Here is a 109,412-nt window from a genome sequence, read left to right as displayed (position 1 = left end):
GTTTTCAATTTTCAGGAGTATTTTTAAGCAAACTAGACTAGAATGGTTAGATATAAAAGTGGGATTTGAAGAACTGACTGAGGTATGAAACTCTAGCATAAATGTTCTATAAACTAACTTGATAACACTCATATTTGTAAGGTTTGTCTTAAATGAGTATAAAATGTGTGTTATATTGCTCGTTATTACTTTTCCTTACAGATTTTTGTATGGTCTATTTAGTTAATCCTTGTGATATTAAAAACATATGTCCTTTTTCATTATTACTCACAGTCTTGATTTGTGTCACTTTATTTTTAATCAGAATAATGTAGAATAAGTATAATTTAAGTCTAGTCTTCTGACTTAGGATAAGATTACAAGCACACATTTTTTTCCTGATTCCACAATGAATCTAGTATCCAGAGGTTTTTTTTTAAAAAATATTTTTTTATTGATTTCAGAGAGGAAGGAAGAGGGAGAGAGAGATAGAAACATCAATGATGAGAGAGAACCATTGATTGGCTGCCTCCTGCATGCCCCCTACTGGGGACCAAGCCCAAAACCCTTGCATATGCACTTGTCCATAGGCCAAAGCTCTATCCACTGAGCTAAACCAGCCAGGGCTAGTATCCAGAGGTTTGGAAAGCATCCCTGATTTTTCACATCCCCCTCAATCTCTGAGAAGACACTAGGGGCCTTCAATTGCATATGTTTACTTCTGTTTCTTTTTTTAAAGGCCCCATTTAAAGCAGCTGCCTCCTTAGCGCAGTAGGCAGCGCGTCAGTCTCATAATCTGAAGGTCCTGAGTTAAAAAGGCCCCATTTAGCAACTTGACACATGATAAATTTTAGTAATTAGAGATCATTATCAAATTTCTTTAAAAGAGAAGAGCTGTAAGATACTTGTGTCTGTTGATGCCACCTTAAGCGTGTTGAGTAGTATCGAAAGAAAAAAATGTATTAGTATCTGGAATAATTAAAAAAAAATTTTCTTTGGAAATTTCGGGGACTTGATATGTATATGGCTTAAAACTGGTTGATTAAGATGGTTGTTCAGAGGTGACATCTTCGATCAGTAGCTTCGATCAGACTAGTTGTGTAAATGGAGGTGCGCATCAGTCGGTACTAAAAACAGCAAGAGGCTTATGAGAGATTCGGAATTAGGTTAATTAGAATCAACATCAGCTTTGGAAGCCAGGGCAGTTTGCTAAAAGGGTTGTATTAGAGACATAGTGGACTATAATTGCAAGCCTACCTTGGAGATATTGCATGTTTGGTTCCAGACTACCACAATAAAGTGAATATCAAGTGCGTCAAAAGAATTTTTGGTTTCCCAGTGCACAGAGAATTTATGATTACACTGTAGTCTATTAAGTGTGTAGTAGCATTATGTCTAAAAAACACTGTCCATGCCTTAATTTAAAAATACTTTAGCCCTGACCAGTTTTTCTCAGTGGTTAGAACGTCTGCCCACTGACTGAAGGGTCGCAGGTGCCATTCTGGTTGCAGGTTCCCCAGCCCCAGTCGGGTGCGTGTGGGAGGCAACCAATCAAGGTTTCTTTCACATCGATGTTTCTCTCTCGGTCTCTATCTCTCCCACCTCTAAAAATCAATGGAAAAAAGATCCTTGGTGAGGATTAACAACAACAAAAACTTTATTGGAGTGCACTTTCCACCAAAGACTGAAGACTGTGTTTCCCCAGCTGGAGCTGAAACACTGAAGATATTTGCCAGAGCAGACTGGCGCAGACTGGCGCAGAGCAAGGCAGCTTAGAATGGACCATGGAGGAGTGGAGCGGCCTAGCTGAAGAGGGCCCTGGCCCCAGGGCAGCCTCACATCGGTGCAGCACAGCAGAACGGTAGCACTATTGAGGTGTTCCCAGCAGTGCCGTCACAGCCGTGCTGTATTACCTTTGAGCTGTTGGCACTAAATAAAGCTTCCTTCTTCACCCAAATTGGGGATTCCTGTTGGTGTTGAATTGGCGCCAATAACCATTGGTTGATACTATTGACATATAAAAACAAACATTTGTTTTAGATAGATGATAGATAGATATTTATTAAGGAATTAGCTCCTGAAATTTTGGAACTGAGACATTTCAAGATCCACAGTTAGGTATAAGTTCTAGTCTGAAAGCCAGCAGGTGGGAGATCCAAAATGAGTTGATGTTTCAGTTGGAATCTAACGGCAGGAGAAGACCAAAAAAGGAAATAAAATATGCAAACCATCATCTGGGCCTATTGGAAAATGGCACCAATAGAATATGAAGTGCTGCCACACTTCAATTTGTAAAAAAACAATGTGAAGTGCAGTAAAGCAAAGCTCAATAAAAAGAGGTCTACTACCCTAACCAGTTTGGCTCAGTGGATAGAGCTTCGGCCTGCGGACTGAAAGGTTCCAGGTTCGACTCCGGTCAAGGGCATGTACCTTGGTTGCGGGCACATCCCCAGTAGGAGGTGTGCAGGAGGCAGCTGATCAATGTTTCTCTCTCATTGATGTTTCTAACTCCTTATCCCTCTTCCTTCCTCTCTGTAAAAAATCAATAAAATAATATTTTTTTTTAAAAAAGAGGTCTACCTATACTTCTTTCACTTGTGCTAACAGATAAAAGCTGCTGCTTCTGGGACATAGAAGTGCTGTGAACTTAGCATAAATATGTTGTGGGAATAAAAAGTATTTTCACTTCAAAGTGTTGTCTTAAAGAGGAGTTAGAACTTTAGTCAGGGTATCAGATGCCTGGGTTCTGGTTCCAGCTTAGATTCCAAAACGATTAGTGATCTAGGATTAAATTTGTTTCCCAAATCTCAGTTGTTTTCCCCACAAGTCTCAGTTTTTTTCACATAAAATCAAGATATGTAATTTAAAAAATCTGTTTAAGTTGTAACTTCTGCATGGCTGCATCCAGTTCCATTGCTTTAAATACCATGTATTATATAATAAAGAGGTAATATGCAAATTGACCATCACACCCTTGTACAAGATGGTCGCTCCCATGTCATCACAAGATGGCTGACAGGGGAGGGCAGTTGTGGGTGATCAGGCCAGCAGGGTAGGGCAGTTAGGGAGCGACCGGGCCTGCAGGAGAGGGAGGGCAGTTGCGGGGGACCAGGCCCAGAGGGAGGGCAGTTGGGGGCAATCGGGCAGCAGGGGAGCAGTTAGGGGCAATCAGGCAGGCAAGCAGGTGAGTGGCTGGGAGCCAGCAGTCCCGGATTGTGAGAGGGATGTCTGACTGCCAGTTTAGGCCCGATCCCACTGGCAGTCAGACATCCCCCACAGGTCCCAGATTGGAGAGGGTGCAGGCTGGGCTGAGGGACAACCCCCCCCCCCCCCCCAGTGCACAAATTTCATGCACCGGGCCTCTAGTACATTCTATAAAATGCTTATGACCCTTATCTCTCCAATGTCTATTTCTCCCTTGAATTCCAGGTTCATATACCCTTTTATGAAGACACTATCTCCTCTGGATATCCAGTAAGCACCGTAAACATTACATCACTGAAACAAAACCACTGATTTTCTCTTTTCCCATCAAATTTGCTGCTCTTGCCCTAACCTGTTGGCTCAGTGGATAGAGCAGCCTGTGGACTGAAGGGTCCCAGGTTTGATTCCAGTCAAGGGCATGTACCTTGGTTGCGGGCACATCCCCAGTAGGGAATGTGCAGGAGGCAGCTGATCGATGTTTCTCTCTCATCGATGTTTCTAACTCTCTCTAACCCTCTCCCTTCCTCTCTGTAAAAATCAATAAAATATATTTTTAAAAAAATTTGCTGCTCTCCCACATTTCTCTCCACAAATTAACCACAATCCACAGTTCTGTTAAAAACCAGGGCATACTGTTATTTCTCCCTTTACCTCACAGTTTACATCTAATATAACAATTAGTGTCTGGAGAGATGCCTCTGGGATATGTCTAGAACTTGACCATTTCTCAGTATCTCCACTATTTATCACTAGTGTTTTCCTATTTCTTTCAGACTGAAACCCACACACCTTACCTTCAGCCCAGAAATAATTTACAGTGTCTCTGATACCTTACCCATCCTTGTGTTCATTCTGTCACATATTAACACAGGCCTTCCTTACCCTTGGCATCGACTACACTGCAGCTACAGATAGGTAGTAAAGCCACAGAGGAAGAGCAAAGCTCATCTAGGAGCCTTACTCGGTTGCATTTTTCTAAAAATCAAATGTATGGAGGTAAACTTTACACACAGTAAAATGCATCAATTTTTGACAAATGTGTACATTCACTCAATGACCGCCACAATCAAAACACACCTTTTCTATCATGTAAGAAAACAAAACAGTAGAGAGGTATGTAAATATGAGAGCCTCTCCCCAACTCCACTACACCTTTCTGCTAGAACAACTCAACGTATCTGTGTGCCTCCCACTTGGCAAGTTTTCTCTCAACCTTGACTGCAATTCAGAATCATCTGGGAAACTTGAAAATTCCCAATGTGCAGGAAGCACTCTAGACCAGCCGTGGGCAAACTACGGCCCGCGGGCCGGATCCGGCCGTTTGAAATGAATAAAACAAACAAACAAAAAAAGACCGTACCCTTTTATGTAATGATGTTTACTTTGAATTTATATTAGTTCACACAAACACTCCATCCATGCTTTTGTTCCGGCCCTCCGGTCCAGTTTAAGAACCCATTGTGGCCCTTGAGTCAAAAAGTTTGCCCACCCCTGCTCTAGACCAATGAAATCAGAACACACACATATGTATTTTTATTTAAGCTTTCAAGCACAGGCAATGTTGAGAACCATTATAATCTTGCAAATGGTGTGTGTGTATGTGTGTGTGTGTGTGTGTGTGTGTGTGTGTGTGTTAAGTGTGTTTGGCTCTCCTTCCTCTTCTCCATCAAGTTAACTTCTTACTCTTCAATCTCCCCTCAAAGATCATTTCCTCAGGGAACTCTTCTTCTGCACCCCTCTCCTATGGTGGGATCTCTTTCTTGTTTTATTACATCTGCTTGTGTTTCTAATGTCTATGTTCCCCACGAGATTTTAAACTCCCTAGGACTTAGCACATGCCCAATATAGAACAACATATACTATAAGCGAATCCTATATAATAAAAGGCTAATATGCAAATTGTCCCCTCTACCGGGGGTTCAACTGGGAGTTCGACCAGGGAGGAGGCTGGCAGGCCAATGGCCCGTGGACCCTCCCCCTGGCCGGCCCCACCCTCTATTGCCCCCCCCACCCGCTCAGGGCCCCACCCATGCACAAATTTGTGCACCAGGCCTCTAGTGAATGTATAAATGAATGAGAGTGAACGGAGATGTTTGTAGCATCACTCAGCACAGGGTAAGGTGGACGTCAGTACAAGGCCTAGGACAACTCCAGGATGCTCTTGGCACCTCGGTGGTCCTTTCAGGAGAGACCTTCTCTGAGTCCGCAAGGGGTCCTCTGTGGCTATGCCGGCAAAACCCAGCCACGGCATCTTCTTTCGGCGCGGCCGGCGCTGTGCGGCCTCCAGCCGACAGGAGGCGCTGTGAAGAGGAAGCCGCTTGCGACGCACCTTTCCCTTCCTGCTGCCGCCGGCGCCAGGACGTCCTGTTTTCGTTGGCGGCGCTCGGATGGTTTCCACCGCTGTGGCTTCTCCTGCCGCTTAGTGCTGCTTCTCGCCGGCGAGCAGGGTGTAGCGCGGCCTCTTCCTTTGTCCGGTTCTCCTGCGCGTCGTCCGCAGGGCGCCGCTTTCCCGCGCCGGCAGCATGGGCCGGGAGTCACGGTGAGGCAGCGCTGCGGGCGGGCAGGCGGGCGGCTTCCTCGGCGGGGGAGGAGGCGGGAGTGGATGTGGCCGCGGGGTCAGGCCTGGCCCTGCGCAGACCCACGTGTGGCCAGCTCTGCCGCGGCCGCCGGAGGGGCTGGGGACCTCGGCTGAGCCAGTGGCTGGACGTGGGCCGGCGACGGGCAGCGGGTTCCCCTGCGCTATTGGCCGAACCCCCTGGACGGGTTCATGATCGTGTGATTGCATGATCTTTTTCATATGTTGTTGAGTTCGGTATGCTAAGCTTTATGTTTAGATTGAGTATAGACTATCATTTTCTTCTCTCGTACCGCCCTCGTATAAAATAGCAAAATCTATTTCCCATTCCCTCCCTTTTTCCTTTACTTTGATCTGTTTTTCTCCGTAGCACTACATAGCATTTTGTATATTTATATTTGTCTGTCATGCCTTCCTTTACAGAAAGCAATCTGCTTGGGGCTTGGTCTGTTTTGTTTGCTCTCTTTTCTTCCTTTTCAAGATAGTTTTCCCACCCCCTGCGTGTGCTATAGCCGAAGGGCTCATTTCCCCCCTAATTAAAAACAACAAAAACCGTATATAAAAAGTCTTTTCAGTGTTTAATTTGTCTGCTGAGATTTTTTTTTTTGGAAAAAATATAATAAATAAGATATAGTAGAAGCTACCTGTGTCTGCTCAACTGAATCTTTAACTTAACCTAGCCACTATCGGAAGCGATCAGCATCCCGGGGACGTTCTGGAAGTCGCTCTAGAAGTCGCTCACCCTCAGACAAAAGAAGTAAACGTGGAGATGACCGACGGTCTAGAAGCAGAGATAGAGACAGAAGGAGAGAGAGGTCTCGCAGCAGGGATAAACGAAGATCTCGGTCAAGGGACCGGAAGCGTCTGAGGTAAGGATGTTACTCTCCAAGGACCGATGATAGGTTGAGTCTTATCTAAATCGGGCTTATTCAAAAATGTGTTTTGGACTAGAATTTAGTGGCCTGTTTGCTGCTAATAAACTAATTATTAAAATTATGTGGCACACCAAAAATATTTTTTGTTGATCTAACAAGAAAAAGGTATAGTTTTGATTGATTAACAAAATAAAAGTGACTTTGTAAAAAATCAGGTGCCTAGCCCTAGTCAGTTTGGCTCAGTGGATAGAGTGTTGGTCTGCGTTGGCCCAGGTTTGATTCTGGTCAAGGGCACATGCCCGGGTTGTGGGTTCTGTTCCCAGTAGGGAATATTGATGTTTCCAGATCATTGATGTTTCCTCTGAAATCAATAAAAATATATATTTTTTAAAAATCGGATGCCTATCCTATATAATAATCTTATATAATAAAAGGCTAACATGCAAATTGACCGAATGGCAAAACGACTGGTCCCTATGATGCCCACTGACCACCAGGGGGCAGACGCTCAATGCAGGAGCTGCTCCCTGGTGGTCAGGGCACTCCTACAGGGGGAGTGCCGCCTGGCTCACAGCTGGCGAGCGCAGAAGTGGTGGTGAGAGCCTCTCTGACCTCTGCCTCAGTGCTCAGGATCAGCAAGCTGAGCGGTAAGGAGCTAGAGGGTGCAGGCCCGAGCTAAAGACACCCCGCCCCCCCCCCCCCCCATGAATTTCGTGCACCAGGCTTCTAGTTCTTATATATAAGGATTTCTGGTACCAAGAATTAAATTAGATACAACCTTATAATGTGACATGACCAATCAGATGCAGCTCTGTGATATGACCTGTATATTTACGGTTCAAGACAGAGCATTCACACTGGATGGCTATTGTTGTGTTGTCCATTGTCATTTTTTAATTTAACAATTTAAGGGGAAAGAGGTCAGTGCCCTTGACTAAATAATCTGTTATTGTTTTATTTATTTAAAAAAATCTTTTTTATTGATATCAGAGTAAGGGAGAGGGAGATAGAGATAGAAACATCAATGATGAGAGAGAATCATCTGTCAGCTGCCTCCTGCACGATCCAGCCCGCAACCCAGGCATGTGCCTTAACCGGAATTGAACTTGGGACCCTTCAGTCCACAGGTGGATGCTCTATCTACTGAGCCAAACTGCTAGGGCAGTTATTGTATGTTTTAAAAATACTTGCGCCCTAGCCGGCTTGGCTCAGTGGATAGAGCGTCAGCCTGCGGACTGAAGGGTCCCAGGTTCGATTCCGGCCAAGGGCACATGCCTGGGTTTTGGGCTCAATCCCCAGTGGGGGGTGTGCAGGAGGCAGCCAATCAATGATTCTCATCATTGATGTTTCTATCTCTCTCTCCTTCTCCCTTTCTCTCTGAAATCAATAAAGAAATATATATATATAAAAAAAAAATACTTCCCCTGGCTGGGTAGCTCAGTTGGTTAGAATTTTGTCTCTACACTCCAAAGTTGTGGGTTTGATCCTCAGTCAGGGCACATACATGAATGCATAAGTAAGTGGAACAACACATCAGTGCTTTTTCTCTTTCTCTCAAAAATTCAATTAAACCCTAGCCAGTTTGGCTCAGTAGATAGAGTGTTGGCCTGCTGACCGAAGAGTCCCGGGTTTGATTCCAGTCAGGGGCACATACCTTGGTTATAGGCCCAGGCTCTGGTCAGGGCGCATGCAGGAGGCAATGTGTGTTTCTCTCACATGGATATTTTTCTCTGTCTTTCTCTCTCTTCCACACTCTCTACAAATCAATGGAAAAATGTTCCTGGGTGAGCATTAAAAAAATAAAATCAATTAAAAATATTAAAAGAAATTCTTGCGGCACTTCAGTTGAAAATTGTTGGCTAGAATAAAGACTCTCAAATAGTATTTTAAGTTTGGAAACTTCTGTTGTATTTTCTGTAATCCAAAGTGATTCCTTAAAGCCCTTCTGAGATAGGTTAGAAAAGAACTAAAGGTAAGGTTATATGCCATCAAAGGTGTTCTGTTCTATTATGTCCCAAGAGAGCTTACCACCATGTTCAGAGAATCCATAAAGCGGACAGACGGAAGCAGGATAGAGCCATCTCCGGGTCCTGCTTACTGTTTGAGACTGTTTTAAAGAACTTATTCAGATTTGAATGAAAGAACATCTAAAATTTTAATTTTGTTTTTCTTGATTACATATTATAGTCAAGCAGCCATTCCTTGCACTTTTCACCCTTTCTGGGGGTGAAAAACAGTTTTAAAATAAAAATAATCTCCCCATACCAAAAAATTTTTTTTTCTAATACAGTTTCTCATTAAAATAGGAAAGAATACAGGTGGTACAGTTTCTGTGAACTGATCACAGAAAGAACTTTGGCTTTATCTTTTTCAAACATTGGAAGGAGAGATTGTAAAGGTAGTGTATAATACCTTTGACAATGTGGATAGTGCTATTTTACTCAATTTTGTATTATGTGGTCCCAGGAAGAGTTTCATACAGTTCAGTCAAGAACTTAAGTGAAAGCGTTCATTTAGGATCTGGTCTTTGACTTTTTGGTGTGAAAGGTAGAATCACAAGATTTTAGAGCAAGAAGGATTTTGAGATTATATTGTGACGTCTCCATATTTTATAGATGAGGAAACTTAGACCCAGAGAGTTGATCTGCTGTTTGCCCTCCACTAGTTAGTAGCAGCACCAGGATAGGTTCTCTGGTCTTCTCATTGTCATATCTGCAATCTTCCCACAGTCCTATTTTGTCCATCCTTAGGTTAAGGCTGTCTTTGAAATTTAGATTTTCTATATTATGGGCTATAGATTTCAGCTTGCTGTTATTACAGATTTGCTGTGTTTTTCAGTAAACTTTATTTTGAAATTAGGATCCTCATTTTTTTCAGTGACCACTTTTAAGAATTGGCATTACCTCTTCCCTATTTTACTGGTTTGATAGTTAATTGAATCTCAATCTCTGCCTTTAATAATGGTGAAAATTAAGAAGCTTTTTTCACTGTGGGATAGAACCATAAACTGAAATAGTTCCACTTGATAATAGAATATATGAAAAGTTCAATATATATGAAAAGTATCTCCTTTTCAGGCGTTCCAGAAGTAGAGAGAGAGACAGAAGTCGAGAGCGAAGAAGATCTCGAAGTCGAGACAGGAGACGCTCAAGGAGTAGAAGCCGGGGCCGCCGATCGCGATCCTCCAGTCCTGGCAATAAAAGCAAGAAAACTGAGAATAGGTAATGTTATCATTGGGCTGTATCTGTCATGCAAGTTGGGAACTGACTGTCTTCCCTATTACTTATATTTAAAAGAAAATCTTTAGGTCCTGGCCAGGTAGCTCAGTTGGTTAGATTGTCATCCTGATATACCACGGTTGTGGGTTCGATCCCCAGTCAGGTAACATCCAGGAGTCAGTGAATGCATAAATAAGGGGAACAACAAGTCAGTGTCTCTCCCTCTCCCTCTTTCCCCCTTCTTCTCTCTAAAAGAAATTAATTAAAGAAAACTTTAAAAATAATTACTGAATTTGACTCCTACCATGAACTCTTGGTAGAATTTTGTTTTAACAGGCTTTAAAGCTTATAATTCAATTGGAAAATACCAGACTATTTTAACACACATAATGCATTGTTTTATTTAATAACTATTAATGGTCAGAAATATATTTTATAAACATCTCGAACTATGTTTTTTCTTTGAAATTATTTTGTTAGCATTTTTTGACATTGACAAACAACGTGAAATGGTATGCATTGCTGAATTGCTGTTCAGATGAGTGAACTTTGTGTAATTTAAATGTATATGTTTCAGTTTGAGATAGTATGTCTGTTAAACATAGTATGTTTAACTCTATATTTATCTTGTTAGTGGTTTATTCTTTGCCTATTATTGTTTCTAATGTAGTTCATAGGATAGTTGATATATGGTCTTGTATCTGTTTTCTGTATAGTCTTTATATTAATCATGACATTTCCCATGTCATTTATTTTACTTAGAAAATTTTATTTTACCGAAGTTCGTGTAATAAAACTGGAAAAAAGTGTATATGGTAGTACACCCATGCCTTTCTTCCCTCTTAGGCATGCATCTCCTAAACTTTAAGGGCCCCATGAGAGTTGTAACCAGGGAGCAGTGGGCAATGACAGCTCGTCCCGGGCTAACTTCCTGAATCTGTCTCCAAGGCCCCTTTTCTCTGACTTTGCAGTGAGCTGAAGCAGCCTGCCTAGGCTTGTTTCTTCCCTGTGGCATTTCTAGAGAGCTAAAGCAGCCTGCCTAGGCTCTCTCCTATTGCTTCTTCTCTCAAACCCTTGTCTCACATCCCTAGCTTTAATAAACTTACTCTCTGGTTAATCATAAAACAAAAACTAAAACAAAAGTGTGTGTGAAGATTTCAACATAGGAACTTGGGGGGATGCAGGCATTCAGACCAAAGCAACCAGTCAGAAAGGATAGTTTTGTTTTCAAAGTATTCACCCACAGAAATGCCAATGATCAGGAAAGTTGTTTTCCTAAAACCCCCAGGATTACATCTGTTCTAGCCGCACGTGGCCTCATGACTACAGAGCTAGAGAAATGGAATCATTGCCCTAAAAAGAAACCTTGTTTATGCTGCATGTAACATGTGTAACACATTGGTGACAAGACAGAGTTACCAGGATGGATAGTGACGGTGGCTGCCTAGCGGTGTGGATGTATTTGACACTACTGAACTGTGTACTTAAAGGTGGTAAACATTATGTGCATTTTCACACACACAAAAATAACGTAAAATGTCAAAAAAAAAGTGTGTGTGTGTGTAAATTCATAAAAGTGAATAAAATCTGAACATGCAGTTTGTTAAATAATTTTAAAGCAACATCCATGTAACCATCGCCAAGGTCAGGAAATAGAACATTGTCAGAAGCCCTCCACATCCCTTCTGTAACTGAGGTCTCTATTTCCTTGGATAAAAACCAGTTCTGACATTTGTGCTAGTAATTTCTTTGTATTTCTTTATAGTTTTACCACCTGAATTTTTATCTGGAAAAAGAGTAGTTTAGACGTATATGTTTTACATGAATGAGTCATGTATTCTTTTGTGTCTTTGCTCAATGTTTTTTGAGACTTATCTTTGTTGCTTATAACAGTAGTACATTTTCATTGCTGAATGCAATCTGTGGTATAAATATACCACAGTTTATTCATTCTACTTAGATCGATGTTTGGGTTGTTTTAACTTTTTGGTTATTATGAACATTTTTGTATATATAATACTGGTATACATTTGCATGAGTTTCCTAGGGCGTATATCTAGGAGTAAAATTACATGATCATAGAATAAGCGTAGCTTTATTTTTACTAGGTAATCCCGAATGCTTTCCAAAGAGTATTATTAATTATACTCCCACCAGAAGTATATGAAAATTATGTTGCTCTATACCCTGACAATGTTTGGTATTGTCAGTCTTTTAAATTAAAAAAATATTTTAAAATAGTTTATTGATTTAAGAGAGAGAGGAAGGGAGAGGGAGAGAGAGAGAAAAACATTCATGTGATAGCTCAACATTGATTAGCTGCCTTCTGCATATCTCCTACTGGGGATTGAGCCTGAAACCTGGGCATGTGCCCTGATGCTGAATCCAACTGGCCACCTCCTGGTTCAAGGGGCGAAGCCCAACTAACTGAGCCACACTGGCCAGGACAGTCCTTTAAATTTTTTGTTAATTGAGTAGGCATGTAGTACCAGTATCATTGTGATTACTAATTTGCATTTCTGTGATTATTAATGAGATTGAACTTTCATATGTTTATTGGTTATTCAGATCTCTTTTCTGAAGTACTTGTTTACATCTTTGCTCATTTTCCTATTGGGTAGTTTCTCTCTTTAAACAGATTTATAGGAGGTTTTTATTTTTGTTTTTAGATATCCTGTATAGTTGTTTGTTGTCAATTATATGAGTGGCAAATATATTTTCTTACTCTGGTTTGTTGTTTCACTCTGTAATAATTTTTTTAAAAATGTGTTTTCACCGATTTTTTAGAGAGAGAGGAAGGGAGAGAGGAAGAGAAACATTGATGCGAGAGCGGAACATTGATGGGTTGCCATCTGCATGTCCCTCACTGGGGTTCAAGCCTGCAGCCCTTTTAGAAGTTTATGCCCTGGCTGGTGTTTCTCAGTGGTTAGAGCATCAACCCTTGCTTTGAAGCGTTGCCGGTTCTCTTCCCGGGCAGTACCTGGGTTGCAGGTTTGATCCCCGGCTCTCTTTGGGACTCCTGCAGGAGGAACCATCAGTGTATCTTTCTCACATCGATTTCTTTCTTTTTTTCTCTCTCTCTCTCCCCCTCCTTATCTTCCACTCTATCTGAAATTCAATGGAAAAAATATCCTTGGGTAAGGATTAACAAAAAAATAAAATAGAAGTTTATGCTAGAGAATATCTTGTTTATCTCTGAATATTTTCATCAAATCTGGAAGCATTTCTAGGTATTTTAAAAAGCGCTGACCATGCCCTAACTGGTTTGGCTCAGTGGATAGAGCGTCGGCCTGTGGACTGAAAGGTCCCAGGTTCGATTCTGGTCAAGGGCATGTACCTTGGTTGCGGGCACATCCCCAGTAGGAGGTGTGCAGGAGGCAGCTGATTGATGTTTCTCTCTCATGGATGTTTCTTACTCTCTATCCCTCTCCCTTCCTCTCTGTAAAAATATCAATAAAATATATTAAAAAAAAAAAGTGCTGACCATAAAGGGGCAAAAAAGACCAACCAATTTGATTACATTAAAATTATTATTACTATTTTTAATCTTAGAGAATGTTAATGTCTTGGTATGTTTCTCCATTTGTTAAGTTTTACTCCTCCAATTTCAGTTTTGTAGTTTTTCTATGATATGTCCTGTTTTTCTTATTTACAATTAGTGTCATAGCATTAATTTTTTATTATATTTCCAAGGTATTTATTAATGGAATATAAAAATGCATGTGACTCTTGGAAGTTTATTTCTTACCTAAAAAGTAAAATACAAATCTATAAGAGTATTTTAAAATGAATGTTTCCAAGCACATGTAGATGATATGTTTTTCTCTCTCTTTTTAGAAGGTCTAGGTCCAAAGAGAAAACAGATAGTGGAGAAAGTTCTAAAGAGAAGAAAAAAGACAAAGATGACAAGGAAGATGAAAAAGAAAAAGATGCTGGCGTATGTTTACTAGCATAAATAACTATATAATATAAACTTGTTTCTACACTGACAAATTCTTATTTTTTTAATGCTCTGTTTTATTTTGAAATAACATATATAAGATAAAATAGTACTTGTTTCCATGAGAAAATTTTTTTCTGAAAAAGTTGCATATCTATACATATCTGTTTTTGCTTACAAACTATTACCATACCATATGCAGCATTTTGTATCTTGCTTTTGTATACTTTAAAATTATAAATTTATCAATATATAAGGTCTCAAGAATAATAAGCAGCCCTACCAGTTCGTCACAGTGCATAGAGTGTGGACTGAAAGGTCCCAGATTCAATTCTGGTCAAGGGCATGTACCTTGGTTGCGGGCGTGATCCCCAGTAGGGGGCATGCAGGAGGCACTTGATTGGTAGTTCTCTCTCTCTCTCATTGATGTTTCTAACTATCCCTCTCTCTTCCTCTCTGTAAAAAGTCAATAAAAATGTATTAAAAAACATAATAAGCCCTAACCGGTTTGGCTCAGTGGATAGAGCGTCAGCCTGCGGACTCAAGGGTCCCAGGTTCGATTCCGGTCAAGGGCATGTACCTTGGTTGCGGGCACATCCCCAGGCGGGAGTGTGCAGGAGGCAGCTGATCGATGTTTCTCTCTCATTGATGTTTCTAACTCTCTATCCCACTCCCTTCCTCTCTGTAAAAAATCAATAAAATATATTAAAAAACAACAACAACATAATAAGCAGCAGTATACCCACCATCTTAGAAATAGAATACCTTGCTGTTTTCATTTGTTATATATTGGAGATCTTGCTGTAGCTGCATACGTAGATAAAGCTTATTATTTTTAGTGCCTTCATAGTATTCTGTTGAAACAATGTAGAAAGATCACCTTTGATGGATATTTAATTTGTTTCCAGTCTGTGATTTTAAACAATGGTGCATTAATTACTGTATCTATGTTCTTTGTGAATATAGCATAAGGTAAATTGGTATCAAATTGCCATAAAATAAGTTGTATAAATTGACTTAAGACATATGAAAATGTCTGTTTCCTTACTTCCTTGCCAACATAAGAATTTGAAAAATTAATTTTTACCAATGTAATTGGAGGTAATTGGTATTATTTTGAGTTGCATGTCTTTAAATATAAGTGAATATTTTCTTTTCTTTAATTTTTTGTTAAGCCTCACCCTTTCCGTTGATTTTTTTAGGGAGAGTGGGAGAGAGGTATTATGACAGAGAAACATCGATGTGAGAGAAACACATTGATTGGTTGCCTCTTGCACGAGCCCCCAACGAGGACCCGAGCCTGGGAGAAGCCGGCAGCAGGGGTACATGCCCTTGATTGGAATCGAACCCAGGGCCCTTTAAGTTTTTTACTATTTGCACTTTCTTTGAATTGCCTACTCATATCTTTTGCCCATTTCAGAATGCATTATAGCGTCATTGTTTTGTTCTCTTTTTGAGTTTGTTCTATTTTTTAGTGGTTGTATTTTAAATAATTTTTTTAAAAGGACCTCCTTGCTGAGCCGGGTAGCTGAGAGAGTGCAACATAAGTGGGAGGTCTGGTTTCTGATCCAGTTTCTTCTATTGAATGACTGGGTGACCTTGAGAAAAGCACGTAAGCTTTCTGGGGCTCATCTTTAGAGAGGATGGAATTATTATAAAGACTATAAATTCAGGGAAAAAAACTTTTTGTTTCTTTAAGAAAGAAATTTATTTTTGAAATACAAGCATTATATAATCATATTATAAGATATTTGGAAAGTTCAGAAATAATTCTCTGTAATCCCAAAACACCATCACATTATAATTATGTAATATTTTCTTTGACTGTTTTCTACATGTGCTGCGTTTCCATACCTACCTATGGTGGCAACATATGTAACATTTTGATATATATAATGTTTAATCTTTAAGTCCCTGATTATGTGGTGATTTGCTGTCTTCTCTTAAGAGTATTATTAATAATCTTAATAATGGCTTTAGAATGGCTGTTTCTAGGAAACATAGACCTAAAGGCTAAAAGACCAAAACTTCTTAATCATGTTGATAGCTTTTTTAAAATATATATATTTATATTTTATTGATTTTTTATAGAGAGGAAGGGAGAGAGATAGAGAGTTAGAAACATTGATGGGAGAGAAACATTGATCAGCTGCCTCCTGCACACTCCCGCCTGGGGATGTGCCCGCAATCACAGTACATGCCCTTGACCAGAATCGAACTTGGGACCCTTCAGTCTGCAGGCCGAAGCTCTATCCACTGAGCCAAACCGGTTAGGGCGATAAATAGCTTTTATTTACTTAATAATTTATAATAGAAAATTGCTTTTCATGGAGGCAATCTTGGAGAAGTTCAGATGATTTAAAGTTGAGAATAACTAATAACTAGGGAACTTTGGTAAGTCATGTAGTTTTTACTTTGAGGAAGAAGTTGAATTCATGTGTGCATATTGCTTATATCTAAAATGAGATTAATTCATGGTGTTTGAAATCTGTCTATTTTATTAGTTGAAAATGCTTAAAAAATTGATAAACCCAGGTATTTATTGATTTTTTTTAGAGAGAGAAGAAGGGAAAGGGATAGAGAGAAAGAAACGTCGACAAGAGAGAAATAATGACCTCCCTCCTGTACACCCCTGCTGGGTACTGAGCCCGCAACCTGAGCATTGCCCTGACCAGGAATACAACTGCGGCCTCCCAGTTCATGGGTTGATGTTCAATTACTGAGCCACACCAGCCAGGCGAAGATGCTTTTTTTACTATTTCATTCTTGGAGATATTTAAAAGATGTGTGACCTTAATCTGGTCTAAATATAGGAGTTTGTATATACATCTGTTTTTTTCCTTTTTATATACTTTGGGAAAATACTTGGAATATCACCTAGAGTAAAATCGTTTATCCTTGCTTTCCTCTATCTCCTGTTTTCCTCCCAAGAACTTTGACCAAAATAAGCTGGAAGAAGAAATGAGAAAGCGGAAAGAAAGAGTAGAAAAATGGCGAGAGGAACAACGCAAAAAGGCCATGGAAAACATAGGGGAACTGAAAAAGGAAATTGAAGAGATGAAACAAGGGAAAAAATGGAGTTTAGAGGATGATGATGGTATATTCATTTGTTACAATAATAACCTATATAACAATTCATGTATAGTATTCTAGAATTATGAATAATGTTGGTATTTTGAAGACTATTTATTATGGAAAAAATATAATGTTTATATATTATAACATAATGTTTATCATTTCAACCATTTTTTAAGTGTACAATTCATGGCATTAAGTACATTCACAGTCTTGTGCAATCAACACCACTGTCCATTCCCAGAACTTTTTCTTCATCCCAAACAGAAACTCTGTTCCCATTAAACAGTAATTCCCCATCTTGTCCCCATCCCTGGTAACTTCTATTCTGCTTTCTGCTGCTATGAATTTGCCTATTCTAGGTACCTCATAAAAGTGGAATCATACAATATTTGTCCTTTTGTAACTGGCTTATTTCACTTAGCATGATATCTTCAAGGTTCATCTATATTGTAGCATGTATCCGAATTTCATTCCTTTTTATGGCTTAATAGTACTCTATGTTATATAAATATATGTGTATATGTCACATTTTGTTTACCTATTTATCTATTAGATATATAGGTTGTTTACAACTTTTGGCTATTGTGAATAAAGCTCCTGTATTTATTAGTACGCAAGTAACTGTTTGAGTCCCTGCTCTCAGTTCTATATACACAGAACTGGAATTGCTGAATTCATATGGAGGTTTTAAATGTCCCTTTTAATATTTATGTTAAATTTAGAATTGTAAAGTAGTGTTTATTAAGGATTACTGATTTTTTTTTTAATATATTTTTTATTGATTTTTTTTTTTTTTTTACAGAGAAGAAGGGAGAGAGATAGAGAGTTAGAAACATCGATGCGAGAGAAACATCAATCAGCTGCCTCCTGCACATCTCCCACTGGGGATGTGCCCGCAACCCAGGTACATGCCCTTGACCGGAATCGAACCTGGGACCCTTGAGTCCGCAGGCCGATGCTCTATCCACTGAGCCAAACCGGTTTTGGCAGGATTACTGATTTTACTTTAGAGTGGAGAGTTGGGTACTTAAGGGCAAGTAAATAGCTTTTTATTTTTATTACAAATAAGAATGTTAGTAATAAGGGTAAATTAAGGACATGGTTTCAGATTTCTCCTTTAACTTTTTAATGACTTAAAACAGAAAGATTTCCTCTCCATATCTGATTTTGACTTTTTAATAAAGAATGAAATTTTATTGGAAATGGAATTTTGTTCCTTTTTTTTTTTTTAAAACATTCCTTTAAAATTCTCATTTTCTCTGGAAGTTCCACAGAGTGGTTTAAAAAGATAAATGGGCCCGGCCAGTTTTGCTCAGTGTTTGAGCATTGACCTATGAACTAAGAGGTCACCATTCAATTCCCGGTCAGGGCACATTCCTGGTTGTGGGCTTGATCCCCAGTGGGGGCTGTGTAGGAGGCAGCTGATCAGTGATTCTCTCTCATCATTGATGTTTTAGTCTCTCTCTCTCTCTTTCTCTTCCTCTCTGAAATCCATAAAAGTATATTTTAAAGAAAGGATAAATGGATTGTATCTTTAAGTGATGTCTTAGTTATGTAAAAAAGATTAGATTTGTCTTGAATTAAGAATGTTATTTTTTCTGTGCTTTAAAGAAAGGTAATTGAAAGGAAAATAAGTAAACTTATTTAGCAGATAAAGTTTTTAGTTTGGCTTTTAGTAGTGTAATTGTAAGACTTATTACTGGAGATTCATTTTTAGGCATAATTTTTTGCCTCTTCGACTTAATTTGTTATAATTTTTTTCTTTTATTATTCAGAACTAATACATGCTCGGTTTAAAGCTGTGAAATATATTTGAACTGCAGTGTGCCTGGTCAACTGGAAGGGAGGGTGTTTGGGTAGTGAGAGAACAGGTCAGAATGGTGGGGTGTGGTCTGATTGTGAAGAATTTCCTTTTGAAGCACATGTACAAAGAGTGTGTATTCTAATATTTTAGATGATGAAGATGACCCTGCAGAAGCTGAGAAGGAAGGAAATGAAATGGAGGGTGAGGAGTTAGATCCATTAGATGCTTACATGGAAGAAGTGAAAGAGGAAGTAAAAAAGTTTAATATGAGAAGTGTAAAAGGTGGTGGGGGAAATGAAAAGGTATGGAATTTTATTTTTAAAGATTTATATTCCTAGTTGGATAACTTGGTTTCATTGTTGATTGCCATACTATTGACTTTATAATGTTTTTGTTTTCTCTCCCATCTGGTACTTTTTCTAAGTACCAGAGATATTAGTGAATTTTTAACTATAAATGTTCTTGTTTCAAAGGTATTGTTACCATCATCTTTGTTCAGTTTCTATGCTTGCTTATTGCCCTTAATAGGTCCTCTCCAGACTTCTCCAGCATTTTCATCTTTCATACTCCCATCCCCTTTACCCAGTCTAATTTTCTTTTTTTAAATAGCATTTATTACCTTTTCTCAGGTTAATATAATTTGATTTTTTATCATGTCTATTATTTGTCCCCCTTGTCTTCTAAAATAAAGCTCCTCAGGAGCACTGACTGTTACCTGTTTTACTGATTTCTCCTAAGCTCCCAGAACAATGTCTTGCTTGTTGAATGAGTGAAAAGTACCATTTAATAGTATTTTAAAAATAAATTATATTGCATAGTAACTATATAAATTTATATATTATACAAGAAACTACATATATATGGGGTGGACAGATATAGGTTTACAGTTGTGAGTATGTGAAACACAGAGTTAATAAAGCTATTGTAATAATCATAACCTGCTTTCCATGTCTTTCCATACGAACAACTGTAATCCCACCCTGTGTTAATGTATTATAAAATACATTGTGATATATTGAATTGTAAGATTTAAATGAGAAAGCAGACCACTTTTTTGTCTTTTCATTAAGTTGCTGCTAATAACTAAGTTAATTTGATTTATAAATTATGGCAGTTACTGTGTTTCAGTTGGCATATAATTTTTATTTTCATATATGTATAGCCCATGGACACAAACAATAGTGTGGTGAAGGCCTGGGGAGGCGAGGACTGGTTGGGGGCGGGGGGTAAATGGGGGGAAAAGGAGGACATCTGTAACACTTTCAACAATAAAGAGATTTTAAAATTTTTCAGCTTTTCAAAATATTTTATATTCCTTTTTTATTTTAGAAGTCTGGACCAACGGTCACAAAAGTTGTCACTGTTGTGACAACCAAAAAAGCAGTAGTGGATTCTGATAAGAAGAAAGGGGAGCTGATGGAGAATGACCAGGATGCCATGGAGGTAATTCTTCATTAATTTTGAATTTTTCATGATGCTACCTTAGGCCCTGGTTGGGGAGCTCAGCTGGTTAGAGCATTGTCATGATATGCCAGTCAGGGCACATTCAGGAATCAACTAATGAATGTATAAATAAGTGGAATAACAAATTGATATTTCTGTCTCTCCCTCTCTTTCAAATCAGTTAAAAAAATAAAGTGCCCAAAGTGATGCTACCCTAGAAGTATTTACTAGGAATCAATGATGAAGATGTACTTTTCAATTATGCAAACTATTATTAAGAAGCCTTGCGATTCCTGCCGAAACCGGTTTGGCTCAGTGGATAGAGCGTCGGCCTGCGGACTGAAGGGTCCCAGGTTCGATTCCGGTCAGGGGCATGTACCTGGGTTGCGGGCACATCCCCAGTGGGAGATGTGCAGGAGGCAGCTGATCGATGTTTCTCTCTCATCGATGTTTCTAACTCTCTATCTCTCTCCCTTCCTCTCTGTAAAAAATCAATAAAATATATTTAAAAAAAAAAAAAAAGAAGCCTTGCGATTCTTAACAATATTATAGCTGAATATCCAGTTGTTAGAACAATCTAACATCTTTGCCCTCTTGCTCTTTGCCCATTTGTTGTTAATCCTCACTTGAGGATATTTTCCCATTGATTTTTTAGATTAAGAAGGGAAGAGAGAGAGAGAGAGGGAGGGAGAGAGAGAGAGAGAGAGAGAGAGAGAGAGAGAGAGAGACATCGATGTGAGAGAGACACATTGATTGGTTGCCTCCTGCACATGCCAGTACCAGGGCCAAGGATTGAGCCCGCAACCAAGGTATGTGCCCTTGACAGGAATTGAACCTGGGACCCTTCAGTCTGCAGGCTGACATTCTATCCACTTAGCCAAACTGGCCAGGGCTGTATGCCCAATTTTGATTGTCTTATATTTCATCAGCTCCTCTCAGACAGGGAGAGAAGAAATGAAGTGACAGAATGAAATTTCTTCCTATTAATATGCATTGTTAAGATTTATATAGGGAACTATAGCAAAACATCATTAAAGCCGTATTAGAATTATTTTATTTATTTTTATTGGTTAATGATTGTAGAGAAAGAGAAAGTGAGGGAGAGAAACATTGATTTGTTGTTCTCCTTATTTATGCACTCATTGGTTGATTCTTGTGTGTCCTGACTGAGGATCAAAACCACAACCTTGGCATATTGGGATGATGCTCGAACTGACCTACTCAGCCAGGGCTAGAATTATTTTATTATTTTAGCTTTATATTGTTAATGCAACTTTCTATAAGGAAAAGAAAAGAAAAACTAAATTGAAAAATTCAGAAATTAAAAAGTAAAAGCCAAAGATTATTTTCTGGGAGAGGATGATTTTATTTTTAATTTAATTTTTCCCCATCATCATTTATCTCCCCTGCCCGCCTGCGCCGCCCCCCCTCACCCCCCCAATAACTCTTCCACCACAAACCTCCTCTCACCCTCCCATCTTACCCCCATGCTAGGAGAAGAGGATTTTAAAAGCTAGGAATATTGATTGCCATAAATAGAAAATAGAAATGGATTTAGCTTTTAACTTTTTTTTTTTAATTATAGTATTCTTCAGAGGAGGAAGAAGTTGATCTTCAGACGGCCCTCACAGGCTATCAGACAAAACAGAGAAAGCTTCTAGAGCCAGTAGATCATGGGAAAATTGAATATGAACCATTCAGAAAAAACTTTTATGTTGAAGTTCCAGAACTAGCAAAAATGTCTCAAGAAGGTAAAATTCTTTTATTTATATGTTGCTTATTGTGGGAACAGAAGAGGATACACTTCTCTTTGTCCAGGAGGAATGTGGGTAGCCCTGTGAGTTAATGTATGAGTAGGGGAATTGCCTGATTTACCTGGGGAAGTGAAAGAGGGAACTAGGAGGTGAGAAGTCATTCTAGAGCAGTGGTCGCCAACCGGTGGTCTGCGGACCACTGGTGGTCCGTAAGGTCCGAAAGGTTGGCGGCTGCTGTTCTAGACAGGGGGTAAGTCATCTGCAGAAATTCAGAGTTGTGAAGAGTCAGTGTGTTTTTGGAAGTATTTAAAAAAAATGAGCATCCAGGTTGTCGTGGCTCAATTGGTTGGACCTCTTCTCATGGACTGAAAAGTTGCTGGTTATATTCCGAGTCAGGGCACATGCCTGAATTTCGGGCTGCATCATCCCCGGTACTGGATGTGCAGGAGGCGGCTGATCAGTGTTTCACTCTCACATTGATGTTTTTCTCTCTCTGCCTCTTCCTTTCTCTCTCTCTAAAAATCAATGAAAAATCTATTTTTTAAAATGAGCAAAAATTAGTTTGGCTTGTGTAGTTGAGAATTTTAGAATTAAAATGCTAACTTCATGTGAAATTAGCAAATAATATATTGTTAGCTCTTGAGAGAGGTGAGTTAGGAACCAATGTGCATCTGTAATATTGGTAGAATAAGAATAATCTGGGCAACTCTTGCTTGGAGAAGACGATTGTATTACTTGTCAGTCATTATTCTTTTAATACTTCGCAATTTAAGATAAAATAAAAGCCAAATTGTAGAAATTGGGATATTTTGTTTCATCCTTTGTTGGTGCAAACAGTAATTGCTTTAACTGTCTCTGTCTCTCTGAGCTATTCAGTGCTTTGTCCAATAGCTTTTCTATGGCGTAATCTGTGTTAACACTAACAAAGGACTTGGAGATTCTTAATCTTACCATAGCTAATTGAAAAATATAAGGCACTAATAGTAGAACAACAATTAAGAGTTTTTAATCTGGATTTTGTTTTGTAGAGGTGAATGTCTTTCGGTTGGAAATGGAGGGCATTATTGTCAAGGGAAAAGGTTGCCCCAAACCAATTAAATCTTGGGTTCAGTGTGGAATTTCCATGAAGATCCTAAATTCTCTCAAAAAGTAAGTGGTTAGTTGTTGTCCACATTTTCAAAGTTTTCTACTCAAAAGTAGCCTTTTCACACAAATATCTCGTTTGGTTGTATTTTTACTCTAATAGAAAAACATATTTTTTCTTAAACAACTTTATTGAGATAATTTGCATAATAACAAAATGACTCTTTAGTATATTATTGGGGTTATGCAGTCATCACCATAAGCTAATTTTAAACATTTTCATCATTCCCAAAAGAGATCTGTATCCGTTAGTCAGTCTTCTTCCTGTTCCTTCACCCTAGGTAACCACTAATCCAGTGATGGCGAACCTTTTGAGCTCGGCGTGTCAGCATTTTGAAAAACCCTAACTTAACTCTGGTGCCGTGTCACATATAGAAATTTTTTGATATTTGCAACCATAGTAAAACAAAGACTTATATTTTTGATATTTATTTTATATATTTAAATGCCATTTAACAAAGAAAAATCAACCAAAAAAAAGTTCGCGTGTCACCTCTGACACGCGTGTCATAGGTTCGCCATCACTGCACTAATCTGTTGTCTCTGTAGATTTGTCTATTCTGGACTTTATATATTAAAGGGAGCATACCAGTATAGTCTTTTGTGACTGGCTCCTTCCACTTAGCCTATTTTCAAAGTTCAACCATGATGTACAGTGTCTCAGGACTCTATTCCTTTTTGCCAAATAATATTTTATTGTAGGAATATACCACATTTTAGAAAACCTTTTCCTCCTGGAATTTTTACAGCCCAAGAGATCTCAACTTTTACCTTGTCTTCATTTGGTTTTCTTTTTAAGGCACGGCTATGAAAAGCCCACACCAATCCAAGCTCAGGCGATTCCTGCTATAATGTCTGGACGGGACTTGATTGGCATTGCCAAGACTGGAAGCGGAAAGACTATTGCTTTTCTGTTGCCCATGTTTAGACACATCATGGATCAGAGGTCATTAGAAGAAGGAGAGGGGCCAATAGGTACAATTATTTTCCATTGAACTATTTATTCAGATAACTAATTTGTTGTCAGTTAATCAGAAAGACCTGATACTTTATATTCTTAATTATAACAATAAAGATATCTTTATGTACATTTTCTTTATAAATTTGGCACTTTGGGGCTGATTTCCCCTTACCAGCAGGTGGAGTGAGAATCTTCAGAGCTCTGGAGTGACATCTCAGAAGTACAAAAACAGCCTCTCCTGGCACAGCTCAATTTTTAAACTCTGACTCGGCAGGTAGACTCCTCATGCATCTATCTGTTTATTTATGTTGAGGTTTGTTCTTAGCCCCGTATCAGTGGATTTATAAACTCAACATAGAGGATTATAAAGAAACATGTTTTCCCTTTTTTGGCCTTACAAGGCTATAGTGCCAGCATTTCATTTAGGATTTGGTCTTCATATTCAGATTTCTTGATTCATTTGGCAGACATCTCTTCTGCAAATTTGAATAGGGTTTTGGAAGGTTGTTACGAGCTCCTCTCGGAAATTTAGGGCGCAGTATATTTTTCTTCTATCTGTGCCCCTCAGACCAAGGTTGTTTCTGGAAACCGGGGAATGGCTCTGCAGCACAGTGAGTCACTTGATCATCTTTGCTCTGTGATTTGCAGTTGAGAATGATTTGCATTCTTTTCAACCCGGTATTTTCTTAGTGGTTGAGTAGGCATTTAACTGATTTATTTTCCTATAGCATGTTCTTAAGTCTACTTAAAGTAATTCTTCATCACAATCTTTACTATTATAAAGCTTCTAAGATAGGGTTTTTGGAGGCGCATAAAACAAAACAAAAATTAGACTAAGAGATCTAAACTTTATTACAGAGGTTAACTATAGCACTTTAAAGCATAGCCTCTTAAAGAGAATTTTGGTGGTTAGGCTTTTGACGTATTTATCTTTTCAGCTGTCATCATGACTCCAACTCGAGAACTGGCTTTACAAATTACTAAAGAATGTAAGAAGTTTTCGAAGACCTTGGGACTTAGAGTGGTCTGTGTTTATGGAGGAACAGGAATCAGTGAGCAGGTAGTTATAAAAGAAACATTCATTTTTTCATTCTTAAATTGAATGATTTAATAACATAAAAGTGTTTTTTTGTTTTTGTGTTTTGTATAGTGATTGCTTCTAAAATCTTAAAGAATGAGGTGTGAAAATAATACAATGAGTTGCTATATTTTGGAATTTTGAAGTCCTTCTTCTACTTTTAGCCTTCCCATTTCTCCCCTTCTTTCTTTGCTCAAGAATGGCAGATATTTTTTCTGTTTCACAGATAAGGAAATGTTTGGAAAGGTTAAATAAGGTGACCAAAGTCTTTAGGTTAACAAGATGTGGTTTGACCAAGAACCTAGGTCTTCTGATTCCTGGACAGTATTTATTTTCTCTGATTTATGTGACATATTTGAAAGGTGGGATGCATTAATATCAGAGTTTTAGCTGAATTCTTAAATGATTTCAGAAGACTTATTTAAAAATACCTTCATTCACTCTCTTTAGTTTGGCATTTCTCCAGGTGTCTTCTAAAGAGTGATAGTCATTGGATATCTCCACTAATAAAAGACAAAGATGCTAATTGACCGTACCTTTGCTGTGCTCACCAGCCAATCAGAAGAGTATGCAAATTAACCCAACAAAGTTGGGCGTTAAATTTGCATACTGCAGGCAGATGCTGCTGAGCTGCCCTGCGCAAGCGGCACGATCCCCAGCCGCTGCCACCCCAGCGCGGGATTCGGGCCTGCCGTGTGCGGCCCGGGGCGGGGAGTTGGGGGCGGGCAGCAACGAGATCCCCAGCTGCCACCCGTCCCAGCGCGGGATCCGGGCCTGCTGTGTGCGACCGGGGGAGATGGGGCAGGCACCGCGGGATTGGGCGTGCCATCTGCCACCAGGGGAGCGCGCCTAAGCCAGCAGGTGGTTATCTCCCAAGGGGTCCCAGACTGTGAGAGGACACAGTTGGGCTGAGAACCCCCCCCACCAGTGCACAAATTTTTGTGCACTGGGCTTCTAGTTTTAAATAAAAGAAGGAAAAAACTGGGTTTGTTCTATGATCAAATAAGTTTTGTAAATGTTGGATTGTACAGAGTTAAAACAGGTTTTTTTCCTGCAAGACTCCTTTGTCTTTAATATGCTAATGTATATTGTGATACTAGAAGAATGGGTTAAATGGCATTTTTTAAACTTATTTAACCACAAAACCCTTTCTGAAGACTCGTGTTCTCAGGTTCTAGAATATACTTTGGGAATATTTGCTTCTCTTATCCCAATGCTATTTTAAACACTTGATTTTAGTTTTCTAAGTTTATCTTTGTGTGTGTTTTTTTACCACAGTGTATAGTAAGATACATTTACAGAATAACCTTGTACATGCACACACAGTATATTTATAAAGAAGTCAAACAAAAGTTTTATAATGTCTAACACATTCTGATATTTTTCATTCTATTTCATTTTTAAAATGCTGTTTGTGTGTATTGATTTCGTGATTCACTAATGAAAATGACTTTCATTTTGAAAACATTGATCTTACATGTAATTGCTTTATTTACTGCTAGCTCATGTTCCTTTTGGTTTTGAGGGACTGTGTCAAATTATAATTGGTAAAAAAATCTCTGATTTTCATTGACTTTGAAGTTATATAATCCCAAATGGAGAAAACATGAATTCTCCTTTTTGGATTGTGTACATATTAGCAGTGCTCCAGCATTTCAGTATACTAAGTAGGAAGCTTTAGATTCTTCTAATCAGACCTGTTTCTTACACTACGGAGCTGTGCCAAGGACCCTGGAAGTAGTCTCAAATCTCTTTAAATAAGTACATAGTTATACATAGACTATAAAAGTTCATTTTTTTTTTAATTAGATTGCTGAACTGAAAAGAGGTGCTGAAATTATTGTTTGTACACCTGGTCGAATGATTGACATGTTAGCAGCTAACAGTGGTAAGTCGGGTATTTTTTTCTCTTTTCTCCTTTTTGGATTATATACATTTTTGTTAAATCACAGCAGAAACAAGAAACCCTCAAAGGGTTTCTACATTTCTTCTTAAAGCTGTAATATCTTAAAATATGTATTGTAACAATCTTATTATTGTAAGTGTTCATAATATTTTTGCAATTTAAATGAAAATTTCTTTTCAAAACTAACTCCATCCGATCTTTTTAGCACTTAACATGGATTCTTAATCCAAGTTTAGCCTAACTTTCCTTTAAAAGGATGAGGGTCTATCTCTTTTTTCATTATAAAATTTAGATATTTTTTTCTCCACAGGTGCTAGTATTTTCTTACAATACTGGATCAATTAAGATATTGCAGCTTCAAGAAACTTTATCTTTTGTAAATATTGCATGTTTTTAGCTCAAATGTTGTGCTTTGTTCAATTATTCCCTGTCAAAACTGTTACTAAACTGTTGACATTATTTAACTTCTGTGGAGAAAGGCCCTTCAAGATTTATAGAACTGGGCTTCCGAGACTTAAACCATCAAAGGTAGGTAATTTAATGCTGTTCCCAACCTTACAAAATTACTTGGGGCTGCAAATGTTGGTATGGAATACTTAAACATTAGAAAGCATTTATTTGGGCTCATTTCTATTTTTTTGAAGAAAATACTTTCAAAGGTTTTTGTTGCAGTAGTTAGTATATAAATAATAGAATATTAAAACCCAAATAGTGCATGTTTCTAATAGCATTCTGCTTGAATTTCTGTATCTATTTAATTCTAATGCTATATGAAGTTGACAAAGTGACATTGAAATTGTATAGCATATGAAAGTTTTTGGTTGGATGTTGAAATAATCCCTTGTTTTTTCTCAATGCTGCATTAAGTCTCCTCCTGAAATTCATCTTGATTAATTTTACCTTTTTCCCTTATCTATCCTTTCAGTTTATATTTAATAACTGTTTGCCAGGTGATTGATTCAACAATTGATAGAAGTGCTTGTGTTAATTGTTTAGAAAGGGTTTCCTGTGTATGTATGTAATTTTTACTACCTAAGAAGCCTGTCACATTTCTTTAAACCCGTGGGAGCATGTAATAAAATTGGATTTTTTATCTATATATTAAAAAATGTATCCATGTAATACGTTTGGTATTTAGCTTTCATGTAATGTGATAGCTACCTAATGATGTTGCATAGCTTCTCATTAGTGTTTTGACATTCCCATTAGAAGTTTCTGACTAGATGGAAGTAGGTTATAAGGTCATATAAAGAGAGGTTTTCTGCATCTGAAATAGTTAGCACTGGCATTTGCTTTCCACACATACGCTGTAATCTCTAATATGTTTTTTCCTAGGTGATGCTGTCAGATAATGGCTGATGTGGCTCGATGCTTCATCTCAGTCTTAGTTTTATGATGTGTTTTGGAGAGGGCTGTTTTCTGAATTTTACAGGTTCTTCAGGCCCTATGATGGTATGCAAGAGAAGAGTTTGACAAATAAAGGGCCTCATATACCCATTGTCAGAAAGTATTTGCCATTAGTTAAGACATTGTAGACCAAAATTTCTTTTCACTGTTTAAAGATAACTAACTTACCCCTCTGGTTAAGTCAGGCATTTTAGTTCCCTTTACAGTTTTGTAATGTTCTTGGTAGCCATAAAATGAATTGTGACTGATTTTTAGTTTTCTTTTTGTCTTTTTTCAACCCCCCCTTATCTTAGGTCGGGTAACAAATCTTCGAAGAGTGACATATGTTGTTTTAGATGAAGCAGACAGAATGTTCGATATGGGTTTTGAACCACAGGTAATCATTAAATTCCGTAGTGTTTTGAACTATAAATCATGTAACAACTATGAGAATGTAATTTTTGTAAGGTTTTAAAATTTTCACATACATTTCTGCTATGTGGGTTGGGGACATATGAAATTGAAATAGGCATTTATGTTTTTAATTCTCTATAAAACTCATTCAGGAGGTATTCATGCAGGCTTTACTTAGCCATCTAAATCCATAATTGGTAAAATTAGAATTGAAATGCTAATAAAAGAAACTTAAGCTTTCATATTTCATATTTTGTAGTTTTAATGTACTTCCAAATACATTGCTTTAATTCATGCTTTTAATTACCTAATGATCTAGATAGCACATATTTAAATTCTCCAGTTGTAAAAACTGATGCCCAAAGCATTTGCCTAGCTTAGACTTTACCTGACACATGCTGTTTGCTCAAATATAAATTTCAGTGCTATAAATTTAGAAAAATACATGTTAAAAGATGCTATAACATTTTCTTAACAAGAAGAGTAATGTTTGCCCTAGCCAGTTTGGCTCAGTGAATAGAGTGTCGGCCTGTGGACTGAAGGGTCACAGATTTGATTACAGTCAAGGGCACATACCTGGTTGGGGTGCATGTAGGAGGCAACCAATTGATGTGTCTCTCTCACATGGATGTTTCTCTCTCTCTCTCTTCCACTCTCTAAAAGTCAGTGGGAAAATATCCTTGGGGAAGAATTAACCAAAAAAAAGGGGGGGGAGGACAAGAAGAGCAACGTGAGTTGCCAAAATTTATTTATGAGAGAGAGAAACATCAATTTATTGTTCCACTTATTTATTAATTCATTGATTGATTCTTGTATGTGCGCCTAGGGCGGATCAAGCCCATAACTTCGGCGTGTATGGAATGCTCTAACCAACTGGGCCGCCTGCCCAGCCAGGGCCAAAAAAGTTTTTTTAATCACAAACTGCAGTAATAGAAACGGGATTTAGGAAGGGATAAGATTAAAATTATATTCAGTCTTTTCAATTATTCATGTATTCTCCAAAAATGTATTGCCTGTTATATGTATGTAGTGTGTTTAGAATTACGGACCACATTCTAAATGAGATATAGAGGTGTGCAAAAGTGAGTAAACAGGATATGGTAACACTTGAGCCATGTGAAAAATAGTTAAAAGGGTGAGGAAATTTAGCTTGGAGTAGAGGACGTTATAGCATTCTTTACAGCGTTTTTTTTGCAAGGGAAGGACAGTAAATGCCTCTGGATAACCAGTAGTCTTTAACTCAGTGGTTCTCAACCTTCTGGCCCTTTAAATACAGTTCCTCATGTTGTGACCCAACCATAAAATTATTTTCGTTGCTACTTCATAACTGTAATGTTGCTACTGTTATGAATCGTAATGTAAATATCTGATATGCAGGATGGTCTTAGGCGACCCCTGTGAAAGGGTCGTTTGACCACCAAAGGGGTTGCGACCCACAGGTTGAGAATCGCTGCTTTGACTTAAAGCACTGCATGTGGGTGCAGAATATTCAGATTGGGCAGGAGTGAAGCCAGGGAGCCCGTTAGGAGACAGTTGAAGTAATCCAGATGAGAGGTGGTTGAGGTTTGGGCCAGGAACTTAGGATTTATGTTGTAAATGCAAGTGCCTAGGACTGTCCCTTTCTCAGATTTTCTTTGATTAGAATGAAAATGTGATCCTAAAATTTTTTATAATCTTGTCATGACCTTCACCCTTCCTAATTTCTAACCACTCACCACTACCTACCTTGAAACTATCATGTGTTTTGTTTTTTTTAATTAAAAAAAAATTGTTTTGTTTGTTTTTTGTTAATCCTCACCCAGTGATATTTTTTCCCATTAATTTTTAGAGAGACTGGAAGGGAAGGGGGGATGGGGAGACACATTGATTGATTGCCTCGTGCACTCTGACTGAGGTCCAGGAATGAACCTGCAACCGAGGTACATGCCCTTGACTGGGAATTGAACCTGAGACCCTTCTGTGTCTGGGCCAGTGCTCTAACCACTGAGAACACCAACCAGGCAAAAAAATGTTTTTAATTCTCATCCAAGGATATATTTATTGATTTTTAGAGAGGAAGGTAGAGGGGGGAGCAAGAGAAACACTGATAGGAGAGAGAAACATCCATTGGTTGCTTCCTGTACATACCCCGACCAGGGATCAAACCTGCAACCTGGTTATGTGTCCTAACTGGGAATTGAACCCGAGACCCTTTGGTGCACAAGATGATGCTCCAACCTAATGAACCACACTGGCCAGGGCTTTTTTTTCTTAAATTATTTTTTAAAAATAAAAAAAAAATACCTTTTTTATTGATTTCAGAGAGAAAGGGGGGGGAGAGATAGAGATGGAAATATCAATGGTGTAAGAGAATCTTTCTTTGATCAGCTGCCTCCTGCACGGCCCCTACTGGGGATTGAGTCTGCAACCCAGATATGTGCCCTTGACTGGAATCGAACCCAGGACCCTTCAGTCCACAGTCCAATGCTCTATCTGCTGAGCCAAACCGGCTAGGGCCATTTCTGTTTTTTCTTTCTTGTTTATACTAGTCATTACCAAAATCCTAGGACTTCTTGATTCCTCCAGTGCTCTGTAGACACTGAGGCAAGTGTGGTTTGGCTCAGTGGATAGAGCGTCGGTCTGCGGACTGAAGGGTCCCAGGTTCGATTCCGGTCAGGGGCATGTACCTGGGTTGCGGGCACATCCCCAGTGGGAGATGTGCAGGAGGCAGCTGATCGATGTTTCTCTCTCATCGATGTTTCTAACTCTCTATCTCTCTCCCTTTCTCTCTGTAAAAAATAAATAAAATATATATATAAAAAAATGTGTTGAATAAATGAAGGTAAATAGTAATATTAAATGGAGAATGGTTACATCCTAGATACAGTTTGAAAATTGAGACTCTTGAATTTGTTGATGGATTGGTTGTGTGATGAGAAAGAAAGAGGGTAGTCGAAGATGGCTCCTAGGTTTTTGGCCTAAACATGTGGATGACTAGAATTGCCATTTCTTGAAAGCGGGAAATTATGAGAGGAACAAATTATGGGGTAAAATCAATTGTAGAATTCTAAGGTAACAAGTTTAGAATCACTGACTAGATGTTCTCAAAAATTCCTTCTAGCTGGTTTTTACATCATGATTTTTAGTGACTACCGTATTGATTTATGTTTTCTCAGGTCATGCGTATTGTGGATAATGTCCGTCCTGACCGACAGACAGTTATGTTTTCAGCTACTTTCCCCAGAGCTATGGAGGCTTTGGCTCGCAGAATCCTGAGTAAACCCATTGAAGTGCAGGTTGGAGGCAGGAGTGTGGTTTGCTCGGATGTGGAGCAGCAAGTGGTGGGTATAATCCTTACGAAACCCCCAGTTCCCTGGATGTTTAGGCAGTGTGTGATCCTTTTGTGATCACTGTTTGTGAAGTAGTTAGATGATTCCTAAAAATAAATAGCATACATCAACTGCAGGCTTTTAATATGTCACCAGCTACACTTGAATATGTGCTTTTCCATGGAACTGTTTTACGATGCTCTTGTAGTTTCTTCCACCAGAAGTGGACCGGTAGGTGGGGATGTCACATAGCTATCTTATTCTTTGGTTAATAGAATGTGAAGTGAAGAGGCAGAGAGAACAGATGATCATTTGTCCACATTTGCAAGCCTCTTATTCTTTGAAAATTAACAATATTTTTGGTCTTACTGGTTTACTAATTCAAATCAAAATTTTTCTAATCCTTCCTAATGATTTAGGTGTTGTCATTTATCCTTTGCCACAAAACAAGTATTTTTGTTTATGAGATGTATTTGTGTTTTTATTCCATTACTTTGGTACAATTTGGTGTTTTCAGATTGTGATTGAAGAAGAAAAGAAATTCTTGAAGTTACTTGAGCTTCTGGGCCATTATCAGGAATCTGGATCTGTCATTATATTTGTGGATAAGCAGGAACATGCCGATGGTCTTCTGAAAGATTTGATGAGAGCATCTTATCCTTGCATGTCTCTTCATGGAGGTAATGTTTAAGGAAATCTGTTAAGTACTTGGCCAAGTACTGTGCTGTGTTCTGAATGAAATTTTTACTTTGTACTCTTAATTTAAAACTAAATTTTATATCATCTATCTCAGTTTAATCACAACAGCACTGTCATTAATATTAATCCATTATCAAGATAAAATAATATGACAGACACGCCAGAAAACTGGGATCTTAAGCCAGCCAAAGGAATGACATTTCAATTTTTCATTATTATTTTTTTATTATCTTTTTTTTTTTGCTTTTTGCTTTCTTTCCTTTTTTTTGTTTGTTGCTCTTTTTTTTGCTTTTTTCTTTGTTCTTTTTTGTTTGTTGCTTTATGTTCTACTTCTTTTCACATTATTTTTTATTCAATTTTATTTCATTTTTACTTGTTATTTTCTATTTTTATACCATTTTTTAAAAATCAATTTTTTTGTTATTATATTATTTTGTTCCCTTTCTGTCTCTTCTTATCCACTCATCCCTTTTCTACCTCCGCTATACTGAAGTGAGGTCCTCCCCATATTTATCCAATTCTTAACCTTATTTCCTGTATATCAGCTCAGCCTCTACAGATTCTGCCCCCACCCTCTTTACTAGGTGTTTGGTGTTTGTATTTGTTTGGTTTATCTATTGGTTCTGTGGTGTTTTATATATATTTTCTCCTTTTTCTTTTCTCTCCTATCTTTTTTCTTTTTCCTTTTTCTCTCTCTCTCTCTTAGATATCATTTGTACTCTCTTTTCTCTCCCCTAATTCTCTTTTCTCAGGTGGTCACTTATATTGGGGTTATCGGTGTCGTGAGTACATTCATGCTTTGTTCCCCTTGAGTCATGTCTTGTTAAGGTGAATTTTATCCTGTCTGGCTAAAGTGCTAGAGAGCAAGCCACATAACCAGACATCTGGAGAGGAGGAGCAGCGACATGTGCAGCTCACTCCCGTCCAAAGAACAGCAGCTGTGCAAACAGTCCACCCCCATCCGAGGAGCAGCAGACTTGCAATCAACCTGTCCAAGTCCAAGGAGCAGTAGCCCCACAAGCAGCCCACCACATCAGAGGAACAACAGCAGTGTGCAACCAGCCCCCATTCAAGGAACAGCAGCCACGTGAGCAGTCCGCCCCAGTTCAAGGAGTAGCAGCTGCATGTGTAGCCCGCCCCCATCCAAGGAACAGCAGCCTCATGATCAGCACATCCTCTGTCTGAGGAACAGCAGCTATGTGAGAAGCCTCCCCCCACCAGCCAGAGGAGCCACCACGGCTGTGAACAGCACCCACCAGAGGAGCTACTGCCAACTGAGGAGCAACTGCTACCACAACCGCCCGAGGAGCCACAGCTACCCAAGGAGCAGCCCCTGAACGACTCAACATCTAGATCTGTTGGTGAGATCAAACATGGGTAGACAAAGAAACCCCCAAAGGAAAGAAGTGGAGGACTCGCCAGAAAAGCAGCTAAGTGAAACAGAGGCATGCAACATGTCAGAAAAAGAATTCAGATTAAGGGTCCTAGAGTGCATAAATGGGATGGAGGAAAAAATCAACAACTTATGTAATAATCAAGAAGAAACAGATGAAAAAATCAACAACTTATGTAAGAATCAAAAAGAAATGGATGAAAAAATTAATAACTTATGTAAGAACCAAGAAGAAATGAAGAGTGATATAACTGCAATAAAAAGCACCATTGAAAGTTTCAACAGTAGACTAGGAGAAGCAGAGGACCGAATTAGCGAATTAAAAGACAGGGAAACAAAACACACCCACACTGAACTGCAATTGGCGAAAAAAATTAAAAGACAGGAGGATAGCCTAAGGGAGCTATGGGATAACATAAAACAAAACAACATACGAATAATAGGGGTGCCAGAACAACAGAAAGAGGAACAAGGATTAGAAAACCTATTGGAAGAAATAATATCAGAAAACTTCCCTGAGGTGGGGAAGAAAAAAGTCACACAAGCACAGAGAGTCCCAAATAGGATGAACCCGAAAAGGCCCATGCCAAGACACATCATAATTACTATGGCAAATGTTCAGGACAAAGAGAGGATCTTACAGGCTGCAAGAGAGAGACGGAAAGTTACATACAAGGGATCTCCCATTAGATTATCAAATGACTTCTCAACAGAAACACATCAGGCCAGAAAAGAATGGATGGAAATTTAGAAAGTGATGCAAAGCAAAGGACTGAATTCAAGAATACTCTATCCAGCAAGGCTATCATTCAAAATTGAAGAAGAAATAAAAAGCTAAGAAAGAAAACAGGCACAAAAAAATAGAAATGGCTACAAACAAGTACCTTTCAATAATAACTTTAAACGTAAATGGACTAAATGTTTCAATCAAAAGACATCGAGTGGCTGAATGGATAAAACAACATGACTCATATATTTGCTGTCTACAAGAGACCCACCTCAGAATAAGGGACTCACACAGACTGAAAGTGAAGGGATGGAAAAATGTCTTTCAGGCAAATGGAAATGAAAAAAAAAGCTGGGGTAGCAATACTTATATCAGACAAAATAGACCTCAAAGTGAAGGCCATAACAAGAGATAAGGAAGGCCACTTTGTAATGCTAAAGGGATCGATACAACAAGAAGATATAACCCTGATAAACATATGCACCCAATGCAGGAGCACCCAAATACATAAAAAAACTCCTGGAACATATCAAGGGAGAGATCAACAACACAATCATAGTAGGGGACTTTAATACACCACTGACATCACTGGATAAATCCTCTAGACAAACAATCAGCAAAGAAACAGCAATCCTAAATGACTCACTAGATCAGATGGACTTAATTGACATCTTCAGAACATTTCACCCCAAAGCCATGGAATATACATTCTTCTCAAGTGCACATGGGTCATTTTCAAAAATAGACCACATATTGGGTCACAAGCAAAGTCTCCCCAAATTCAAGAAGATTGAAACCATACCATGCATCTTCTCAGATTACAATGGCATATTATTAGAAATAAACTACAATAAAAACAACCCAAAATACTCAAACACTTGGAAGCTGAATAGCATGTTATTAAATATTGATTGGGTTACCAATGAGGTCAAAGAAGAAATTAAAAACATCCTGGAAACTAATGACAATGAAAACACAACAATCCAAAACCTATGGGACACAATGAAAGCAGTCCTGAGAGGGAAGTTTATAACCCTACAGGCCTACCTCAAAAAACAAGAAAAAATGGTAGTAAATCATCTAACTCTACATCTCAAAGAATTAGAAAGAGAGCAACAAGAAAAGCCCAGAGTGAGCAGAAGGAAGGAAATAATAAAGATCAGAGCAGAAATAAATGTCATAGAGACCAAAAAAAACAATACATAAGATCAATGAAACCAAGAGCTGGTTCTTTGAAAGGATAAACAAGATTGATGAACCTCTATCCAGGCTCACCAAGAAGCAAAGAGAGACGACCCAAATAAACAAAATCAGAAATGATAGAGGCGAAATCACAACAGACCCCACAGAAATACAAATGATTGTTAACAAATACTATGGACAACTCTACTCCAACAAACTAGACAACCTGGAGGAAATGGACATATTCCTAGAAAAATACAACATTCCAAAACTCAATCATAAGAATGTAAAAATCTCAATAGCTTTCCGATCCGCCATCTGCGGTGGGGTCGCCGCCAAGATGCAGATTTTCGTGAAAACCCTCACGGGGAAGACCATCACTCTCGAGGTTGAACCCTCGGATACGATAGAAAATGTGAAGGCCAAGATCCAGGATAAGGAAGGAATTCCTCCTGATCAGCAAAGACTGATCTTTGCTGGCAAGCAACTGGAAGACGGGCGCACTTTGTCTGACTACAACATTCAAAAGGAGTCCACGCTTCATCTTGTGTTGAGACTTCGTGGTGGTGCCAAGAAAAGGAAGAAGAAGTCGTACACCACTCCCAAGAAGAACAAGCATAAGAGAAAGAAGGTCAAGCTGGCTGTCCTGAAGTACTACAAAGTGGATGAGAATGGCAAAATCAAAATCAGAAATGGTGCTGGAGTTTTTATGGCCAGCCACTTTGACAGACATTATTGTGGCAAATGTTGTCTGACCTATTGCTTCAACAAACCAGAAGACAAGTAATTGTATTCAACATTCCAAAACTCAATCAGGAAGAATGTAAAAATCTCAATAGGCCAATAACTATGGAAGAAATTGAAGCAGTCATCAAAAAGCTTCCAGCAAACAAAAGCCCAGCGCCTGATAGCTTCACAGGGGAGTTTTACCAAACATTCAAGGAAGAACTAAAACCTGTCCTCCTCAGACTACTACAAAAAATTCAAGAGGAAGGAACACTTCCAAGATCATTCTATGAAGCCAGCATCACCCTAATACCAAAACCAGGGAAAGACAACACAATGAAAGAGAATTACAGGCCAATATCCCTCATGAACATAGATGCCAAAATCCTCAACAAAATCTTAGCAAATCGGATTCAGCAGTACATCAGAAAGATCATACACCATGACCAAGTAGGATTTATCCCAGGGATGCAAGGATGGTACAATATCCGCAAATCAATAAACGTGATACATCACATAAACAAATTGAAAGAAAAAAACCACATGGTTATATCAATTGATGCAGAAAAAGCGTTTGACAAATCCAACACCCATTTCTGATAAAAACTCTCAGCAAGGTGGGAATAGAAGGATCATACCTCAACATAATAAAAGCCATATATGACAAACCCACAGCCAACATCATACTCAGTGGACAAAAACTAAAACCATTCTCCCTAAGAACAGGAACAAGACAGGGATGCCCACTCTCACCACTCCTGTTTGACATAGTACTGGAAATATTAGCCATTGCAATTAGGCAAGAAGAAGAAATAAAAGGCATCCAAATTGGAAAAGAAGAAGTAAAACTGTCCTTATTTGCAGATGACGTGATATTATACATAAAAAACCCTAGACTCCATAAAAAAACTATTAGACTTAATAAATGAATTCGGCAATGTAGCAGGATACAAAATGTATGCCAAGAAATCTGTCGCACTTCTATACACCAATAGTGAACTTACAGAAAGAGAGTTAAAAAGCAATCTCATTTACCATCGCACCAAAAAAATTAAGATATCTAGGAATAAACTTAACTAAAGAGGTAAATGTCCTCTACTCAGAAAACTACAGAACGTTGAAAAAAGAGATACAGGAAGACATAAACAGATGGAAGAACATACCATGTTCTTGAATTGGTAGAATCAACATCATTAAAATGTCCATACTACCCAAAGCAATCTATAAATTCAACCCACTTCCCATTAAAATACCAACGGCATATTTCACAGATCTAGAACAAACTCTCCAAATATTCATCTGGAATAAAAAAAGACCCCGAATAGCTGCAGCAATCCAGAGAAAGAAGAACAAAGTAGGTGGGATCTCAATACCAGATATCAAGCTGTATTACAAAGCCACTGTTTTCAAAACTGGTACTGGCACAAGAACAGACATATAGATCAATGGAATAGTATAGAGAACCCAGAAATCTACCTGAACCAATATGCTCAATTAATATTTGACAAAGGAGGCAAGAACATACAATGGAGTCAAGACAGTCTCTTCAATAAATGGTGTTGGGAAAATTGGACAGATACATGCAAGAAAATGAAACTAGACCACCAACTTACACCATACACAAAAATAAACTCAAAATGGATAAAGGACTTAAATGTAAGACGGGAAACCATAAAAATACTAGAGGAATCCAAAGGCAACAAAACATCACACATATGCCGAAGCATTTTCTTCACCGATACAGCTCCTAGGGCATCGGAACCTAAAGAGAAAATAAACAAATGGGACTACATCAAAATCAAAAGCTTCTGCACAGCAAAAGAAACCTTCAACAAAACAACAAGAAAGCCCACTGCATGGGAGAACATATTTGCCAATGTTATCACTGATAAGGGTTTAATCTCCAACATTTATAGGGAACTCATACAACTTAACAAAAGGAAGATAAACAATCCGATCAAAAAATGGGCAAAGGACCTAAATAGACACTTTTCAAATAGGGAACTCATACAACTTAACAAAAGGAAGATAAACAATCCGATCAAAAAATGGGCAAAGGACCTAAATAGACAACAATGAGGTAGCATCTCACACCTCTCAGAATGGCTATCATCAACAAATCCACAAACGACAAGTGCTGGAGAGGATGTGGAGAAAAAGGAACACTCGTGCACTGCACCTCTCAGAATGGCTATCATCAACAAATCCACAAACGACAAGTGCTGGAGAGGATGTGGAGAAAAAGGAACACTCGTGCACTGCTGGTGGGAATGCAGACTGGTGCAGCCACTATGGAAGACAGTATGGAGTTTCCTCAAAAAACTAAAAATGGAACTCCCATTTGACCCCGTGATCCCACTTCTAGGAATATATCCCAAGAAAACAGAAACACCAATCAGAAAGGATATATGCACCCCTATGTTCATAGCAGCACAATTCACCATAGCTAAGATCTGGAAACAGCCTAAGTGCCCATCAGTAGATGAATGGATTAGAAAACTGTGGTACATCTACACGATGGAATACTATGCTGCTGTAAAAAAGAAGGAATTCTTACCATTTGCAACAGCATGGATGGAACTGGAGAGCATTCTGCTAAGTGAAATAAGCCAGTCAATGAAGGAAAAATAGCACATGATCTCACTCACTTATGGATAATAAAGACCATTATAAACTTATGAATAAAAGTAGATACAGAGGTAGAGCAGCCTCGAACAGACTGGGAGGGTTGAGGGGCAGGTGGGGAGGGTAAGAGGTCAACCGAAGGACTTGTATGCATGCATATAAGCATAACCAATGGACATAAGACACTGGTGGGTAGGGGAGGCCAGGGGATTGTCAAGGGCGGGAAAAAAAGGAGACATATGTAATACTCTTTGTAATACTTTAAGCAATAAAACAATTAAATATATATATATATTAAAAAAAAGACACTGGGGGGCATGGGAGGCTAGGGGAGGGTCAAGGGGAGAAGAAAAAAGGAGACATATATAATACTCTTTGTAATACTTTAAGCAATAAAACAATTTTTAAAATAATACATTGGTTTGACCAAATTCTCTAGCCATTAATCATCTAAGGAGGAATTGATATTAAGAATTTCTGATTCATGTTATATTTTTTTCATTGTATCATATTACCTAGAGGTTTTCATGATTCAAATTAGAGCTTTAGTTGAAATTATAAAGTAACATTTTATTTGTACTGTCACCATTGTTAAACATATTGGGACTTACATTGTGGGAATCTTGTTTTTTAAATAGGGTATCAACTTGATTGTTCCATATTTCAAACTCAGTCTTTTTTGTAATGGGCAGCATTTTTATGCATAATTCAGTATAGCGCTCTTTTCTGGTCCTGAGTTTGTCTTAATTTTTTATTCTCTTTCTTGTCATTAAAACTATATTTCTTTGCTTTTTTTAAATCCTCACCGGAGGATATTTTTCCCATTGATTCCTAGAGAGAGTGGAAGGGAGACACATTGATTGGCCTCCCACATGAGCCCCTACCAGGGCTGGGGGACATGCAACTGAGGTGTATGCCCTTGTTCAGGAATCAAACTCGCTAGCAACCTGCCAAGGCAGTAACACTGCTTCCCTACCTGGCTTCCCAGGCTCCTCCTACTCCAAAGTTTAAAATAAATAAAAAAAATAGAATCCTCTATAATCCTCAACCCAGTATCATTATATTCTTCCACATCTCAACTCCTTTCCAGTTTGTGTCTGCTTTTAGTCACTCTGGTGCCTTCAGGTAGTTGTTCTTTATATTTTGCCCGGAATTTATAGTTGTTATCTGCAGTAGAGTTGATCCTAAAAGAGCTTCTATTTTAGTGAAAATGTGTGTGTTCTATATAAATGAGGAAATGTTTCCCATAAATCCCTATATGTACTTTTGTCTCTTGGGTCAAAATTGTATCACATGCTTATGCTGAAATCATTCACGGGCAAGGGGAGTGAATGATTATGGTTCTTAACTATTGTCCTGGGACACTTTCGGAGGTTCATGAAGTCAAGAGTATTTCCATAATAACCCCATCGTATTATTTGCCTTTTTCATTCTCTCATGGGTGTGTAGTGTAGTTTTCTAGTGGCTGCATGGCATATTATATTGAAGCAGATTGAATACAGAAGATACTGGTATAGTAACTTCAGCTATCTTCTATTAAGCCAAACATTACAGAAATTTGCTCCCTGGCCAGTGTGGCTCACTTGGTTGGTCAATGTAATGTGCATCGAAAGATTGCTGGTTCGATTCCCAGTCAGGGCTCCTTCGCTGGTGTAGGGTGTGCAGGAGGCAGCTGATTTACATCGACATTTGTCTCTCTCCCTTTCCCTCTCCCTTCCTTTTTCTCTAAAAAAAAAAAAAAATTGTAAGTAAATATTAATAAAGATGATCTACAATAAACTAAAGCTCTCTGGGTCTGGTCCTTATTAATTAATTAATTACTTTAAAAATCCTCATGTGAGGACATTTTCATTATTTAAAAAAAATACGTACTTTCTATTGATGTTTCCATCTCTCTTTCCCTCTCCTTTCCTCTCTGAAATGAATAAAGATACAGTAAAAAAATAATAAGATAAAATAAATATTTTTATTGATTTCAGAGAGGGAGAGAGAGATAGAAACATCAGTGATGAGAGAGAATTACCGATTGGATGCTTCCTGCACGCCCCACACTGGGGATCGAACTCGCAACCCAGGCCTGTGCCCTGACCGGGAATCAAACCATGACCTCCTCCTGGTCCATAGGTCGATGCTCAACCACTAAGCAATGCTGGCTGGGCTTCATTGATTTTTTTTAAGTTTTTTAAAAGATACATATTTTCTTGATTTTTTTACAGAGAGAAAGGGAGAGGGATAGAGAGTTAGAAACATCGATCAGCTGCCTTCTGCACACCCCCTACTGGGGATGTGCTTGCAATCAAGGTACATGCCCTTGACCAGAATCAAACCCGGGACCTTTCACTCTGCAGGCTGACGCTCTATCCACTGAGCCAAACTGGTTATGGCGGGTTTTTTAAAATTAATTTATTTATTTATTTATAACCGGTTATGGCGGGTTTTTAAAAATTAATTAATTAATTAATTAATATTATTTTTTTTAATTTCAGAGAGGAAAGGAGAAGGAGAGCGAGATTGAAATATCAGTGATGAGAAGAATCATCTATTGGCTGCCTCCCGCACATCTACTGGAGATCGAACCAGCAACCCAGGCATGTGCCCTGACCGGGAATTGAACCTTGACCTTCTGATTCATAGGTCGATGCTCAACTACTGAGCAACACCAGCTGGCCTCACTGATTTTTGAGAGAGAGAGAAACATTGATGTGAGAGGGAAACATTGATTGGTTGTCTCTTGCACGAGCAGGGACTGGAGACCAAACCTGCAACCTAGGTATGTGCCTTGACGTTGCTCTAACCAATTGAATCACACTAGCCAGGGCTGGTTCTTATTAACACAAATGTTTAAGAAGGGTTGGTTTTACACTAATCATAATTCACCTCCTAAGACTGAGAATTTGGTTCATCCCTGGTTTGATATAAATGACTGTATTGGATGGATGGATATGTGAATAAAATTGGGATTATGTTAAAAAAAGAAGGCTTAATGGTTGCTGGGTAGGCATCCCATATACTTTAATTAGCATATTATATTCACTTGCATGAAATTCAGACAGTTAGGTTAGTAGTCAGAATACCTCAGGCTAAAGTAAAGGTTTTGGTATCTTTTACTTATAAAGTTAAATTTATATTGATATTAATTCCATTATTTTTCTGATAAGATTTTTGGGTACAGTATTGGAACCTAGTTTCTTTGACATAAGGTTCAAATACTTTATTTAATTCAGTCTTTGAAGAGTAGATTTTAAATTTTAGCCCTGGCTGGGTTGCTCAGTTGGTTAAAGCATTGTCCCAGTACACCAAGGTTGCAGGTTCAGTCCCTGGTCAGGGTACATACAGGAGTCAACCAGTGAATGCATAGATGGGTGGAACAACAAACTGACATTTCTCTTTCTGTCTCTTTCCCTTCTTCTCTCTCTAAAATAAATCAATAAATTTAAAAAATTATCTCCTGCTGCAAAAATTAATTTCAAGGTTTCAGAATTTTTTCCATTCCCCCCTCTAACTACTAGAGATGCCAGGGATCTGTCATCAAATAAATATGTGGACTGGGCATCTTGTAATAGAACATTTTGACATTTTATGCTCTGCTTTGTCTCAGTCTGAGGCTCTTTGGATAACATTTAATAGATATCCTATTAGGTAGGTTCTACTAGTGTACCTCAAACTTTAATGTGCATGTGTAATCACCCAAATATTTTGTTAAAATGCAAAATCTGATTCAGTAATTTGGGGTAGTGTCTGAGATTCCGAATTTCTAACAAGCTTTCATGTGATGCTGCTTATGGTCCTTGGATAAAACTGAGTAGCAAGACTATAAACCCAACAGGAGAAAGATCTGAATCCTGTCAATCTAGGCTGAATGTGCATGCCTTCTGTTGCTCCCTAATAAAGTTTAGGCTAGTGATTCTGAGATTAGGCTGCTGCAGTTATAAGCCTTCTAGATAAGAAAGGGGGCAGGCAAGGGCAGATTTGGAGGATTCATAAATGAGTTAATAGCAGTAGCCTTTGATCTTGCAATGAAATTTTCTTAGTGTTTTATTTTCTATATTGTAGTTGTTGGAAGTGTGGTCAATATAAGTTGGATTTGTTCTTTACTCTGTGTTTAACTTCTTTCTCTGAGTGTCAGAGGAAGTGGAAAGTTTAATTTGAACATGAGATTTTACAATTCTTATGTGTCATTTACTTGCAGGTATTGATCAATATGACAGAGATAGCATCATAAATGACTTTAAGAATGGGACCTGCAAACTTCTTGTGGCCACTTCTGTTGCTGCCCGAGGTTTAGATGTGAAACATCTGATTCTTGTAGTAAATTACAGCTGCCCCAACCATTATGAAGATTATGTACACAGAGCAGGACGAACTGGAAGAGCAGGCAACAAAGTAAAAAAAAATTTTAAGTTGGTTTTTGTTATATTAAAATCTAAGTGTTTCTTTACTGTTTTAAGGAGTAAGTAATCGGAGTTATGGGAACATTTAAAAATCCTCAATCAGCCTGGCCAGTGTGGCTGGGTTGGGCATGTCTGTTTCCAGTTCAGTTCTGTCAGGGCACATGCCTGGGTTTCGGGCTTGATCCCTGGTGGTCGATATTCCACTCTAACATTGATGTTTCTCCCTCTCTCTCCCTCTCCCTTCCTCTCTGTCTAAAAATCAACTGAAACTTTTTTTAATTAAAAAAAAGGGGGGGAAAATTCTTAATCATCAAAGTGTGAGGAATAGTTGAGGTGTTCATCACATATGCATATGTATGTCTAAGTATTGTTAAAATTACACATGTCTACATATTTTGAAAATTACCAGATACCAAGCTATTCTCTAGTTATAACCATTTGTGTCCCCTTTTAGGATTTTTTACCTGCCTAAAGTTTCTATGTACATCCATGTATATAGTTTAGAATCTTTCATTGGTTTTTAAAAAATATATGGGATCATAAAATATACTCAAACCCATACCTGTTACCCCTGTCGTCCCCTCCACCAATGCACATACATATCACTTGCTTTTTTGACTCAGGTATTCCAGTAAGTATATAGGTCTACTTCATTCTTTTTGCTTGTTAGTTTTTCTTTCATTTTTGTTTGCTTGTTTGTTGTTTAATTCATTCTTTTTGAAGAAGCAGAATATTTTGCTGTTGGAAACATTGATGATGATATGGTTGATATTCCAACCCTAGTCATTTCTGCATACTGAAGCAATAATGACATTAATAGTAATAGGTTTTGTATATGGAGTACTGATTAAGTACCAGGCACAGAAGTGCTTTACATTTGTCATTTTGTCATCACAACTTGCCTTTGAGGTGGATAATACTATCCTGTTTAATAGATGAGAAAAGTTGAGGCACATAGAAATTAAGTTACTTGTCCAAGGTTACACAGCTAATTGATGGCATTTATTCTTTGAACCTGAGTTATTCTGTGGATTTGGGAAACCATTTATATAAAGGGCCAGGTAGTAAATATTGTAGCCTTTTGTGTCTGTTGACATTTTTTTTTTAATATATTTTATTGATTTTTTTTTTACAGAGAGGAAGGGAGAGGGATAGAGAGTTAGAAACATTGATGAGAGAGAAACATCGATCAGCTGCCTCCTGCACACCTCCTACCAGGGATGTGCCCTCAACCAAGGTACATGCCCTTGACTGGAATTGAACCTGGGACCCTTGAGTCCGCAGGCCAACGCTCTATCCACTGAGCCAAACCGGTTAGGGCTCTTTTGACATTCTTGAGGGCAGTATGTGGGGGATGGGGTAATTCAAGGTGCTGGCCATGCGCTCTCCCATGCTTTGTAGTCATGCCCTATAAAATTAAAGAAGGACTTTGTGCTTGCAGCCAGGCAAAAGGATGCCGAGTCTGTCAAGATCAAGAAAAATGAGGATATGCCAAAACCGGTTTGGCTCAGTGGATGGAGCGTCGGCCTGCGGACTGAAAGGTCCCAGGTTCGATTCCGGTCAAGGGCATGTACCTGGGTTGCGGGCACATCCCCAGTGGGAGATGTACAGGAGGCAGCTGATCGATGTTTCTCTCTCATCTATGTTTCTAACTCTCTATCTCTCTCCCTTCCTCTCTGTAAAAAAATCAATAAAATATATTAAAAAAAAAAAGAAAGAAAAATGAGGATAATGTGAAGTTTAAAGTTTGATGCAGCAGATATCTTTATACCTTGGTCATCACAGATAAAGAGAAGTCAGAGAAATTGATGCAGTCCCTGTACCCTAGTTTGGCAGTGAAGGAACTGAAATGAACCAGACATACTTATTTGAATTGTATTAAAATGTTTAAAACTTAAAAAAATAAAATTGTAGCCTAGCTGGTGTGGCTCAGTGGTTGAGCACCGACCTGTGAACTAGGAGTTCATGGTTTGATTCTTGGTCAGGACACATGCCGGGTTGCAGGCTTGATATCCAGTAGGGTACATGTAGGAAGCAGCTGATCAGTGATTATCTCTCATCATTGATGTTTATTATTTTATTTATTTATTTTGTCCTCACCCAAGAATATTTTTCCATTGATTTTTAGAGAGTGGAAGGGCAGGGGAGAAACAGTGAAACATCCATGTAAGAGATACATTGATTGGTTGCCTCCTGTGACTGCAGCCGGGCCAGGGATTGAGCCTGCAGCCGAGGAAGGGGGTACATGCCCTGTGCCCTTCATTGGAATCAAACCTGGGACCCTTCAGTCTGCAGGCCGACACTCTAACCATTGAGCCAAACCGCCTAGGGCTCATCATTGATGTTTCTATCTCCCTCTCTGAAATCTAAAAATATATTTTAAAAAATAAAATAAAATTGTAACCTTTGGGGCCACGTGTGGTCTCTGTCACGTATGTATGTGTATACATTTGTACACAATCTTAAAAACATGTAATACCATTTTTAGCTCCTAGGCAGTATAGAAACAGACCATGGGTCAAATCTGGTGATTAGATGTTCCTGAAATAAAATATTAAACCATGTTTTAAATTTTATAACGTTTCAATGGGAGGGGCAAAGTATTTTGTGAAGATGGCAATCTGGGTTTGCTATTTCTTTATTTTAACTCCAGTCTTTCTCTTGCCTGAACCAAAAAGCTGCTGGGACATATGGTGCCTTAGCCTTTAGAGCAGTGGTTCTCAACCTTCTGGCCCTTTAAATACAGTTCCTCATGTTGTGACCCAACCATAAAATTATTTTCATTGCTACTTCATAACTGTAATGTTGCTACTGTTATGAATCGTAATGTAAATATCTGATATGCAGGATGGTCTTAGGCGACCCCTGTGAAAGGGTCGTTTGACCGCCAAAGGGTTGCGACCCACAGGTTGAGAACCGCTGCTTTAGAGTATCCCAGGGAGGTAATGTAGTTGACTTTATTTTTGCAAGATGGTTACAAAAATATATTTAAAAAACAAGTTGCTTTTGTATATAAAACCATACCATGATTATACACACATATGGTTTTATATCTTTTATTACTCTTAAATATATGGGAAGCTACATTCTAGGAAGTTGATATAGAGTGGTACACTAGTAGAGAAAGGGAACATAAGCCCAAAAGGGAAGGAAAATACTATATTAAATGTGTACGACAATGCATTTGTGCATTTATGTAAAATCACATGTGCTTGGACTGCATGGCTCAGTGGTTGAGTGTGGACGTATGAACCAGGAGGTCGAGGTTCCGTTCCTGGTCAGGGCACATCCCTGGGTTGCAGACTAGATCCCCAGTGTGGGGCGTGCAGGAGGCAGCCAATCAATGATTCTCTCTCATCATTGATGTTTCTATCGCTCTCCCTCTCCCTTCCTCTCTAAAATCAATAAAATATATTTTAAAAATATTTCTAAAATAAAATAAATTCACATGTATTACTACTTATGCATAAGAAATCAGAAATTTTCTGGTTTTGCTCTTCATTTTTGAATATTAAACTTAGATATTTCACTTTCAACCATTAGATAATTTAGTAGTACTTTTTTAATGGTCTTAAAACTTTAGTGATGGAGTCTTAAGTGGATTTATTGGGTGGTTTAGATTTTATCTTGTGATCTAAATAGGATTCGTCTTGTTAGTACCTAATAGTTTTACTTTTCACTATGCATTAGGGTTACGCATATACTTTTATCACAGAAGATCAAGCTCGCTATGCTGGTGACATCATTAAAGCTCTTGAATTGTCTGGGACTGCAGTACCTCCTGATCTAGAGAAACTGTGGAGTGATTTCAAAGATCAACAGAAAGCTGTGAGTTTTTTTAACTCCCATTTTAATGTAAATCATTATTGTGTTCTAAACTTTGAATATTTAATATAGGACTTTTAAATCTTGAAAGGATTATTTTCTTTTGTCTTCATTGTTGAAAGTAAGACAGATATACCCTTTTTCCTCCCATTGACCCACCCTTTCTGAACTGTCCCTCCCCCCACTCTCGGCCTTCACCACACTATTGTCTATGTCCATGGGTTATGCATATATGCATATAAATTCTTTGGTTAACCCCCAGGATTACTTTTATTTATCTCTAGGGAGGGGGGAAAAAGAGTGAAAGTAAAATCCTTTTGATTAAATTTAGTATTTTCAGTCGTTTACCTACAGATCTAATTTTTTTCTCACATGCTAGATGAAGTGTTTTTGTTAAATTGTCATACTACACCTTAAACGATATTAAATTGCTGTAAATTTCTTAACATTAAAATTTTTAACTATGAAATTAACTTTTTTTTTTTCCTTGAAAGGAAGGGAAAATAATTAAAAAGAGTAGTGGGTTCTCTGGTAAGGGATTCAAGTTTGATGAAACAGAACAAGCTTTGGCTAATGAGAGAAAGAAGTTACAAAAAGCAGCTCTTGGTCTCCAAGATTCAGATGATGAGGATGCTGCAGTCGATGTAAGTGTTGTTCTAAGTCTCTTTCTTGCCCATTGAAACAGTTTTTCTTTTCGTACTTGTTGAGATAGCTAATTACTGGAAACCTTGGTTTGTATCCTTCCCAATCTTATCTTATGTATCTACATATATTCACATGTGCTCGCATTTATGTATTTTCATAAAAATGAGATCATACTGCTTTAAGACCTTTTGTTGCAGTAACAGTCTTAATCGAAATCTTCCCATTTTAGTAGTTACATCATTATTTTTTTTTAAATCCTCACCCGAGGATATATTTTTATTGATTTTTTAAAATATGTTTTTATTGATTTCAGAGAGAGGAAGGGAGAGAGAGAGATAAACATCGATGATGAGAGAGAACTATCAATCGGCCACCTCCTGCACACCCTGTATTGGGGATCGAACTCACAACCCAGGCATGTTCCCTGACTGGGAATCAAATCCCCAACCTTTTTGGTGTACGGGTTGATGCTCCAACCAACTGAGCCACCTCTTTTACATTATTCTTGATGGCTACATCGTACTCTATTGTATGGATGTTCTACCGTTCAATGAATCAAACATTTATTTTAAATATATGGGTTGTTTCTATATATTTATTATTTGGAATATACTGTACTTTACTATTATATACTACTAGAGGCCTGGTGCACGAATTCGTGTTCGGGTGGGATCCATCAGGGTGGCCTGCGGAGATTGGGCCCCAGCTTACACCCCTAGGCTCACAGCCCCAGCTTGTGCCCCCAGCCTCGTAGCCTCGCCTGGCACCCTGCCTTGGCCTGGTGCTGCCCCCTCACCTCCTCCACCATCCTGCCTGTGGGCAATCATTTGGGGCCAGGGCCCCGCCTCCCTCTCCCCCCCAGCTCCCTCAGCACCTGGGAGCCAGGTGGCGGCCCCGCCCCCTGCCACCACAGCTGCTGGTCGCCGTCTGCCATGTTCCGCGCTGCCCCTGGTGGTCAGCGCACATCATAGCAAGCGGTTGAACTCCCGGGCTAACGGCTATCCAAGGGGACAATTTGCACATTAGGCTTTTATTATATAGGATACTTCAGTGCTTATCCTTGCACATTTATGAGATTCGGTCTGGAGAATGAGTGTATAAAAGGAATTGCTAGTCTTAAACTATTGTCAGATTGTTATTACAGCAAAGTAAATGTATAGTTTTCACTCACTGTAGTGATTTATCAGAGTTCCTAGTTCCCCATATCTTTAGCAATATTGGTATTAATGTTGATCTTTTAAAATTTGTTATAGAACATCCTTATATAATAAAAGCCTAGTATGCTAAGTGCCCAGTTGTCTGGGCATCCGTTCAACCAAAGTGTAATATGCTAATGAATACTAAGGCCGCTCAACCGCTTGGTATGATGTGCACTGAGCACCAGGGGGCAGACGCTCTGACCGGTAGGTTAGCTTGCTGCTGGGATCTGGCCAATTGGGACTGAGTGAGACGGGCCAGACACACCCTGGAGCCCTCCTGTGGTCCCTCCCCTGCTGGCCAACCTCTTGCATCCCTCCCTGGCCCTGTTCATGCACTGGTGGGGTCCCTTTGCCTGGCCTATGCCCTCTCGCAACCCAGGACCCCTCAGGGGATGTTAGAGAGCCGGTTTCGGCCCGATCCTGCTCAATGCAGAAGCTGCCCCCTGGTGGTCAGTGTGCTCCCACAGGGGAGAGCCGCTCAGCCAGAAGCCGGGCTCACGGCTGGCGAGTACAGTGGTGGTGGCAGGAGCCTCTCCCGCCTCTGCGGCAGCGCTAAGGATATCCAACTGCCGGCTTAGGCCCGCTCCCCAGGGGGAGCGGGCCTAAGCCATCATTCGGACATCCCCCGAGGGCTCCTGGACTATGAGAGGGTGCAGGCTGGGCTGAGGGACCCGCCCCCTCCAGTACACGAATTTCGTGTACTAGGCCTCTAGTTAATAATAACAGTCAACATTTATTGAGTGCTGCTAAGTGCCATGCACTGTGCCAAGTGCTTTACAGGGATTATTTTGTTTACTTCTTTATAGTAATCACATGAAGTAGTACTCAAAAGTATTCTCATTTTATAATTGAGGAGACAGGCTTAAACAAATAATCTTTTCAGATTTATATTGCTATTATGGGAATAAATGAGTTGGGACCTGTATCTATTTCATTCTACTTTAAAGTCCATGTCCTTAATGTATGGAATTATTTGTGATCCAGTGAAGGGGGATCCTGAGGACTTAACAAGATGCAGGTTTCACGGAGTATTTCTTGGAACCCTAACCTCTCAGGAGCTTGAGCTTTAGAACAGTATTTTTTAAAAAAAACTGGTTTTTCAAACTGTTATGTTTCACTCATAAAAGTAATGAAGGGGTATCTGAGAAGATGTTTTCATTATAAAAGAATTTTGGGATATCTGCCTAGTACAGGGGTGGGCAAACTTTTTGACTCGAGGGCCACAATGGGTTCTTAAACTGGACCGGAGGGCCGGAACAAAAGCATGGATGGAGTGTTTGTGTGAACTAATATAAATTCAAAGTAAACATCATTACATAAAAGGGTACGGTCTTTTTTTTTTTTTAGTTTTATTCATTTCAAACGGGCCGGATCCATCCCGCTGGCCGTAGTTTGCCCACGGCTGGCCTAGTATATGCCACTAGTAGTGGCATTAATATATCAAAGGATGTGATAAGTCCTTAATTAAAGAAGCCTTGTTTAACTTTGCTTAACCCAGAAATTCTCCAACATTTCCAATCTCTGATCATATAACATTTTTTCACACACCCTATTAAACCTTAGCTTAGAACACAATTTTGGAAATCAGGAATTCAATCTGTTATTGTCATTTGAGGAATTGTGTCCCAGAAAAGTATTTAGTCCATGACCACAGTGGCTGTTAACCACAGCCAGGACCAGAACCCAGGTTTCCTATTAACCCCAGGCCATTTCTTTCTAGTATACCAGATTGGCTTACAAGGCAATTAAGTCAGTGTTTAGTTATCCGTAATGCTGTAACAAATCAATCCAAGACTTAGTAGGGTAAAAGAATAAACATTTATTATCTCATAGTTCCCGAGGGTCAGGAAATGAGGAGCATTTAGCCAGGTGGTTGTGGCTAGGGATCATATGCGACTGCAGTCAAGTTGTTGTCCCCAGTTGCAGTGACGCAGGGCCATCTTCTTCCAAGATGGCTCACTTACTTTGCTGTTGGCAGAATGCTTCCGTTCTTTACTGCTCTGCCTGCATGCCCTCAGAGCATGGCAGGGCCTTTTCCCAGAGCAAGTGATCCTAGAGAGAGCAAAGAGGAAGACTTAGTGCCTTTTATGACTAGTTTCTGAAGTCACACACTAGCACTTCTACAAAGCAAGTCACAGTCCAGCCCATACTCATGAACAGGTTCTACCTCTTGAAGGGACGAGTATTAAAGAATTTGTGGCCTTGTTTTTATACCTCAGTGTTGTTTTTATTGTCACTTTGAACATTTAAAAAAATTTATTGTTTCTCTAATTGTTGAAATAAAATATACTTTTGGTAAAAAATGGGAACAATACTGAAGTGAATAAAGTCAAAAGTAAAGTTACCCCTACCAGCTAGCACCATACACATTCTCCATTTCTGATTTTATGCATTTGTTTTGGATTTTAATGCTATATGTGCTGTTTAATATAAAACTGTTAAATGAAGGTTTTTCTAAATTAACCTAATTAAATTTAAACCCTCAACAAAATTTCCTCTTCATTTAATATTTGAAAGATAAGACCCTGTTAGCCTAATCTGAATATATGAAGAGGTTTATATCTCTTTAGTTGGCAGTGTTAATCATAATTTTGGGGCAAAAAGCATCTTTAAAAGGAACTGCAAATAGTTTATAAGGTAGATGAGACAAATCTGAGAATTGCACAGTCATCGTAGGAATTGTGTGATTCCTGGAGAGCAAGGGCTTTCGGCATTGCTTTTGCTTTGATGGGGAAACCTACCTTCATTTCTTTTCTTTCTTAGCTCAAAGGAATATAGTAGTACATTGTTCTTTTCTGATTCTGTTACCTGGTTTTTAAAGCAAATCCAGTTGAATTTTAAGAGTCTGGAAGAATTTTGGGAGCTTTATCCTAGGAACATGGTTGTATCATTCTCCCTGAGAATCACTGACTCTCCCCCCGTCCCCCAGTATTTTATTTTATTTTTTAATATATTTTTATTGATTTCAGAGAGGAAGGGAGAGGGAGAGAGAGATAGAAACATCAATGATGAGAGAGTCATTGACTGGCTGCCTCCTACACGTCCCTTACTGGGGATCGAGCCCACAACCCGGGCATGTGCCCTTGAATGGAATCGAACCTGGGACCCTTCAGTCTGCAGGCCGACGCTTTATCCACTGAGCCAAACAGGCTAGGGCTCATTATCTCTTTTTTAAATTGGCCGTTGGCCCTAAGTTATTGCCCTTCTTCCAGCCTCTTTCAATACAGTATATTTGGCCTCTAGGCCTGAGTGCTGGGGCATTTTAGATGCATCATGTTGGCTGCTCTGTCTTGACAACACACATTCCTTATTTGCTGAACTGTGAAGTATTTTCTGGATCACTCAAGAGTCTGCATAATGGTTCGTGTAGCATTGTATCTGTTTTCTATTTTTTTCACCAAACTGATTTTTTAAAATGAAATGTGTCGCTCTTAACCAATAGCTGGTATATTTTCCTGTTCATCTGTGTGGTTGAATTAACATAAATGTAATTGATTCTAGACTTCTGGTAGAAATATTTTTTATTAGTTTCTATAGATACACCTGAATTGGTATTTTTAATTCAACTTTTGCTGACCTTTTTTTCATTTTGTTTAGATTGATGAGCAAATTGAAAGCATGTTTAATTCAAAGAAGAGAGTGAAGGATATGGCTGCTCCTGGAACATCTAGTGTTCCTGTTCCAACTGCTGGAAATGCTGAGAAATTAGAAATTGCTAAAAGATTGGCTCTTAGAATCAATGCTCAGAAGAATTTGGGCATTGAGTCTCAGGTATTAAGTAATTTGTTCCAAGTTTTAGTCAAAACTTTCTATAAGTTCTTTGATTTAAATGCTTTTTAGGAATTATGATGAGAGAGAATCATTAATTGGCTGCCTTTTGCACACCCCACACTAGAGACTGAGCCTGCAACCCAGGCATGTGCCCTGATGGGGAATTGAACTGTGACAGTGCTCAACAACTGAGCTACGCTGGCTGGGCTAACTGAGGTCTTAATGCCTATTTTGGAAGGCTGAACTGTTAAGCATGTTAGCCATGGAACATGTTATAAAGTACTTTACTAATTGCTCTTACCAGAATATTAAAGAAATAACTCTCGTTTTCTCTACTGATTTGCTTTTACTGGGTGTGTTTTAAAGATTTTTAGAGTTTGGGGATCTGCGGGCAGGCCCTCTGTCCAGTAGGCTATATAGTTTCAGGTTTATAGCACCTAAGCTGGGATGACCAAGCCATAGGTTAGTGATGGAACCAGGCTCGGAACCTCTGGTCTCTGAGTCTTTGTTTAGCCAGTGAGGTATCATGAAGTATTTACTGCCCCCAAGCCTGTGCCACCTCAGAGATGGGATGGCAGTACCTAAATTTTCTGGGATTATTACTGCTAATAACTCTTTATTAGAGAAATCAAATAGCTGTAACTTTTCACTGTTCGAAAATCTTGAGGTATGAGTCAGGTATTACCCATGGAAGGGTTCTGTTCAGATTAAGCTTATAGTAAAATTAAGTTCAAATTAAAAAAGCTAAAAGGTGTTGAGTAAGTAATTTACTATCATTTATTGAATATTGGGTTGGACCATGGGAGAAGAACTCAGTGGTGATAGGGCACAAAGATTCTAATTCAGAGGAAATTCCTGGGAGTCCCAAAGCATGTAAATTATTTTAGGAATATACTATGTTCAATATCAAGAGTTACCTAATTATCTATAATCCAGTAGAACTTTTTTATTTTTTATTATTTTTATTAATGCAATTTTTTGTACCTTTAAAATTATTTTTTATTGATTTTTAGAGGAAGAGAGAGAGAGAGAGAGAGAGAGAAGAGAGAGAAATATCAATCGTTTGCCTCCTACACGCACCCCAGCTGGGGATTGAACCGTAACCTGGGTATATGTCCTGACTGGGAATCGAACCCGCCACCTTTTTGGTATATGGAATGACTCTCCACCCAACTGAGCCACACTGGCCGGGGCTATGAGCCAGTAGAACTTTTAATATAGAGTTGAATGTTCTTTAATTTTCTCATCAAAGTAAAGGCTATATATCAAACTACCAGTTAAAAACATATACTGCTAAATTGCACATATGGTAGGAATCTACATTAGAAAGATGCTTTTAATTAGTGACTTTACAGAGAGTAATTGGTGGGGTCCCTGATCTTGTCTCTGCCCTCAATTGAGATTTGACTGTAGTTCTTCTTAACTGCAGGATGTGATGCAGCAGGCCACCAATGCAATTCTCAGAGGTGGTACCATCCTGGCTCCCACTGTGTCTGCAAAAACCATTGCAGAGCAACTTGCTGAAAAGATCAATGCCAAGCTCAATTATGTGCCTTTGGAGAAACAAGAAGAAGAGAGACAGGATGGTGGACAGAATGAATCTTTTAAGAGATATGAGGAAGAATTAGAGATCAATGACTTCCCACAGGCAAGTAACAGATTTAAACATTTTGTGGAGTAGGAGCTTTTCTAAAAAATACATTTTTTCATTGACTTCAGAGAGGAAGGGAGAGGAAGAGAGAGATAGAAACATCAGTGATGAGAGAGAATTGTTGATCAGCTGCCTCCTGCACGCCCCACACGAAGGATTGAGCTTGCAACCTGGGCATGTACCTTCACCAGGAATTGAACTGTGACCTCCTGGTTCATAGGTCAACACTCAACTGAGCCACGCCAACTGGACGTGGAGTAGGAACTTTTGTTTCTTAGGATTGAAACCCTCTTCTTGAAAACCCATGAACATTTAATTTTGTTTATCTTTACTTTAAAAATGTTTTTAAAATTACAGTTTTCATTAAATATTATTTTGTATTAGTTTCAGGTGTACAGCATAGTTGTTAGAAAATCATATACTTTACAAAGTGCCGTGAACATTTTAATAGCTACTTTTTATCTAGATGGGGGAGACAACAATAGAAATTCCATTTTTATGAATATGTTCTAGGCATGTTAGGACTTAAATGAATTTATGATGATGTTAATTACAGTCTTAATATTGACCATAATATGATTTAGACAACCTATTCTTTGTCAGTGCACTCAGCTTTTAAATCCTGTTATGAAGTGATTTCCCCCCCACCCTTTCTTTTATAGACTGCTAGGTGGAAAGTTACCTCTAAGGAAGCTCTGCAGAGAATCAGTGAATATTCTGAAGCTGCAATTACAATCAGAGGAACATACTTCCCACCTGGCAAGGAACCCAAGGAAGGAGAGCGGAAAATTTACTTGGCAATTGAAAGTATGTACTGTTGGTTCTGTTTCAAGGTTGATGTAAATGTAATAGAGAGAATGTGAATTCAGTTCTAGAAAATAACGAATACCTATAAAAATTAATTTTATATGTTATTTGAGTTCTTTATTTAGAAGGTTAGTACACAAAGTTGAAATGATCCGTGTTTGGACAATTCATTCAAATCTGAAAATCACTTTGAAAGAAAAGGACTTTTCTTTTAAGGATTAATCTGTTTATACTTCTATTAAGTAGAACATTCTGGCCAAAGTTTAGTTTAGAAAATAAGTCAACTATATTAATAATCTACTTAATGAATTTTTAAGCAAATATTGCCTCAGAAATTATGTCCATAAAAGTTCATGCAGACCTTTAAAAAATAACGAAAGGACAACTAATACCATAACTTGAAGAGTATAAGTAATGCATTAACTAAGAGTGATCTGGTTTGCATTTTGTTGTTGTTGTTATTACTCCTCACTCTAGGATATTTTGTCCATTGATTTTTAGAGAGAATGGAAGGGAGAGACAGAGACAGAGAGAGACACATCGATTGGTTGACTCCCGCACACATCCCCATTGGGGTGGGGATTGAGCCTGCAACTGAGGCATGTGCTACTGACCAGAACTGAACTTGGGACTCTCTAGTCCAAGAGATGACGTTCGAATCACTGAGCAAAACCGGCTAGAGCTGGTTTGCTTTTTAACCTGTTGTCATACGTTCATGTGTGAATTCAGAAGGTAGTTTTCATTTTTATTTGTTTTCCTAACATGCTATTCTGCTGTGTGTGTGGTAGGACTCTGCCTCCCTTTATTCTTATTTAATTGGAACATTTTTGTCTAGACTTTTAAGTTGGAGCAGCCAGGTCCATTTCATCTCTTTAATGAACGAAATAATTGTTGAAAACTGTTGTTGGAGCTGTGGGGAAGTTGACTACATGTGTTGTGTAAGCCCAGAGTCTGCATACCTAGTGCTTAAATGGCTACAAAGGAGCTGCTCCCACACCTTGTATAATCTCAGACTCCAGTCTACTGTTTTGTTATACACATCAGTTCTAACAAGGAGGCCTTACCTGATCCCACTTCACACTGTGTGTATAGCTTTTAGCCTGCTTTGTTTTTCCTCACAGTACTCATCACATGGAAATTATAGTATATTTTTCCTTGTGTCTCTTTTCTTAGAATGCAGTGACTTTGAATGTAATGACTCTTATCTTCTGTATTTCTAGTGCCTGGCACATGGTGACACTTGATAAGTTTTTTGAATAATGCATCTGATTAAGGCCTATAGTCACTTGTCTTCAGGACACAAAATATTTGACAGGCATATATCCATTTGATCTCTCTAAAGCAGCACAATAGAATTCACTGTGATGGCTATGGAGTGCTTGAAATATGGCCATTGTGACTGAGAAATTTTAAATGTTATTTGATTTTTTAAAAATGTATTGATTTTTTTGAGAGGGAGGAAAAGAGAGAGAGAAATGTTGATTTGAGAGAGAAACATTGATCTGCTGCCTCCCGCCTGCACCCCATCTGGGAATTGAATCCGAAACCTGGGCATGTGCCCTGAGGGGGAATCAAACCGGAGACCTTTTGGTACATGGGGCAACGCTTAACCAACTGAGCCACACTGGCCAGGGCATAAATGTTACTTAATTTTTATTAAATTAAGTTTAAGTAGCCACATGGCTGATGACTGTTGTACTGGATAGCTCAGTTCTAAAGTTTGCTCTTAGGAAGATCAATGGAAGGTTATTTAGATCTCTTGAAAGTATATTGTTAAAAAGGTTTAGTGAAATAAACATTAACTAAAATGACTTAATTATATGTTAGGAATTATTTTTAGGGTTTATTTCTTTCCTGGCCAAAACAAAGAGAATTTCACAGAAAGTAGATTAGTACTTTGCCTCGTCCCTTTGCTTTTCATTGGTGACCTCCAATTGTTTTTATGTGGCTTCTTACTATAAAGATTTCACCAAGAGAAATACATGGGCAGTGTGCATCCCATTTACTTCTAAATAGAAACTGTTTCCTGACCGAAATGCCTAATGGTGTCAGAGTAAGTAAGTAGATTAAGAAAGGCATGCTGGAAAGTTCTGTTACCAAAATTCAGCTGTTGTTGTTTTTTAATAAGTCCTTGCCTGGTTGCTGTAAACTTTTGAATAGTTTCCAGAGTTCTGATAAAGTTTATTTTAATAGTTTTTGCAAGTTTATTTGCTGCTTTTGTGGAGGAACAGGCTTTTGGAGTTCCCTGCTCTGCCATTTTCACCAGTGTTACTCTTACTATTCGACTTTTTAAAATTATTGATGAATTAGGTAAAACTCAAAGGTAAAATCAAATGCAGCCTTTATATTTTCCTGTTACTGCCGTTCTACCATTACTGTATAATAAGATTCATACATATTTCTAAATGGTGTACAAAGGAAGTGGATTGAGAACTAGTTAAATTTTATTTCTTTATTTGTTTGTTATTGTGACTTTGATAAACTGACTCTCATCTATTTCAAGTCAGGTTTTTAAATGGCACCCTTTTATGTATCCTGAAAGACTTTTGGTCTGCCAGTGACTCAGTGTGTTTCTAAATCATGTGAAACTTTTTTATTGTCTAGTAATATGGGAGTGCTGGCACCCAGATCTGCAAGGAGAGAAAATTACACTGATGTTTTTCTGCATTTGGGACTGGACGGGTCGCCCTTAATTGCTCTGTTCATTAGGCCACCATGCAGGATGGAGACACAATGTCATCCAGTAGAATCTGATGATAAAACCTTTGTGTACATGGAGTCAGCCTTTAGGCTCAGCTTGAATATCATGGGTAGTATTTAAGCAAAACCAGTATGTAAATGCTTGCCTTATTAAGAGGCAAATCAGAGACATGACGGCTCTGAAAAAGGATCTTCTATGTAATTTATTAATTTAAAGGTAATTATGCTTGTTTATTATAATAGTAGAGGCCTGGTGCACAAAATTTGTACACTGGAGCTGGGGGAGTCCCCCAGTCTGGCCTGTGTCCTCTCACAGTGCGGGAGCCCCGTGATCGATTGCCCCATAGAGGTCAAGCCCCCACCCACCCGTGCGCACCTGCTGCGCACACAGCCTCTTGGTGATCACTCATCACGGCGTGAGGGCGTCACAACCACATAGGCTTTTATTAATAGGATAATTGTTTCAAATTTCAATTTACGTATAACTTTATCAGAACACACCTCCTATACTACCAAGTGAAGTGAAGAAAAACCCATAGCTTCTGCTGACTTTTCCATCCACCTAGATTGGTTCTGGTCACTTCTCTTCACTGTCAACTTGTGCTCAGGAAATAATGTGTAATGTTTATAATTGAAGAACCCCTTTCCCCCCCAGTAAAAAGATAACCTTGCCAAAAATGAAGCTTGAAAATCTAGAGACATAAGATGCTGAATAAAATCTGGAAATTGGTAATTAAAATGATAGAAATCTTTGAAATTTTTCATAGACGATTCGATTTGAAAGGGTCTTTCAAACCAAATCAACTGAACACTAATAGGGTGAAAACAGGTGTTGGAAGGAGCCTAGTGTCATCTGTTTCTAGTTCTGTAATTGGAGGGACCCCACTGCTTGGCTCCTTGGAGGCTCTTGGGCTCAGCAGCTCCAGGCCTCCCACCAGGCAGCGGGAAGGAGAACAGGAAGGACTTACATGCCTAGCCACCCTGTATAATTTATAGCCTGTTTTGTGACCCTCTTTTTACTGGTGGAGAATCCCTTAAAAGCAGCCAGAGTTGTTTTAGGACCAATGAAAGGAAATGCCTCTTTTTCATGGCAGCTTATAAACATATGTAACCAATTACCTAAAGAAGCTATGTAAGTCACAAATTTAAATGGTTCAAATGGTCAGACTTTTACTAAAGTAGAAAAGTTACTCTTCCATTTGAGTCTAAGTGAGAGTCGTTTTCCTTTTTAAAATAGCACAGAATGTCAACAAGCTTCACACCATCTCATGCCAAGTACCATATTTTGCTCCTGAATTTCAGTTTGGTTGTAATTTTCAGTCTGCCTTGGCTCTTGATTCTGCCCTTGTTCATTCTCCTCTATCTCTCTTCCCTTCGAGCACCCACAGCTTTAAAATCTTGTGGTTGGTAGCTGGTGGAGCTAAAAGATTTAGATATATTTCTGTGACTTCATAGCCCTACTCATGGCCCTTTCCTTCCTGTTGTTAAACTGTTTCTTCTCCCTCTGCCTCCTCCTTCTTTTCCTCTCCATTCTTCCCTCCACTCTTCCTTTCTTCTCTCTGGTGTCAAAAAGGTTATTCACATGTAATAAGTGGTGGAGGGAGATTTTTCCCATATCTTGTGAATTATTTTCTCCATTTGGTTTTCTTGTATACAGTGATTAAAATGGAGTTCTCTACATTGCAACCTAAGTTTTCCTTTTATTCTTTTTTTTTATATATATATATATTTTATTGACTTTTTACAGAGAGGAAGGGAGAGAGATAGAGAGTTGGAAACATCGATGAGAGAGAAACAACGATCAGCTGCCTCCTGCACACTCCCCACTGGGGATGTGCCCACAACCAAGGTACATGCCCTTGACCGGAATCGAACCTGGGACCTTTCAGTCCGCAGGCCAAAGCTCTATCCACTGAGCCAAACCGGTTTCGGCCCTTTTATTCTTTGACATGTCACTCCTAGTCCTTAATCTCTAGTTTACTTCTTTGGTCCAGCTCTTTTCCTCTTAGTGTATACTGTGCTATCTATCTAGACATACTTACTCCCTGTTCTTGTTGCCTGACTTCAGATCTCTCCACATGTCCCCTGATGGCTCTCTAATCTCTGTCTCTCCTGAACCACTGGTTCATATTTCCATTGGCATTGCTGACATTTCCAACTGATGTCCCATGAGCACCTTAATTACAGTGATCTCAATTGAATTTCACCCATCATCACTGCTGATAACACCTGTTTTTCTTCTTGGATTCAGTATCTTCTTTATTCTTATTTTACTTGCTGCTCAACTGTTTTTAGCATCTTACTTTGTACCTCTTTTTTACTTTACTTCTGGTCAGAAAAAACACATTTTGTCCAGTCTACCTAAAAATGTGCTTTCATGGTGGTGTGAACACAATTCTGTTGAGAATACTGAGGGAAAAAACAACTGCCTGGAAGTTGGGAAAGCTGCTTGGAGATATATTTTATTTAATTAATTCATTTATGTATTTATTTAATTTTAATTTTTTATTTTTTTAATATATATTTTATTGATTTTTCACAGAGAGGAAGGGAGAGGGACAGAGAGCCAGAAACATCGATGAGAGAGAAACATCGATCAGCTTCCTCCTGCATACCCCCCACTGGGGACATGCCCGCAACCAAGGCACATGCCCTTGACCGGAATTGAACCCGGAACCCTTCAGTCCAAAGGCTGACGCTCCATCCACTAAGCCAAACCAGCCAGGGCATTTATTTAATTTTTAGAGAGACAGAGACATTGATGTGAGAGAGAAACATCGATTGGTTGCCTCCTGCACAAACCTCAATGGGTATGTGTCCTGACCAGGAATCTAACCCACCACCTTTTTGTATATGGGACGATGCTCCAATCAACTGAGCCACATGGGCCAGGGCGTAGAAGTGATATTTAAAAGTTATTCTGGTAGACTACTTCCTAGCTACTTAACCTGTTGTAATATCTTTACAAGTTTGTTTTTCTAGTAGCCTACAAGATTATAAAGAGCATGGAGTTCTTCGTATAATGAATCTCTCACAATATACATGATGGGTACATAATGTTTCTTGAATTAATAACTGAGTGGATGTCTCCAGCCTGCCTCAGCCCCTTGGCTACCTTGTTATGTTCTTTCCACTCTTTTTTCCAGCCACGATATACTTCTTTTACTCTTCAGTATGTAATCCTTTCTTCCTTCCTTCCTTTAAAAATGTTTTTATTGATTTTAGAGAGAGAGGAAGAAAGAGAGAGAAACAGTGATGTGAAAAAGAAATATCGATTGGTTGTCTCCCATATGCACCCTGACTGGGGACTAAACCCACAATCTGGGCATGTGCTCTGACTGGGAATTGAACCAGTGACCTTTCTGTGCACTGGGCGACCCTCAGCCAACTGAGCCATACCAGCCAGGCAGCATGCCTTTCTTAATCTATACCATTGCACGTGTGATTCCCTTTGCAAAATATTCTCCATGTCATCTCTTCTACTTTAACTTATTTAATCCTCCATTCATCTTTGACCTTTCTGAAACATTTGTTGACTTTAAAGAAATAATAAATATCCAATAAATATTTGTTAAATCAATGAACCAAGGAAGTTCTATTTCCCTTTAACTTTTTCTTATTCTCTTTTGGATAAATCATCTTTTCTTCATTCTTTAATCAACATACCAAGAATTCTTAACACTACACGCATTGTAACCTCATTGCTTACATTTGAAACTCTGAAAGTATTGAGAACAATAAGCAGCCATTATATAATGTGGATGGTGTTTCACCAGTATTGAAAGGCTATCTTGGCAGGTAGCACAATGTTTCTGAAAGTCACCTACAGCCCTAACCGGTTTGGCTCAGTGGATAGAGCGTCAGCCTGCGGACTCAAGAGTCCCAGGTACGATTCCAATCAAGGGCATGTACCTTGGTTGCGGGCACATACCCAATAGGGAGAGTGTGCAGGAGGCAGCTGATCAATCTTTCTCTCTCAGCGATGTTTATAACTCTCTATCCCTCTCCCTTCCTCTCTGTAAAAAATCAATAAAATATATTTATTAAAAAAAAAAGTCACCTACAGTATTCCTGGTGGCTCTCCACGACCTGGGTAAATTTTCAGTGTAATTCTAATAATCGTTTTCCACTTTTCACCAGGTGCCAATGAACTGGCTGTGCAGAAAGCAAAGGCAGAAATTACCAGGCTCATAAAAGAAGAACTGATCCGGCTGGTAAGTTAAAAAAACCTCAAGGACTTATTTACTTTTTTAATAAATGTTTTGTTAAACTATAATATAAATACAGAAAAGTGCACAAATCACAAACCTATAGCTCAATGAATTTTTACAAAGTAATAAGCACACTGATGTGATCACTATCCAGATCAAGAAATATAGAACATTTATCAGCATCCCAGAATTCCTCCCATGCCCCTCTTCACCATTCATTTCCCTCAAATGTAACAATATTCTGACTTTTAACATCATAGATTAGTTTCGCCTATTTTTGAATTCTATGTAAAATAGAATCAAAAGCTCTGTACTTCTGTATCTAATTTCTTTCACTCCTCCACATTACTTTGAGAAAATCAGTCCTTGTTGCATGAAGCAATAATAATCCATTCTTTTTAATGGCAATATAGTTTTTAATTGTGTGAATATACCACAGTTAATTTATATATTGAACTTTGGGGTTATTTTAATTTTTGGTGTTTATGAATAATGCTTCTATAAACATTTTACTCCATGTCTCTTTGATACAATTAGTGTGCTTTTCTCTTGGGTATAAACCTTGAAGTTAAAATTGTTAATTAGGATTGCTAATCATAAGGTAAATGTGTAGTTTAGCTTTTAGTTGGTATTACTGAATAACTTTCTAAAGTGGTTATACCAGTTTACATCCCTTCTAGCACTGGATGAAAATTCTAGTTTCTCTGCATTTCTGCCAGTACAGGTGTTGTCAGTGTTTTTAAACTTAGGTAAAGACTTAATTTGACTTTGGAAATGTGCCTTTCATAGACCACCTTTCCAAAGGAGGCAGATACGTCCCTATGTCTTTAGTATCAGTTGAAGCTTGTAAACTCTTCTTAACAATTTGTATGTTGGAATAAGAGCCCTTTGATAGGAAACTTTATCCTTTCTCTAAGAATGTGTTTTTGAGGGCTTTTCTAAAATTCTACTTGCAGAACATTCTTTTGGGGGAGGATAAAAAGTGTAAAGACTAGAAGGTACACAAAACAAGAAGGAAGAAAAAGACAGCCTTTAAATCTAGTGCTTAAGACTGTTTCACCAAGCGGTGATAGAAAAAGGACCCTGAGGTCACTACCATTAAGTTGGTTCGAAATAGCTGTCAAGGCGTAGTCGAGAGAACAGAGAATGATTAGTTATTGAACAGTTCTTTCTTCCTCCATATAATATTAACATTTTTTATTTTAAATATGATAGTTTTATATGTTTGTAAAGGAAATGTCCTTGCTTTTTCTTACCACATATCTCTTATTTTCTATTATAGCAAAATTCATACCAACCAACAAATAAAGGAAGATACAAAGTCTTATAAGACATCTGGAAAAAACTTTTTACCTGTGCTGGTCGTGATACATGTGGCAATTGTTGTGTGCAGTTTACAATGTATTGTAAATTAAGATTTTTTAAATTCTGCCTTGCTGATTTTTTAAATATAAGAAACCAGTATTTGCTAAAGAAATCTTCTTGCAGTAAGTACCCCTAGAATTATCAAACTATATTTGAAGCAGGCCTGTGCCTGTTTTCAGAGTATGATGTCCTTTAAGCTTAAATATCAACATTTTAAATATCTGGATAGAATTCCAGAAGTTTAAAAAAAAAGGAAATATTTGGATTTTCTATTGAAGGTAGTAATAAAGTACACAAGTTGCTAAGGGGCTATTCACCTTATCCTCTTGCAATGAAATTGTGATAATCTCTTTAGAAAAGGTAAAATTCTGTCTAATTTTGTGTCTCCCTTGACTCTGGAACAATATGAACTGGATTTAAGAATGTTATTATAGAATTTTTACAAAATGGGTTCAGTTTTTGTTTCAGTTTTTATCATTGTAAATGGACAATAGTTGGATTGCTTTTTGTTTTTTTAATTAAAGATTTGTAGTACGAGTCTTTTGCATTTCTTTACACTGCAAAGAATTTTAGTATTTACCACTTTTAGGTTCACCTCACAACCTCTGGCTCTACACCTAGTTACTAACTCTTTTCTAATCTTCATTAAAAAATGTTTTTTGTAACCTGTAAATATTAATATGATTCCTTTCCCCCCCTGAAAGTACTTGTGTATGCATCTGTACATATAAATACCCTACTAATTTTAATCTGTTTTTCTTCAGGATTATTGTGTAGGTTGTGACTTTTCTTTAAAATTTTCAAACATAATGATAACCATGTTTTAAACTTAGTCATAAGCATCTCTCAGTGAAACTTAGTTCACAAAATTACATTTTTGAGCCCTCAGATATATTTCTTGAATATTCTAATTTAAATTGTTATAATTAGATTGCATAATATTCTTTTCCATGCTCCTGGTATATTAGAACTTCATATTATTGTCACTTCTTAAAAAAAGAAAAATTTCAGGAATTAAATAGACGTTTTTCTTAAGAAAGTTCCTTTGAATATTATTGACAGAGTTTTTAGGAAAGAAAAAATGAAAGCATACTATTGGTGTTCAAACAAATAATTTAAATAGCACATTAAGTGGTTAAGGTGACAAGGCATATTGATCATTGTTTCTGCAATACTTATCGTTCCTGAATAACTACAATATAACTGGGAAATATTCTTAGATGACTCACATATCCACTCTCTTTCTTAGAGGAAGAAAACAGACAAAACATATGTAAAAACAGAACCAAATAAACCATTTACTCTAAAGCTCCAGGCATTGTGGGCTCCTTTTCCCCAACAATTTATGTATTTGCTTATTTTTATTATATAGTTTGTTTTCTTTGATAGAATATGTGGCAGTCCCACATTGGTGACAATTGGTGCTCCTTCAACTTGCTGGATCATTTTGAGATTCAGCATTTTACACCATTTTAGCATTACTGCCTTTACGTTTGTGTATCTAGTTGTAAGAAACCACTGATAGTATTTTGTTTTAAAATGAAACACATTTCTGTTACTCCATTTTTTAATGTCATGTTGACTCTTTGATTTTTAAAATTTGAATGATGTATAGACTAATTTGTTTCTTAATGCAATATCAATATTTGCTCATGTTTTCTAAATTCCTTACAAAATAAAAAGTTGATTCAGTCTGCATTTTCCTAAAATTATCTTTGCTGAAATGTTTTCTGCTGTTCATCTGAATTTGTTTACATTGGTGGTCATGTGAGCGAAGTATTGCACTCTGTTTATTTTAAAATTCTGGCAACTTGCTACTCAAAATATACAGTTCTACTAAAAAATATGTTCCTGAAGAAGCGTCTTAGTCTTTGATGGTATTTGTATTTGGCATAAGACAGGCTATAGGGGAAATAGGTTCGTGTCCCTGTTGGTATTATACCACAGTGACACTCTTAGAATGGACATGGAAGTGTCGAATTAAATGATAATGGCTATGTTCTCTCCAGCTCCTTTAAAACACTTTATTATTATTTGATATATTTCATATCTTACTAGCCTTGTACATTGGTGTTCAGCTGGTATTCACAGTGTACCCGTGGCTTTCTTTGATCCTTTGTTTGAGACAGTCAGCCCTACATGTAAAGAGGTGTTTGTTTCTTTGAACAGAATCAGCTCTTGAATACCTGGAATTTATAAATTCCATGAAGCCAGCAGTGGGGTCCTCTTCTAAGTAATATATTAGCATCTTAAGAATCACAAGCTAGAAAGCCAAGCCTCCAGATTTGTAATTTGGCTATTTGTGAGCTCTTTTCCCTATGCTGCCTTGCTTTCTTTTATGAAACCATCAGCTAAAGTCCTTTAGTGACAGGTAACATAGTGTTTAAGATAGGAGCTGGGGGATGGTAGTTGACATGAGGCCTAGGCTAAAAAGCTACACTTTGTTCAGTAAAATGCTCCACTTTGGTGCTTTATAGAGGATGATGGATGCCGAGTTCTCAGAGCAGGCAAGAGTTATGAGTGGCTAGCCCAGTGTGGTGCATGAGCATATTCTTCCTCTTAGAGAGTTGAGTCTGGAGCTACGAGGTCTTCACATTTTGGTACATAATTTTAAATAAGAATTGGAGTTTGTGATAACTTCTGCTTCTGGCACGAAAAACTGAAGTTAATGTTTAAAAAAGGTGTGTGTGTTAAAAAAAAACATTTAAAAAAAGATGTGTGCCGTAAATATGAAGATAAATAAAAATAATAAATGAATAAGTCTGGAGGGGTAGAGAGGCTGCCTTAACTTTTGTTCTATTTAGGTGTTGTAACCATCAGAACACCTTAATAAAATCTCAGTTGAGCGGGGCCTTTAACTTGGAGTCAAACATCTTTGTACACACTGCTTAATAAAACACACATTCTTCTCTTCGGCTAGCTCTCTGGGGTTAATGGTGCCTACATTTCCTTCACTAGGTAAAGATTCCCTGACATGTTAGCAATTGCAGATATTTGGTATAAGATTATAAGTTCTATATCAACTTACAATTTTCCTCAGGTAGGAATCCAAGTAGAAATGTGAAGAAAAATGTAAACAAATGTATTATTTGCAAAATTCCTACAATATTAATGGTCTCACCTTTTTAGTGTCTTATGGCTTAGCTGGTGTATATGTGTATGTTAAGTACATACTGTCAAATCACATGACTGGTAAGGAATTTACTTTTGATTCTTTTTCTTGACCTTGTTCTCTTCCCCAAATATGGCATCAGCTTTATAAGGGTTCATGATTTTGAAGCTTGAGCCTTTAAAAAGAAATTTTAATATGCCCTGGCAGGGTAGCTCAGTTGGTTAGAGTATCATCCTGATACGCCAAAGTTGCAGGTTCGATCCCTGGTCAGGGCACATATAAGAGTCAACCAATGAATGCATAAATAAGTGGAACAACAAATTGATGTTTCTCTCTCTCTAAAATCAATAAAAATAAACACTTTAACTTTGCATTAACCTTGTTCTGTTGCAGAGGGAAAAACTATGAAATGAAAAAAAAGTTTGAACCCTTTTGGAGAACTGTGACTCAGAGTTACTCTCAGACATTGTTAGCATTTTTATAAAAGTTTCAGAATTAAAAAAACGAGTCATTTTTAGTATTTGCAAAAGCCTGGTAGTACATGTTTTGAATATTAGTCCCTTTTCACAGTTTTGCCTATTATAAAGAACATGTGAGGATTCAGTCTGCGAAATGTGCTCTTGGTCCACAGAAAAAGCGTATCATTTGAACTTGGCACTCCGTAGTAGATGGATTTTTAGCAGCCTATTAACTCCGGGCACTTCTAGCAGTCTTGGATGTTAAAGTGCCTTTGGCCATTATTTCTGAATTCCTAGGAGGCTCTTGGGTGCTTGGGTCCAGCCGGTGCAATGATCTTTGATGGCAGTATTTCCTCTCCATGCCTTTGCCTAAGGGAGCCTTCTGGGAGCTGAGATTCCCAGAACTATACTGTGGACTAAGCCATCCCCCAAGCCATCCTAGGGCCCAATGTCAGATTTGGAAAGCTTTGGTAGAACAGAGGAGTGAATGCCTGGGAACTTCAAAGAGAGCACAAGTTCCTCTGTAACTTTTTATTGGTCTGGTGTGCTATTATAGGTATGTCTGGGGTGGTAATGCTTCTGTGATACACATTCAAGTTTGAAAACCACTGGTAATCTTCACTTTGTTGAATTTTGACTTGCTGTGATACAAAACAGTGGTCTCCAAAGTGGGGCACATATATAGTAAGACACTGAAAAGCAGGATGGATATTACAAAATATAATGTGCATAATATTTTGTCACAGTATTGGTATATCTGTTCATATACATAATTAAAAATAAATTCACATATATGGGAGATACTTGGACAACCTTAGGCAAGTTGCTTAAATGCTTTAAAAGCCTCAGTTTTTTCATATATAAAATGGGGATATAATACCTATTTCTCAGGGTTGTGAAGATGAGATGAAATAATCTATATATATACTAGTAAAAGCCTAAGTGATCGTCAGGCCGTTTGACTGTTCGCCTGGTAGCTATGACACACAACGACCACCAGAGGGCAGACTCTCTGACCAATAGAGGAGGGAGCCCGATTCCTCGCAGAATCAGCCATGGGTTAGGTTGCTGCTGGGGCTCTGTCAGCCCCGAATCTGCTTCACCTGCACCCTGGACCCAGAGAGTGGTTTTGGCCAGATCCCCGCAGGCCAGTCCAAGGGTCTGTGCACCGGGCCTCTAGTTACAGTGCCTGGTGTATGATAAGCATTCAATAAATATTGGCCCTGGCTAGTGTGGCTGGTTGGGCATTGTCCCATGCACCAAAAGATCACTAGTTCGATTCCTGGTCAGGGCACATGCCTACACTTCGAGTTCAGCCCCCATTTGGGAGGCAACCAATCAATGTTTCTCACACTGATGTTTCTCTTTCTCCCTCTTTTTTTCTAAAAAAACAACAACAATTAAAAATAAATATTGGCACTATTATCATTGCACTGGGTAAATGGGAATGGGTTTTCTTATGCTGCCTTTCAATATTGCTGTATCTTTCAATATTGTTATAAGTTGTATACCTAGTAAGGACAATCAGTGGCTACTGATAAACTAAAATCTAGAAACTGAGATTAATTTTTTTTCTATTTATATCTTTCTGTTCAAATGAAAGTATTTAAGCACAATTGTTACCTCGTTTGAAAAGTCTTTAGAGGCAGCCAGCTCTCAGCTCTAGACAAATTCCTTTTATGGCCTACCTTTTGCATATATACACTTAACTATTTATTACTCAAAAATTTTATTAACTGATGACTTGTCTATTTGATCTGAACTACCCTGGGCCAGGCTGAAGTTGTTGGAGAAGGAATGAAAAATGTTGGGTTGGGTCTAAATTGTATTACCAGGGTGTACACTTTTGAGAAGAAATGGGAGGTAAATAAAATAGTTTGGCATTTAAAAGTGTGCTCTTGTTGCAATTGAAGTGGTGATAAATGGCTATGCTCTTGAAAAACCTCTACCTTCAGAACTAGTTGTACATTGTACCAATATTGCACCTCATTGTACTATAGTACCTCATGAAAACCAACCTGAGATAATTATCAGAAAACACCAGATCATTGCATTTAACATTATTCTGATTATCTGAGTTTTTGTTTACCTCACCAAATGTAAACTTACTGAGATCAGGGACCATGTCCTGCATCCCTAGTACATGGCAGTCAATAAATACCTGTTGAATTGACTAGTCACTTGTCCACTGTCATAAAGCTAGTAAGTGGTAGACCTAGGATTTAAATTCACATCTATCTTCACCTATTTCACAGTCCCACAAGAAAGACATTGTCTTCATTTCACACATATAAAAACTTTTCAAAAGAGCAGCGATTTGCCCAAGGTACCACAGGAGGTAAATGGCAAAAAGGTGTCCAAACCCAGGAATATCTGATTTCTGTTACACTCTGGCTACTCCATTGGACTTGCAAATCATTTGACTTTGTTAATACAAAAGTTTCTGTTTCTTATGTGGTTTTATGTACAAATACCACTTCAGGTAAAAGTTTAGAATTATGGATCTGGAATAGTCATGATAACGGTATGGGAGATTACAAAGCATTCTCAAATTCCACTTCAAAAATAAAGCAACTGTGCTTAGAGAAAATATTTTAAAAAGTGTTTTGGGAGGATACTTAATATGCTCTAAAATGTGTACACATTTTAGCTATTTCATATATTGATGATATTCCTTTTCTATATAGACAATACTAGTATGACCAGTCTTGTTTTCTAGTATTTTTATCATAGTTACAATGATATTTAGAATCAAGTTATGAAACTCTGCCTGCCAGAAAATGAATGGGCTTGCCCGTTTCTTTGTTTTAATTGATTTTTAGACAGAGAAGAAGGGAGAAACATCAATTATGATATCCAAACATCAATTGGTTTGCCTCCTGCATGCCCCTCAAATATTCTTTTTTTTAAAAAAATATATTTTATTGATTTTTTACAGAGAGGAAGGGAGAGAGATAGAGAGTTAGAAACATCTATCAGAGAGAAACATCGATCAGCTGCCTCCTGCACATCTCCTACCCGGGATGTGCCTGCAACCCAGGTACATGCCCTTGACCGGAATCGAACCTGGGACCTTTCAGTCTGCAGGCCGACGCTCTATCCACTGAGCCAAACCGGTTTCGGCCCCCTCAAATATTCTTGATTGCTTAGGCAAAAAGGACAGGCACCCGCCTCTAGCCTCTTTGCACTTCCTAACGAGTTGTCTTCCTCTCAGCAGCCTTCCTTTCTGACATCTTCGCATTCCTGGAAGGAAGAACTGGGGAAACGAATCCCTTCTGCTAAGTGATTTGTATGGGGTGACTGATTCACCAGAAATCTCCCAACAGCTACATTAAAAGGATGGGCGCGTTTGTAAGCAAATTCCTTGTCCCATCCTTCTTGTGATGTGGAATGAAGAATGGCGATTCTGAGGAGGTTATGGATATAAAAACTTTAAATTACAGGGTGTTCCACAAAATGAGGCATTTCGTTATCGCATAATCCTAGACCTGAGGGTCCAAGCACCACTTTTTACTTGAATACTTCCATTTTGTTTGGAGGCGGAGGTCTCACTCTACCTATCCATAAGCAACGGAGGGGGCAGAGGCTGAGTCCTTTTAATATGCTTGTAGCAGCGCCTAGCACAGTAAGACTCATTTTTGTGCGAACAGCACTTAAAAGCACAGTTCCTCGAACATGACTGCTGGGTTCAAATCCTAACTCCATTAATCCTATAACCTGAGAAATGAGGTCAGTAGTATAGTTCCAGCATCACAGAATTTGGGTGGAAATCAACCCACGTAAGGAAGTTACTTCCTTTGTGGCGAGTTCCTCCAGCCCAGCTGCAGCCCACGGTCTGCACTGGACCCAGAGAAGCTCGAGTCTAAGCCCCGACCCCTGCCGGTCCCCACGATGCGCATGCGCATCCCGGCTTCCCCGTTACCTTCCCCGAGCTTGCGTGCTGGTCGTCGGCGGGAGATTGGATCTCGCGATGTGCGTGCGCGTGCGCGGTCCTTGCGAGCTCTCGCGCGCTCCACCCCCACCCCCTCGCAGTCCGGGGCTGTATCGGCCTCTTCCTCCTGCGTCCCGGGCAGGACCCTCAGCTGTGGCCACGGCTCGAGCCGGGAGTCGCCACCTCGCCGTCGCCGCTCCAGCTGCCTGCCCCTCTGTCTTGGGCTCTGCGTGCAGTGCAGAGGCGGCGGGCTGGGAAGGGAGCGTCGCCAGCGTGAGGTTCCCAGCCGATGGGCAGCCCCTGGGCGCACTGAGGGGCTGGGCTACTAGCGGCTGAGGTAGGTGGACCCGGGGGGAGTAGTCAACTCGGCTGGGAGTAGAGTCGGGGCGGAGGACGACGGTGGAGGAGGCAGGGAGGCGGCGAGAACGGGGGCCTGCAGCCTGGGGAGGAGAGGTCTGGGACCCGCGCCCAAGGAGGGGCTCTGGCCTAGCCCGGAGCGAAAGGAGGGCCCTGGACGTAGCCTCGGCTTGGAGCCATTATTGGGGGGAACTTCCTCTTGCGGCGGGCGGGAGGGGTCATCCTTTCTTCTCTCTGAGAGGTCAAAGCCAGCCGCCCTCCCGCCCCCTTCATTAAAGCCTGCTGGCTTCCACAGGGACATCTGAATGGAGTGGCCTGTGGACTTGCACAGCTCGCAGAACCCCGGGTGCACGGACAGTGGACGAGGGGTTCTGATGGTGGAGGGTACACCTCCCTTTCTCTAGTGTGGGCGTGTATGGGCTGCAAAGTTGTTGCTGGTACATTAATGATGGCGTTCGGGCACAACAGGTGCTACATCTCTGAACGCCGCATGTCACCGAGGATTCTGGCCGCGGGACACTGCGCTTTGGGGCGCAGTTAAGGGGTAGGAAGAAGACAAAGGAGGCCGTTATTTATGTTCTGTCCCGGTGTCAGGACTTTCCTTGCTGGGCTGCATGCGGAGCTCCTGGCATTTGTTTGGTCTTTGCTGAATAGACTTTCTGGGTGATTGAGGTGGGTGAGTCACAAGTTGATTTCCATTTAGAATTATAAAACCGTATATGATTCTGTATAATTGTTTGAAGCCAAATGACCTGAAATAAATCTCTGATAATTATGTTATGTTGGATCTTTGGAAGAGAGCGGAACTTGGAATTCCTGAAAGGAAGATTTCCCCCGAGTGTAGAAAGCTTCATGAATGTTTTGAAAATTACTGAAAACATAATTCTGTATGTTGGCAGTAATGGCCTCATTCAAGAGACGGGAAAGGAATTATTTTATACTAGAGGCCCAGTGCACGAAATTCATGCACGGGTGTGGTCCCTAGGCCTGGCCGGTGATCGAAGCAGGAGCGTCTGGCATGGAAGGGCAGGTCCCAGCTGACCTCCGGGCCCTGGGCAGCACCTGGGCCCCTGGGCCTCCACGCACCCCCCTCCACCGGAGTTATCTGCCAGGTTCCCTCAGTGCCTGGGAGCTGGGCGGCATCTGGGGCCCGCTCACACCTGCCTTGGCCTGGTGCCACCCGCTCACCTGCTCCACCATCCCGCTGTGGTCCCGATCTCGTTGGGGCCCATTAGGGCCGGCAGCACCTCCACTGCCACCTGCTGCCTGCTGCCAGCGCATCACAGACACCCGCCATGTTCTGTGCCATCTGGTGGTCAGCACTGTCATAGCGAGCGGTCGAACTCCCTTTGAGAGACAATTTGCATATTAGGCTTTTATTATATAGGATAAGCTAGAACAGTTCACCAAAAGACTTTGGGGTTAAGCACACAGTAAAACAACTTCAGGATGGTTAATTTATGCTTTAAAAATTATAATTTAGTCATAGTTAAATATATTCAGTGAACCTTTTTACTTTTATTATATTTTAATCCTCACGAGGATATTTTTCCATTGACTTTTAGAGAGAGTTGAAGGGAGGGGGAGAGAGACAGGCAGACATCGATTTGTAGCTTCCTGCCCCGCTCCTGATTGCGCAGAGCCTGCAACCGAGGTAATCAAACCGGGGACTCTACAGTCCAAGGGCCAACGCTCTATCCACTGAGCCAAACCGGCTAAGGCCAGTGAGCCATTTTAAAAAACATCCTTTGGTAGTCCACACAGTCTGTTCTGTAACGCTTGACTTTCAAGTCCAAATTTTCCAGAAACAGAATTCATTCTGACTTAAGAAATGTGTTCTGGCCCTAGCCAGTTTGGCTCAGTGGATAGAGTGTCGGCCTGCGGACTGAAGGATCCCAGGTGCGATTCCAGTCAAGGGCACATGCCCAGGTTGCAGGCTCCATCCCCAGTAGGGGGTGTGCAGGGGACAGCCAATCAATGATTCTCTCTCATCGTTGATGTTTCTATCTCTTTCTTCCTCTCTGAAATCAATAAAAATATATTTTTTTAAAAAAGAAATGTGTTCTGTCTACTTTCTATGAACTCTGTATTATTAGTGTATGGTAAGAGTCTTTCAAGAAGGAACAGTTAGCTGGCGAAGCCCTGAATTGGCAGTAGGGAAGGATGCTTGTATATACAAATACTGCATACAAATATATACACACACACACACACACGTGTGTGTGTGTGTATATATGTGCATAACTATATATATATATAGTTATGCACACAAAGATCTAATGGTGCTGATTCCTATCTTAACAGGTTGAATCTGAAAGTAGAAAATGATTGGTTTTAGTTGTTTCCTATTTTAGTTAACTATTTATATGGGTAACTGTAATAAATTTCTTTCCCAGCTTATTACTCAGTTATGGAGTAAGCAGAATACTGTACTGATTTCTTGGAAGTAGCAGGGAAGGAAAATATAGAACTATATAGAAAGACTGCCCTTTAGAAATGTTCTTTAAGCCAGTGTGTCATTGTCTTTTCATTGGGATAAACAGCTTTACTCCTGTCTATTGTGTTTTAGTGATGAGAATAGTGTTTTGCATGGAGTTGGCCCTCAATAAATGTGAGCTTTGTCAGAATTAACATTATATAAACCAAATGCATACATTCCTGGAAAAGATTAAAGGAGTTGAATAAAGGTGCTTTTTAATTTTTTTAATTGAAGAACTACTTTTTTAATGTCTTTTTCCCCCAATGTTGGTTGTTATCTGAGTAAAGGATGTCTAATAGCATCTTTTAAAAAAAAAAATATTTTATTGATTTTTTTTTACAGAGAGGAAGGGAGAGGGATAGAGAGTTAGAAACATCAATGAGAGAGAAACATCGATCAGCTGCCTCCTGCACATCCCCCACTGGGGATGTGCCCGCAACCAAGGTACATGCCCTTGACCGGAATCAAACCCGGGACCCTTGAGTCTGCAGGCCGACGCTCTATCCACTGAGCCAAACCGGTCAGGGCTCTAATAGCATCTTGCCTCTAAAAGCGTAAGGTAATGTGGGAGCATTTCAGATCTTGCTTCCCAGCATATGTCATCAGTTTGGCTCAAATAGACTCAAATATTTTCAGCCCTGGCCAGTGTGGCTCCGTTGGTTAGGTGTCATCCCATCCGGGTTTAGGTTCTGATTCCCGGTCAGGGCACATGCCCAGGTTTCCGGCTTGTCCCAGGTAGGGGGTGTGCAGGAGGCAGCCGACTATTGTGAGCTCACAGAGTTTCTCGCTCCCTTTCCCTTTCTCTCTCTCTTAAAAAAATTTTTTATTTCCAAAATGAAATAAAAGCCTAACATAATGTAAGCTGAGATTCTATATATCCTGAGTGCTAATAGATGGCAGATGTTCTGATGTATTAAGAGAAAATGAAGTTAAAGGAAGTAAGGTCCAGAGGGAAGGTATTGGTAAGTTAGTGGTAGTAACTTGAGGCAATGAAACAGACTGTGGGGAAAAAGTTTTCTTTTACTGACTGTGCTTTCCCTCCTGTGGAAGAGAATTTGGACCTTTCTACCTCTTTTTACTTGAGCTTTCCGGAAAGGTGATTTCTGAATCACAAAATTGTAAAAGGGGTCACTTTTTATCTTACAATCTTCTGCTTAAAAGTCTGAGTATGTTTCTCTTTGTATTTGCAATTCGTCTCTACTCTAACTTTATTGGAAATAAACTAGCGTTTTGATTCCTATCTTAATGCCTGTGTATATTTCTTAATTAGTTTATAACTTGATGGGAAGAGGAATGTGGTTTGTCCCTTCACAAATCCCAACATTGGCTTTTCTTCAATTTGGAAAACAAATCTATTTTACTTTATAGATGTTATCAACAGAAAGGTTTTGTGAACGTTTGAAGAGGTAGGGTTTAAAGAGGTAAATAAAAACTTAAGTAGAAGTATTTTAAATTAAATTAAGTCCTGCATTGTTATTTTAGTATAGCTGAGTGATTCTCATTGTAGGGGGTAGATTTTGTCCCCCAGACACTGTCTGGGGAATTTTTGGTTGTCAGAAATTGGGAAGGGGAGGAGGAGGGTGTAGCTATTAACATCTCTAAGTAGAAGCCAGGGATGCTATTAAGTATGTTAAAATGTACAGGACAACCCTTCACAACAAAGCATTACCTGACCCAAATAATAGTCCTACTATTGAGAAACCCTGGTATAGTTTTATACTATACTAGAGGCCTGGTGCACAGATTTGTGCACTGGTGGGGTCCCTCAGCCTGGCCTGCACCCTCTCACAATCTGGGACCCCTCGGAGGATGTCAGACTGCTGGTTTTGGCCCGATCCCTGGGTATTGGGCTGAAACTGGTAGTTCAACATACCCTGAGGGGTATAGTAGTGTGCAAAGCGGCAGGGAGCTGGAGATAAGCCTGAGCCCAGGCCAGGCGCCATGCCGCTCCCTCTCACCTGGCCCCGCTGCACCTGCTGCCACTTCTGCTCAGTAGTGGTGGGAGAGGCTTGCACAGCAGCAGCTGTGCTTGCCAGCTGTGAGCCTGGCATCTGGTGCCTGTTGGTCAGCTGAGTGGTACTCCTTCTGTGGGAGCGTACTGACCACTGGGGGGAGGGGGGGTAGCTCCTGCATTGAGTATCTGCCCCTTGGTGGTCAGTGTGTGTCATAGCACCAGTCGACCAGTCATTAGACCGTTCAGTTGTTGGGTCGCTTAGGCTTTTATATATATAGAAGATTACATTGTTGGTTCTGAAGGCAGGTTATCTGAATCTCTTTGGCTTTACCATTTCCTAATGTGTTGCTAAAGTCTGCCTCAGTTTCTGTAAAACAGAATTAATAATAGTATGTCTTTTGCCCTGACCGGTTTGGCTCAGTGGATAGAGCATTGGCCTGCGGACTCGGGTCCCGGGTTCGGTTGCGGTCAAGGGCATGTACCTTGGTTGCAGGCACATCCCCAGTGGGGAGTGTGCAGGAGGCAGCTGATCGATGTTTCTCTCTCATCGATGTTTCTAACTCTCTATCCCTCTCCCTTCCTCTCTGTAAAAAATCAATAAAATATACTTAAAAAAAATAGTATGTCCTTCATAGAGTTGTGGTAATGATTAAATCAAATAATCTTCACAGTGTCAAGCTTATTATCTGACACATAGAAAACGCTCAAAAACTGTTAATTTTCAGCTAATATTAATACATTTTGAACATGTCTTGATAATCTCTCCTTATTTATCATCTGAAATTAGAATTTGAGCTAGTGAGAATTAATAACCTAGTTCTTATTATATCCTTGGGGAATGAGTGAAGAATTACTCTTTTTAATATTTGTGTTCAGTTATGTCAGTCTTGTTTTATGTTCTCAAGTCTATAAGGCTTCTGCCATAAACAAATAGCTTCTCATTGTTGATGTTTTTCCTTCATAGTTAAGACTTTAAGCCAACTGGCCAACAGCTCTGTATCTGTTGAGTCTCAGCAAATATTTAGTAATATAACAGAATTCAATTCTGTGACTTGATTCCCATTTCCTCTTGCCTTTATAAAATGAAATAAATTTACATGGTTTTGACTTACATTAAGTATCTGTTCTCAGAGCCTCTGGGAGTAACTATTTTTGTGAGGTTTTGGTGCAATATTGCATGTACTAAGGGTATAGGAAAGAACCTTAACAATTTGAGACTAGGCCTTCAGATACATTTGAGACGCTTTTTCTAAATCTGAATTGGAAACCATATATTTATCTTTTTTATATGAACTCTCATTTTCTGTGTGTCTAAACAATAAGGGCTGGCTTGTTATGATGATGGTTTAATACAGCCTTTACAAAGAGAAAAACATCACAGGGATGTCCTCACAGACAAAACAGAGACTTTGGTCTGTTTGTTAATAAGTCATAGGGCTCTTGTAAGGGAAAAAGATCCATGCCATATTATGATCAAGAGAGAAAGCAGTGTTGCCCTGGCTGGTTTGGCTTAGTGGATAGAGCGTCGGCCTGCAGACTGAGGGGTCCCAGGTTCGATTCCGTTCAGGGACATGTTCCTTGGTTGCGGGCACATCCCCAGTGGGGGTGTGCAACAGGCAGCTGATCGATGTTTCTAACTCTCTAATCCCTCTCCCTTTCTCTCTGTAAAAAATCAATAAAATATATTTTTTTTTAAAAAAGAGAGAAAGCAGTGTTAATACATTCAACTTTTTGTCTTGATAACCCTACCATTTTATTATGGTTGTTACCCAAATTGTAATATAATTCTCAATTGTTGGTATAAAAGTTCACTCATTTTAGCTAATGGAAACGTTTGTTTACTCTCTATATTGGTACTGCCTCCTGTTTGAATAGAGTCATTTGAAGGGAGTCAATATGTTTGGTCAAGAGGTTGTATTCATTGCTTGGCACATTCCACCTTTTGTAAATAATGTACACTGAGGATTGTGTATAAATAATAAATTGTGATCTGGAAACTGTGGCCAGATCAGAAATATACATGTGAGAAGTATAATAAAAGGCCAAAGGGAAACATTCTATGAATGTTTGGCAAACTGAAGAAAAAAAATCATGTTAATAAGAGTTCTTGTCTTTACTGTTATCTTTTTGGGGTTTAATGATCTAGAAGAAAAGAGAATATAAATTATATAGGTATCTGGAATATGTTCCTGTGGTATATAAAATATATTCCTACAGAATATACAGATTTATTTTCTACCTATACACTTTTTCAGTTCCTAAGCAGAGAACATTAAGCTACTAAATCAGTATTATAGTTGAGTTTGTGTGGCATTTGTTCCTACCCGTGATTAAATTGAGAAAAACAAGTATCTTTGAATCTGCTGATGTGTGTTTGTTTATAAGTGGTCTGGAGTCCTGCCTGTTAGCCTAATTTTAGGTTTCCTGCATAGTTGTTGGAAGACAGACTATTTTCCCACTGAATGCCGTCATACAGATACATATTTGTATATATATATATTTATGCATATTTGTTTTTTTATTTTTGGTAGAAAATGATGCATCCTGTTGCCAGCACTAACCCGGCTTTCTGTGGGCCTGGCAAGCCTTCCTGCCTTAATGAAGATGCCATGAGAGCTGCTGATCAGTTTGACATATATTCCTCCCAGCAAAGCAAATATAGCCACACAGTCAGCCACAAACCAATGGCTTGTCAGAGGCAAGACCCATTAAATGACACGCACTTGCAGACTACAAGTGGCAGAAGCATAGAGATAAAAGATGAACTAAAGAAAAAGAAAAATCTCAATCGATCTGGTAAGCGTGGCCGGCCTTCTGGAACCACCAAATCAGCAGGATACCGGACCAGCACAGGCAGACCCCTGGGAACCACCAAAGCGGCTGGATTTAAGACAAGTCCAGGCAGACCTTTGGGAACAACCAAAGCTGCGGGATACAAAGTCAGCCCGGGGAGACCTCCAGGTAGCATTAAAGCTCTCTCCCGTCTTGCCGATCTTGGTTATGGCTGTGGCACTGCTGCTTTTCCTTACCCTATGATGCACAGCAGAGCAGTTCATGGGGTCGAGGAAACCAGCAGTGAAGTCAAGCCACCCAATGAGTGAATGAGGCAGGAAAGGAGGGCCAGGTTTAGAAGGAAGATTGTGAATAATCCCAAAGCTTCTTGGTTTTATTTTGACATACATGATTTTATGACCTGGGCTTTCCACATTTGTTTTCCTGTTTTTTGTTTGTTTTTCCTGCTTTTGCTCAGAAACTGCCATATGCTGGCAGATACACTCGGCACAAGCAGTGGCATTGAATTTGTATATAGATTCAAGTATAACATCTAACTAAAGAATTTTTGCTTTTCCTTTAGAGTTATGATTGTGTCTCATATTTCATTACTACTTTTGGGCCATTCTAAATAGATGCTTTATGTACTAAAACAACAGAATCCATTATACCCATTAGTTTGTGAAGTAAGCCTACAATATAAGAAAGATAATATCTAAGGTATTTTTAACTGATGGAACAAAGCAAACTAATAATTCACAATTATTTGAAGTATGGCTGTTAGTTTTTGCAACTTTTATTTTCATGGGACAGGACACATATTTGTATGCTTTGGCATTTACTTAGACTTCAGATGTTAAAAATTTTATTTTTAATGTTCTAAGTTTAGGCAACTTGTTATTTATTGATCTAAATGGCATTAACTGATTTAACCATTTGTTCCTAAAGGAATTATTTAATGTTTGCCTTTCAGCAATGATAGGTTGTGTCTTTTTTAATTGCCTAAGAGCATATATACCAAACACTACAAACGATTCAAACTTTTTAATAAAAACTGCATATTACATTTTTGGTGAAATACAGTGTATTCTGAGAATAGCATATGTAATATAATAGAAAAAGAAACATTCTTAAGGTTTGCATGGAACTGTATTCACTACATTTTGCCTTTCATAGACTTAGTTGTAAAGCATTATGCTTAAAACATTTATTGTTGTTCATTTATTCAGAATGTTTAGTGTTTTGTTGTTGTTTTTTTCTGAGAAACTGTCTGTTGCATTAGCACTTACTGTGGATTCAGGTTTATACCTACCAAAGGACACAAACTGAATGGTAGACTAAAACTGCTATAAACAAAATGCAGTTTTCTGACTGTCAGAATACAAATATTAAGAAATATATAGGAATCCATCTGTGCATGGAATATGTAAAATATATGTGGGTTAGTTTAATTAAACACCTAATTGTGGCTCCAGTGAGACCACACCCAAAATTTTTCCAGCAGTGTTTGCTTTAGAAGTAAGATAGATGGAAAAGAAAAAAAGTATTGGGTATAGTAGGGACGAAAGGAAGTCTTCTTGACCCCTTTCTGAAAGTAATATTTTTTTGTTGATATACATTTTATTTATCCTGAGTTTGGTCTGAATAAACTATTATAAACTTTGGATTTGAAAAAAATTCCACTGAACTTTAAAGTTACAATGTATGTATTTGTGATTTAAAATGCCTTTGAGATTATAATGTATATTTGCAGGACCCAAAAACTTTTAAAGTGATTAAAAGTTTAAAAAGGCACATATTGTGTTGTTTGGGCTTGCTCTCAGTTAATACAAACTCTGATTGCAAATGGATGTCATGTTTCGTACCTTTTTTATCAGGAAAAAAGCAGCAAGCCTACAGGTGTTCCAGTGATGCCTGACACAATGAGCTGGAGTTTATGCTGCTCTTTACAGTAAGAGGTGTTGCATTGTATGTGGGGACTGTGTGTGCACTGGCATCTAAGACAGTGACCTCAACAATTTTAGCTTTGCACAAACCATAGCAAACAATGTTGGATGATTACATAATCAGTTGCAACATTCAGGCAGCTAAATTGCAGAAGCCTAAACTATAAAATTTTAATCATTTACTCAGAACAGTATAACTTTTGACACACACAAATGCATACATCTTTATTCATATATTTATCCACTTTCATTATCTGTCATTTAGCTATTTCTCAGATTGATGTTCAGCAGTTGGCTACTTAGAAATCCTGTTTTGAGTTCCTGAAAACGGTTGTTTAATTAAATATTCTACTGTAGAATAATATATACCACTGTCAAGGATTTGGTTGCATGATGTGTTTTTATATGTCCATTTGACATTGCCTTTCAGTTTATTTTGATTCCAGATTTTGTTATACATAACTTTCCCTTTCTCTCTGCCCTTCCCAACATTCATTCCCTCCCATTTTCCCCATCCTCCAGCACATCTACTCAGTGGTGCTGTGCTGTGTGTCAGAAGGTAAAGCAGGTGTATTATTGTATACTGATTTTTTTAATCCATTTTAATGAAATGGTGAAATCAACTAAAGGAAGTATGTGCATAACAGTGTTTATTAGTATCAGGAGCTGTGTCCCAGGGAAGAAAGGGGGCAAATGGCTACAGTTGTGAATGGATAACATCATTTATAAAACTGAATTTTCTGTTCATGAGCAGTTACTTGGAGTACTAGATCTGTGCTGGTGAGCATCTCCTGATTCTACTTCCTTTTCTCCTTGTGAACAGTTTATTGATGCCATGCTGAAGAGAAAGACACAGCTAAGTGATAACATGAAGTCTTAAACTAGAAAATATTTTTACTTATCTATACTCTAAACACTACATTGTGCATCTTTTGTAACACTGTCTCTTGTCATGACAAACACTGAAATAGCATGTTAAAATGCCTACACTTTAATATAATCAGTTGGGGAAAACTGGCCTTTTCCTCCCACTGTATGATTGTTCCTTTGTTCCTTTAAAGGTAAATTGCTAATTTTATATTGTGTAATTCTCTTCACAAAATAGGTTTCACTATTCTGTATTAAAACTGTTGGTCAGAAAATTATCTGCTGTTCAAGTAAGTTTGCTTTACTTTTTTCTTTAAAAAATATTTTAACATGCCTTATTTATTACTCTTACATTAACCAATGAGCTAATGCAGATGAAATATTCATTTTTTGACAAATATAACCTTGCATAATTAATCTTTAGTAGGGGATGATTTTGATACTATCTTTGGAGTTTTGCACTGGATATTAAAAAATACTGGCATGTTGTGTTGGAAGAAAAGTATCTGCTTAATTTTTAATATTTGGGGACATTTTTAAAATCAGTGTTTCAATTAGACTAAAAAATTCTTTATTTTTATTTACTTTTTAAAAGAAACATGTTAAAGTAATAAAAGTAATATTCATTCCAAACTAATGTTTGTGTGAATTTACATGTATATTTTCATGAAGTAAGAATAAAGTTTGAGTTAAGGAGGAAAAAAATTATCTGAAATCATTTACTTAGGTTAAAGGTAATCCATCCAGTGTAAGGGTTAAAGAGAAAAAAAACACCAACCTTCTCTTTTGTATTTTAAGAAGCTTTAAAAGAACAATTCAGGGGATGTTGACTATAACTGCTATTCTGTCAGTCATTGTCTTTATATGCAGAAACATTTTATGATCCCTTTATAGTAAAATAGAAGAACTTACAGCAGTTGTTGAAAACATGTTTTCCTTGGACATAAAATATTTTGATGCTTTAGGTTTCTGTTTTTATTATAGCTTATTATAGCTAACTATATCCTATTAAACTCTAGGATGTATCTAAATCTTTGCTTTTCCTCCATCACCCCCAAGTAGATAAATCCGTGCTTTCACATATAATGTATTTAATTTTTGGAAAATTAAATGCTATAGTAAATCAAGTGTGTGATTTATAGCAATCAGACCACTTTGATTCTTTAAGCTTCACAGTTTCCTTTTTCCACAGATAATTACAGAGAAAATAATTACCAATTAACTGATATAAGCACGCTGTCCTCTGCTGTAAAAAGTCTGAATAGATACTGTGTATGTTTTTATGTCCATGAACTTGAGCTACTCATGTGCAATTGTGTGTATGGGAATGGAGTAGTGTTCATGATTTGTATCTACATCATCATATGGATGTATATTTATTAATAAAGTCATTACTTTAAAACCAACTATGTTTACTACTTTATTTCTGTAACTAGGGGAATGGTAAATGATAAACCTTTTTTTATGACCATGGATCTTGTATTTTCTTGGATTGTGCTTTCTGAAATCTCCTCTACACTTTTGTTTTTTCTCAAAACAGTAATATTTATGTATTTGTAATGTAAAATTTAACTTATAAATGGATCTTATTTTCTTTGTTATTTCTTGTCCTTTTTTAAAATATATTTTATTGGTTTTTTACAGAGAGGAAGGGAGAGGGATAGAGTTAGAAACATTGATGAGAGAGAAAGATCCATCAGCAGCCTCCTGCACGCCCCCTACTGGGGATGCGCCCACAACCAAGGTACATGTCCTTGACCAGAATTGAACCTGGGACCCATCAGTCCGCAGGCCGACGCTCTATCCACTGAGCCAAACCGGTTCGGCTATTTCTTGTCTTTTTGATAGTAGCCATTCTAACAGGTGTTGGACTTACTCTTAAATGCAGAGAATTTTTTTACTATTTAAGTAAAAAACCACTTTAATTAGTAATTTTCCCAAGCTTTCAAGTAGTCTAATAAATTCAGCAAACTTTAGTAACTGTTGAGCACGTACTCTACAGTGGCAGCTCACATTATGAATAAGATAGTCTCTACCCTCAAGGAACCCATAGTGGAAAACAAATGCCTTGATATGTAGAATTAAACAATGTAATGCCAATTTTTATTCACTCAGAATTGACATTTTAAGATACTTTATCTCTCAAATTAGCTAATTAATTTTAGCACAGAGCCGGTGAAACTAAAGCCCATCTGCCTAGCCTTAAGCTTTAGGCTAGTTTTTAGATGAATTTCACAAGAAAAACTGATTGCTGTGCTTATTCTCTATCGGCTCAGAAGGATCAGGTCAGAGATCTTCATAAGTTGTGATAATGCTGGCTTTTAAATCATGTTGGGAGCTACTTATGTGGCTGTTGTGCTTCCTCTGTCACATAAAGAACTTTAGATCATCAGCCCATGCGTCCAAAGGTCTCGGGTTTGGTTCCTGATCAAGGGCATGTGCTTAGGTTGCAGGTTTGATCCCCAGTGGGATGCAACCAATTGATGTGTCTCTCACATCACAAACTCTATTCTTATCACATGTTTCTCTCTCTCTCACCCCACCCCCCCACTGTCATCCCCTTCCACTCCCTCTAAAAGATTGTGTGTATTTTTTAAATCATGAGTGGGTGTTGGATTTTGAGACATCCTTACAGACATACCCAGAAATAATGTTTTACCAGCTATCTGGGCATCCCTTTAGCCCATTTAAATTTACACTTAACATTAACCATCACTGTAGTCTTTGATCATCTTGGCCTAGCTTCTTTATTTCATTAGGGGCTGCAAAATGGCAATTTTAAATTCTATTGTTTCTTTATCAATTAGGTCAAATATTTCTATACTAAAAACCTTCCCCTCATCAAATACTTGGTTACCCTGAAATAATTCTTGTCAGGCACATAAATGCCAGATTCTTTCCTTTTACCTACCAGTTTTCTGAATGAATTGGTTCTCCATCATCTTCCAAAGGTGATTAAGAATTTTTTTTTGTATCAGTATGAACTCATGGATTCTAAGGTGATTTATTTCTGGCTATTGAAATTACTCATTTTTATGCTCAAATTGTTTCATCTTTAGCTAGTAGGAGCCAGTTTGGCTCCTTACTCATTTTGACATAATCCTAGTATATCAAGATGGTATGACAAGATGTTCCAGACTTGCAAAAAGGTCTTATGACTTAGCAAAGCAATTTAGGGAAGCAGTGTGCTCTGTCTTGAATTTTAGGGTGTTTGGGGTTTAGAAGAATGTCCTCCATTTTTTAAAATTGCTATTTTATAAAATACAAAAACTGAAAGGATCTACAATGGCATATTGGCATATTAAAATTTTTTTTTTGCCCTGGCTGGTGTGGCTTGGTTGGAGCGTCGTCCCATACACCAAAAGTTCCATTCTGGGTCAGGACATATACCTAGCTTGCTGGTTTGGGTCAGACAGGGCTCATCCGGGAGGGAGGCAACTAATCGATGTCTCTCACATTGATGTCTCTCTCTCTTTTTCCCTCCCCCCCCCCCTAAAAATTCAATTAAAAATACCTTTGGATGAGGATTAAAAAAAATTTTTTTTTTGCAAACAGGATATTTAAATAAAGATAGGTGGGATAAGGAAGGAAAACAAAAGCACAGTTTAAAGTGCTATACTAGTATATTCAGTCTGAGATCTGTTGCTAATAAACTTCTGATTCTAGGGTATCCCTCTGAGCAGGCATTGGAAATGTGAGATATCACTAAGCATAAGCCTTTTGTTTTCAAATTATAGTCCTTCCCTGCACACGGATGTCTTACCCATATCAGTTTCTTTTCTTTTTTTTTTTTAATACATTTTTATTGATTTTTTACAGAGAGGAAGGGAGAGAGATAGAGAGTTAGAAACATCAATGAGAGCGAAACATTGATCAGCCGCCTCCTGCACACCCCCCACTGGGGGTGTCCCCGCCACCAAGGTACATGCACTTGACCGTAATCAAACCGGGACCCTTCAGTCTGCAGGCCGGCGCTCTAGCCACTGAGCCAAACCAGTCAGGGCCCCATATCAGTTTCTTGCTTTGATAAAGCACCCTGTGAGCTTTTTTCCCTCTCCCTTCCCTCCTGCCATGGCACCCCATTTGGATAAAGGTTTGTTTTTTCACGGCACTTGGTAAAGTATTATTTTTGTTGCAATCTATGTATATAAAAGCCTAAGCAACCATCCAACCGGTAGTGATGACGCACAATGACCACCAGGGGGCAGACACTCTGACCGGTAGCTATGACATGCACTGACCACCAGGGGGCAGACAACGCAGGAGCTGACTAGCTGCAGTGACTTGACAGTTCTCTGGTGATGCACTCGGAACCAGAGAGGAGGGAGCTGGATTCCAGGGTGCATCACCTGAGAACCACACTCTCGCAATCTGGGACCTCTCAGGGATGTCAGAGAGCCGGTCTCAGCCCGATCCCCACAGGCCAGGCCCAAGGGACCCCACTGATGCACAAATCCATGCACTGGGCCTCTAGTTGCTTCTATGAAGCTAGAAATTGTTGATCTAGCCCTTGTCAAATGTTTGAATCCTGGTTTCAAATAGATATTGAGTAGTGGTTAAGTATTGTTTTGGGCACTCACTGCCTATTTCAGTGGCCTATTTGGTTAATCATCTCAGTTTGTTTGATATTTATGTTACTTTTCTGTTTGTAGCAAAATACATTGTATTTAGAGATGGAACGAGACTTGAGTCCCTGCACACTCACTCACTAGCTTATGACTTTTCTCAAATTGTTGCTTAATTTTTCTAAGTTTCAGAAATGGGGTTTGTAATGAGAATAACGCATGTGGGTAATTTAGAATACTGACAGTTTGGATTTGGGTTCATATTCAAACACTGCCATTTAATGTGGGACCTTAGGCAAATTACTATTTTATTTTTAAAATTATAATGTATTTGTTCCAAGGATATAAGAATTTTATGGCCCATAAAATCAAAATACTTAACCCAGCACTTGGGATATGTTAGTATGATAATTTTAGTTTTTGTTATACATTCAAAAAGGTCTTTTAACAAAGTATCTTAATAAAATGAAAACAGACTGAATTTTTAAAAAATATATTTCATTGATTTTTTACAGAGAGGAAGGAAGAGGGATAGAGAGTCAGAAACATCAATGAGAGAGAAACATGGATCAGCTGCCTCCTGCACACCCCCTACTGGGGATGTGCCCTCAACCAAGGTACATGCCCTTGACCAGAATCGAACCTGGGACCCTTGAGTCCGCAGGCTGACTCTCTATCCACTGAGCCAAACCGGTTACGGCCAGACTGAATTTTTTAATTTGTAAAGTTTGCCCATTGATTTGGGCATTTGAGTATTGATATTAGCAGAACACCAGGCAGGAGATATTCCTTTTACCTTCAAGTTTCTTGAAATGATCTGGAGTGGGGATGGAGCAGGGTAAGAAGAATATAAATTGATGCAGGTATTCTTACTTGGAAAGCTTGGCTGTAAGGGTACTTCCAACACTTGAAGGATTTGATCTTCCTTCTTGAGAATTGCATATACTGTTTTTAGAACAAAAGATATATGGCCTATTACCCTTTTTATAGTCACCTTTTTTGTTGTTATTATTAATCCTCACTGGAGGATACTTTTTCCATTGATTTCTGGAGAGAGTGGGAAGGAGGAAGGGAGGGAGAGAGAATGAGACCCCACACACACACACTCTCACTCCCCTCCCCACACACAGAGAAACATCAACTGATTGCCTCCTGCATGCGCCCCAACTGGGCCCTTGACCAGGAATTGAATTTGCAACCTTAAAGTGCACAGGCCGATGCTCTACCACTGACAAACACTGGCCAGGGCTATAGTAATTTTTTTTAATGTGAGAATTTTTTATTTATTGTTGAAAGTTATACAGGTGTACCTTTTCCTCCCCATTGACTTCTTCTAGCCCTAGCTCTCCCCTACCCCCACCTCCCAGGCCTTCACCACACTATTATCTGTGTCCATGGGTTAAGCATATATAGTCACCATTTTTATGTAAATTTTAATATTTTGAAGGTGAGATTAGTGAATCAGTATCTCCAAATGCTATACTGGATACAGTGTCAAACACAGTAAATTGAATAATAATTTAGGGGTTTATTACTTTAAGATTTTGCATTTCTGAAACAACTTCTCAAATCCTGTTCAAGTGCTTCTCAAAAAAAAAAATTAGATTCAATTAACTGAAAAGGGAAGGAAGAACATGTTAGATAAGTAGGTAACTGACAATTAGGTAATGGCTGGATAGGTTTTTTTTAATGTTATTTCATATTATTTATAACATCATCAAGTGTTTATACCATAGGTATCCAAATCTTATTACTCAGCTGTGATAAGGCAGCCTACAGTCTGTCTCCTAATGCTCCTCATTTCCTGGTATGTCCTTGGATAGCCCTCTCCCACACCGTACATGGTGACCTGTGTAACCAATAGGCTATTGTAGAAATTAGGTGTGATTTCTGAGGCTATCCAAATAAGATATTGCAGGTTTTCTTGGACTACTTGGTCTGGGGAAATCATCTGTTGTGTCATAACACAAACAGTCCTATGGAGCGATCCACGTGGTTGGGAACTGAGCCCTTCTGCCAACAGTCAGCATCAACTTGCCATCTTGGAAGCAGATCTTTTAGCCCCAGTTAAGCTTTCAAATGACTGTAGCCCTAGCCAACATCTTGATTGCAATCTCATGAGAGATCGTGAGCCAGAACCACCAGCTAAGTCCCTCCTGAATTCCTAACCTACATAAGTGATGGTGAGAAAAATAAATCATTATTACTGTTTCCAGAAACAAAGTTGGTGGGTAATTTGTTCTGCAACAGTACATAATTAATAACACTGATTATAATGATTGTTAGGTTAAGCTAAATACTCACAAGCCTAAGAAATAGTCAAGTAATGAAATTTCCCTTTAAAAATAATATTAAGAGTCAACAATACAGACAAACATTAGCAAGTATTATTTTGAACTAAGTTCCCCTGGTCTTTTCATCACACAAGCCTGGCAAAATACTAACTCTGGGCTAATTTGGCTCCCATTGACTCTAAATGGTAAAGCCATGGGCTGCTAAATGCTATTGGAGAAAAATGCTTACCTGTACCATTTGTTACTATAAATTGCTATGTGACTACAGCTGGATCCCCAACACTACCAGGAAGTTCTTTTGTATTCTTAGCTTCCATGCCATTCTTCATTTAGGTTCTTTCAGATTTCTACTCTCCACTTGCCTTAGATACTTGAGTACTACCCCAGGCTCGCTCTCAGCAGACCACCTTTCTTCTTCACAGAGAAAATTGCTTACCTGCATCCATCCTTTCCTATTCCAACGGAGGAGATATTTCTCTGTCTCAAGTTTTTCCCCCTCTGGATCTCTTTCTCCACTTCTCAGAGGTTATCCTTTCTCCTGTATCTTAAACCTCTCCCAATAGGATTCTCTCACTAGCCTTTAAATAAAATTAATTTATTTAAATCTAATATTTATTTACACAAGCTATTATAAAAGTATTGATTAACAGTGTGATATCACTTGAAATGAGTTACTGACAGTATACCATAATATAAAAAAAGTCTTGCCCTGGCCAGATAGTTCAGTTGGATAGAGCATCGTCCTGATATGCCAAGGTTGCAGGTTCAATCTCTGGTTAGGGCACATACAAGAGTCAATGGGGGGAGGGGTATACTGAATTATTGAAGGAGCTCAGGATAATCTTTTGTTATAACTACAAAGAATACCCAGTATTGATGAAATAATAATGAGTGCATTGGGTCAAGTGAAGTTCATCAAAATATAACATTAAAATTATAAGAATGGGAAAGGAGCTTGGAATAAAACTCTATGAATATATGCCCAAAGTACTGGCTTATTAAATTAATAGAAATATTCTCTTAAGATTCATACAAAATAAAATGAAATTATCTATTCTATTAAAAATCACCCAAAACTTAGTGGCTTAAAACAACACATGTCGGTGGGGGTAAGAGGGAGAGATCAACCAAAGCACTTGTATGCATGCATATAGCCCAGTGGTTCTCAACCTTCTGGCCCTTTAAATACAGTTCCTCATGTTGTGACCCAACCATAAAATTATTTTCGTTGCTACTTCATAACTGTAATGTTGCTACTGTTATGAATCGTAATGTAACTATCTGGTATGCAGGATGGTCTTAGGCGACCCCTGTGAAAGGGTCGTTCGACCGCCAAAGGGGTCGCGACCCACAGGTTGAGAACCGCTGATATAGCCTAACCAATGAACACAGACACCAGGGGGGTGAGGGCATGAGGGGGGGGGTGTGGGGGAGCAATGAGGAGATAAGGACACTTATGTAATACCTTAATCAATAAAGGGAAAAAAACCCAACACATGCCCTGGCCAGTTTGTCTCAGTGGTTGGAATGTCAGCCCACAGACCAAAGGGTCACGGGTTCAGGGCATGTGTAGGAAGCTACCAATGGATGTGTCTCTCTCACATCCATGCCTCTCTCCCTCTTTCTACACCCCCGTTTTCCACTCTCTCTAAAAATCAATGAGGAAATATCCACAGACGAAGAATAAAAAAAAAGGACAAATTAAACGGAGTGCACATGTGTAGTTGTGCATAACAATTCCAATAGTTATCAGATTCTTGTATGAACAATCCCAGGTCCTGTGGTGTTGGTGCATAGATTTCATTTCAGCCAAAGGAAGAGGATGATGTCAACTCTACTCCCCCCGCCCCCCAAATCCCACAAAAATAAAATCAGTTTCAAGACAAGCTTGAATGCAATTTTCTCATAAAAAATAAGTGCATCTGCCACCTGGTGGTGAGACAGTCAAATGTGCATTCTATCCTGTTGGCTGCATTTACTGAGTAGTCATTAAACAACAATTCCAACACTGAAAGTGTTTGTCTCTCCAAACAATCAACCAAAGCACACAGGTGGGGGAAGGACATAATAAAAAGGAAGGAGTCGTAACGATAGGGCATCCATGATGGAGTGTCCAGATGAGTCAAATTAGCCCCCTTTTCATTAATCCTAACCCCCCTTAATCCTCTGTCCTTTTAGCTTTTCGTGCACCTTCCAACTGGGTGTAGAGGAGGGTGCAGGGAGAGAATAAGTTAAAGAAGGAAAAGTCTGTTATTACCTGTACACTGTTGGGGGTGAGGGAGGTAGTCAAATGATGGCTGTAGTGATCAATTCTAGAACTGTGGGCTCCATTGTCTCAGATACTCCTGGACCTGCTTGAGAATTTATTGTAGCAAAACCATGGCAGCCTATTTAGAATATAATGATCACCCATGGGGTCAGATTGATGATGCATCTTTCTGGTCTAACAACCTGTGATGGGCACAAGGGGACTATGGTTACTCCACTAGAATCCAAATAGTGACAGCTACCATTTTGAAGTGCTTACTGTGCATCAGGAACTGTGCGCATCACGTTACATCTCATTTAATCCACAGAACTCTGTAATTTCATCCCCATTTTACAGATGAAGAAAGTGAACTTGGAGAAAAGTTACATACCTGACCGGCCATATACTTTTATAAACGTTGGAGATGGAATTCACCACATGGCCAAAAGCCCAGGTTCCTTTTAACGTTGCTATATTTACCAATGCCTTGATGGAAAAATCTTTGAAACCTATTTCTATTTTTTCAGACCCTCTTAAAGTAAGTTTGAAAGGTGCACTCTCCACATTGACTTAGCACTAGTGGCTGCTCAAAACTTGCTGTATTCTTTTTTTAGGAGACCCTCCCCTCTAACTGCTGACAAGGGTCACCGGATCTATCCCCCCGACAATATTCTTAGCTCCCCCACTCTGTGACTTAGCTCTGGAATGCACACACCTGCTCCTCAGTTGCACCCCTCCCCTTCCCATCCCTCTTGCTTCATTCTAGGCCCCGGCTGTATGCTCCAGGGGGCGTCCCCTCCTCCAGGACCCAGCCCGCGAGCACACCCACAGCATCAGAGCAGGGACCACATCACCCCCTACGTCATCTTGTTTTCCAGGTACCGTCTCGGTGCTGAGTCTCTCCCTTTCACTCTATCCGATCTCAGAGATCTCCCGGCTCCGCTTTCTCCCGCCTCCCTAATCTACCACCAGTGCCTTTCCTAGGACCCTCCTGTACCTCTCCTCCTTCTATTTTAATGTATAAAATAAGCGGTCTGCCATTCCCGGAGCATTTTCTTAATCTGCTGAGATTTTTGCTTCCCAGCAATTATTGTCAATTTGGCTCAAATAAACTCAGAAAAGTTCTCCACAGGTTCGGACTTGTGTTTTTTTAAAATTTTTATTTATTTATTTTTAAAATATATTTTATTGGTTTTTTTACAGAGAGGAAGGGAGAGGGATAGAGAGTTAGAAACATCGATGGGAGAGAAACATGATCAGCTGCCTCCCGCACACTCCCCACTGGGGATGTGCCCGCAACCAAGGTACATGCCCTTGACCGGAATCGAACCCGGGACCCTTGAGTCCGCAGGCCGACGCTCTATCCATTGAGCCAAACCGGTTAGGGCTTTTTTAATTTTTAAAATATATTTCTTTATTGATTTAAGAGAGGAAGGAAGAGATAGAAACACCAATGATGAGAATCATTGATTGGCTGCCTTCTGCACACCCCCCACCGGGGACCAAGCCCGCAGCCGGGACATGTGCCCTTGGCCGGAATCGAACCCAGGACCTTTCAGTCCGCAGGCCGACGCTCTATCCACTGCGCCAAACTGGCTAGGGCTCGGATGCTTTTTACTCCACAAAACCAACCCAAACCTCCTGCCCCGAGCAGACAGGGAGAGGCAGGACGATCAGATGCACCAGATAAAACTGCGGGGCGTCCGTCACTTGTGCATCTCGGTGTGCGTCTCACAGTGAAAACATACTGGCTGTTTCTGTGAGACGCCAATGTAGCGGGGCATCCTGTATTCACCCACCACCGGAGGCGGTGACGGGCTAGGGCGGGGGCTCGGGGCGGCATCTGGAAGGAGAAGGCACTGCCCCGTGCAGGGTGTGCAGCCCGCGGCCAGGTGCCCCCGCGCCGGGGAAGAAAGAGGGCACGGCCTCTGCGGGAACCCCGCCCAGAATGCGGGGGTCAGGGAAGTTCAAGGCAACCTGGCACATCTGGTGCTTGGCTCCTGAAGACCCTGAAACCACCGCGCAGGCAACCAGCCAGAGGCAAGCCGCCCGGCACCAAGATGGCGCCCGCGGCGGCTGCCCGCTTCCAAGATGGCGGCGCGCCGCGCCTGCGCTCCCTGCCGGTCCATCCGCGGTTTCCCTCCGGCGGGGAGCACAACTCCCGTAGCCGAACGCCGGTTGCCCCTCGGCCTGGGCGGTGGTCCGGGCCGCCGCCCCGCGACATGTGGCTCCCAGGCTGGTGGCAGGTTCTGCTGTGGGTGCTGGGGCCTCCCGCCTGCGGCCAGGAAGGTGAGTGTGGGCCGGGGCCGGAGCCGGGGCGGGAGGCTGCGGCCGCCCGGGCGACGGTCTCACCTGCGCGAAGGCCCGCAAGGCGCGCCTCTCCCGGCCTCTTGCCCGCTCTGCTCCCCGCGATGTCCCGCCCTCCGCCCCCCGTGATCCCGGCTCGGGGTCCGCGGTGGGAGGGACGGCGGAGCGGGAGCCCGGCCGTGTCCGGCCACAGCAGCGCCCTCAGCGGAGGGCTGTGGTAGGGAGTGGCCGTGTCCCGGCGTCTACCGGGCACTCGGTTACTGTGGTGGGCACTTCGTTGTCACCGCTAAGGATGACGACGAGCAGCCGGCATTCGTGCTGCCCTCATAGGCGCCGGGGGTGTGTGTGAAGCCCTTCCCCCGCATCTCCCTCCGACCCTGTGGGGGAGGTTCCGTTCGCACCTTCATTTTACAGACAGAGGCGCTGAGCTCGAGCGGCCAGGTCCTCCGCCTGCGTGTGCACCTGTGGGAAATGGCAGGGCCCGTCTGACTCGCGCAGCCCTCGCTTCGTGGGGCGCCGTCTCGCCCAGGTGCCTGCATGCGGGCAGGTGACGGGAACACGGGGACCCCGGGTCACCCGCTGCCGGCAGGGCTGCTCTCGGGGCTCCCCGGGGGGGCTGGTCCGGGTGGAGGCCTTCCTCTCAGTGCGGTGGAGTTTGTCCTTTACGCGGCTTTGCCTGCTCATTCCCAACACCAACAGGTAGGTCTCTCCTTTCCCTGGGCATCGAGGTCCAGGCAGGGCAGCCGCCTGGCCGATCAGGGAGGAGGCTGAGCAATAGAGAACCACCGTCATGAAAGCACCTACTGTGTGCCCGGTGCTGTGCTTAGGGCCCCGTGAGCATCATCTCACTTCACCTGTAAATGCGTGTGGAGTAGATGTTATCGTCACTGTGTTATAAACGAGTAAGCCGAGACTCGGCTTCAATAAGACTTTTTCCAAAGGCGGTCGGAGCTGAGGAGCCAGGACTGAAGCCCGGGTGGGCCCGACGTCACCGTCCCATCTCGGTGCCACCCTCCGTCCCTGCACTTACCCGCCGGCCTCCAGGGGGACAGCATGTGCCGGGTACCCCGCGGTCTCCCAGATCGTCCCCAGGCCTTCTCCATCCCGCCCTGCGCCTTGAGTAGCTGCCCCGTATGGAGTGACGGTGGTCTCTCCGCCTTCTGGCTTCCTTTGGGTTAGAATGAGGGGAGGGAGGGGTCGGGGTGTTGATTCTCGTAGCTCCCTCCCACAGTGGCTGTCACAGGTTGGCTGTGTCCCTCCACTGGACACAGCTTTGGAAAGTCTGCCCTTGCTGTTTCAAGGTTCTGTGACTGTTTCACCTCTGGCCTGTTTTGTTGTTGTTAATCCTCACCTGAGGATATTTTCCCATTGATTTTTAGAGGGAATGAAAGGGATGGGGAGAGACAGAGAGAAACAGATGAGAGAGAGACACATGGATTGGTTGCCTTCCCACATGCGCCCTCACCGGCCAGGGATCAAGCCTGCAACCGAGTGCATGCCCTTGATGAGAATTGAACCCTGGACCCTTCAGCCTGCAGGCTGAGGCTCTATCCACTGAACCAGCAGTTCTCAACCTGTGGGTCGCGACCCCTGAAAATACATCCTGCATATCAGATATTTACATTACGATTCATAACAGTAGCAAAATTACAGTTATGAAGTAGCAACGAAAATCATTTTATGGTTGGGGGTCACCACAACATGAGGAACTGTATTAAAGGGTCTCGGCATTAGGAAGGTTGAGAACCACTGCCTTAGAAGCTCCCAGACCCCTCCCCAGCTCCGTAGCTAATTGGTCGTTCATAACCTGGTGGCATGCTGGTGGCTTGGCAGAGTTCATTACGCAGCTGGTGACTCCCCAGCTGCATGGTGAGCTTGTGCGAGTGCAGCTAGGCTCATTTGTTTCCCCTAGTCCGTGCCTAGCACAGAGTCTGGCAGCTGTTGTTGAGGTAATGAAAGTTGGAGAGCAGAAGTCTTGTTACAGAGGTGCGTGCAGATTGCTAAATGGACATATAAGACTGCCCAGGACTCTCCATATCTGAGTATTTTGCTCAAGCCCTACCTAGTGGCTCCAAAGTGGGAGGAGAGTTCTCCTTTTCTCCCTGCTGCTGCTCCTGCACTTGTGGGTGCTCTGAGACCTGGCTCCACTGCTTGCTAGCTATGAGCCCTTGGGCATTGTGCTGAACCACTCTGTGCCTCAGTTGGTCATCTCTTAAGTGGGGGTAATAACCCTTGCCCTGCCTATCTCACATAACTGTCATAATATGTGCAAAGATGCTTTACCATAGTAGCATCTTCCATAAATCCATTATTAAAGTTTTTTGCTTATAATTCACATGGCAAGCAGCCATTTTTGCTTGAAGCTATGTATTTATCTACTTATTTGTTTGGCATTCCTTAATCTAGTACCTTCTTGAGACCTTCTTCATGACCTGGAGAATGGTGGGGCCCTCTGATAGTTTAATGGGAAGTGGGAAGGATAGCTTTTTTCTCTGTAGGGGAAAATTTCATATTTGGGGAGAACTGTAATTCTTTGGGGTTCATTTTTTTGGACGTCAAATGTGACTGTGAACATGCTGGCATGTTTTAGTTGCAGAGGAAAGTGGTCACATATGGTCAGGGGAGGAGCAGCCAGCCCCTGCTCTCCAGATGGGGACTGTGTACATGAGTGAAGAGGAGCCTTCACATGGCCCAGTGGTCCTGGACACGTCAGCTGAAGAAGCCGATGCAGTGCTGGGGCTGGACACCGAGGGCAACCACATGGTGATGCTGTCTGTGATTCCTGGGGAAGCCGAAGACAAACTGAGCTCAGAGCCCAGCAGTGGCACCTGTAGGGCTGGAAGGAAGGAAGACTCACCATGCCACCTCCCGGAGAGCCTCTTTTCTCTGGACAGTGCTGGAGCCAACATCCCAGATAGAGAAGAGGAGGATTACACGGAGCCAGAAGCAGTGGAAGCTGACCCGGCCCCCACTGAGGACTCCAATCACACTGATAGCCAGAAATCCCCTAAGGTCAACTGTGAGGAGAGAAATGTCACCGGGCTAGAAAATTTCACCCTGAAAATTTTAAATATGTCACAGGTAAGAAACAATGACTTAGTACGTTTCTCCTTTTTGGCACATCTATTTTTTATTTTATTTTTATTTTTTGCACATCGATTTTTTGATTCAAGACTTTATCAACTTTCAGATGGTAATTTTGATACTAAGTGTGCAGTGGCAGCATCAGTGAGAATGGATATAACTAGTGTCCATTATGCTTTTGGGCAATGTCAACCTAATCATCCTTGGAGTAGTCTCACCACCAATTACCATGATAAAAATCCCAGTAGACATCAGAATCATAACAGAAGCCGCTTAAAAAGTCTGAATTGTAGCCTGGCCAGTGTGGCTCAGTGGTTGAGCGTCAACCATGAGCCAGGAGGTCAGGGTTCGATTCCCGGTCAGGGCACATGCCTGGGTTGTAGGCTTGATCCCCAGGAGGTAGCTAGCTGATCAATGTTTCTCTCTCATCGATATTTCTATCTCCCTCTCCCTCTCCCTTCTCTCTCTCTCTTAAAAAAAAAATCTGAATTATAAAAAATAATCTGAATTGTTAAAATTGTAATTTAGCATTGTTTAGATTAGTGGTGCCCCTGGGAAATATGTTATATTGAGGAAAGTTTTTTCCTCCAAAGAGTATGAATCCAGTATTTACTCTTGAGTGACTGCTGAAACAATTGTCCCAAACCCAGCCATGTTTTTCCAGCTAGTTAGATAAATAGTGATTCCAAAGAAAATACTGGAATAAAGCCTGATAACTTTCTGTGGGATAGTTTCTATAGGATGGCTTTATGTCAGATGGCAGCATGAATGCGGAGAAGTCTGAGCTCTGAAAGCTGTGATTACTTCTTTTTGTTGTTGTTTTTATTTTATTTTATTTTTAAATATATTTTATTGATTTTTTTACAGAGAGGAAGGGAGAGAGATAGAGAGTTAGAAACATCGATGAGAGGGAAACATCAACCAGCTGCCTCCTGCACATCTCCTGGGGATGTGCCCGCAACCCAGGTACATGCCCTTGACCGGAATCAAACCTGGGACCTTTCAGTCCGCAGGCTGACGCTCTATCCACTGAGCCAAACCGGTTTCGGCTTTTTTGTTGTTTTTAATCCTCACCTAGGGATATTTTTTCCATTGATTTTTAGAGTGAATGGAAGGGATGGGGGAGAGATAGAACATTGATACGAGAGTGATACATCAACTGGTTGCCTCTTGCATGCACCCCAACCTGGGCCAGGGATCAAGCCTGCAACTAGAGTACATGCCCTTGATCGGAATCAAACCCACAACCCTTTCGTCTGCAGGCCAAAGCTCTAACCAGTGAGACAAACAGCTAGGGCTGTTATTGCCTCTTTTAAATGAGGGCATGTATGATATGTTGAACACACGTAGCCCCTCCAAGTGCAGGCTCAGTGCTGGCCTCACACCCGCCCCTCAGTGCCTGGTAAACACCGTGCCTGAGCTCTGTGGGACTTGTCTCATAGGTGTCACACGCACGACCAGGAGAGAGCAGTTTTAAACAGTCAGAGTTAGGGTGGTGGCAGAGATGGTGCACTTTTGACTTGAACTAACCTTTGGCCAAATACATTGATACAACTGCTCAGTACAGACTGGGATCTGCTGGGATGATAGTTTGGGTCTGAGATCACAATGCCAGTAGAGTGTATGAGATGCCCAATCAAAGGTTAGGACAGTGGCCTATACCCTGTGAGTACCTAGTATTTGAATGGCTAAATTATGAAAATTGCTCTATAGTAATGTTGAGAAAGCTTAAAGGAAAGTGTGTAACTTGTTATTTGATAGTACTTTTCTGCTGATTGATGAATGCTTATGATTCAAAATCCAAAAGGTTTTAAGGGGATATACTACAGTTTTCCTCTTCCCCCTCCCCCTACCTCCTTTTCCTGCTTCTTGGGTATCCTTTCAGAAAAATGTACATTTACTGCTGACTTTAACACTTGTTTCTTTTACCGTAGGACCTTATGGATTTTCTGAACCCCAATGGTAGTGACTGCACGCTAGTCCTGTTTTATACCCCTTGGTGCCGATTTTCTGCCAGCTTGGCCCCTCATTTTAATTCTCTGCCCCGGGCATTTCCAGCTCTTCATTTTTTGGCCCTGGATGCATCTCAGCATAGCAGGTATCTTCCCTTCGTTGGGTTTCCATGTTTCTGTCTCATCCCAAATCATCCTTTGGCAATTGTTTGGAGGTGATAATTAAGTGAAATGCAGAGGAGGTAGGCATGAGCTTTTTAGAGGGATTGAAGGAAGGGAAAGGCAAGTGTGAGTGAGGAGTGAGGAATGTCGACTGACTGAGGTAATTGATGGCTCACTGAATGGAGGTCCCTTTTGAGGAAGGACAGCTCTCTGTGTGGTGGCAGTGCAGGGGCCGGAGGATTTCCTGGCCAGAATGAATTAGCAAAATTAGTCACAAGTAAGATCTTCCTTTGTGACTTTCATCTGCAGTTTAGGTCCCCACCCTGACAGCCTGACAGCCTAACTCTTGGCACCCCCATACTTAGAATTTCTTTTCCTTTTCTCCCTTTCCCTCTTACATTTATTTTTGCCTGAATATGCCTTAGTAGACATTCAATGAATTAATTCAATAATTAGTTTAGCCCTTTAAAATGATATTTAACATTGTTTTATTTTTTAATGTTCAGTTGGTGTCTTTTTTAAATGTTCAATAAGTTACTGAGAACATTGTTCAGATAGTATATATATCCCCTAAGTGCTATGACTATGCTTGGGTTATAAACTGCATGCTCCTCATCCTCTAAATCAGATGTTCCTTAGCAGGTCACAAGAAAGTGTTGTGTGTGAAAGAATTTGGAAAGGCTGGATGATGGTCAAGTTGGTGTAAAACTGAAGTTGAGTAAAACTTAATTTGTGCTCCATTGAGTTTTGGTGTAGGTAAGGTAACTGCCAGTGTTTCCCTGAAACTGTTTATGAAGAAAGAAATTGCCCAGCAAATTAGTAATTCTCACAAGGGCTTCAGGGAAATATCAAAGTGGCCTAGCCTAAGAGAACAGATTGATGGGAAGGACAGTCCAGGTCAACGTCCAGCTTTGACCGGGCCCTTCACTGCCTCCAGGCTGGCAGGGCTGGCTCTAGCACCTGCTCAGTACTCTTTGGTTTTAGGTCTGGTACCATGATCCCTATCCCCCTGCAGGCTTTTGTCATCTGCTTTGTTCCTTCATTTCCATGCATCCTTCTCAGTGTCTGATATGGTGTCTTAATTATGAAGAATAAAGGATACTTGTTTTTAATATATGGCAGTGTGGGACATGAGTTTGTCTCATATATTAATATTTAAGTTAAAGCATGTTTACAAAAGAAAAAATCCTGATTATCCAATATTACTAATGGGGGAAACTGAAGTTTAAAGAGGTTTAGTAGTCTGCAGGTTACACAGATTACTTGGTTCACTGACAGAACTGAGCCTTGAACCCAGAATGTCTTGATTCGGAGCTCTTACCATTGTTCTGTATTGTGTAAAGGTGAAACAAAACCACGCAGGTCATGTTACTTCCCAAGCACCCTGCCCTAATTGTGAACTTCCTGGTGTGTTTGTTAGATCATTGATTCCTTTGTGCCAACTTTCCCAAACTAATTGTTTATCATAAGTTGGATCCTTATGAGAGATGGAGGTGGGCATTCTGGAGAGTGTGAAATGTCTTCTGTCAAGTAAATTGACGCAGTGTGTTTTTGTCAGTGAGTTAGAACTTTTTGATCTGGCAATTAGGAACTCACATAGTGGAGTGATTGTGTCACGTGTAGTTCCATATTGTAATAGCAAGCACCTCAGCAGAACAGAAATGCCCCCAACCGTGACCCATAAGGAAGGTGGTCAGAAACAACTACAAGTCTGGAGTTTGAACATCAGAAACCTCCACACAAGACCGATCCTATCTCATTTATTGCCATCCATTCTCATGTGGTAACTGTGTGAGAAAGCCCACTGTTAATTCAGGTTTCTGCCTTTTTCTTGTAGCCTTTCCACCAGGTTTGGCACTGTAGCTGTTCCTAACATCTTGTTATTTCAAGGAGCTAAACCAATGGCTAGATTTAATCATACAGACCGAACATTAGAAACACTCAAAATCTTCATTTTTAACCAGACAGGTATGTAAAAATAATAAGCTGTAGAAGACATTTTATGGCTGGGGGTATGTGCCTTCTTTGGGTTCCGATCTGCTACCATCCTTAAGTGAAGGATTCAAGATTGCTTTGAGATGTAAAACTTCTAATAAACTTGTATGTGCCTGTTAAATATCTCTCAATCAGTAACAAGCATAACATGAATAGGTAATTTTAATATGATTAAATATATCTTTTTTTTTTTTTTTTTTTAAAGGACAGCCCTAGCCGGTTTGGCTCAGTGGATAAGAGCGTTGGCCTGTGGACTGAAGAGTCCCGGGTTTGATTCCAGTCAAGGGCATATGCCCTGGTTGCGGGCTCGATCCCCAGTAGGGGGCGTGCAGGAAGCAGCTGATCATTGATTCTCTCTCATTGATATTTCTATCTCTCCCTCTCCCTTCCTCTCTGAAATCAATAACAATAGGACAACTTTATTGAGATAGAATTCACATATCATACACCTGTAGATTCCTTTTTAAATTCATTTTTCATTTGAGTGTAATATTTACACAAAAATATGCATCAGTCAGTAGTGAACTGGGTGATGAATTTTCACAAAGTGAACACCTTGGGTAACAGTACTCAGATCCAGAAAGAGAGTATCCCCAGCCCCGCTTCGGCACCACTGCTCCTGCCCTCCCTGTGGATAACCACCATCTTGACTCTGAACACCACAGGCTGCTATTACCTGTTGTTGAATTTTATATTAGTGGAGACAGAGTCTAGATTGTTTGTATCTGGCTTATTTCACTCACTTTTTACTAGTAAAAATTTTTTTTTTTTATTGATTTCAGAGAGGAAGGGAGATTGAAATATCAATGAGAGAGAATCACTGATTAGCTGCCTCCTGTATGCCCCCCACTGGGGATCGAGCCTGCAACCCGGGTATGTGCCCTTGACCAGAATCCAACCCGGGACCCTTCAGTCTGTGCAGGCTGACGCTCTATCCACTGAGCAAAACCGGCTAGGGCTTCACTCACTTTTATATCTATGGGATTCATCTGCACTGTTGTGTATGGTTATGTTTTTTGTTGCTGTGTAGTATTCCATTTATTAATCCATTTGCGAATGCTATTTTAATTCCTTAATATTTGCAAAACCAGATGGCCCTGTATATTGAAGAAATTTCCTTCATTGGAAAAGTCTATTCCTCAAAAGCTTTAACATCTCAATAATGAGCATCCATCATCTTCTTGAAGTATATTCCCTGAAAATAAATACAAATTATAACATACCTTCCATATATATTAAGTTGTATGTAATTACTTATATCTAACACCAAATAACAAAGAGCCGAGTGACCTCATAGGAGAAGAAGGCCTGTTACCAGATGGTTAGCTATTTCAAGTCTTGTCATTCAGATTGATATGGAGAAAGGGAGCTATTTTATTCAGTGCTCCTAGAAAACCTAGGATACCAATGAAATCGGTAATCACCGATCCCAGTTGTTATTTGCGCTAACAATTCTTTTGGTAAATTTATTTAGAAGCATTTTGAATTTTGCATTACTTAACCTGTGAAAACCTTCTTTAGACTCCTGAGAGTAGCTTTACTAGTTACTTGTTGGACTTTGGTTTCAAAAGCCCTGATGAGCTCACAGAAATTCTAGTGTTTTAGCTTGGAACAGCGGCATGGATTCCTGTTCCTATGATGTGGTAGGGAGAAAGGCAAGTGACAAATTATACCGACAGGTGAAACCCATCCCAGATATATTACCAGTGGTGTTTAAGGCTGCATGTCATTTGCATACCATGCAAAATACTTCAGAAAGATCTGTAGCGGGTATGTTTTCTATCTAATTTGAAATAATTGTTTTCTCTCGCAGGTATAGAAGCCAAGAAAAATGTGGTGGTAACTCAAGCTGACCAAATAGGCCCTCTTCCCAGCACTTCGATAAAAAGTGTGGACTGGTTGCTTGTATTTTCCTTATTCTTTTTAATTAGCTTTATTATGTATGCTACTATTCGAACTGAGAGCATTCGGTGGCTAATTCCAGGACAAGAGCAGGAACATGTGGAGTAGAGATGGACTGAAGGAAGTTGGAAAGAGGAATTTCAATCCTTCATTTCAGAAATTAATGCTGCAATTTCATACACCTCCAGTGAAGAGTTGATTTACAACTTCAAAGAATCATGCATTTGTTGAACTGTTAAATGTGTAAAAAAATTTATAAACTGGTGTTTTAACTAGTATTGCAATAAGCAACTATAAAAATACTCAGTAGAATTCACCATTCTTGTTTTTACTATTTGAACATAATTCAGTATTTTAAGGAAATAATCCAGTTTGAAATGTGAAGATGTATTTTGGTGGAATAATGAGTAGAATGACAATCTGCTTACTATATGGAAGGCAGAAATAGGACTTTCAGATTAGAAAACTCTTGATTTCTTATATGTCTAAGAGGTTGGTTTTCTGTTCATTTGCAGTTTCTCTCTCAGACTTTAAGCAGGAAAGTATTGTTACAGAAAGAATAAACTAGAATTGATAAGTATAACCTTATAAGTAGCAACTAATGGGAAAATAAGAGTCAAATATCCTGTTGTTTGTGACCTCTAATTTCACTAAAAGAATTTTAAGTGGCTTAAGAAGTTTTTTCTGGGTAAGGCAGCTATTAGGAGAAAGTCAATGTTATTATCATAACTGAAGCTTCTTTAGTAACAGTTCTGTGCTAAAGCGTAACTTAATTTTAGTCATAGTTATCTAACCAGCATGCATTAATTGAACCTTAAAATGTTAGCACTGTGCTAGGTTTAGTGAGAGCCAAAAGAAATATAAAACACTATTCTTGCCCACAAGTTTATTCTAGTCTAGTTTTCGGACACATATAGAAAACAGGTAACATGTCATTTATACAAACTTTTTGAAAAGCTGTTTTCAAAAGGTCCCTTAAATTCAGATATGACAACTGATCACATGATGATACATTACTTTTATACTGATGGTTTGTATTTTATTTACTTAATAAAAAATATTTTTATTGATTTTAGAGAGGAAGGGAGAGGCAGAGAGAGAGACATTCAACATCAATGATGAGAGGGAACCATCGATTGGCTGCCTCCTGCACACCCCACACTGGGGATCGAGCTAGCATGTGCCCTGACTGGGAATTGAACCCTGACCTCCTGGTTCATCGATTGATGATCAACCACCTAGCTACACTGGCCTGGTGATTATTAGTGTTTTAGAGAGTTCATCTCATAAGGCACCCTAAATTTTATGGAAATAGAACCTTTTAGATGAATCTTCTCAGCATTATATAGGATATTTTAAAACTTTACGTCATGTTGTGGACATCTATGGCTGGGTTAGTCACTGGCAGGAGGGAACTGTGGCTCAGAACAGTACCATTATTATTTCCACTTTACAAATGAGCAAACCCAGACACAGCGAGGTTTAACAACTCATCCAGGTTACACACACAGTAAGTTGATGAAGCTGGGATTTGAACTTTCATATGTATGTTTCTACACTTAAAATATAGGGGATAAACCTCTAGTAATTCCATTTCTCGTAATAACCAACACTTGAATATTACTGTGTGTGTGCCAGGTACTGTTTTACATATAGTTTCATTTATCTGAACAATAGCCTTATGAGATTGGCACTACTGTTTAGTATCCTCATTTTACAGAAGAGAAAATGAGGCCCCAAGTAACTTGGCTCTTGGTCATGTAGCTCCCAGCTACAGACTTAATTATATGTGGGGTGCAGCTTCAGACTTAATCATATGTGGGATGGTACCCTGCCCCACCTCTGTGCCATGGCCTAAGCCAGTGACGGAGTGTCAGCATTTTGAAAAACCCTAACTTAACTCTGGTGCCGTGTCACATATAGAAATTTTTTGATATTTGCAACCATAGTAAAACAAAGACTTATATTTTTGATATTTATTTTATATATTTAAATGCCATTTAACAAAGAAAAATCAACCAAAAAAATGAGTTCGCGTGTCACCTCTGACACGTGTGTCATAGGTTCGCCATCACTGGCCTAAGCGATCATGGTATGCCCTCTAGTCTTCCTGTTGTGTGTTTCCCACAGCTAGTCATAGCTAAAATTTAGTACTTTGTGGGTTCTTTCCCCCCCTTAACAAATGGTATTTCACTGTTGCTAATAGTTTTCCTAACCATGGCTCTATAGTAGGCCTTTCAGTAGATTTGGCAGTGGTTTCCCAACCTATCTGTTGCTGGATTTATGGTTGTATGTGGTCTCATTTTCTCAGATTCCCAGAGTGGAATTCTACTAAAGATACAGGAATTTTCATGTCTTTGATATGTAATGAGGCCCTGCTCTACCTAGTCTGGGGCTGTGAAAGACTCCCAGGATGACCAATAGATCCATGGCTTTGCTTCTATCACAGTGATGGCAAACCTTTTGAGCTCGGTGTGTCAGCATTTTGAAAAACCCTAACTTAACTCTGGTGCCGTGTCACATATAGAAATTTTTTGATATTTGCAACCATAGTAAAACAAAGATTTACATTTTTGATATTTATTTTATATATTTAAATGCCATTTAACAAAGAAAAATCAACCAAAAAAATGAGTTCGCGTGTCACCTCTGACACGCGTGTCATAGGTTCGCCATCACTGTTCTATCACTTAGTTGAGACAAGCTACATGGGGTTCCCCTGTAGGAAAATGTGGAACAGGCTGTTCCTTGGAGGGGAAGTTCAAGAGTAGAGTTAAAAAGAATAGAGTATTAGCCAGGGAGCACTGGTATTAAGGGGAAGCACAGGAGGGAACAAAATCTATAATAATAAAAGCATAATATGCTAATTAGACTGGATGATTTTAGGGAAGCCGGTGCTGGCAGCTGGGGAAAGGAAGGCCTACTCTTGCACAAATTTCATGCATCGGGCCTCTAGTTTTTATATAAAAAGAGGCAGAGCAAGACCAGCTCCAATAGTGCCAGTCCCTCATGGCTAGCTGGTGCTTCCAGCAGCCAACTGCCTACCCTGTAAGCGCCCCAACAGGACCCCTCTCCCTTGGAGTCTGAAATACTGAAAGCTGGGGTACGTCTCAGGCTATTGACATACATGCTTAAGCAGAATAAAGGAGTACACATTGAGTCTGAAATGGAAGGCTATTCCTACACAAGGTGGGAAGCCCGGCACAGACTGTGCGGGGTCTTCATTGGTAAGGAAGTGTTCCAGGCCCAAGCCCATCCTTATGTAGCCTAGCAGGGGTTGAAAGACAGGAGGCTGCCTTTCTCAACATGTCTGCTACAGGGGATCTGCCCAGTAAATCTTTACTAAGGGACTTAAATCCTATTATTTGGAGAGCTACATGTGAGGAAAGAGCATTTACAGCCCCTACAGGTGGACATCAATTCTCCTGGGCCTTACTAGTATCCTGCTGCTGCTGCTTTCATGACTAGAACTGAAATGCCACAGTCACAGTGGTGGTAGCCACAGAAAAGGATGAAAATAAACTTACTGAAAATGGTGAGGGGACTTCAAGGGGGTTCCAGGACCCAATTTCCAATGTAGCGGTGGTAGGGTTTCCCTCACCAACAAACAATTCTTAGACACTAGCAGGGTGTCCAAGAATTCAACTCCATTCTGACACTCTACCCAGAGATAGTATCAGGTTCCATAGCTTAAGGGTTCAGTCCCAGAGGCTGTCTCTACCCTCCACCCTACAGAAGCCAGCTGTAAGCAGGGGTTGTACTTCTAATGGATTGGCTATAAATCAGAGGTTCCCACAACCCACTCCTTGGGTTCGATTAATTTGCTGGAAGGGATTACAGAACTCGGGGGAAAAACCCGTTTACTCACCAGGCCAGTTCATTAAAAATGATATTAAAACATGGGAGAGATGAAGCCAAATGAAGAGATAACCTAGGGCTAGGTCCTGAACAAAGGAGCGTCTGTCCTCATGGAGCCTGGAGCCCCACAAGGTGGCTCACCTCCCCAGAGGCCAGGGGGTAGGACTAAAACTTCTAATACTAATCACAAGGTTGGCTCCATAGGCCACCAGCCCTCATCCTTCGGTGCTTTCCAAAAATGCACTCATTAACATTTTAACAAAAGACACCTTTATCACGCTCAACACTTAGGGAAGACCAAATATAATTCACAACATCATAGGCTCTAACTTGTTCACACTTACCAGTTCATTTCCCCCTTTCTTTTGAGAGTACATTTATTAAAGCTATGGACAGTGAAACAAGGAAAGGCCTAAGATAGAAGCAACAGGAGAGAGACTAGGCGGGGCTGCTTTGGCTCTAAAAAAGTTATGGGAAAGAAGTGAGCCAAGTTGGCGACTTCTGTCAGCTCACTGGAGAGTCTGAGAAAAGGGGCCATGGGGACAGATTCAGGGGGTTGGCCTGGGACAGCTGCTGCTGCCCACTGCTCCCCTGGTTGCAAGTCTTGTGGTTGCAAGTCCCTTAGAGTTTAGGAGAAGCTTGCCAGTGGAGGAAGGAGCCTGGAAGAGAGCACACCTCATTTTTCAATTCTTTAATGAGCAAGTTTGTACTTTAATGAGCAAGTTTGTACAGCATTTTTCATGATTGTAAACACTCAAGGTAAATATTGGAAATACAACATTTAATTCCACCCCTAGTCTCTATCCACCTGAGGCAGAGAAACTAGAATGTCTTAGATAAATACCGTGAGACCAGTAGCATTGGATCAGGGCCTCCAGTGAGATTCTCCCTGACTTTTCATCAAGTGGGCAAAAGTGAAGAAGGTGGTTTGGGCCATAAGTTTCAGGCTATTTTGAGGCCAAAAAAGCTTTATTTTTCCAAGTCCATAGGGGAAATAAAAGCTAACACTAAAATAAGGCAGTCGGAGAAAGAGAAATACCACATGATCTCACTCATTTGTGGAACATAGTGAACAACATAAACTGATGAACAAAAATAGATCCAGAGACAGAGAAGCATGAACTGTCAAATCTCAGAGGGAAGGCGGGGGGTAGGGGCATGGGATGAACCAAAGGACTTGTATGCATGCATATAAGCATTACCAATGGACACAGACACTAGGGGGTGAGGATATATGCTGGGGGGTGGGGTGGGAGTGGCAGAGGAGAGGTCAATGGGGGAAAAATAATATTGTAATGGCTATGTATGGGCCAAGGGCGGTACTTGAAATATCAGGGGGGACCATTCTGTAAAGTATATGATTGTCTAACTACTATGTTGTACACCTGAAACTAATACAGAATAATATTGAATGTGAAAAAATAAAAACATACCCATTTTGCAAAAAAAAAAAAAAAAAAAAAAAGTAATGACAGGCCCTTTGGCTCAGAGGATAGAGCGTTTGCCTGCAGACTGAAGGTCCCAGGTTCAATTCCAGTCAAAGGCACATGCCCGGGTTGTGGCCTCGATCCCCAGTGGGGGGGGGGGGGGGGGGTCTGCAGGAGGTGCAGGAGGCAGCTGATCAATGATTCTCTCTCATCATTGATGTTTCTATCTCTCTCTCTCCCTCTGTAAAAATCAATAAAAATGTATTAAATAAACCCCACAAACTAACGCTAGTAACTGCTAAGCTGAACTTAAATGGACTCACCCTTTAAAAAAAGTTCTTGAGTATTTTGTTATATCCTCTGCAAAACTTCTCATATTATTAATTTGCTTAAGCTAGTTAAAAAAAAGATACAAGTGACTATACTAAGAATCGCTGGACTACACATTTTAAAGGGTGAATTCTACGTTATATGTGAATGACATCTCAGAAAGACAAAAGGCAAAAAATGATGAGAATAAAATATTAATGAATACACACACATGTAAAAATGCCCCTCTTCAAAACGATACAGAAAATCTGTCTAAATCGTCAGCATGTGTCTCTGAGGCGCCTACTGCGTGCCGCGCCGGCGGTGCTCTTTAGACAACACCGAGCAGGTTTCCCAGATTGTTAGGCAAACAGATGAGCCCGTCCCGGCAGCTGCGGAAGCACAAGCTTCGATCCGGGCCCTCGGGGCGCCGACCTGCCAGTCGCGGACCCGAATCACTAAGGTTCACCACCCGCCCCCGCCCCGCGAGCACAGAGCGGAGGGCCCAGCACCGCCCGCAGCCCCTCTCCTCCGACCCCGACACCCTCCCGCCGGCGCACTGTTCGCCCAGGGGGAGCCCAGCTCCGTCAGAGCGGCCGCGACTGTGCGGCGACCGTGCCCGGCCCGAGGAGCCGAACCCGAGGTGAAACCTGAGCGCAGCGGGCAGCCCAGCGCCCGCACAGAGGAGGCAGCCCGGAGGTTTTTTTATTGTTATTATTTTAATTTTGGGGGGGTGACATTACTCAACAAGAACATATAGGTTTCATGTGTGAATTACTAACTTACAAAATCTGTATATAGATATGAAGTGAAATAAGTCCAACATTCTCACTTTCTGTTCTTTCCTCTTAAAAGTCCTCTTCCTGCTCCCTAAAATGGGGATATTCATCTAGTTTCATGCCTCCATCTTTTTAAAAATATATAATTTTATTGATTTCAGAGAGAACGGGAGAGGGAGAGAAAGATAAACACATTAGTGATGAGATAGAATCATTGATAGAATCATTGATTGGCTACCTCCTGCATGCCGCACCTTGGGGGATGGAGCCTGCAACCCAGGAATGTGCCATGACCGGGAGTTGAACCTTTGACCCTCCTGGGTACCTAGGTCAACGTTCAACCACTGAAGCATGCCCGGCTGGGTTCTTTCCTCCATCTTAAAACTTTTCTTCATATCTTCTTGCTAAAATACCCGGAAGGGACAGGGATCCCCAGGAATGGGGGCCTCTCAGGTTTCCACCTGACTTCTATTTTTTATCAGCAGGATCCTGAAACAATTGTTTTCTTTTAAATCGCAAACTCGAGTGGGTGGCTGAAGAATCCATTATCAAAACCCTATATACTGAATCGTCAGGGAATCTGGACTCTTCGATTCCTCATAATATTAGAGATGAGCCTTTTGGTTCCTTGCCAATGGCCGGCGCTAAAAACAGAACCCACAAGTGTTTAT

At 39.9% G+C, this 109,412-nt stretch overlaps 3 protein-coding genes, 1 long non-coding RNA gene, 1 other non-coding gene and 1 pseudogene across 9 annotated transcripts; 4 read left to right on the top strand and 2 right to left on the bottom strand.

Moving 5' to 3' along the window:
- Positions 1 to 5,530: 5,530 nt before the first annotated feature.
- Positions 5,531 to 65,679, top strand: DDX46 (DEAD-box helicase 46). Of its 3 annotated transcripts, none has more exons than XM_014453901.2 (23): positions 5,531 to 5,722; positions 6,439 to 6,627; positions 9,711 to 9,854; positions 13,689 to 13,788; positions 16,723 to 16,888; positions 18,824 to 18,975; positions 20,003 to 20,116; positions 21,702 to 21,867; positions 22,899 to 23,019; positions 23,813 to 23,988; positions 24,913 to 25,034; positions 26,862 to 26,940; positions 28,659 to 28,741; positions 31,914 to 32,078; positions 32,584 to 32,746; positions 43,608 to 43,801; positions 47,500 to 47,637; positions 48,129 to 48,278; positions 53,076 to 53,249; positions 54,679 to 54,897; positions 55,563 to 55,707; positions 62,548 to 62,621; positions 63,901 to 65,679. In XM_014453901.2, exons 1-23 carry the CDS (start codon positions 5,706 to 5,708, stop codon positions 63,946 to 63,948), a joined length of 3,099 nt encoding a protein of 1,032 aa, XP_014309387.1. In that variant the 5' UTR covers positions 5,531 to 5,705; the 3' UTR covers positions 63,949 to 65,679. The 3 variants fall into 3 exon arrangements, with proteins under 3 accessions (XP_014309387.1, XP_023607923.1, XP_023607922.1); XM_023752154.1 differs by having other exon boundaries at positions 5,532 to 5,722; positions 53,076 to 53,252; XM_023752155.1 differs by lacking the exons at positions 22,899 to 23,019; positions 23,813 to 23,988 and having other exon boundaries at positions 53,076 to 53,252.
- Positions 36,231 to 36,861, top strand: LOC102427099 (annotated as a pseudogene).
- On the bottom strand, positions 50,574 to 50,644 carry LOC111825498. The gene has a single exon (XR_002828682.1). It is a non-coding gene; the product is annotated as a small nucleolar RNA SNORD101 (small nucleolar RNA).
- Positions 51,280 to 71,569, bottom strand: LOC111825484. Its single transcript, XR_002828667.1, has 2 exons — positions 71,476 to 71,569; positions 51,280 to 51,530 (listed from the first exon to the last, which is right to left on the bottom strand). It is a non-coding gene; the product is annotated as an uncharacterized LOC111825484 (long non-coding RNA).
- A 33-nt stretch (positions 71,570 to 71,602) lies between these two features.
- On the top strand, positions 71,603 to 83,265 carry CUNH5orf24 (chromosome unknown C5orf24 homolog). Of its 3 annotated transcripts, XM_006086579.3 has the most exons (4): positions 71,603 to 71,821; positions 78,806 to 79,235; positions 80,924 to 80,997; positions 81,816 to 83,265. In XM_006086579.3, the coding sequence occupies exons 2-3, from the start codon at positions 78,809 to 78,811 to the stop codon at positions 80,962 to 80,964; spliced, it is 468 nt and encodes a 155-aa protein (XP_006086641.1). In that variant the 5' UTR covers positions 71,603 to 71,821; positions 78,806 to 78,808; the 3' UTR covers positions 80,965 to 80,997; positions 81,816 to 83,265. The 3 variants fall into 3 exon arrangements, with proteins under 3 accessions (XP_006086641.1, XP_014309388.1, XP_006086639.1); XM_014453902.2 differs by having other exon boundaries at positions 80,924 to 83,265; XM_006086577.3 differs by lacking the exons at positions 80,924 to 80,997; positions 81,816 to 83,265 and having other exon boundaries at positions 78,806 to 80,896.
- A 9,697-nt stretch (positions 83,266 to 92,962) lies between these two features.
- On the top strand, positions 92,963 to 102,998 carry TXNDC15 (thioredoxin domain containing 15). Its single transcript, XM_006086574.3, has 5 exons — positions 92,963 to 93,255; positions 95,864 to 96,354; positions 98,292 to 98,455; positions 100,309 to 100,439; positions 102,280 to 102,998. Exons 1-5 carry the CDS (start codon positions 93,027 to 93,029, stop codon positions 102,474 to 102,476), a joined length of 1,212 nt encoding a protein of 403 aa, XP_006086636.2. The 5' UTR covers positions 92,963 to 93,026; the 3' UTR covers positions 102,477 to 102,998.
- Positions 102,999 to 109,412: the final 6,414 nt, after the last annotated feature.

Source organism: Myotis lucifugus, unplaced genomic scaffold (assembly GCF_000147115.1).
Source record: "Myotis lucifugus unplaced genomic scaffold, Myoluc2.0 scaffold_28, whole genome shotgun sequence".
NCBI lineage: Eukaryota > Metazoa > Chordata > Mammalia > Chiroptera > Vespertilionidae > Myotis > Myotis lucifugus.
Note: the sequence above shows the minus strand (reverse complement) of the source record. Positions and strands in the feature narration are given on the sequence as shown.

Excerpts from the sequence above, each read along its gene's own strand:
- DDX46 (XM_023752154.1), top strand. Across the intron at positions 23,989-24,912 it reads AGAAGGAGAGGGGCCAATAG|CTGTCATCATGACTCCAACT; the intron begins GTACAATTATTT and ends TTATCTTTTCAG. Across the intron at positions 32,079-32,583 it reads CGGATGTGGAGCAGCAAGTG|ATTGTGATTGAAGAAGAAAA; the intron begins GTGGGTATAATC and ends TGGTGTTTTCAG.
- CUNH5orf24 (XM_006086577.3), top strand. The coding sequence starts at position 78,809 with ATGATGCATCCTGTTGCCAGCACTAACCCGGCTTTCTGTGGGCCTGGC.
- TXNDC15 (XM_006086574.3), top strand. The coding sequence starts at position 93,027 with ATGGCGCCCGCGGCGGCTGCCCGCTTCCAAGATGGCGGCGCGCCGCGC. Across the intron at positions 93,256-95,863 it reads TCCCGCCTGCGGCCAGGAAG|TTGCAGAGGAAAGTGGTCAC; the intron begins GTGAGTGTGGGC and ends GGCATGTTTTAG. Across the intron at positions 100,440-102,279 it reads CTTCATTTTTAACCAGACAG|GTATAGAAGCCAAGAAAAAT; the intron begins GTATGTAAAAAT and ends TTTCTCTCGCAG.